Source organism: Arctopsyche grandis, chromosome 4, assembly GCF_051622035.1.
Source record: "Arctopsyche grandis isolate Sample6627 chromosome 4, ASM5162203v2, whole genome shotgun sequence".
Classification (NCBI taxonomy): Eukaryota; Metazoa; Arthropoda; class Insecta; order Trichoptera; family Hydropsychidae; genus Arctopsyche; species Arctopsyche grandis.
Window position 1 is genome coordinate 28,189,388 of NC_135358.1, and position 130,945 is coordinate 28,320,332.

A 130,945-nucleotide genomic window follows, 5' to 3' on the forward strand; every position below is an offset into this window, starting at 1 on the left:
ATTTGAAAAAGCTTCTTAAGAATTCTAAAATATAAAATGAGAATCCAACAGCCTATTTTTAGATTTAGTACAAATATTTCCAGTAATGGAAAAACTCTTTCAGTTTCTATCAAAGTTTTATAGTTAATAGGGACGAAAACAATTTTTTTAATTTTATCCTGTCAGCGTGCATGTTTTCATTTATTTTTTAAGTCGAGTCCATTTTTATTTACGTTATTTTGTAAACTGTCTTTGATAACTCCTTATTTGATTCTTTATTCATCGTCAAACACCCAATTGTCTCTTGTTTCATCAATTTCTAAAAAAGTTTCTTCCATTGTGGAATCGTCAATACAAGAAGGATACAACTCGCCTAGTAATAATTTCATCATATAATATACATACATTCGCCTATATTATAACTAGTCACCGGAGCCTGAGGGGGCCGTTTATTGTTCAAAGGTTGTAAATGCATTGTTAAAGGTTTGCCGAACAATGGATAGCACTGTGACTATCCTACCTCTAATTATAACTATACAGCGGCGCATCACGGTGCCGGTTCGAAATAAATAGGTTCCTACTGTCAATTTATATTTCTATATAGGAATCTATTTTATCCCCTTCATCCACCGATCTCTAATTATAAAATTTAATGAATAGAATGAAGGAAGTATTTTCCCGTGATAATAGATAACAATTCCCGGGACACGGAACATCAAAAATTCCACGAATTCTCGGTAATTTTTTTCTCTGGTTGATCCAGGTCAGGAACCCTAGCCTAAACCTAATCTTATAGAAAGTTTTTTTTCGCATAGATGCTGCTCTATTTCAACAATGATGGCTACACTGTTAATTTTGAGTGCATGAATTGTTTTTTAATTATCGGCATAAATAAATGTATTTAATAAAACTGTAGTAATAAAATAATGTACTAAAATATAAATAAAATAAAAAGGCAATTTAAACAATATTTCAACAACAAATTTACAAATATGTGGGATTTCATGATTAATATTTCAATCATAGAATTTTCAATGATTGGGATTTCAATCTATATTATGATCCCGGCTTAAACTAATGTAATTAAATATATTACTAAGAGGTTTGGGCCGCTATAATATCATCACATACGTACATTTATCTTCACATGCGGGAAAGTATGAAAACGATCGGATAAGAGATAAGAGATATAAAAAATGACATCTTAAACGAAGACCGTGTGAAACGTAAATGAGGTTTGTAAAAAATCAGCTGATAACTAAAAATAATTGTATGTGATGTATGTATGTAAGCTTATTGTAAAAAACTAAATGTATGTAAGCTTATTGTAAATCATATTAACAATTAGATACAACATAACTTCTTATTGAATACTTATCTCGCAGATAAAACCGACTGAGGAGATATACAGTGAAATGTCAGATTTGACATATTTGGCCAAAAATCAATATACATATATCGTGTATTACATTACATGAAGCTAGACGCCAAATTTGAAATTTATATATACATATGAGAGTTAAAACTATAAATATTTAAATATTAGAGATAACGAGAACCTATAGAGCAAATTTTATAAAATATAGAGTGAATTAGAGGCGTTTAAACAATTAAAATCTGAAATAGCATATCAAGACGAAAAGGTTGAAGATAGATTATGGTAGCCTTACGTACCGTCATAAACGTCACCGTATCCGAGATTATGGATATTTGTTACGCATTGTATACGATATTTTATCTCCAACGTAATGGCAGACGATACATTTACGTATATTGATGACCAAAATGAGCAATATGGCAAAGTATGAAAACGATCGGATAAGAGATAAAAATGACCACTGACACGAAAGCCATGTGAAACGTAAAGGAGGTATATAAAAATGGAGTCAAATCATATGATTTTGATGGCCATCTATGTCACAATCCCTCCATTTTCCAAATCTAATATATAATTTGGAAAGAGACTTTGTATGTAACCTTCATTTGTTGGGTCGCAAATCCGTGACGTCATTGAACAAATAATTTGATTTTTTTCGATTCAAAGGATTCGAAGTCTCCGGGGTAAAGGCTCCGACGGCGAAGCCACCTTCGCGCCGGGGGCGAAGCCACCTTCGCGCCGGGGGCGAAGCCCAAGGGGCGCAACCATGGGGGCGCAGGTGCCGGATTCCGATATACATATAATTTTTAATAAGAGACTTACTATATATGTGTGGTTGTTTATTCGTAACAGACAATTTAATTAAAAACATAGATAAAGTAAAAACAAATGAGTATGCAAATAAATTTATATAAAATAAAACTATTTAAATAAATTTATTAAAATGTTTACTATTATATGTTTAAGCGGTTTATATTACTATAAATGTTTAAGCGGCTTATATTACTATAAATGTTTAAGCGGTTTATATTACTATAAATGTTTAAGCGGTTTATATTACAAATACCGAGTGAAGCCGGGTAAAACCACTAGTAATATAATAAAATGATGAATTCATATTTCACAAAAATTCACAAAAAAAATATTATATTATTATAAAACATGAGAAAGAGTATGTGTAATACAATTGGTATTGATTAAAAGTTGAATAATTTTCAGAGTTTTTAATTGCAATTTAAGTGCAAATTTGTTGACCAGTATTGTCAGTATATGCGTTGATCGGAATTCGAGATTGTCTTATATCGTACCACCCTTGTCTTAAGGGTGAACCTTGCATATTCAACGAAATAAATTGATACAGCATGTGGAGGGTTGGATACCGCTTCTTGTCTGCTTCCCAAGATATACAAACTAACTAGACCAGACGATTCGGAGAACCTTCCTTCGTAGCACTATCTTGCACCGCAATCTTTTCACCGTACTCTCCCTCAAGGGCGAGCACAAAGAAGCAAGACGGAGTTTGCATCTGATAAGTGCTGGAATACCGAAGACGATTTGCATGTTTATGGAGGATTTAATTACATCGGGATACCGAACGGCGAACCTCTTTATCCCAAGGAGGCCACGGGGAAACGTTAAATGCACACTTTCAACCTTTCGGCTTCCTTATATACCTGAGTACATACATTCATAAATACAATACACATGTATGTATAGTTATAATATTATATGTAATAGTACGTTCAACTTCACGTTCCGATCAATAGTTTTAATTTTTATATAAGTTTTACCTATTAAGAATTTTTCTTTTATACAACTTCACTATTATTATTATTCTAAATTTATCAAATACACAAAAGTAAAGTAGGTCTAATGTAAAGAATTCCTAAAGCTTTGTTTTAAAAATTCGGATTTTTCTATCGTACATACATATGCATATGCAATATATAGTAATATGAAGGAACACCCCATGGGAAGTTTTTTGAATTTTAAATTATTCCGTTTATTTGGAAGATTGCATAATTTTGTTCCCGTTTAACCGTTAAAGTAACGTTTACATGAAAATCGAGTGCGAACTTTTGAAATCATCCGATATGATTAGATTAATAAAAAAATAAACTCATAAAGCGTTGCTTAATTTAAAAAAAATTCAGTAATAATTACGATTTTTACTAACCTCTTATACAGTTCACATGGTTTTCGTGTGAGTGGTAATTTTTTATATCTCTTATCTCTTATCCGATCGTTTTCATACTTTGCCATATTGCTCATTTTTTGGTCAACAATATAAGTTAAGGTATCATCCGCCATTACTATGGTGAAAAAATATCGTATTAGACACGTTTGAAAATACTGCATCGTATTACACGGTGACGTAATACATTACTTTTCGCCCTGCCATCTCGCTGTCAAATTTTAATTATTTAAACCCCTATAACTTTTTCTTTTTACACTCTATATTTTATAAACTTGCTTTATTACAGGCTTTTTATTAGTTTCACTTGGTTAGACAGGTGGAATTCCTAAGCGTTCGAAATTTGTTGTAAGTCGAAGTAAGCAAATGTCTCCGCCCTGAAACTATGTAGAGGAGCTTGACCATCAACGAAATCATTGGATCATCTGTCAGATCGACTTGATGAAAGCTAGCTATCCAAAATCATCTTTCTACGCAACTCATAGGTCAAACAATTAGCAGTTACTTTTTTACTCTATCTCATTACAAAATGGGCAGTGCATATTTTTTTTAAATTCTCATAGTAGTTTTCACTAATTCTCCATGATACATACACAACGTGCTTTCCAACTAAAGCTCCAAATTTCGGAATACGCTAAAATCTCGATCGCGGAACATCTCGCACTCGAGTTCTCATCTGGGTGCCAGATGTTCCGTGTTCGAGATTTTAGTGACTTGCGCGAGATCGTAATTATAGCATTATATTATTCTATTGTTAATATACAGCATAATAGGAAAAAGAGCTCAAAAACCTATTTACAATTCTTATAAATGCTCGTAATACATAATATTAACTAAAGACTCTCTAAATTCGATTATCTAAAGCAGATTGTGTTAAGGTAATCTGTGTTTATACCTGAAGGGTATAGATTTTCTTGTAATCACCGAGACTCTTCACAATTGTGTTATTATTAGAGGTAGGATAGTCACAGTGCTATCCATTGTTCGGCAAACCTTTAACAGTGCATTTACAACCTTTGAACAATACACGGCCCCCTCAGGCTCCGGTGACTAGTTATTATTAAAGCCCGGACCCAGAGCGTGCCGCGTATTGTTCAAATGTTGTAAATGCATTGTTAAAGGTTTTCCGAACCTTTTTTACAAAGGATTTACAACAATGGAACAATGAGCGGCCCCTTGGCTATCCTACCTCTAGTTATTATGGTTATTAGTGATTATGTCATAGAATCTATTTGTTAGTTTTGCTCGAAATGTCTGTGAGTAACGGAATATTATTTATGACACGCAGTTTCTTCATGTTGGTATATACATATGATTATGTTATAAATTATTTTTAAGAATTTATTTTGTATTGGAGCTTCGAAAGGTTAGTACTGGAGGTGTTATTCCATACTGGTGCATAGGTTAATATTGGAAATATGAGCGCGCGATATTATTTTATTTTATTTTGAATTGATAGACAACTACGGCGATTAATATATTGGGTAAATTGAGGCAATACCACGTATCGCCTTACATTTTGCTGCCTCAGTGTGAAGGGCCCATCTCATTCTTTTATCGAATTTAGCATATTTTAGAACCTACTAGATACACGAGAAATCTGTAATATTTACTATTACTATTATATTGTAGACTTCTTATGATACATATGTATGTACATATACCCACTTTTCTTTTTTTATAGTTTCCACTTAAAATCACACGTATATATATATATATATATATATATATATATATATATATATATATATATATATATATATATATATATATATATATATATATATATATATATATATATATATATATATATATATATATATATATTATACTAGTTATTTTCAGGGATCTGGAGCGGAGTGCAAGAGCATGAGCGCGGAGCAGTGGAGCAACGAGTATTCGCTCGGAGCAGGAGCGGTGCCGGAGCACGGAAATTTTTTGTGCTCCATTTCTCTGAAATTTTTTATTAGAGTTTCATTCAAAATTTAAAAATTAAGTGAATGCGTTTTTTAATTTGTTTTTCAATTTATGGTAAATTTCATACTTTATGGTTTGTAACCCTGACATCATTTGACATATGGCAAACCTGCCAAGCGATGCATAACCTCACTTTTCAACCTTCATCTCAAAATATGAATACACACATTAATTCTTCAGAAAAGGAAGATTTTGAAAGGGAATTAGATAGACTTGAAGAACATCAACGAGTTCCAGCAATACACAATATGTATAGAAAAAAGATTTTTAGAAATTGAAAAACAAACACAAGAAGATTGTTATGTTATAGAAAGTATAAGTAGACTTAAAGTAAAATCTGTATTTGAAGATTTTAACATTTACCCAGAACGAATTCAAGCAGCGCGTAGAATTGTATCTAGTATACCCACCACTCAAGCAAGTGTCGAACAACTTTTTTCCGCATTAAAATTTGTGTTTAGTGAACAACGGCAAAGAATGAAAGACGATTTTTTTATCTGCAATTTTATTTAAAAGAATTAACAATATTAAATAAAAGTAAAACACATTTAACTGCTTAATTTTTTGTCATTTGATCTTTGTATTATTATTAATTTGTGAGTTAATCGTCTTATATAATTTTTTTAATTTATTATTTTTTTATGCAAATGAATGTAGATATATACATTATTTTTTAACTATCCATCGTAATCAAAATATATTCTTGATTATTTTTTCTATTTTTGCTACCATGGCACTTCGAGATAATCTGGTGCGCACCATGTAATTTAGTTATATTATTTGTATATTTAATATTTTAATAATAAATAAATTGTCTATAAATAAACTTTTTTCGTTGTTTTATCACATATACATATGTATATAAATAAAACTAATAAATCAATTAAATAAAGTTGATAAATCATATGATGGCTATTAAAATACATATACCGGAGCGCGGAGCGGAGCGTGGAGCGAGCAACTAAAAAAAAATGGTTGCTCCAGATCCCTGGTTATTTTACCCGGCTTCGCTCAGTATTTGTAATATAAACAGCTTAAACATGGCGAATCTAATAGTAAATATTCATTTGTTTTTTTATTAAATTTATATGAATCGAAAAAAAAATTATATTGAATTGTCGTCGAAACTTTAATTTGTTTTTCGATTACCAACAAACCTTACATACATACAAAGTCTCTTTCGAAATTATATATTATATATGTATAACTATGTAGTATTGATTAATTCCGTTATTAACCCTACCATTAAGAAGGTTTACATTTTTGTTCTACATATAAGATGATTCTAATTTAAGTCGCGATAATATATGTACATATTCAAAAACAAAATGATTTCGTACAATTAAGGATGAGTACCAATTTTTTTCGTACGTATTCCAACTGATATAAATGTAATTTTTGAATTACGGAGAAATGTTAACTAACGAGAAGTGATATCTATCGACTTTATTTCAGAAATCTTTAATTGAACACCCAGAAATAATTTCACCAAAGTTGATTTCGTGCGTGGACTGGCGGATGTACAATATTTGGAATGTATGATAAATATTTAACTCGTCATCATAACATCGCAAATTCTTATCAAAATTATATATCCGGTAGTTTTTGATAAATATATTATATGTATATATATAAATATCTTAGGTACATACATATGTGTAATTTGAGAAGTTTGCGATCCTTAATAGCTTCTTATGTGACTTCCTCCTCGGTATTCCTCCTCGGTAATGAGATTCTCGAGCAGTCGAAATTGGATCATCCGGAAACGCTTTCGTCCGCGCAAAGTAAACGAACACCCCATCGAGGTGTATCCTCTTTATCGGGACAAGCATCCTAGATGCAATTTAGGTCTAATCTTGTCTAATGGCCACCTTCCTTTGTCGCCGTGACACTGAGATGTATGTGATGCGAATTTGGTCGGATGCTGCCGATGACTGTCGGGTTCGCTTAAATCACGTCTTAACTAATGGTCTCATTATTGAACAGTGGACATGTGTCACGTAATTGGCTCTTTCAAGTCTGCACTTGTCATTTATCTACACATCTTTCATCTATGTACATATAAAAATGCTAATGATAATTTGAATATTCTCTACATGCAATCTAATATTAAATGCACAATACCTAGGCTTAGATGAATATAATTTGCTAGGAAATTGCATTTATCTATCAAATTCAACAGTGCGACGATAATAGTGTACAGTTTGGTTATCAGCGTCCGATCTTTTTTTTTTAATAATTTTTAATTTATTACATAAAATTTCAAATAAAGATATGTTATAGTAAAAAATTGATGTATAAAAAAGGTTACAAAAATCTTTTTTAAATTTCAAATGAATTGAAAATAGTTTAATCTTCAAATTGAAATTTATCTGGCGTTCACTATCGCAAAACTTGATATTAATTCTTTCATTTCCTTTAATGCAGGGAGGTGGAGTCGAAGTTGGAGTCATAAAAAATCAACCGACTTAAGTCCTTTTTATTATTTTTACTAACCTCTTCTTAGCTTCTTTAAATTAATAATAGCACGTTTCCGTCAACTAGAGTCTGCAATTTTATTGAAGTAAATCCACTAATAAATTGAAATTTAATAATTTCTTTATAAAAATCATGAATTTAAATTATATTTTAAGTAAAATTATCAAATTGTTCACATTTTGATGTGTTCTGGCCGAAACATATTTTCTTACTTTTTTTATTCTCATATTTTTTATAAATCGATTTGTTTGTGTATGAAATTGATACACATTGCTATGAATGTCTTTTTATTTATACTTATTTTAATACTAATAATTAAATAAATTGAATTACAAAATCACAAAAAAAACAATTTTTAGTGATTTTTTTTATTGCATTAATTTTTATATTTTGAAAATCACTATTATTTTTATTACTAATAATTTAAACGTTGGCAAAAAAAATCATTTAATGAAACACACGTAATTTTTAATTGGTTACAAGAGGATTTACTCTAATAATAAAGATACTGATGATAATATAAGTAAAGATACATAGTAAGAATAAAAGCAATAGGGAACTAAGGAAGTATAAATATCAACACAAGAAAATATGATTCATCTTATTAATCAATGGGATTCACAAGTACTATTATAGATATCTCGAAAATACCAATGTATTTGCTCTGTACGAATGTTTTGGTTGTACATAGATAGTATGAGATTAAGTAAATTAAAACAGCACCTTAAAACTATGTATGTGCTCTGAATACATTAGTAAGCCATACAATTATAGATCAGAATACATTTATAGATCAGTTTAATAAACAGCAAACGTTCAAGAAAATAGTTTTGGTTCTATCAAATGTATTGCTAGCATCGTACAAAGGTTCTTACTGAATCGCAAAATGTAAAAAACGTAAAGGAGGTATGTAAAAATACCACGTACAATAGAAGAGACACTATGTATCTTTGTAGTTTGGCCAGCAGCTATTGATATGGTTGAAATAATGTTCGGCAAAACAGTATGGTTGAAATAATGTTCGGAAAAATACCGCTTGCTGATAATACAGTTGATAGAATAATTCTATTGATGTAAATTATATTTGAATCTTTATATATGTATTTTTTTTTGTATTAATATATTCCTATCATTTAAAAATGTGTTTGTACTATTTTATGAAATAAATATGGAAGGGGGGAAGGCACCAACATTTTTAATGGGGAGGCCTAGTAGCAATAAGTTTGGAAACCACTGCCATAGAAGCAAGTTATGTTAGAAAAATACAAATAGCAATGAATAAATTCGGCAATAAAGATGTTAATCTCTGTTCGATAATAAATTAAAGAATATCGATTAACGCTTCTTTATTCCAATTTGAATGGTTAAGATAACTTCATCAGTCAAATCCATTTTTAATATTACACAATCTACACATTTTTAAAAAGTTCTTAAAGCCTCGACAGAAAAATTTTTACTATCAACAATTCCATTTACATACGTACATACATACATATGTACATATTTTATTTATATACATACATTGATGATACAAGACCGATAGCAAGAATGTGGCTTCAATTTTTAATTATTGAAATTAAATTATTCAAATTGAAATTTTTCACCATACATTCTTTAAACGCACGTATGTACATAGATATTATGACTTATTCAGCTCAAAATTTATATGCTGAAAAATCAACAGTGTAAAAGTGCGTCTAATATGTATATAAAATAATTACCGTGAAATAAACAGTGGGCTCTCATAATTTTTCCGTTAAACAAAGAAATTTTACACTTAGAAACGAAGTATTCTTTGCGGTGATGCCGTCAACCCATATGTCTTCAATATTTCAGGGATAGCACACCTTTGAATTGCTCAAGTCATAATTTTCATCGCTAGTTTCAAATTAAGATGCATACCAGATTTAGATTATTTTAGTCTATAATATTTCATTTAAATCTGGAATAAATATTATAGTACAATGTATGTTTACATAATGTATTATACATACATCTCATAATCTAACAAAAGGTTGTCTAATACTGGCATAACCCTCAAGCAACAGATGTCTAACGCTGACGCGACTGACAAATGATACTCGCATCACTAAAGGCAAACAATTAAGAAAATGAGATACGGTTACCGAATCTTGCTCCTTTTTGCGATCGGACAAGAAAAAATTAGAACCTGTTGAAGTCATAAATGGCAGTTACGTGTCGTAAAATGAAGATATCCCCTCATTTTCGACGACCACCTGTGGACTCGCTTGGCAACAGGTTGTCCGCCATACTAACCCAGAGCTTTTAGTACCCAATCATTATTTTTTTCTTCGAGTGATATGTTCGTAATCAACTAATGAGCGTATGTACTATTTTCAATACCATCATTTCTTTTAATTCTGTGGACAAAGGGGTTCGAAAATAACTACACGACTTTTTGTAATCATGTATAACTTATTTGTACTGTCGTATATTGAAGATCTAATTTTTATACTACTATTTCGCCATAGTGATAGTACAGATATTTAAACAAAACACTAATATTTTAAAGCTTAAAAATCTATGGATGATCACAATACGTCTCGTATATTAAAGATATTACATACATACATGTATACAATAAAATATGTTTGTATACAATATATGAACTCCTATTCAATCAGACGAAAGATTGAGAAAACGAGTCTCGAGAAATTTTAAGTCAATGGAACGGATCGCACAGACATTTACATATTAAAATATAATTAAATATAATCAAAAATTAAGTATGGAAATAAAAAAAAAAAAACAAAAAAAAAAAAGTAAAAAACAAAAATAAAATAAAACAAAAACAAATTATAATATGAGAACATATTTATAATCTCAAATTAAACAATCTCTCAACCAGATCAGCATTTTTAGATTAAACAAATTCCAACTAACAGCAATCTGGTTGACCAGCTTGATGGCCTTTATGACAGGTTACGAAGCCATCAAATTGGTACGTGCTACAGTAGAAGAGAGCGAGCTGTGGCATATATGTACATATGTACATATGTTTGTAATTGTTCAATTTCAAAATTGTTAAGAAAGTGCGCTTGAGATAAAATTTGGTTTAGCTACAGACATTTGAAGGTTTTCTTAATCTCAGAAAACAAATGCTTTCAGCCGCATCTGGAGATTATTTTTAATTTCCAATTTTATTTAGAATAAATAGTATTATGAAAAAATACCTTTTGTAAAAAAATGTATCAACAAATTTAATTTAAATGCTTAAGAAAGTTGTGTGAATCCAAATACATTTCTTATGAAATTTAGACATAAAAACAACAATGTAAAATTTTTTGTAGACATTCCTACAATTATTCTGTAGACCGTTGATATTGTGTCATTTCCGTCATATAATTTTAGCAACTGTTGCCTTTCTATTATTTTACAAGCATCGCCAAAACCAATTTCACTAAGGACCATCATTATTGATTCTTTAACAATGAAATTTCACCAAGAATGAAAATATATACGTTATTTTTCGTTTGAGATGATTGATTATTCCGTACGTTCGAGTGTTCGAACAAAAAAAAAACACTTAAGTTATTTTCGATATTCCTCTTTATAAAAATTCACAATAGCACATGGTGTTAACGAATTTGAACGGCAATACATTTCTGTTAAACTTTTATTAAAGATGTACACATTTATAATTTGAAATAGGATTTCACCATCGATAATTTCAAATGTGCCAATTTGCACATAGTATGTACTTGCTATCAATACTATAAAACTGGATTTAGGCTTCATTTTTTTTCATATAACACACCAGTTTGCATAATTACTGTCTCAAGCTATAGGACTCAGTGGCACATGGTCGCCAAGTATGTACACCTTCTGCGACCACCGCATATCTTTCACGGTACAGCGAATCAGATAAAGAACTACCCTACGCGTTTTATGTGTAACAATGGCACGTGCTTTATACTCTTATGTACAACCGGAAGCTTGCGTTACGCTCATTTCCTTTGGGGTGAGCGTCTTAAGACGAAACGTGCCTGGCACGCGACATACGACCCTAGACAGTACCGGTCTTCGTAATTACGTACTTCCATGGTGTAATTATTGTTATGGTTGAAATAATCAAATTTTAGTTACGAGTCGAAATTATTCCGAATCATAATGATCACATGAAAACAACGCAAACAATCACACATCGAAACAGTTTAATGTAAAAAAATACATATTTCAATTCAAGCTATAATTATAACAAATAAAATTTAATCCAAGACTTTTCATAAAATATTTGTACCTATTTATAAGATAATAATTAGTTAACAAAATATATGTATACAAAATATGAACCGTTATGATTGAAAGTGGCTCAAGTCCACTTTTCTCATATCGATAAATATCACGCAAAACATTAAATATAACATTTAAAAATACTGCTGGCCTATAATACGTTTATACTGCTTTTCCGAGATTCTAGTCATATTAAATATTTATACATAAGAAATGATAACGATTTATGAATTAAGTCTAACAGAAATACTGTTTTTGGAGGTGAAAATTGGACTTCTGCCACTTTCAAATCTAACGGCTCATATATTGAATTTATTGCTGTCGTATAGTGAGGGAACATACGGTAACAAATGTGTAAAAAAAAAAGTATGTTTCTAACGTTTAAAATTCGCTAGATAAGTAATTAAAAATATTTTAAAGCAATGGAAAATCACAATCAATAGAAAACATATCTAACTATTGATTCCAATACTCACTTTTGGCACAGCAATACTAGAATTTTAATTAAAAACTAAAAGCCAAAAAACTGTAAAAATTTCGCATCTCATAAACGATAACAAACCAAAAAATCATTATTTGGTATAATAACTTACAGTCAATCAGCAGCATTGCCTCGAAGCTAGGGGAAAAACATATGTCATTAATTGATACATATAATCATCAAATATTATCTAAACGATATACATACATATGTTAACTTATTTATGTACATATATACATATATTATGTATGTATACAATATGAATGAACTTCGAAAAGGAAGATTCGAAGCATGCTTCGATGGAGATATGTACATAAATATGTATGTAGATACAAAAGGTATATTTGAAATTAAACAAATCATTTTTTGTATTATGCTTTAAATATATTATGTACCTCAAATTGATTTACATAGATACATAGTCACACACACATACTCGTAAATATACCAACCAACAGGTAAGTATGTCCATGTCCCATCATACGCTTACCTGTGTAACAAAGCAAAGATGTCACCCCAACTTTTCGCTTTTAAAACATCTGCTGTCGAAGATAAAGAATGATACAACAACGACGACAATATGAGGATACCATTTTTTTTAGGAACGTGTCCGTATCTTCTGCGTCTATTCTTCTCTAAGAAACTTTAAAACGTAATAAATGATCCTCGCGCATCCAGGAACCCATTGGCTTATACATTGACGCACTGTTTAATTGCTTCCTAGCACAATCGGTCTGATGGTTTGTGTACGCTGTGGAAGTTCATTTTCTTACATGGTATATGGTCACGTTGGCAGCTGACCCAAAAGACTTCCTTTTGTGCAACAGTCTGTGACGTATACCAACGGTCATTTTTGTGGCACGCGTCCAGGTGATATACTGATCTAGTATCAATAGTGGTTACTTTGTTGACGAAATATCTAGAATTTCATATATAATAATTAATCAAGAAAAACTTATGTACTACAATTTTTAGAATAAAACAATGCATGAATGGTTCATTTCGTGTATTAGTATTTCTTTGATGCCCAAGTTTTACGACTTGTAAAATAATTTTTAAACAAAAATTTAGTGAAATGAAGACCATTCTAATGTTAGCATAAAGTGTAACTAGTTTGTATTAAAATTAAAGGAATATTTTAAAAATAATTATGTTGTATGACATATAACATAATTAATTTTTATTAGGTCTAGAGTCTACATACAATGTATTATATGTAGACTCATTTACTAAAACTTCACAAAAATCTCGACTATGCATACATATGTACATATGTATATGTATGTATTTATGTACATATGTATATGTGCAGCCAGTTGTTGGCATTATTAATAATAGTGTCCCCCCCCCCCCCCAATTCTTCTTACATAGCATTTCATAAGGAACGGGGAAGTGTGTTATTTTTTCCCCTTTTGAGAATATTCAATGCTCGAAGTAACTTACCGGTATTTTTTAGGGTGACTACAAGCCAAGTTATTTTAATATATTTTTTGTTTTTACATAGATATATGTATATTAGGAAGGCCTAATGCGCCTTCCTAGACAATTAATTATAAACATTGCAGTTTTTTTTACATAAATCATTTACTAAAAAAACTAAAAAACACGAAATTAACAATTAAATAATTAATAAATTAATTAACCCATAGAAACATCAATGGATTTAGACTTGAACATAAATTTTTACGTATTGTACATACATTTTTACATATTGTACATAAATCAAATTCAGATATGTGTGACATAGCAGGTAGTTTGATTTTTGACAATTTGATGGAGGAACCGTTTCAACAATGAAATCAGATAAATTGGCAAACTCTGATATGAAACGATTGACTCGGAGTCACAAATATCCAAGTCTGACCAGCAGTATTAAAGATTAGCACGGAATCAATCCCAGTAACCTCTCGGTGCTAAATATAAACGCAACCACCGAGCCATACTGCTGGCTAAATATGACCATTCCTTGAACTTTAAAGATTACATCCACGATTTACATATCCTTCTTATGTAGATCGGAGTCCAATATTCTTTCAATAACGATTACATACAAAATCTCATATATCTCTCTCGAGGATAGTACTTCCAGGTCACCTCATTATCCTCTTTATACATATTAACTAAATTCTTTCACAACCCAGTCAGTTAATTGCAACCCTTTATTAAAATAAGATTCTATACTCAAATTATATAAGTACCTACATTTGTGTATGAATTTCCTTTCACCACTTGACAAATCAACTCTGTAATGTGAAATCCCATCATTCAATTCATTGAATCGGTTTAATAATTTTTGAGTACTTCGCCAATTTAGTATCGAATTTTACCTCTATTACACTATGCATGTTTAAATATGCTTCCCGGTATGCATACGTAGTAATGCGTAGTGGTTTAAATATGATACATGATATGTACATACATATATCTACAAATGTATATTATCCGTCATCAGTATATGTACATATTACATATGTACTATTAAAAAAATAAATCATTATTTTTAATAATAAATTCATTTCAGAATATTATACATATGTATTCTATAGTACAATCGTACATGGTACATATCACTGATTCCCCGCATTAGCTTTTACAAGAAATATATTGCATAGTATGACCAAAGTATACGACGTAATTTTCGGGCAAACAAGCACAGTACACACATGTAGGGTGTTAAAGGGACGCAATAATACGAAATCCTCCCCTGTGCGAGACTTTCTTAAGCACCGGTCCCTAGAGGTTATGATAAGTCCCCAACCGGTGACCGTTATTGGTATACAACCGTATACATAGGTACCATCGATATGCATTGGCGTACAATTTGATTTAAAAAATATATATAAAAAGTGGACATTAATGTATAGGTATATTACCAAAACATAAACACGAGTTTATAAATATTATATACATATATATTTTTAATGCTTTGCTCTTCGCTATGTATAATAAAATGCGTCTTAAGCTTATATAAGCGCAGCAAAGATGGGGTGACATTTTTTTGGGGGCAGCATTTTTTAAAATGAATGGAAAATTTTGAAGATAATAAACGAATCAATACAAGTTATATATGTATACATATGTATATATGTTATATTCCATTCATCATATTTTCTTCCTTTTGTGTTTTATGACATGTTGACCAAATAAAAATAAATAAAATAAGCAAATAAAAAATACCTACAGCTTAATTCTACGATATTTATAAAAAAATATAATTATAAATGACAAAATTTTAAAAATATAGTATTTTTCAAGAAATATAATGTTTTTAAAATCACATGAGTGCAATCTTATAGTTTATGGTTAAGAAAAATTAAGTTTAAAAAATTTCCTTAATCCACCACCATTCTTAATTTAAAATCATCATTTTAGGAAAGAACGTTAGAAGGGGATCGGCAAACTCAATGACTACACTGGGCGCCAAAAATACATACTTATGTACATATATACATATATGTATGTACGTACATATTTTCTAAAAGTTATATACGCAGTGACCATTATCTAATTTACACAATTTATTTATATTGTATATTTTATTTTAATATCCAAATAACGGTTCATAGAAGAAACAGCTCAAAAACCCATTTATGAATAATAACTTTTATTTTTACAATGTACTTGATGAATTTACATGAATTTCTAAATATAAAATTTTTATTTAGTGCTATAATATATAATGATAAATGTTTGTTTTTTCAATGAAAATCTAAAGTTTTCTATTTCAAATCACCGAATTTGGCTCTAGCGTACACTGGAGACTAAAATATCTGAGTAAAATCAAACAATTCAGCTCTTTTAAAATAAACATATCCACGATGCATTTATGTATAAAAAATTTGTAATCTTACATATAAAACACTAATTTTTGGCGTATGTACGTATGTGCCAGTGCGTGGTTGGGTGGTCGTTGGTTGGGTCCGTCGTAGGTTGGGTGGGAACAACACGTTCGATTTATTTTTTTTGCGCAGGGGGCGCAGCCAGATGGGGCCCCGCCGAAGGGGGCGCCGCTAATAAAATAAATAAATATATTTTTTTAATTTTTTTTTTTTTGATTTTATTTTTTAATTTTTTTAAATTTTTTTTTATTTTTTTTATACACCCTGGGTAAAGCCGGGTAATAAAGCTAGTATATTATAAGTCATTAAATAATGAGTACACATACAAAGTAGGTGTGTAAAAAAAACCTATACATCAAAATCAGCAGAGAATGACTTTAAAGTTATTTTATACTAATTCAAATTACATATCTTCATATATGAGACTTATGCGGCTAAATTTATATTTACTCGCCTTAATTATTTTTCAAAGGAAAAAAGCTTTTTCGAGTCGTCCCTGTACTTTTTAAACGGTATTGTACTCCTTATTTCACCCATGCACAATACGTCTAAGAAAGGAAGTACGTACACTATACATCCAAAACGTCCTGTTACTAATAACCAAACACGCCAATTTGACCCTTAGGTAAGGGGGAATTAGCACCAACGTAGTATGGGGTATCCGTTCATTGAACGCAAAGTAAAACATATGCACACGGGAAATGCGCCATAATCGCATATCGCCATAGAGCTCAATGTCCCATCACACATACTCGTTAAAGGGACGTTCGAGCAGCGATCATAAACAATTACACACGTTTAATATTTAACACACACGTACATAAATATGTATGAAAAATTTTTGTTTTTGTTTTTATTTTCCGAAGAACAACTTTTGATCTATTCACTCGAATATATTCATTATTAATCCTGCCAGTACCTCAATATTTAATGGCAGTCCTTAAAATGTAAATATATTATTCTGTCCATAAAAAAATTGAATTAAAGAAGTTTTAATGAAAATTTTTTTTTTTATATATTACTATATAAAATGTATCAATGCTTATGTACATATATGTATGTATGAAGTAAAAAGTTTAAATCTGTTGCGAAATATACTGATTTTGATCATCATTTATAATTTATTGCGTTTGAAATCGATTCAAATTATAACCATATTGCTTACTTCTTTTATCATCATCATAATCAACATTTACAGCCATTCACCATCCACTGCTGGATGAAGGCCTCTCTACCCATCTTCCTTGCGGTCTTCTTTTTACTCTTTTACATTATCTTGGGTACCATTCTACCACTTTTTTGTCCACCTTTCGCCCATTCTTCTAGCTACGTATCCCGCAAATTGTCATTTCAATCTTTTCACTCTTTCAACCATATTCACTACTCTTGTCACACTTCTCACCCACGTATTACATTTCCTACTTCTCCTCTTTATGCCGAGCATACAGCGTTCCATAGTTCTTTGAGTGCGTTGGACTTGATGTAGCACCTTGGCATTTAATATCCAAGTTTGACATTCATTCATCACTGGAAAAACACGATATTAAATTATACAAAATCCAAGATATTTTTGTTTTTGATTTAAAAATGGCGTTCATTCGTCCAAATGCACTTCATCCTAAATATAAATAATTATTGAGCTTACTTCTTCAGTCCCATTTAAAAACATTCTCCTTTTACTTTATTTTTAAACCGTTTATATAAATTCCTGTTATTATCAGGAGCAATCCTGATAATCCTAGAATGAATAGTAAAATAGTTGAAGAGGAATAAAATATCAAATGCTAAGCATTCCAATCGAAGTCAAAACGTCTTTATACAAGTTTAATATAAATAATATTTTATTTTATTTTACATAAAAGTCTTGAGAAGACCCCAATGCACCTTCCTAGGCAATTAATTACAAACAATGCAGCATTTTTATTACATAAATCACTGTATTTTGAGAAGCTGAAGAACACGAAATTAACAATTAATTAATTAACCCATTGAGACATCTATGGATTTAGATTTTACATAATTTTACATTTATACATATTTTTTACAAATTGTACATACAGAAGATTTGTGACAGCAGGTAGGATGATTTTTTTGCCATTTTTGAGGAACCGTTTCAACAATGATCAGATAAAATTGGCAAACTCTTACAAGAAACGATCGACTTGGAGTCCCAAATATCCAAGTCTAACCAACAGTATAGCAGGATCAAACCCAATAATCACTTGGTGCTAAACATGCACGCTACCACTGAGCCATACAGCTGGCTCAGCGGTACCTAGTGTACAAAATTACTCGATTTGTCATGATTATAAACTAACACTAATTTAAAACGCGTTGAATCCAATTAAATGTGTTAAAATTTGAATCCTTAATTAAGCTATGAACTTTTGAAAAACATATTTTTTATTGTGACTTCAATAGCATTTCCTTATTATGATTCGATAATTTTTTTAATGTATACTGAATAAAATTTCATGATATATTATTTTTTAAGTCTTAATACCTATGTATGTATCTCTAAATCGTTCTTATATAATATTAATTGTGCAGGAAACGTCGTTCACGGTTCGCTGGTTCTCGACCGCTGTCTCAAAGGATGGGGGGGAATATTAGTACTTTTTTTCACCTTAGGGTTGGAGGGGGGGATTTGATAACGAAAAGGAGCATTGAATAAGGACTCTTAACGTCTTTTCTTTTCTAAGACGGTGCCATACAGTTGTTGGCGGCAAAACCGGTCCTCTCACACTTCCAACGGTTCAAATTTGAATCTTCCCCAAAAAACGGACACCGCTGAGTTGAATTTACAACAAGTGTAATAATTAAATGTGATAAATATTCAATTTATTTAAATTAAGTTATATTTTTTAAATTTATATTCCATTGTTTTTCCACTGCTTGTGCAGTTTGGTGCTCACCGTGCTTTCAAATTCGTGCTATTTTTTTTATGCGTGTTTGATCGTTTTAAAGTTTGCAAAAATCTATATAAATCGTTTAAAAGTGTGTCGTTATCGTATTAAAATAATGTTTTATAATTGTTGTGCAAAATTTTAATCGTTGATTTAATTGAAAAAAAAATCGTTAAAAATCTATAGTGTTGTATTGAAGTGTCAAATTTTGACGGAGTAAATTGAATTTGTTATTTATTTTTACTGAAAAATTAATGTATATGTGCAATTCGACTGCTCAGTGGATTATTTCGAATACGGGTGAGTGGTATTTTTTTTAATTTCATATTATTTAATCATATGTATGTATGTGTTATTTGCTATCGTAGCAACCGTATCTTATTTATCATTTTTTTAACGAATAATTCATTTGAAATTTGAGCTCATACATAAAACGTGTCACGCTTATATGTATATTTTTTTAATTGTTTAAATGTTTAACCTCTCGAAATTTATTTGACTGAAATTGTATTCCTTCTGAAATATATTTATTTGTAGTTACAGTGCAATTATAAGCACAGGTGTATCGAATAATGTGTAATCGAAAAATTGATAGCATATTCGAGAAGAGTTATATAGATAAATACTATTAGCAATTATTAACACACATTCTCGTGCATAAATTCGTTCGTTGTCTCCACTTGACTACAACATATTTTCATTCTTTGGTACTTGCTCAAGCAAAAATGGGAAAATATTGTAATAACTGAAATAAATTTTTTCAGCTGTTTTTTATGTATTGATATTTTAACATATAGAGATGGACATATTTACACCGACAACGGGAATATGATGATTCAAGTGTTTCTATTTTTTTTTTTAAATTACTCAAAATTTTGCGAGGGAACTGAGAAACTTTTGACAGCTGTCACTTCGAGACCGTTATGCAGTCAGCAACAATGATTTCGATTGTGCAACACTACCGAAAGGGACTCGATTCAATATTCCTTTTGATTCACCCCTCGTCGTTTTCCCTTTGTTTGGTTTGGTATTTCTAAAGCGTGCTTAGATTTTTCTTTGGCTGGAATCATATGTTGATCTTAGAAAAGGAATGAATTAATACGGTACAAATAATAAAAAAATATCGTTTAATATAAAATTTTATTTAACATTTTATAACATTTATCTAGTAGGTAATTTCATACGTACATATATTCAATGATAATTGCAAGTAGAGGTAGGACCGGAAGCGTGCCGTTTATTGTTCAATTGTTGTAAATGCTTTGTAAAAAAGGTTCGGCAAACCTTTAACAATGCATTTACAACATTTGAACAATAAACGGCCCCCTCAGGGTCCGGGCTTTAATTGCAAGTTTACTTACAAACTTTTCTTCGTTGTTTTACATATAATATGTACTTTTGAGCGTATGTGTATGATTTTTTATACATCATGTGTTGTCAAAGGTTTTTTTTTTTAATTATAAATACCTAGTTCAATCTGGTGCGTGAAAGCCTCAATTGAGCTAAATTTAGAATTTGGCGTTTTGAATTATCAGTCAACGGGAAAATATCAATACCGTCATTGACGGCCAGGCATGCCCTTCATGGCCGTAGTAAAATTGAGTACATAATTTCCATATCCATAATTAGATTGACTTACAGAAGGTCAGCATACAAGCATACATTTTTACCGTATACATATCATAGATAAACACTAAGCATCATTAGATGGCGAGTTGGTTTACAAAAGATTTTCGGTTTTCTTTTAAATACATAAACGAGGTTCTTATATGTACATTATTTATTTATTTAATATACTTGGGGGAGGCGGCAAGCCGATAGGCCCAAATTATCTATGAACTTAATATCAATAGACGAAGTTTTGTAATCATGAAAAAAATTACCCTCGAGATTCCGATTTCTAATCACGTTGCCATGTTTTTTTTTAATATGTGCGTGGTAGTGTCTTTTATTAAAATTTTATTAAAGCCGGAAGTGTATTCAATTATCTCCTAGGCCGCTAAACAAATTAACCTGAAACTTTTATATATACATATATGTACATATATAATGAGCATGAAAAATTTTATAGAACGGTATTTTTTTAAATATCTTTTTCTCAACAGAATTATTAATTTCACTCTTAAAATAATTAGTATAATTAATAATTAATAATTAGTGAAGATATGTCAACCGGAAGTACATCTTTTGTCTTTCTGAAAATTCAAAATGTGTTTTTCCTCCGTAAAATAATTAGCTCTCAAACGTGTATGGGGAACATTATTATGGCAAGTACATATGTACATATGTGGGTATGTGTGCGTCATTATCGAATTTTGTTTTTGATACTTCTTATATTCCTCAAATACATACAAGAGTTGGTCATATCCAAATTATTTTATTTAAAATTAAGCCATAGGGACCAATGCTGAATATACATATGTACATATGTATGTATGTTAATTAAAAAATATAGCATATAAAACCAAAAATCGAATGAAGTTGAGTCATATATACATATGTATGTATGTATGTAAGTAGTAAATATATGGAAGCAATAAAATTATTGAATAAGATAAACAACGGATTATGATTTTATTCTGAAATTAACTATAAATGTTTCATATTGTTTTTGAATAGTATATTTTGCAAATAATTTATACAATTTCATAGTGTAAGTAAAAATATATGTACATATATGTACATTGGAGCTTTTTCATGCACTTCTATTCACAGTGAACTATGCATATATTTTTACTGTGTATATTTCAATAAATTATATTCATTTTTGTTAATGCTTTTTTATATCATTTTATATTTTTTTTATTTATTTTTTTATATATATGTATATACCAGGAAGGTCTAACAGGTAAACCCCAATGTGCCCTCCTAGAAAATTAATTACAAAAATTGCAATGTTTTTTATTACATTAATCGCTTTATTTCGCGAGGCTGAAGAACATGAAATTAACAATTAATTAATTAATCCATAGAGACATCTATGGATTTAGACTTGTACATAAATATTTACATATTGTACTTAAATCAAATTCAGATATTTGTGACATATTCAGATATTTGTAGGATGGTTTTTGATAATTTGATGGAGGGAACCGTTTCAACAATGAAATCAGATAAATTAACAAACTTTGATAGGAAACGATCGACTTGGAGTCACAAATATCCAAGTCTGACCAGCAGCATTAAATATTAGCACGGGATCGAACCCGATAACCTCTCAGTGCTAAACATAAACGCAACCACCGAGTCATTCTGCTGGCTACATATAATTTTAATCGTACATATGTAGTTCTATTTGATCATAAATATATTACTACACTTCAATTTTTTTTCAAAACAAACACAAACACGCTTACTGTGTATGCAAAATAAAATAATTCAAAATAAAATGATAAAATCCAAAGAAGTACACAGCTCGTCCAACTGAAACTCGACAAACAAGCTTGCTTTTAAAACACACCGAAAGATACATATTTCTTCACATCGACACTTGCCTTACGAGAATGTTCATCGGTAAATAATTAAAATATCTGCAAATAAAATTTGCAGATGTGCCAACGAGACACTTTTTACATGCTTATATATGTACATATATGTTGGTACGTGTGTATGTATGTATATTCGCAAACGAAAAGCGCGATGATTTATTATAGCGAACTAACGAACGAACCAGTCCCGCTTGTTCGTCGTGCAACGTGTAAACAAGCCATTGTGTGAAACGGGCAAACTTGCTCAAATGTGACAATATAATATGAACAATTGTTTTCACAATTTGGTTACAACGTAGCGTCTAAATTGAACTACAAATATGATTACAAAAAAAATATTTTGGTCGAGTGTGCTATTGAATGTTCCTTGCGGAATTCCTATGAATCTGCGCCTACATACCCCCGTGTCCACTATAGGTTTTACTCTTGTCGAAAATTGTGCGTGCACGGAACATTTAACACCCCTTCGAAAGTTCTTCGCTTTTGGGGTGAGTGTTGCAGGTCGAATTATGCCCATTTGTATGCACGAACAGACAGTGAAAAATAATGAAAGCTTCTCAAACGCGTCTGTCTCCTCTTCTTGGAGTTTTGAAAATCACTCCGCTTCGCCGCGAGATATTTAACTTTGTCTCGCTAATTAAAAGTTTATTTTTCGATATCGCTGACGCTTTCCGTCCAAGAGTTGTCGTCGATTTTTGAACGACTTCGGTAAGAGCCTGCGGTCAAAGCGTCCCCCATTTTGAGGTCCGTCTCCTTAATGATAATAAATACTTAAGTCTGTGTTTATTTAACAAAGACTTAACGAAGTTGAGCCTCCGTAAAAACTCGGAATTGCCGTGTAAAGCGCGCCATTCAAAGGAGCAGATCCTCACCCTATCGCGGAAACTTTTCTCTTTTGACTTATGTCGAAGTGGGACGGATTTTTGTCTCAAAATGAACATCCCCTCATTCCGATGCCATTGAAATTTCATCTCTTCATTAATATTAATATTTTTTTCGTTTCTACTGCAGTCCTTTTGAATTGAGGGTAGTTGCCTGAGATATATCTATCTATGTATATATGTATGTATTCTTCGATCAATGTGTTGATTAGAGTACGGATAGCCAAGGTGCCGCTCATTGTTCAATTGTTGTAAATGATTTTTAAAAAAGGTTCGGCAAACCTTTAACAATGGATTTACAACATTTGAACAATTAACGGCACCTTGGTTATCCGGTCTTTAGCGATGATGTATGGATGTGAAACTTAGGCATTCAACGCAAAGGTGCTACACACAAAGTCCAATGCACCATAACTAGGAGAGATAGGAATCTGAATACGTGGGTGAAAAATATGTCAAAGGTAATGTATGTATATGGTGGAGCCAGTGAAATGATTGAAATGGCAATGAGCGGGACACGTAGCTAGAGGAATGAACGAAAGGTGAACAAAGTAAGTGCTAGAATGGTACCGAAAATAATGTAAAAGGGGGAAAAGAAGGCCGCAAGGAAGATGGGTAGACGAAATTATGAAAATTTGTGGGGTGAGATAGATGAAAGTTGAACAAAACAGAGACGAGTGGAAGCGTGTTGGAGAATGGCCTTCATCAATGGCTGTAAATGATGATGATAATTATATGAATACCGGAAATGAAAAAGTGCCAAAAAATCCAAAATCGGTTTTATGCCAGAAATACGTTATATTAAAATATGATCCATATCACCAAAATCGTTTTCAATTGTGTACATCAAGCTTGTATTGCTCATGCAATTGTTGTACGGTACGTGACGATTCGGCGACGAGGCCGATTCGGCGATAGGTTTTTCTCGACTACGCGACGATTGGGCACCGTGATGGATGGGCACTGCGTTATTTCGGCCCAGCGACAGCTCGGCAAAAGCTAACTCGACGACAGCCAACTTGGCGACAGCTTGCTGGTGAAGTGGACGCCAAGCTTATGTAAACTCGGCGTTTTGCAAGGAACGACCGCGACCGTCCCCGTTATAGGAATTCCCGATGCACTGACAAATATTCTACCTACATACATATGCTTTATACCGCTTTATTTTTCGTTTCAGTTTTACCAATTATTCGTAACAACACGAATCATACTATTCATTTTTTTCGCTATATTATATTTGATGGAATTTTATATTAAACATACTTTTATAAATACATGTGTAGCACCTTTTCACAAAAAATAATTGTAAGATGACAAATCATATGTACCTACATATTCTCCAAAATAATATAAAAGAAAAATGATCGATTGAATCTTTCGCGCAGTGCTTTTAGTTTGTTTTTAAATGGACACACTTTTTTCTCTTTTAGATGTTATACATATTTCAGTTTTATCAATTGGATAAATTCTCACCCTATTCTCAATTTTCTTAACACTGTAATAATTATACATAATTACAAAATATTTTCTAGCAGCGATTCTCAAAGTTTTCATGATTATATTTTTTTTCAATGATGAAATACGTTTACGAAGAAAAAGCGCATACTTAAATTATAGAGTAGATGACATAGTATGCACATACATGCATACATATATATTTTTGCGTTTTAGAAAAGAGTTTTCAAAACGACTTTTGACAACTGTTTCTCGAACTGCTTTTTTTCTTGATTGTATTACATGACATGTTATACATACAAATGTAAGGTTTTTCAACGGGTTTTTGCGGTATCATAAATTCATGGCCCTCAAATTTGGTTTAAAATAATGCAATGTCGTAAATGATTTTATACCCTTTATCCTTTTATTAAATTCAAATTATTCTGAAATGATTTTCATTGTTTTTTCAAAACCTCTACGATAAAATGAACGTTTTTTATTCCAAAAAAATGGCAAAATTTCAAAGCGATCGGAAGAGTTTTAAGAGGTTTGTCCAAAAGGAAGATAAACCTTGTAATTTTCAAATTTTATAATCAGCAGGGAAATATTTTTTTCAATGTATGCACATATGTTGTTGTATGAATGCATGTACATATGTATGTATGTTATTTTGAAAATTTTCAATTTAATATTTATTTTCATTATTCATCAATAAAAAGTAAATCAAAAAACTTTATTAATACTATGATTTGATGAATATACTAAATAGTGGCGATTCTAGAATTGATTTAATGTTGAGAGTTACAAATTTTACGGAAAAACCCCCATCCTTTTTCTCGTTCTCGGTGAAAGCTCCCCTCTTGAGGCCATCGAGCGATGATGGGGTTCGACACGCGTGAGGGTGACCATCATTTGTAGGGCAACACGGCGATTGCTCACATTATCCGACACCCGGTCCCCTCCCCCCGCGGCTTGGGCCCTCGCGCTGTCATCTCCGCGCTCCACATTTCACGTAACGCTAACCGGGGAGGGTTGGTAAATTAAATTTTACACCTTTACAGCGAAGCGGGGCCCGGATTTTCACGGTCACTGAAATATTGGGTCAATCGGCCCCGCTTATTAATCAATCAATCGCCCGTCGATCGACTACTACTGGTTGAATGAAACTGGGATGATTTTTTTTTTAATATGTATGAACATTCGCGACATTGATAATGTATTGTACAGCATGTTTGTATGTATGTGGGTGAATGTGTGGAGTTTTATTTTTTTTATTGGTCGTTTTTAAAGTAAAGGATATTTTAATGTCTCTTGATGCTATACTCTTGGCGTGCAAGGGGGTGGTAAAACGAAGGGGGGGGGGGGGAAAGTCACATAGAAAAGGCCGTAACGTTAACGCTCGTAACGTAACGCGCCATCACACGCCAAGGAAAATCACCGGCTCGCAAAACAAGGGCCGTAACCTGCGAAAACTGAACATTGTCAAACCACGTCTTACCATAAAACTGTATTTTACACGCCCGTGGTAATTTTATTGTCCAGAGGTAGTGCGTAACCGCCGATTCTCAAATGTTAGGTTTTTTTACGTACATTATGTGTTCATACTTATTTACATACATACGTACATTTGTATGAAGCTATTATACACTATACTGTATTTTATCTCATGAAGGCGCATTACAAATATTCTATTTTGGGGTGGTTTTAAATGTAAAACAAACTATGTCAATAATTGTGATAAATTAAAAAATTTCCACCTCAATGAGCGTAGGTTATCGGAGATTATTTTAGCCTATTTGTCTGGTAGCCTGCGCTCATCGTATGTGATGTGTGAGTGGAATTTTGATCTTCTCTCTTCCATTTATTTGTATTGGCTCTTACATCATCATATACAGCCATTCACTATCCACTGCTGGATAAAGGCCTCTCCAACACGCTTCCACTCGTCTCTGTTTTGCGCAACTCTTATCCATCTCACCCCACACATTTTCCTAATTTCGTCTACCCATGTTCCCAGCGGTCTTCCTTTTACCCTTTGGTATTCTCTTGGGTACTATTCTAGCACTTCTTTTGTCCACCATTCGTCCATTCTTCTAGCCACCTGGCCCGACCAATGCCATTTCAATCTCTTTACTCTATCCACTATATCCACCTTCTCGTTTGTTCTTATATATTGTTGCTATTATTATAATTCTATTGTTTGTTTATAATTATGTAGAAATGTATTTTTTTCTGTATATACATTTATTTTTCTTAGCTTTCTGTATATTAATTATCATTGTGGCGCATTAGGTACTCTTGTAATGAAACAATGGTCCAAAAACTTAAATAAATAATATTTATATAGATTTATTTCGACAGAAGAAAAATGCCTATTTTACTGTTGCAAATCTTGATATAATAATACAGCTATATTATTCTTATTTCATCCCAAAATAAATCTTCACATTATACTTGAATACAAATACATATGTTTTCGATGAAGGTTGAACTAATTATTTCCTTCCATTATTCCATCATTATACAAACTTTTTATGATATGTATATATTTTTTCCCATTAAGCTGTTCCAGTAAATTAAATTTTGAGAAAATTGTTTTATTACATATGTACATACATACATATGTTTGTATATATGTATGTTCGTTCTAAATGTTAAGGATGATTTTTCTCATTAAAAATATTAAAAAGGTGTGTATGGTTGAAGTGTTTTATTGTACATACATATAAATAAACGTAAAATGATTTTCAAATGATATGCCTGTGCTATATCTCGTTTAAGAATAAATTTGCACGGCTCTCATTAAGGGGGTATTCTAGTCTAGAAATTTGAAAAAATCGATTTTTTTCTTTCATATTTTCAAAGCTTTAACCTTTAAGAATATGTCCTTAAAAGGATTTTTCAAAATTCAAATTATTTTCGGAGATACAGCTGCTTTAGAGACGTAGCATCTAACCGGCGCGTAACTTTACCCGAAACTTTAAACGCGTTTTTCTCGAAACTACTTTTTTCGAAACGGTTGACATGATATCTCAAGTTCTACTAAACCAATCTACTTGGTTTAGTAAAATTGGTGTGAACCTTTTCTATACATTCTTCTATCGCACGAACTAGAACTATGATAAAATTTCAATTTTTACTATTTTTAAAAAATTCGGAAAAGTCAAAAAACTGGTAAAAAAAGACTATATCAGACAGCCTATATTTGCGAAAAAAAATTTGTTTGACTTTTCCGTAGTTCGGGTGATAGCAGCATTTGTTTGAATTAAGAATTAATTTGTTTTTTTACATACCTCCTTTGCATTTTTTGAATTTGGATTACTAGGAGGGTTGGAATCGTGTCAACCAGAGCGCACTACTTTTTTGAGACCCCTAATTCATCAGCCTGTAACTTTTTGAATTTTGAATTTTTTTTCTATGTATTCTTCAAACATTACTAAATATTGGGTAAATAATGGTTTAAATATTTTTTGTTTTTTTTATTGCACCTGAAAAAATACCTAAAATTCATGCCTCTAGGCTAGAATACCCCCTTAAAGTATACATATTTTCCAATTGGATTCTTATAAGATGTTTCTTATTGGATTCTTATAAGTTTTGTTCTTATTACATTGTTTAATAATGATGAGTCATAAAATGCCCCTTTTATTATTAAAAAAATATATTTGCTCGATTCCTTTTATGTTGTTAAGAAAAATTAGAAAAATTTATAGAACTATCTCAAAGGAAAAATTAAAAAATCATTTAGATTTTTTTCGAAAACCATTTTTTACAAATAATTTATTATTTATTTACTACAATTAGGCCATATAGCCATTACTGATATACTCCAGGGCGTCACTATATATGTATATAATATTAAAAAAAAAATAAAAGCAAAAATTGTTAAAATATTGTGCTTTATGTATTACCATCAATTTACATTCCTATATTGAAGTAGTTCGTATATGAGTCTTCGTTTATTATAAGGATTTTTGATTCCATCAGATTTTTTTTTCACAAAAAAAAGTTGAAAAGACCTTTGAGATTTGCAGCCATTTCAACGACTTTTTCGAAATTTGATTCAAAGTTGTTTCGATTCTTATACGAGGCGCTCGCGCTCGTATACACCCCGGTCGTATTTGTGGTACACGTTGGGTACTAGGTATCTAGTTCTCGTTCGTCCCCCTTTTGGATTTTTAAAGCGTGCGAACCAATCTTTCTTTAAGCGTCCATTTCTGCCTTTTTACGGGGCACTTAAAAATACAAGATTGTCGTTATCCCGTCGCGGTGTACACGTACATGTGACCCCCGGCTCGTTCGCTCGTGCCCCCCGTGGACGCCACTGTAAAATGGGACTTTTATTGGCCCGGAACGCGTTAGATACATTCGAAATAAATTGCATATTTTATGCTCGAGCTTACGTGTATCTCGAATATGGTTGGATTTTACATGTTGTCGTCTTTATTTTATTTTTTTTATCCTAGTCCGAAATGACTATTGTCTCGTCTGTGTATCGATTTTTGAGTATATGAATACGTTTTAAATGCATTCATGGATGAGTTTATTAATAATTATTATTAGAAATTGGTCAAAAGTATAAAATATAATTTTGAATGTGTCATAAAGGATTGGTAGAATACTATAATTCGATTTCCAATCATTTTATTCCGTTATAATTTTTTTTTCACCAATCCCCTTTTATATAAATGTATGTTTGTAATATGTATGTAGGTACTAAATTGGATTGTCCGGAATATCTCGGTCAGGTAAAAGTTGAAAAAAATAATCTTAAAACAATCAGAATTTTTTTTAATTAGTAATATAAATTTGAGTGCCGTTTAAAATACTGTAGATTTTCATATGTGACAAGAAAAAGTTCCTATTTAAATAGGAATCGATAAATAAGTCTTAAACTACGATGGAATGAATAAAATTTTATTTGAATAAAAAATGTATTTCTCTTCACATAGTAAGTATCCATTATGAATAAAATTGTATTTTATTTTTTTAATAATAATTATTAAATGAAAAACATTTATTGTGTTGAATTATTATGGGAATCGTCATGTTTTTCTCATATAAAATACATGATAGTAAAGTACGCAGTAGTAATCGAATATATGTACATATCTATTATTTTAAAATACCAAATTATTTCATATTTATCAATTACATTTGAAACATTGTCTTGCAGAAATGAATTTATTTGGGCTTTTTTTAATTAATCTTTAAATATGCATGTAAGTGGTACTAAATACATTGAGTTTTTGTTATTTTAATAAGTCATCTGATTGCTAATATTTACAACCGTCGGGTATTTAAGAAACATGTCCATATCGTTAAAGTGAGACAATGAGCAATAAAATCAAGAAATTGTCATTTCATTGCCAGAAAACATTAATTTATCTAGACAAATTAATACAGGTGTTCGTCGACGTTTGTGCGTAGTACGAAACGTTTCAACCACACCTGTATAGACTGTGGTAAACGTTGATTTTGATGCACACACTTTTTTCTTTGCGTTTTCATATAATTTCTTATTATAATTTGTGTTTGCACGGCTATGTGTCAATGTCGTCCACGCCACTGGAAAACAAAGGTGTCACAAAGTTTTTCCAATATTATTTCAACACAAATATTAAAGACGAGTATGTATGTGTACTATTTGTATGCGAGCGAGCATATGCGCATAATTTATTTGACACGCTACGCACTGGCTCATCTGTGGTTTCGTTCATATGGAGAAGAATATTAACCACCTTGCATGCCGTCGATATGCACAATATGTTTTGTCTTGATTTTATTATTTATTTTTAATGATTTTGAAGTACTTTCATCGACATCTAGGAATTTATTTGTCGCAAAAGGTGGAGATTTATGTCGAAACGCGCTATTCTGCTTAAATTTAGAGCGTTACGCAACGCTCAGTTATATAATTCTAGTGTGTTTCGTTCGTAATAAATAAATATCGATCGAAAAACAAAGCGTCGGCAACCAGCACCAGATGGACAAATATAATTAGCTGTTCGTCGACGTGTTCAAATGTTTGAATTCGGCAAATTTATGTCTTCGACGTGACAATCGTCTGTACACACACGGAGACACACACTCATGTAAAATTATTTCAAGTATTTTTTTTTTTCGGAGAACTGTTTTTGTACTCCGAAAGGTTCACTTTGACACGGATCGTCGTGGAGTAATGATGGTGCTGATGATTTTTCTTAGAATTTTCCGAAAGCGTGAAAATCACTGGAAACCTCGACAATTTTGTCAAAAGCTGTGTTGCTATCTTCGTCTTCAAAAAAATCTGAAATGGAAATCGCAGTTTTTCATTGAATATTTTATAATATATACATATACATACTATATTGCATAGTAAGAATATTTTTACTCACAATTAGGTGGGCTTTCGAGCTAATTATGTTTTTTTTTTCGAAGAAGGTCTCATTGAGATTTCGAATTTCTAAAAAAAAATATATATGCTATAAGTTAATTTTTTTTTGAAAAACTATTTGAAAAATATGACAAGAAATCTCATTAATGTAATATTTACCGTTTGATACATTTTACGGCAGGATTTGATAATTGGAGAAGACAAGATGATCACAACCCCTTGCGAATAAGTTGTTCATATAAAATATCGAATAATGTTAAAATATGTATGTATAATTCACTGAAAAAACGCAAATTGAATGTACATAAATTGGAGATATTTAAATGGATGGTGAATTTGTGTAAATTTCAAGCAACCTGTGAATTTTTAAAAACAAAAGTCAATAAGCTTGAACTTGGTGCATTTTATTGGAATGATAATGAAAAATCCAAGTTTCAATGAACTCGTTTGAGTCTGCGTACATATGCATTTTCTTGTGCATATGTAGCCTTATAATTTTCTTTTAATGTGTCGAATTTAAAATTTAAATCGAACATTTTACAAATATTGATTCGCAATGAGTACAAATGATTATCATACCAACGCGCATACTTTCCTCAAATTACATAAATAATTTCCTCAAATTATTTATGATTTATGAAACAAGACGAGTCATAATAATATTATAATAATTAAGTATTTAATAAATTTATTTGTTATGAAAAAATTATATTACAGGTATTCCTCGACTTACAACGGAGACACGTTCTTGCACCTCCGTCGTAATTCGAATCGGTCGTTAGTTAAATTTCATGCAAAACGTCAAAATATTAAGAAAATTTGTCAATTTTATTCACTTCAAAATGTGCATATTCCTTGAAAATATGCGTCATTTGACTTCAAATGGCAGTGACGTAAAAGCAGCTCATGATTAATTGTTCAAAAAATTAAATAGTAATGTTTAAAAAATAATTTTGCGTAAACCATCGATTTTTTTTCGGTCGTAAGTGCGAATCGTTGTAAGTCGAGGACTACTTGTATATATATTTGTGTAAAAATTTACATATACCTAAATGGAATATAATTTAAAAGAATATATGTATATCAAATTATCTATTCGTATTGTTTTCCTGTTTATTTCCAAATCTACGCTAGTCGTGATTTTATAGTGAATTTGAAGTAAAATATGAATTACAATTTAATAGGATCAAAATGAAGTCGTGATGAGAGTGAAAAATCACAAGTATTTGAAATTAAAAATATGCTAAAATTCCCGTACGTCTCCACGTGTAAAAAAAAGGCTTACATTAATTGGTTATTTGAAAGGTTTATGATATTTTGAAATATTTTACTGTTACTGTTACACACATACTGCATACATATGTACATATGTATGAATGAGATTAGAAAAATATTTTTCAATGCGAATCAAATTCAATATACATATGTATGTATGTACATACACAGGTACCACTAAAATAAAATTCCTCACAATGTGTATATTTTTCATACATCATTAAATATTTCGTAAACGAAACAGACTTTTTCCTAGTGTTCTAAAATTCCAATAAGAAAATTATTAGTTTAACTATTTGACTATAGGTGGTGTCTGTGCAGTTAGAATTTTTGAATAGCGCGTTAGTTCCTCTTTTTGTCGCAACGAGTAGCGGCGCCACGTTCCGACCGACCCCTTCCCGACCCCTTTCTGCCCCTCGATCAGTAGTAGAATTAAAGAATTACGCACGGGCTGAATCGGGGATTTGCTGATTTTTTTTATTCATCATTCGATTATTTTTTTTATCAATTTGAAATCCACGCAAACACCGTCTGCTTGCTTTATCGTTTTCAATTGTACTCTATAAAAAAATGATTTTTAGTTTTTATTTATTTCTCGCTTAGATTTTTGGAGCATTTCAACTCGACTAAGGCAAATGAGGACTTTGAAAGCTCGTCATTACCGTAATGTTTTTCTGGATTTCTTCAAACATTTGACATAATGCACGCACGTGGCAAATCGATTGCGAATTTGGTTTACGGTTGATTGAAAGGGGTAAAGCACAACAGGTGAGCATTGTGATCGTGCTTTTTAAGCACCCCTTTTAAACTCCTCTCATCACCTATCGATAATATACCATAATATTCATATTTTAATGTAATTTTACTGGAAAAAAATAATTAAGGAAATAAGTAAAGCGTTCATCTACGATAAAAAAAAGTCGGAATAAAAAATCGACAAAAAAAATGTGAAAATCCGTCCCTCACTTTGCGCACAATAAAACTACCCTAAAGCCTTCTCGCTTCGACGCTAGCGTTCTTTCGCATCTCGTCTCTCTTCTTTTTAGGCGGGGGTGGCGCGACGCTCTCAGGGCTCAAGCGACGTCGCTATTGTTCGCTATTTTCGACTTTATGAGTTTTTGGAATAGGGGTTGTTTTTGGGGACGATCGGAGGGCGCAGGCGCTCCAAGTCGGGCTCTCGCATCCTCTGGAGCCGTCAGAAGCGACGCCGGTCCGAAGAAGACGTCCAGACGCGGTCGACGCACTTTGTGTCCGCTAACATGAACGGGACACTCTAAATAAAATCGCTCGTAGTACGCATAAACTTAAAAAAAAAAAATAAAAAAAGTCAGTGATCAACAAATGAAAGTGATTTCACAAATAAAAAAAGTGCAATATAATTTTTTTTACCTTCACAATGACGATTGACTCGCGCGACTTCGAAACTTTTTCCCCGTTGGTAAAATGACCCGAGCCTCCGAGGACGAGTCGGCTTCGATGTAAACTCTAAAAACGTGCAAAAAAGAAAACTTAACAGTGAACCACCCAAACGATGAGTCCGTGAATAACTAACGAATCATAAAAAAAAATATTGAAAAAAAAACTAAACTGAACAGTGAAGAATAGTTGAAGAATATAGTTGTTTTATTTTTCTTCTTTAATCCGTGTGCTTACGTTACAACGTTCTAGTCAAATATTTGTTGTTTATTACGTATTTATTTATTGAACGCTTCTCATACAAAACTTACATAGTTATAATATATTATATGTTATTACGCAATATTTTTCATCTTTACGAACGTTTTACAATTTGATCCTGTGATTTTTTCTCATTTTCGTTTCGATTGAACGATGACTCCGTTATATAAGATAACGATGTTATATTTATTCTAAGTGATTTTTATCATTTTTCGTCTGTTATTTGTTCCGTTACCACTTCGCCTGGTTAGTTAAAGCTTCGACTTACGGTAAGTGCTGTACATGTATTGTATATTCATCCATTATATATTTTTATTTCGAATCTTGAACGGGAATGTGTATGTAGTAGTGTGTCGGACCGTTTTTTGATTGTGAACTTTAAAGGGGAAAACTTGTTTTCAAACGTGATGAATGGTCTCAAATATTGGGGTGATCTCAGACGTACATATCTACATAGTAAATGACAAATAAAGTGCAGTGATTTTTAAATTTATTTAATTAATTATTGAACCGCTGTAAAATGTGTTAGTTCGAATTAAAGAATATATGTTAGTTCATTTTTTTCGATCTGGACGTTTAGGGTGATCATAAATAATTAATGGGCATTTAAAATGAATATATTGCGATTAATATATGAGGCTTAAATTTTTGTAGGTAAGATCGATACTTTTGTTTAAATCAAAAATGGATACAAAGAAATGCTTACATTTAATTGTCAATAGATACATAAAATTATTAGTGTGATAAAGTGAAAAATCATAATGCGAAGCCCAGAATTGATAGTGTTTGTATTTTAAATAATGTAAAATTGATTTGCGTAACTACGATCGATTTGCTTAGAGCCATCTATTGTAAAATATTAAAAACTTAAAAACTTCGATTTTTATCAGATAAGTCGCTGTTTGTGATAACATTTCTATATTACTTATGTATAACTTCGATTTCTTTTTCAATTAATAAAAAAATTCGATTAATTTATAAAAGACGTTGAATAATATTTTTTGAGTTCTTAATTTTGTTCTAACGGAATTACTATATAAAACTTTGTAGTATTTGTCTAACGTTCCTTGGAAAAATTTTCGTATAATATTCGCATGTATAATATAATAAACGTAAATTAATAATATGATTAACGGACCGCTAAAAAATTGCGATATATAAGTTGATATTAATTTTCAAAATAAAAATTGTGTAATAAATGTCATATATATTCATTTAGAAAATGTTGCGTATTCAAATTAAAATACGCAGATGAATAAGATGATGAACATTTGATATATTTACTTCAAAATATCGAGAGTTGAGAATTCGCGCGCTTTTACTTTAAATGAAAAATGTATTTATTTCAAACATTACTAATAAATTGACATTACTATTAAATTATAATGGAAATGTATAATGGCAAAATTTATAAAAAATAAAATAGTAGATTCTTATTTGCCCGGCCCTTTTGATAATCATTAGTGCAAGTTGGACGTGACTTAAATACTTTACATTCAATTAGAACGACATTGACCGAGACTTGCGATGACAGAACAATGCAATTCTCCTCACAAAAACGAACCAGTTCCATTCAAAATTAAAGCATTGTTCAGCTCATTGTTAGTGCACATAGTAATCTAATTACGAGAGATCAAAATACATACGTATGTACATACATTTTAAATTGGTTATTTTACATGATTTTTATGATTATTATATATCTTATCTTACCTTTCATAGAAAAATTACTGCATATTTCTTTAAAGAAAATCTTAGATTTATTTAACATTTTTTATCGTTCGGTATTTTGAAAAGTATATATATGTAGAATAGTTTTCTGTAAATTAAACCTGTCATTAGAATGTATGTATTATGTGTATTTCAGTAGACGTAAATAGAGTCTCTGAGTGTTTGTCTCATGCAAATTTACATGCTCATGTTGGATCATCAACGTGTGCATTTTAATAGCGTGGTCGAAGATGTCAGCCGGTGTTTGTATGAATGTTACTCTCGATACAAATTTTTATATGATAATGAGTCGAGCCAAAAATATTAATCGCACACATTCCTATTGAATTTTGCATAATTCATGTTACGATGGCATGTCTTCGATGATATAAGAGCGAGGTGTGTGTGTGTGTTTGTGTGTTTTCGTGCATGTTACGCATAATACAAATTTTTGTATGATAATGTGACGAGTCGTCCGGCAGACGGCCGGCCGCGTAATTCACTCAAGAAAATTTCGCCACAGAGCCGTGGGTAGGTGGAAGGAGTTAGGGGTGCTTCATCGGGGGGGGGCGGCGTCGCCGGCGTCCCCCGAGGTATGGGGTGGTGGGCGGCCTAAGGGGGTGGCTTGGGGTGGGCGGGCGTCGCGCCGGCGCGTCTTGTCCCCCGCACCCCCTCCCCCTCGGGCACCCCCTAACCCCCCCAGCGAGTCTTATAGTGGTCTGTGTCGGTGGGGCGCCCATTGCTCGGCCGGCGCCCTGCCCGCGAGGACGCCCGCCCACCGCGGCCGGACGCCCGTGTGCACATCGAAAGCTCGACGTATTATTACGAATTATTGTCAAGTCGCGAGACGCCACTGGCCATTCGACAACAGGCCGCGATCATTTGCCAACCTACACACTTACTTGCATACACCGACCGACGACTTTAAACTTGTTTTCGTCGACACACATTCACACACACACACACACACACACACACCCACACACAAATAAGCAAAAATAATTATATATATATATATATATAATAACTACATACATATATATATATATATATATATATATATACAAAAATTAAAAAAATATTTAACATAAATATTAATAATAAACAAAACGATTCGTTCCTCAAAATTTTGTGATTTTAAATTTAAACGAAAATTCCAGTGAAAACAATACAAATTATTGAATTAAGCTTTAAAAACAAAGACGGCGACGGTATATAAATCAAAAAAAAAAAAAAAACTGTTAGGCGATAATTTATTTTAAAAATTTTTCGGCAAAATTATTGTTATGTTATTTACCTGTATATTTGGATAAATTGATCAAGTATATGTATATGTACACTTACAATACGAAAAAACTAAGACTTTAATAATAATAATAATAATGGTATTAAAATTTAAAAACCAATAGTGACTTGTTATCTATTAAATTCTTCGATTTGAATTTTATGCTGTTCGGACATTATTTTTGTCTTCTTCGGAGTGATTTTTTTTTTTTTTGGAAATTTTAAACAAAATTTATTATATTATATACAAGTAAAAGAATAGGAAAAATTGTCAACCTTTTATGCATCGCCAAGGATTTTTTTTTTAAAGTGACGGAAATATCTAAAGACGGTTAGTTTATAAACGTATATACATTTGTGCATATATTTGCATGGTTTATGAAAATTTGTATAGTTTTTTCTATTATTTTTTATACGTGTAACGTATGTGAAGCGTTCGAAGAAGGGTGGGAAAAGTTGAGTGAATGGAAAGGGTTGTAAAAAGTTATGTAATGAAAGTTTGAAGTCTGATTAACATGTATTATTAAGATCGTTTTATGATATTATTATTATTTTATGTATTTTATTTTGAATAAAACTAAATGTTATGATTTACAACAATTACTTTATTTTTTATTTTTTATCGTTTCCACTTATCCTTTCTTCCTATACACACATTATATTATACTATAGTTAATTTCTTTAAATATAATTATCATCCTTCAAATAATGTGCATGCAATGTCATACATATGATTTATTCCCTTGTGATTGTATTATTTATATAAATATTTTTTTTTTTTGATTTCCATCTATTGGTGTTAAAAAGCTCTATTTTATTATGAACAAACTGGTTTATTTATTGGATCAAATAGTGTTTCGATCTTTCAAAGATATCATATTAGTTTTGCCGTCGGCGACTAGATCTCGCACACGTGGTTGAAAATACAAAGTATGTACATACATACATAAATACAAACTCTGCTAAATTTAACAATCAAATTTCATGTTTATAAATTTTAGCAACATTTTTGAAATAAATTCAAAATTTCTATGTGGAAAAATATTCCATAGAGGTTGGTTCTCAGTAACTTTTAGTAGACGTAAAGACACGTTGAAAGATTTCAAAGTGCTTGTGTTCATTTTTAACTCAATTCATAATTGCTTACATCAGCCATAAAAGTAGACGAATACTTTGTTCGTTTCCGTTTGTTAAATGCGTGCCAAGATTTTAACCGCAATATTTAGTTACTAATGCAAAACTGTTTGTACGTACGCACGGGCAAGTTTTCCCATCGTTAACCCTTTATTTTTCCGAAATTACCGCAGAGGGTTGCCGATTGCGTGCCGTACCTGCCGTTTAGGGTTCACTTATTTAGTCCTTCCGAGCAAACGAGACATTTCCCGTTCCGGTGGAACACTGGAAGAATTACACGCAAACGCCTCTGAAATGCCACAAACACTTGCTTAAAATTTATTATCGCACATTATTATATCCATAAAGTTTTCCCTGTACGTATTTTCAAATACATATATAATGAATACAAGTAATACTCTTAATTAAAAAAAAAACTTAAGCATTTTTGATACACGTTGTTTAATTGGATATAAGATCTATAATATATTGAAAACTTTATTTTTCACTTTGCATAAGAATTGCCTTTGTAATATTGTATTAGCACAATGTGATCAATTTCTGATGCTAACATTATTTTTCCTTATGTATATATTATTTTACATATTGAAATATAATAAAAACTAAATAGATTTTCTTAATTCACCTATAAAATTTTTTATAAAGATTTTCAATAGTAATAGATTTTAATTTTTATAGATTTTTTTTTTATAGATTTATGTAGTATATAAATTTTTCCGTTCAAAATATTTAAATATTCAAATTCATTATAAATAAAATGTGAAAATGAATAATTGTGACTTTTTTTTAAAGATTTTTAACATATAAAGTGCCATCTATCTAATTTTTCAAAATATCGATTATTTTTATCGATCGTACTTTTTTTTCTATTCAACCATAGATGTCTATTTTACTTTTTCATACTAAAACTTCTTGGATCATATTTGAAAAAAAAAGTCTTATTTATTATATTAACGTTATAGCTATGATTGGGTTTGAAGTGGACATACATCGCCACTATCATGTTTACCTGTGGCGGTTGCACTAAACGCAATTAGCGCTAATCGATCGACACGACGACAATTAGAGCCATGGTATGTGCGGCCGTATCAGTTGTGTTTGGGAACCATACACACAGTTAGTATACGTACATATGTACGTATACTAACTGGCTAATAGTACTCATAGGGTGTCGAAAGTGCCTTCACATTGCCCATTCATGTCATCGGACGGTGCCCTTGTCCGTTTTCATTGACCGCAATGTCTGTTTACGCATATGTCAATCAATCGATCGATAACAAATCAATGTAGTAAGATTAGTGACAACTAGCAACGATTCAAACCATACGTAATGTTTACTGAAAAACGGATCGTACTTTGTTTTATGATAAGTCTAGAAAGCTACAGTTATTGTATCGATTGTTTTAATTTTTAAGCGGAAACTAGTTCGAAATATCATTTACGGCATACATATACATATAAAACTGTTCTTATTGTTCTCAAAACTATTCAATTAAAAGCTCTTTTTTTTACAAATTAAAAACTTTTACTATTTCACAATAGATGGCACTATATATTTTTTCATACAATTTATTTCTATCAATTCAATTTATTTCTATCTCAATATATGTATGTACCTACATATATGTATAAATATTTGTATTAATCTTTCATTCTTTTTTCAGATTATCAGTGTGTTGCTGAAGAAATAGCAGCACCCTCTTCTACAAACGTTCATGCAGTAACCACATGCTTGCAATATTAGGGTGAGTCCCTTTCGTGTGCATTATAGGGCCTTTATATGGAAGAATATGAATACAAACATTATATGTATTTTAAGTGTTTTATGATATCCAAAAACAGTACATTGATATCATAAATTTAAAATATGCTATGATAATGTTTGTGTTTATATTCGTGAAAGTAAATGCTCGTATGACCGTATGGATAAACGAATATTTGCAAAGTTACCAAATTGCGTAAGAACCCTTCGTCAGCGTCTCAAGACGTTGCAGCTTAGTAATTTTCCATCCCTTTTGTCCTGTTGTTTGATGATAATAGTCTTCGGGCTAACGACTGTAGCAATTAACCACCCGACAACTATTCGACAGCCCCCTAGCGATTTAACGCGTGCACCCATACATACATATGTACATAGAAATGCGTCAAATTCGTTGGGAAAACTTCGCGCAAATCTTTGACATAGTTTATGGAAATGGGAAATTTTCGCGATGCTTGCAATCTGCCATATGCATTCAACAAACATGTCCTTGCCGATAAGGAGCCGAGCTATGTGCGTGGGTGTGAAAATTTATCACATTCTGAAAGGCGAACACGGCCGGATACAACACTTGGCTCTCGTATCAATCTCTTCGTAACGCACAATCATCTCAGTTCAAGTTGAAAATTAATTTATCGGCATGTTTTACATATATATAATATAATAATTTACATACCATTCGTCACAATTTCGCTGTAATCTAGGAACTGCGTAAATTATGTGTCAGTGATATATCATTATTTTTAATTTAAAATATTGTCAAATAAAAAATGTAACCCATTAAAAGTAAATATTTTGATTTGACATTGCACAAAAATTATTTTAAATTAGGAAATAAATAAAATTGATATGTATGTACATATGTGAATGCATTTTTTTTGTTCTTATCTTAGCTAACAAGCTGGCTAGTTACAGATTCATTTATTTATTTTTAATGACATGTTTTTGTAATATTTCTGAGCTGTTAAAGAAATCTGCCTGATAAGCGACTTATCTAAGCTACACAGCGACGGAAGTAGGAAAACGAACTTAAGATAAAAGCATTACTGTAACGAAGGAGTCTGATAAAACTTATCATCAGCTTTGCAAAAATAATATATATTTAAACGAAAAAATGCAACTATCACGCCAAGCATGAGTGTTTTTCGGTACACATATCGTACAAAACTTTGTGTAGTCAAATTTAAGATACAAATACACAGGCTGTTTTAATGATGCAGTGACGTTACACATTGTATAGCCGCTACTGGTGCTAGACCTCTACCTCCTTTTCACGCTCAATCCCTTCTACATTGAGTTTTTCTTTGAACGGAAAGACAAAATTGCGCATGCTGACACTTGTACATTGGCCTCCCGCAAAATATATATGTTATTCAATTTAAAAGCTTAATTCTTTTAAAAATTTGTTTAAAATAAAAACTTAAATTAAGATTGACTTTTTTTTCCCAAGATTAAAATTATTTTTTTTGTTTGTCATTATGACTGTTAATAATTTATAACATTTTTTATGCAATTAAATTACATTCAGCTCGTTATTTTGAAAAAATATATACATACATATTGTATGTATAGTTTTGATTCGTTTCATTTATTGTGTCGTGACGTGTCGTCTCTGATATTGAACTCTCCGCACGTTCGTCTCAGTCAAGGCATCCTACGATGGCATTAAAGATACTGAAAAAATTAAAAGTAAAAAAATATACATACAGGTATCCTCCTTCACAATAGACGAGGGGGAGGAGGAGGTGGAGTCGCTATATTTTTTTCAGTATCGTCACGTTTGAAAGGAAGCGTTGTGCTCACAGGTGATGCTTCCAGCTATATTCCTTTCAACGCGTTTGAAGAGCGCAAACGATTTTACTTCACAAGCGGACGAGCCTTCAGATGCGATTAAAAACTGAAACAGACGCCGCTCGCCGCAGATTTAACCAAGATTAAAGCGATCTTGTCGGCAGATATTGTATGCGAAAATCTTATCCGGACGAATTTTGCGGCTTTCGCTATGTGTAATGCAATAACGCACAATATATCACGTAGCGTAAGCCACACGCTCTTCGTAATTCAAAATATATGTATGTGTTTTGAAGCACTGATACTTCATGACGTCGCTTCATACTGTACACACGTCAGAAAGCTCGCACGCGGCTTTAAGACGATTAGCGAAATGAAAAGCTCACCTAATACTCCGTAATTAGCTAACTTGAAACGGGCTAATTTGATGCTGCGTTTGATCGCAATGCATTTCGCGACGCGGCGACAGATTAATGCGACGCCGACAAAAACCTAATCGTTTAATTAATTTTTAAATGCGCATAAATAAAGCCGTATACCTACTACGTACGTACGTACGCTGAGCCATCAGATAGCTAATATATGTATAGTATTATATGCGCTGTGGTTTGAGGGAAAAAGGCTTTTAAGTGTGCGGATGGGAGTTTGATTGTACGCGGTCAAAGGGCAAGGAGTCCTCGCGAAAGGGGCGCCAAACCATCGGTCATTCGAGCCCATCGGGCCGATATCCGGCGGGGGCGATTAGGCGCACGTGTAGTTCCGGTTGTTGCCGCCGGCCAGAGCCATCCGACTTCCGGTTTATTGTTGACGTCAGTGTCGGTTCGACGACCGGGAAAAACGACTCCTGTACGAACTGCCTACTGACGTGATTAGATCAATTTTCCAAAGATCGATCTATTTTCTGGCGGTTTTTTTTTTACGAATTTTTTTTTTTTTATTATTTTCAGATAACGATTTAAACTGTTGAGTAATATCTAAAAATAATCAGTCAACAGTTTAAATCGGTAAAATTTTGACGATTTTTCAAACAATATTAATTTTATCTATCTAACATTAGGCCGGAGCGAAAAACGTGAATTTTGGAATTTCATCGACGAACCTAGTGGAAAACTTTTTTCGTTTCGTACTATAAGGGAATATTAAATAAAAAATTTCATTTATTTTAAACAATGTCCTGTGCCACCAACCAAATTGATTTATCTCGACAAAAATTTCGAGATAAATCTCTTTTTACTTACCTCCTTTACGTTTCACATGGCTTTCGTGTTAGTGGTCATTTTTATCTCTTATCCGATCGTTTTCATACTTTGCCATATTGCTCATTTTGGTCATCAATACACGTTAATGTATCGTCTGCCATTAATGTGGAGATAAAATATCGTATACAACGCGTTTTAAAAACGGGGCCCGTAAACCTTCCTGACGTTTAATAAGCGTTCATCCCGTGTCTTCCTACCTGTTCACCTTGATATGGCCATATAAGATTTTAATTTTTAAACGCCTATAATTCACTCTATATTTTATAAAATTTGCTCTATAGGTTCTCGTTATCTCTAATATTTAAATATTTATAGTTTTAACTCTCATATGTATATATAAATTTCAAATTTGACGTCTAGCTGCATGTAATGTAATACACGATATATATTGATTTTTGGCCAAATATGTCAAATCTGACATTTCACTGTATATCTCCTCAGTCGGTTTTATCTGCGAGATAAGTATTCAATAAGAAGTTATGTTGTATCTAATTGTTAATATGATTTTCAATAAGCTTACATACATTTAGTTTTTTACAATAAGCTTAAATACATACATCACATACACTTATTTTTAGTTATTAGCTGATTTTTTCGACATTAGTTTTGATTTTTCATTATTTTTAAACTAGATAAAGAATCAATACTCACTAATTGGCGTTTATTGGTGTTGGTTATGATGAGTTTTGACTGATTAACGAGAATTCAAAGTCGCTGTTTCGCTAGAAAGTCTAGAAAGAAGTTTGTATGGGGGATGAGCTATAAGTTCCCGTGATTATTTTGAAAATAAAAATCGTTGAGAGTTTTCTTTGGTACCTTTAATCTGAACACAAAAAATTAAAAATTTCATGAAATTTAAGGAGGCCAAAATGACCTGTTTTGCATACGGCAATGGGTGGGTATTTAGAAGAACGGGCGATAGATGGATGAAAGAAATGCTCGAATGGTACCCGAGAGAATGTTAAATTGTGCAAGGAGGCTGCAGGGGAGATGGGTTGATGAAATCAGAAAAATGTGCTGGATGAGATACATGAGAGTTGTCCAAAACAGAAGAGAATGGGAGTGTGTTGGAGAGGCGTTCATCCAGCAATTACTGTATTTAATGATGATATACATATGTTATTTTCGCCGACACACAATTTTTCATAAATATATTTTTATATCGCTATACATGCATACATATTTGTAGATGTGCAAATTCAATTTTATTTTCATACAATTATTAAAAAAATAATAATTTAGTAATTTAAAAACGAAGATTTAATAATTTTTCTATAGCTTATAATCGTTAACACACATTTTATTAAATAAAGGAAAATTAAGTAAATCTTATTCAATTGTCAATTTTACCGTTAGTTTTTACAAAGGAAGACTACATACGTACATATGTAGTATGTTAGTTTTGCCTTTTATTTACATAGTCGTGCATACAATGAATGCTTGAATGAATTATTCCCGTTATATGTATATGTGCATATGAACATACATACATACATTTGTATGTATATACATATAAATAAACGTACAGTAAATCAATGCATTGGAACTATTCAGAAATGGTTTTTAAAATTTTATAATATACGCATATGTATAATATTCAAACCAATACACGAAAAAATAGTTCATGTACATATAATATTTATATAATAATAAATTTAATTGACCCCAAGCTTTTATTATAATTAATTTACTATCTTTAAGTGAATTAAAAATTATAAAATGAAAAATTTTATATCAAATTTTTATTGCCCATATGAAAGTATCTGCACTATTCAGACGATTAACTTGAAACCTTTTCGCGCCCTGTTAATGTAGGTCATATAGTGCAATAACTAACAATCGATATATGTATATACATACATACATATGTATGTACAATGTGGTGTGTATTCATATACAAAAATATAGATAAAGTAAAAAAAAAGTATGCGCATGTGTGTCTAAATATGAAACGATCTCATTATTTCGAACAAAACCGAACTAGCCTAGCGATTAGATAAAGTTGTCAGATAACAAAAAAAAAGCTTTTTTTTTCATTTTCAACCCGTTCAGCGTCCGATAGATAACAATCGTGGATCGCTAATAAATGCATCGTTGCACCGACCGTCGTATATGTCGCATGCAGACTGCCATATACTATGCTACTTACGTGCGTCGACTTTTTATGACCTCCATTCGATCTATTGTGATCATATCCATTTAATTGTGTCTATATAGTTCGTGTCGCGGTCGTTAGATCGGTATGTCGTTGTATGGAAACGGCCAAGATTGAGTGCAGCGATATTGGAAAATTTTTATTTTTCCGACGATTTTTTTATGAAAACGATCATTTTCTTGACCGAATTGTGATTTTGGAGTCAAAATTATATTTGGGTAGTATTTTTAAAAGTTAGTTTAATAATTTTATTAAATATATTACATATATTACCTTCAAATATATAAAATTGATTCCTAATCAATTGTCTTTCTTAAATAATATATAGAATAAAGATGTGGTTTAAGTATTTCAAATTTAAATGATACAGTTATGTTAAGGTAGAGATTATGTGCTTACTTAATTAGACTTTAAAGTAAATTCATACTATCATTTATCACATAAAGTTATCAGTTAGTTTGATTCTAAGAGGTTTTATGTCACATTCAGCTAATAGAAAATGATATTGAACGATTATTAAAAATACAAGTATGCAGTAATGATCTCTGGAAACATACGATTTTTAAACTTTTAAAAAATGATAAATAATTGCATCCAATTTCCTGGACTCATTCGATTAATTCAGTCTCGAGATTTATTTTATATTCAATTACATACAAATGTACATATATCCCAAATCGGATAATGAGATTCCCGTATTAGAACAATACAATTTTTTTTATTTCTCACTTTATATTGAAATTGCATTCAAGCAACAATTTAAATGCCTTTGTTCCATAGAGAGGCTTAAAATATTATGTATGTCTTTATAATATTATGAAATATTTTAAAAATATATACATATATATTTTAACCCGTTCTTTTTTCTCTTTTTTTGTTTTGTTTTTTACTTTAATCCTTTTCGCTTAATTATCTACTGTTACCATAGATCTAGAATAACCTAGATATGGCATTACATACAAATTTCGTTGGAGATCTTGTCGCCACTAACTGAGGGTTGCGGGGGGGAAGTTGGGGGAAAAAAAAGGTTTTTTACCTACGACGCAGCGGTCGGCGTTTTTTTCACTTCCCCGCTAGTTAAACCCCCCGCACCTCTCAGTTAGTGACGAAAAGTTGAAAAGATCTCCGCAATCGACCTTTTCTACTTAGAAGCTACTAACCTACTGAGAGAAAAGTGTGCATGCGCCATGTATTTTGCATGCGCCAAAAGGGAGACCAGTATATGTAAACCGTGAGGGCGGATCTATGTATTATACATCTATGACTGTTACTCATCATAATCTACTATTACATTCTACCATTATTTACGAATTTTTCATTATTTTTCTTTTTGTATTGTTATTTATTTATTGTTTTTTGATTGGCTAATCCTTCATAGCAAGTTTAATTTTTCATGCTATCTGAAGAAACTTTTAATTGGCTTATGTTAAACTATATATTTTATTATCTTTATTTGAGCTGTAAGTTTCTCTCTGTATATTAAATAAAATAAAAATAAAATATAACTAGTATGTTGTATCAGTCATGTTGTCGATTCAAAGTCCACAGAATTTCAGACGAGATTGAAACGTTCTATACAAAATAAGAATGGCTCATCGTCCGTTGTATTGTGACTTTATTTGCGGTCGACGCTATTATTTTTTTGTTCGTAATTATTACGATCCGGCACTTTATTTTTTATGCGACTTCCGGCAACGCAGAGCGGCGCTCAAGTAAAAGGTCAATAAAGGTGATATTCGTCGGACAGATGGATGAATAGATAAAAAAGTGAATAAAATACAGAATTGCCGCGATTTACGGGGGCAATAATGTCAGATTCCTTCATGCTATTAGAGTATCGCGACCCATCATTGGCGAAGGCCTGCGCCTCCCACATCCCGCCCACTGGCCAATAGGAGCTCACACACACACCGGACAACACTTTGAGTACACCTGATAAATTATCGTAACGTCATAAATCATCTCAATGAACTGAGAGCGTGTCAAAAGATTCGCTCGTGAAAATTGAATGGAGAGATTATCAAATTGTATGTCAGTGTATAAAATGTAATTTCTAGGTGTTGGGTTGAATGTGATCGTAATGTGGGACGGGTGTGGGCTCTCCCCCCCTTGATAGTTCATCCATCTTAGGGATGGTAGGGCTCCCTCTGAGGGTGCTGGGGTGCAGATGCCACCAACGAATCAAATTCATACTGAATGCCACCGGTTGTACCTTGCAGTGGTTGCCCTGCAACTTGAAAGCATCGCCGACTCGATCGAACCAGTGGCAGTTGATGATGATTTTTATTATTATATGTATATTTAATTTTGAAATACTTCAAAAATTATTTTAAAAAAAATTGTTCGAAAGTCAATAATAAAATACAAATATGTATGTATATTGTAGTTGAATTTGACATTGCTCAAATGAATAAAAGTTGTAAAAAATTGGACGTTTTAAATAATTTAATATTTTTATACCAAATTGAATACAGTTATATGATAAAATCTGTAAATTTTCTTTACAAATATACATTCATCTTTTTTCAGTATAAATAAATATTGATTAAATACATATTATTTTTCATAGTAAAATTATTTATTTTACTTTCAATTTTATTCACTATAAAATGAACAGTATGAAAATCATTACATAAATATATTTTTATATTTAGGTACACAATAAAAATTTTAATCGATGCCGAAAATCAATCAGAACAAAAATTTGGCATTGCTCAAATTATAATGTGATTATATTAAATGAATATTTTTAAGATATGCATTTAAAAGTTACACATCTTAAAACAGCATACAGATTTTAAATCATTTTGAAATTGAACCGATCACGAGACCAATGCATAGATATGTAGGTATATATTAGCATTTATGTATACTGGTTTTTCTCAAAAAGTCTACATATATAAAATCTATTGTTTATTAAATATATTGCTTAATTAATTTATAGCACAATGGATTGATATATCATTATATGAGACGCCACTGGCAGCACGCGACAGTGGCGTGCCAGGTGCGCACGCGTTCTCTATTTTACGATCAAACATCTACATACATACATACATTCGTAATACACATCAAATACCTACCCCCAAACGAGTACATACATGCATAACATATACCGGTTTTTTTTGTCAAAACTTTTGCAAGCACCTTTAAATGCATTCACTCGGTGCATTCAAGAACAAAACTGCATCAATTATTACTCTGGATCCATTGAATCAAAAGTCACAGGGGGGACTAGGGGAGCAATCAACTATTCTTATCGGCACGCGTCTTACCCATATAAATATCGGTCATTTTAAATAATATTATTTTATTATAATATACAAATAAAACTAATTTTCGATTTGAATAAACATCTGCCGATTCGTCCGTCAGATCGCTTGCAAAATTTAGCGAAAATACTTAAGTCATTGACAAAAGGGTGGAGAAGGGTGAAAGTGAATACATTTTGTACATATGCAGCTGCTAGAGATGTCTTTGAGTGATGGATACATGATCGATTATCGTTTGCTTGCAGATTAGAATTTGTTCTATATACATGTACATACATATGTATATGTATACGATAACTCTAGGTGCGAATTGATTTTATTTCGAATGAAAGTTAACGTACATTTTTATATAAATAAATTTGATATAGGAAGTTGCTCGCACAATACCGTCATAATATAATGCCAAAAACGACATACGCCACCAAACATCCCCTATGCTATAATTTCAAGAATAATAATAAAAAAGGAATATTTCTGACTTACTGACTGAGGGGAGGAATATTTAAAGTAAATGTAGGTATACGTGAGCGTACACCGGGTATAAAAAAAGTCTTTTCATTGTTGAAGAATACTAGGTAGTTTATTCGTGTATTGCATTCATAAAAATTATATTAAATTATACAAAGGTTTTAGTTGAATTTTATTAATGTTTGTATAAATGATGCATAAATATCACTTTTTTAAATTAAATTAATTAGTAGAAGTGAAATATTGTCTGTAATTGTTCTGAATCCGAAGCTTCCCCACGTATATACCTACAAGCGCCACCACCTGGTCTTACAGTTACGTTTTGAGTATTTAGCCCCTTGTACTTTTGTAAATTCTAACATTTTATTTCCGGTCTATATACCTATAGGTACATATGTATCTGCGTACCTTATGGTTTCTGGACCTCAAAAGCCTCATTAAGGCGACTACTGTGACGGTTGTAACCGTTTTTACAATTCAAATATGTACAATATGTTTGAATTTGTATTTTATTTAACTTGCGGTCGTCTGAAGTATTTGTCTAATTTAACTTGTATAGCTAAGATTGAAAGCAGATATCCGCCTTTAAAGTTTTCCAATCAAAAAACAGTTGCGATATATGGGATTAATTAATCGATGTGTAGCGTTCCGTACATTTGCACTACTTTGCTTTTGACCTGTCTTAAAAATATTCAAAAAATCCATCTTGCCGCTAGACTCTAGATTAATACTTATTAATAGGCTTTTGTTAAATATTTTGGTCTTCTTCTTCTCAATATTAAATTTCCTATTAGTGTCTCCGACCGCACCCACTTTTCCACATCGGTGCACTCTCTCTCGTTTTGGAAACCAGTGGTATACATAGATTAATATCTTTGTAAACAATGTGAGAGATTTAACTATCGATTAAATAGTTGAGAAACCGCAGTGACCGCAAGACGTGTCAACCCTTTAAGCCCGGTAAATTAAACTCGACTTTAAGTAGTTTAACGGCGACGAAGCGTTACTATATAAATTAATTGGTTTTGTCTATTTTTTTTTAATTGATTGTATAAATTTAAGTTTATGTATGTAAATCAGTCAAGTGTATTTTCCAGTTGTAATATTTATTTATTTTGAATAATATTAACTTAGTACCAACTACCGTTATAGTTGAAGTGTATTTTCAGTTGCATATTTTTGCTAGTTGGAATATATTCCGTATAAACCATAAAAATAAGCCGATTAAAATGGCGAATTACATTCCAATTACCAGGTAAGATGGAAAGGTTTGGTTTTCATGAAAACATCACTCGACTAGTAAATTGAGTTGGAAAGTCACATTTTTGTTTTGAACACATTCTTAGAGTTATCGTAATACGGTATTCATTACCTTTATTCATAATACCCAGCGAATATTAACGCATTATTGAATTCTAAAGCATTCGTAAAAACATCAGAGCTGTCAAAACTGATTATTACAGTACAACTCGCGCAAATTGTTGAAAGTGTATTTGCGCTTGTAGAGATATAATTTCGTAGTTAAATTGTATTCGAATATGAATGATCTAAAACGCCAGTTGGAATATATTACAACTGAAAATACACTTCGACTGTAACATTTACATTTTAAAATGTGAATGTCGAGTGCCATAAATAAATTGTATATGTAATAGTTACGATTATACAATGTATTCTAGTATGTAGTAGTAGATAGTATCTATCTACTGTTACGTATCAGATATTGCTATACGTATTTGGGTTCATGGAAGACGGATTGGTTTAGTGTTCAATTCAGGTATGTCAGAGGAAGGTATGTTATTGGCAATCTTGGAACATTGGGGGTGCAATGTACACAGTGGGTGTATTGTGGGAATCCGCATTTAACACTGTCGAGGCCGGGGAGGGTGCAGAGGCGCGCGCGGAATTTCTGTCTCTCAACCCCTTCGCGCCCCGCCGACCGCATAATTACCGCGATGCGTTAATCGAAGGGCATGAATCGTAATTGTGTTTGCACAACACGGTCAAATATCGATCGTCGGCCTATTCGCGGTCGTCTGATTCGCAATAGCGACACGGAGCACAATCCCCGATCGATTTCGTCCTGCGTGACGTCACGTAGTGTTTTTATCTCACGAAGACAGATTTTATTAATTTTATTGGACGGGTTTTAAATGTACGTAGCACCATGAAACTGTATTATCTTCTTCTTTTCGTGCCAAATACGTATTCGGACGTAGACGACTACCATGGTCAGATATTATACATATAGATAGCCCTTTCCGAATTCTGCCCCTATCTTGGGCAAGCCGTAAAAATTTCAGAAATCTTGAAACAAACTATATCAAGAAGCTTTCTCTTTTTTTTTTGAAGCAGCTGGAGGACAATTTCGTTCTTCTCATGTTCCTTCCAGGAGATCTTTAACATCCTCCCGTAGCACCAAATTTCCTAGAACTCTATCTTGTTCAAGCATACCACTAGCGAACATCCGTAAAGCAAGACTGACCATACATATGTACATACATAGCAAATCGTAAACGTAATTTAATAGACATCCTTTGACAACACAAAATACCTGTCATGCCGCTTAATACATTTCTTGCCATTTCTATTATTTTTCTTTTTACATTTCCAAAACATTTGTCCGCGTACTCTTGGGCTTAATGAGTCCGCCATTTTCTCGCTTATTATCATTGATTTATTATTAGTTTTTAATAATTGGATATACGATGATGGAATATTTTTCACAATGACATACACATGTCATTGTGAAAAATTGTTCATATATGTATGTAAGCATGACTTATCTCTGATATGTATTTGAATAGATAATATATTAAAACTAGATATGTAGTTGTTGCTTCAAAAGGTTCAAATATGTAGATGCTGAATGTCATTCTGACTATATGTACATACATATGTTGTACTTATATACTACAGAATATTAAAAAAAACACTTTTCATTTATATTTAAATCTTTATATTTGGTTACAATAGGTTCAAATAGATGCTGAATATATCATTTTGAATGCATACATTTATAGTTTATTTTATATCACTTTCGTTTATGCTTAAATCTTTATAATCGATTCAATTCTCTCTCAAATTAATAAAATTATCTTTCGAAAATTCCAGTTTATACATATACCATCTCGAATTTGCTGATATTATAAAATGCTACCCACTCTGTCTCTTTGATACTGTATAAACATAATATTTTTTTATTGATGTTTGTAATTGTACATATATACATATGTATGTAGATATGTAATACTTTCAAAAACTTAAAATAACTGATTTTGCATTTTCACAATAGAATCCGTTGACAAAATATTAAGTATTTAACTAAATGGATGCCAAATAGTTGATATTTATGTTTTTCATTTTAACATAATATGATATCACCAATAATGTAATTAACTACACAAATACAATTAAATGTTATTGAGTCTGGTTTAAAATCGTCTCATTTTTTATATGGAAGATGTCTAAGTATATTATTTTTAAAGTTGTTGAATTCACTATATTCTATATGAATAATCAAAAAAATAGCTTTCGTACGCCAAATATTATTTGCTTTGAATTTATCTTGGAAATAAAAAAAAGACGCAAGTATCGTGTTACGTAAACATCCTTCAGGGTGGGTAGCAATCAATTTTCTTATCCATCGCCCCTAAACGACAAAAGGATGATCGATCAAATGCTATCTCAAATCGTTGAATCGGGTGAGTCAAAATTGACAGACACGCGCCCACAAACACGACAAAGAGATTAAGGGCAAATTAAGGACCCGTTTCGATTCCATCACAAAGGAAATATATACGCCTCCTGTTGACGCAATTCTTTCGAAAAATAAATGCGTCTGAAGAATCGCCATATAGCTTTATAATAATGTCCCAAATAATAGGCGAAAATCTTCATTCTTCAAATTGAAGTTGTCAACCAGTAAGTGATTACTGGCGTCTTACATGCGTATATTGTGTAATGCGATCTCTTTAAGTTTCGCAAAAATGATCGATCTCCTCTTTGTATACGAGTCAATAGAAGATAAATTTCAGTGGGAGTGATCTCTAGTGTATTCTCTTCGTTTGTAATTAAAATATATTTTTTTATCCTGCGGGGAATTTAATGGACAAATGTGGTCTCTTAATACAATGTATTTGTATAATTCGGCGCGAAGACAAAGGGATGGACAGATGCTGTTCGAACGATATCGTATTACCGATGATAAAAACAAGACGTTCGTTTAGCTACCGAACGGAAACTTAATCGTCTTAGATGAAAACATCTGTATTTTTATTCTACATATGCAAAAAATAAATGTTTCCTTTATATAAAAAAATATGATGATTTCGTATTAGATATATTAATTTCTATTGATTATTTTGACCGTTAAAAAAACTAATTTTCTTATACGAACTAAATATACGAGTACATAATATGAATGGCACACGTTTTTGACTTTGACAAACCGTAACGAATTTAGACCATCTGTTCGTCAGGTCGTTACCTTTGCAAACGAACTATATTATTCTACCCCTTGTGTTTCTGTGTGTGTGTGTGTTTTTTTATATAAATAATAACTAAATTATCGGGGATGACTGAGAAAGCAAACAGGAAATAAATGTAAAACTATTAACCTCTTTTTGCGTTTTTAATTAAGTTTCAAAGCAAATATTTCGTAGATACGAGTATTTATTTGCTGTGTATATAAAAAACAGACAGGAAATTTAAAAAGTAAAGTAAAAAACATGGATACTTTATTCCAAGTTTTTTAAAATGGTAGTTAATAAATACATGAAATAAGATAGTTCATATTCACGGGAAGGTTTGTTGTGAAGCAGGAAATTTTTATCTCGGTAGTAAAAGCGAATTTCGTATCAAAAGTTTATCCCCTTCGTTCAGGGCAAAATAAAATGAGCAATAAAACGACAAGAACATCCCGACACGATTCCTTGCCTTTCCGACCGTTTACACAATTTTCCAGACGTCTTGATCGTTTGCACCCCGTAAACATCCCTTCAAGTTGGGTTCTCCCGTGGGGAGGGTCGTGACTTTCGCCTCCTAGACATGGAGCTTAAGAAGGGGGGGGGTTTGGGGTGGGTGGGGTTCACTCGCCAAGAAATCCCCAAGAAAGTGCGTTCGGGTTTGGTGAAACGGGCTGGTTTTCCCCAGTGTGTGACCGGGACCGAATAAGGAGCAACCTGTTGCTCCAGCCAGCTAAAGGGAAGCAGGGAGGTGATGAAGGGGTGGTGTTGAGAGGGCCGTACTGGGAGGGTCGTTCCGCTATACGCCCACTTGTGGAAGGTTTCTTAGGAAACAAATCCTTTATTCGCGTGCACTTTTATCAAAATTTCATACAAAATGTCGGTACAAATCGATCTTACTTATATAAATTTAATCTAACCTAATATAATCAGAACTAATCTAAAAATATTTTAATGAAGTTTTCAAAATTTTGAATTATTATTTTCATTTGAATATTAAATCTATATAAGTAAGATCTTGCATATTAAATCACGTAAATTTTTAGCATTTTTTATACGGCAAAATTAATACAAAATGAAAAAAAAATATTTGCGTGAACAAAAAATAAAATTTTCGTACACTAATAAAGGCTAGTCTCTTAGGGGAAGAACCGATTATATGGTGTAAGGAAATCTTCTCGACAAACTTCGGAACATCAAATAGCTTATTTAGTATTACGATGGGCAATCGAGGGAAGTTAATATTACAAGAGGGAGAGATCGGCAACCATTTTCACCGCCTTATTTTATATAATTGATTTAATTTTAAATATTAAACAATGACAAATTTACTTTGAACCGATGACAGATGACGAGTACACACTCGATAAATTCCAACGTATCACTCTCTTGCGATTTTCCACTATTGCTCCACATTCTCTCGAAGCTGTCCGTTAAAACAAAAAAGCACACGCATTACAAATGCTCCACGATGGATAAGAAAAGAACAATGAAACAAAACCTTTTCATTGGAAAGCGTATACCAATTTTCGCTTCGAAAAAAGCAATAAGCAATAATGATAATAGTAGAGAGAGGAAAAAAAACAATTGCAGTGTGGATGATAGAAATGCAATCATACGTGTAAGAACACTCCACACGGGCACAATAGCCGGAGACGGACGTATGTATGAGCGTACAAAATGCATGTTGCATATATGCATGTTTGCGTACGAAAGGGGTGCGGCGCTCATCCCCGTTTTAAACAGAAATACAAGCCATTGTCGAGTTGCAAGGATACGTTGGTTTTCAGAGAAAAATTCACTAAGCAAAAATAATACGAAAAAATGTATGTACATACGAGTATATAATATTTTACATATTTGTACGGCACAGGGTGAGGCGGAGATACGGGCGATTGTAAAAACCGCAATTATTTCATATTGCGATAAGATAGGTTAATTTAATTAACTAAATTATATTGTGGACAATATACCATTTAGTAACCATAAAATTTAAGATCGTTGTGCTAAATGTATGAGGTTACTGAAATGATTAATTTTATTTTTTGTATCGCAATCGCAATCATTTTGTCTCCCACTAATATAACCTATAATTCTGAATAAAGATAAAAATAGACTGAACTGTCATACTTTGGCAAACAATAGCATTGATCTATTCTTTTTTTCTTTATTTTGAATGTGTTCGTGGTCACGATAGTCATACCAATGGAACTATGTATTGTATTGTGCACGTTATTGCGATCGTCCAAGATAGAAGTATTAAACAACATAAATATATAATTTGAAATAAAGAATTTTAATTTGTTAATGTATCATTATAAAGATAGAGCTTTTTTAGCTAAAATTACTTTGAATGCTGTATGAAAATATATTTAGTATTAAATTTAATATTGTGAAATTAAATCTTATAAAAAAATGTCTTTTCTGCGTTTTTTTTTTCTATCAAACAAGTGCATTTTTCGCGAACGTGAGATGCATTTCGCATCGTCGCATAATAAGGACACGCGCTTGCATGTAGAATTTAGCTCGAAGCGATGTGCAGCATCATAAAAAAAAGCATCCTCTTGTCATAATACGTAATATGGCAATAAGAATGGGAGATTACGGGAAAACAATGGGTGCATACTGCGTGAATCAAAGATGAACCTACATAGAAACGCAGGCGTCCCGTCAGATCTACGATATCTTCATATGCCGCACTTATGTATGTAGCTTATATATGAAGCATACAAAAAATTATTTTTTCATAAAAATATATATTATTTTTCTCAAAAAAATCGTTCGATTTTGTGTTTGTATCTATACATATATAAGGGAAGATCGTGCTTGTTTTTATGGTATTTGTTCCTGATTTGTTTATATTCTTCTGATGTCTCTCTTTTGTGATAACCTCTCGATCCGCGCACGTAATTGTTTTGCATGCAAATTAGTTTCCCTTCTCAAACGAACAACGGACGTCTTCCTGTTTTCATACTCTCTGAGCGTATGCATTTTTCCGCATACTTGCATTTTCCGGGCGCTCGGTTGCAAATGTGATTGCTTCTTTATTAACTTTCCTACGGAGATAAAATTTACAATGAGAAAAATAACTGCCAACTTGCTTACATTAACATCGAGAAAGAATCGTTCATTTGAGAGCGGGATTTGAGCACTATTTCAAATAAAGCACATTTGTATTATGCATATAAAATTGAAATTTTAATATAAGATTCAGTCGGTTTTCTTTTGAAATCGATTAAATTTTCGGATTGAATGTTTTTAAAAAATATTGTTATCCTTTACATCAAATTTTCGCACAACCTCAAAAAACTATCTGAAACAGATAAATAATAGTCTTCTTTTAATATTGAACATATGTACATATATTCCCGAAGCTTCATAGCTGTGTTAATTATCAATAATGGCGATACGAAAAAATGTATATCTTTGAATAACTATTATCTCTCACATTACAATAATATTTATTTTGTAGAATTACTTTTGTAATAATGATAATTAGTAGCATGCATTATTGCATCAACGTTACTTGACAAAATGTATAAAAACTGTTAAATGTTACTTGAACAAATGCATTGATTATCGATCGAAACAATTTATTTTTAATTCCAATCTTGATAATAGTAATCGCGATATTGTAAACGTATGTATGTATGTAAAACGACAAGTCTGATTTTTTATTTTTTATTAATCGACATTTAAAAACGAACGAATCTATGGCATTTTTTAGTTTTCATATAAAGCGACAGCGTAGTGCACTGGTAGAGATATTCCATACCAGTAGAGAAGTCGTAGGTTCAAGTCCCGGCCAAATAAAATGCTGGCGAGATCTTGTGGTTATTATCAACCGTTTCCTGTTAGAATTTTTTGATTTTTCTAGCTTAATTGTTGTGACGGATCCAATAAATCGGTATCCTCCTCACTTTATTGCAACTTTGAGTTATTAGTATCTCAAATTTGTTGAATCTTATAAATACTAACTATATAGCGAACTTCTTACAAATTTGCCGTGTATCAAAAAAATTGTCGATTGTCCATAGATGTCTCTATATAATGTAATCTATGTACTGTTATGTTAGAATAATTGTTGGTACTTATGTAAAAAATAATGTCCCGTTATTCCTGTCGAGGCACATACATAAGATGTATGTATTTATGTAATAAAAAATATATGTAAGTATGTATGTATAGGTATATAAAGTTTTGTTTTTGGGATAAATTTCGACTTCAGGATAGGTACATATGTTTAATATTTTAATTGTTCCCACATATATACTATATGTAAACATGTGCATAAAGTTCAGTATAAATGTATGTTTAGAAATACATACATAAATTAAGTTTGTGATGTATGATAATGTCCTAATTGAATCAACGTCAAACAGACAGGTCTTGGGCGACTCTGTCCCTCTTCCCTCTCCCTGGCATGAACTTCGGAGTTCCGCTGAACTTCCTCACCGGAATTGAACCTGAGTTCGTGAACGCCATGAATAATTCCCATAGACGATATATCACGCACGAGGCTCGCCAAGCGCCACAATACAAGAGTCGCCGGAAATGCCTAGGCAAAAACAGGAAACGCCAAAGTGTATCGCCAACAATAAGTGTATCCGGTTTTCGCCTTCCAAGTCACGCACCAAGTGCTCTATATAGTATTGTGCGGTTCAGGTGGGCTCACAATCGGTCCGCTAATTAACCCCACCCTTTTATATAATATGTATGTAGATGTATACGAGGAGATAAATGTATATATGTACGTATGTACGTGTGATATATGCGATCTATGTAAGTGAACGAATTATTAACGGCACCTGTACGATTTTATGGCGAACAGGTCATTGTATCAGATTGTTGCGACGATAATGCGTAATTGTTGTATGTATGTATACATATATGTTTGCTTGTGTCTACTCACAATGTGTATGATATTGGATTCGTATCTGTTTGGCTATTTTGTACTATTGTTTGTACATCTTCTTTATCGTTAAGTTTGTTTCGTCAATTTTTTTTTTTTTGGTTATATGGAGATTCTTATGAATGAATGAAACTGTTTATATTCAATCGATTTTTAAAGTGATAGTTCAAAAAGTAAGTACATAATATAATTATATTTTATGCATCAAAACGAATAAAATTTACAATATAAAATGCTTTTGATTAATTTAATAACTAATGCACAAATTTAGTTTTCGTATTGTATAATATGAATGATCTGTAATATCTACTTATACACGATACATGTAGTATATGACCAGTGACGTGCCGTCATTGGACTAGAGGGACTAGGCTAGTCCCCTAAAATTTAAAAATACCAACAATTCAGTTACAATAAATTAAAATCGTTGTCCATATTGATATTGTTCACTAAGATTAGCGAAGTTCAGAAACCGGAATCAGCCCTACCTGAGGTAATGGTAATGCTAGTGGATTGTTAAATCATTCAAAAAATTACATTTTGATGACAAACAAGATGTAAATTAGGAAAAGTTACTTCTTTAAACACAAACTTATACTCATCACTCAAAGACAGATTATTATAATTAAAAAAAATCAAAAATTTTTTCCATACACAATCCCCTATTTTAAAAGTCTCGACACGCCACTGTATATGACATCTAAGATTGAGTTAGAATATAGACTTCTTAAGTCTTTAAAATACTATTTTGATTCTATTAGGCTTATATTTATATATTATATCTACAATCAAAATGTATAGAAACAATACATTAAAATATGATTTTCTTTTAGTGAAATTCTCAGTCTAGTTTTTTTCATCAAAGGACTACTTTATATTAAATATATATCTACTTTACGCAAATGATTATTTAATAAAATAAAAATTTTCCTACCTAAATATTACATACATATAGTATGTATGTACATATATGTATGTATGTACATTATAACAGTATGATTTTTAAATATAATTTATTTATGAATGTTCGATTTTGCCGTTGAGTCCACGCCACGCTTATGTAATTCTATATAGTTTTTCTTATAGTGATTTTTATTATGCAATTATGGGTGTGAATAGGAACCTTTTGTAAACGGCACGCTTAGGGGCGGGCGAATGCACCCCTCCTCAGATTAAACGACATTAGCGTGGACAAACTTCATAAGAAAAACTTTTTGATTAAAGCGAATTTAATATGATCCGGACGAAGATTACATACCCCTATCCTACATATCTACATATAATCACAATACGATCAGTTTGAATATTTAATATTTTGTCGCGTTATTTTATTTAAGTTTGTGTACCTATGTATATGTATACATACATAAATCACATCTTATATTTTATTCGTCCTCAATGTAGACTGTGTTGGAGCTAGTTTTGTAATATGTATGTATGTTTGTATGCATATTTTTGAAAAATATATAATTTTAGTACGTTAGCGATGTTCTGCAAGCGCACACTGTTCCGCGTCCAGGGATTACGTCTCCACCCCGATTCACCCCCAGGCCGAACTTTGATTGAAAACCTCCCCTTATTCTAGTGTGCCAGCGGTCGCCTATCGACAGATTTACCCCCACATATATCCCCCCCCCCCTCACTCTTCCAGTCGAGACAAAAGAAAAGACGTCGGAGCGTTTCGGGTGGCAAACAAATCCGACCATAAGGGATGCTAGCTTGGGTTGGGGGAGAGAATGTACGCTCGTGCGCGTCGTTTTTATACCGTCGTTTATTCGTTTCGAATTATTATATACCACACGGCACTTAACCCATCTGCCTCTTCTGTGCGATATGCGAATTTAAATACATCGTTGAGGATAAGTTGGAAATTTCGCGCTTCCCATATAAAGCTAGATCAATCATTTTCTATAGTCTTCAGACTTCAGCAAGTTAAAACGTATTTCATCGAAGAATATCTACTATACGTAATTCAGAAAATTTATATTTGTTTATGGAAACATCTTATTAAATTATCTAACTATCACTTTTTATGATGATTTATTTTTTTTATAAATTAATTTGAAGTTTTTGTCAAAGAACTTAAGATTGTCCGTATCATCCTCATTAAAGGCCAAAATTAACTTCACGCTACATACATTAAACTTACGTGTACTTAAATACGTGTCTAAAGTCTGGAAAAATCTTCCGCAATTATTTCCCATCGATAATAATTGCAGAAGACGGTACACTGGTGATCTGAGCGTTCCACATATTCGTGGATCGATATTGCAACCCAGTCACCTACATTCGGGGGATTGATGGGGAGAGCGAGTATACAAAATTCGGCGATCATACGTCGATCACCAACCCCTTGGCGATCGGGAAACCCCCCCTTAGTTTCATATGTTAGCGCCTTTCTCACCCTAAAACGCCCCCGAGGGTGAGTTCTCTTCGCTCGCCCCGTGACGTAATGATGGATGGCCATGATTTTTCATCGTCTTCAAGGAGCGCCAAAATTCGTGCAACTTCTACTAATTCGTCCGCCAAATTTGAATTGTTTGTTACCGAGTACATAAAGGGATGATATGCGTACGGTGGTCACACCCTTATGACCTTAGACAGTTTTTGGAAATCTAGCGTTGTCATACTGCCCTTTTTCTAATGCGAAAGGAGAGAGAGGGGACCTTGCAGCTGTCGATCAGGATAGTCTCATCATCACAATGCTCGCACAAGGGGTGAAATTTGAAATAGTGCTGTGTTGTAAAACACGTATTTTTTCCTCAAACCTTGAGTGTTTGATGATTTTTGTATTTTACTGTATGTTATACTTGATTTTCAATGCAAAGTTTGAAACTACATATGTATGTAAGTATGCGACAAGTGAAATTTTCTAAATAATACTAGCAGTGAACTTGTCGAGTTAAATCGAAGCGTAATTAAATACGAATTCAAATTTTATTATATTTATTTTTAAGAATTTGTTTTATGTTTATTATAAAATATATCTATGAATAGAGAATTACAAAATTAAAAAAATATGTATAGATCTTGTTTTTTAATCGTGCAGTACTTCGTCTAAGATTGTGTTAAATCGGCTCAAGCATGATATTAAATTAAAATTTCGGTTTTATTTAATAAGTAAAAGAAAAACAAGGTTTCAAAATTTATTCATTCGATTAATTTTGAATGAATAATTCTGAATTGCAGATGAACGATGCATTTGAAAGTTGATCCAATTAATACGCGTAACATGCACGCGACTCATCGACAGCTTCGACTCCATTGTGCTAATCTTCATTTCGGGCATTGTTAACATTCTCAAACTTTTGCAAGCAGATGTCCCGATCCGGGGAAGGGTGAAGTGTATATTTCTTTATAAAAACACTCACACATGCGTACGTGCCGGGATAACAATGGTTGCGGACCCATGACACTATTAGCGCACACGCACGAGCCACAATACAAATAAATGTGCATTTATGACTTGGGATTATGAGCGATTCAAAACTCCTACCGGTTTTTTTCTTATTGTTGTTTATGAAAATTTCATCCGCACCCTTCGAAGCCTTTCATGTTGTAATTTTGACCAGCACGCGTCTCCTGAAAGGTGTTCTGCTCCGAATCCTTTCGGTCCTAGGATGTGTTACGAATTTTTCCAATCTACATGTGCATTTGTGAGTTTGAAGTGTTGCACGATGTGGAGAGGTCGCCAGCTGCTTGATAGCGGGACTCCCCGTAGGGATTCCATTGGCCAAAGCACGTGCCAATCTTTTTTTATCCTCCTCTCTGTATCAACACTCCCTGTTCTTTGCAACGTCTGCCTCCGAAAAAATCACGATTGCCGATTTCATTATTATTATTTTTTATGTACACTTTTTCATTTCGATCCATTAAGAAACCGTTAAATGTGCATATAAACAGATGCACCTGGACAAATTTCCGCATTGCCCACTTAAAAAGATGCTAGAACATCACAGTGTAAATATTGTGCATATATGTACATATTGGGAAGCTCTGAAAAAATGATGCTTCTGTCTTTTTTTTTACAAGCCTCATATCATTTTTGTTTTGTTTTTGAACTTCAATCGGAAGTCGAGTGAATGTTTACTTAAGATGTTGAATAAGTAATTCTTCTTTAGTACTATAAAATCCTTATTATTTCCAATTACGTATGATTCAAACAAACAAAAACAAAAATCTTTGATATTGCCAATATTAAAGTGATTCGAAATTATTGAAAACAAATCATATGAATTTTGTATATCTTAAAAAATATCACAGGTTTTGAACCCCTGCATTCAATTTATCGAATCTATCAAGTTGAACTCGAAGGTGTGCGTTCACCTTGCCTTAAAGTTTGCAAAATAGCACGTGTAACCCAACCAACCAACACATGCCCTTTTTTTTTTCAAGATGCACCTATAAAACCACCGCACGAACAATGTGTCCGAATGATACGCGAACTCATAGAAAGCACAACGTTCGGCTAAAGTTTTCGATCAAAAGCTCACGAGGAGCACCAGCTGTGACTAGATGATCGTAGTAAACTCGAAGAAAAGATCAGCTGTTTTATTTGTATGGCGTAGGTCCTCAATGAAAATGTGCTCCTTGTGTTGTTGTGCTACATTTGCCCTTTTTGAAAAGGGTACGCGAACACCTTACGTATGTACGTAAAATCCTTTTCTTCTGTCAATAACCTGGTGCGCTCCAGATATTAGACATGCATATCAAATAAATAACGCACGGCGTAAGATTTTTTTTTATATTTATTTAATATTAATATTTTATTTTTATCGTCTTAATTTAGGGATCCCAAATCCAAATATTCGAATACTTTTATACGAACTAATTTTTTTATTTTCAATCTACAGCAGATTTAGTTCTATTTGATGTTCCGGATAATGATTCTCTTAAAAGTTTAATAATATCTTGAACTTCTTAAAAATACAAATAAATAATTTAAAGTTACTATTCGATATTCGATATTCGAATATATTCAAATATTTGGGATCTCTACTTCCTATATACCTATGTATGTGTATATGTATGTATCTTACGCAAATGTAATTCAACAACCAAATTTTCTACCACATCACCTTGGGGATCAAAGTTTCTTAGTGGTTAAAAATTTCTTTCTCTTTCGCCGCATTTTGTTGATATGTATGTATGTATGTACATACATTGTGAACGATAAAGCAATTCAAAAACTGACTGCTTCTAATCTATACAATGCGATTTGTACATTGACTACGTAATTTATTTGTCTTTTTATCGTACATATATAGTTTTCGTCGTTTTGAGCAAACAATAAGCGCGTCGTACAGATGCGTCGACTATCCCCTAACGCGTGCACACGCGACACAACCCCACAAAAGTATGTTATTTTATTTCGGTAGGTACGTACTGCGTATATATTTTTTTGTTTTATTTGCTCGCTCTCGTGAAGAATAAAGAAAGCTGCAGTTCGTCTGCCCCCCTTATCTTGGCCGCTTATTACAACTTGTATGGCCGAAAGTGCATATATTGATGGGGGGGGATTCTACCCCTCTGACTCGCACCCCTAAAGGTGACTCTATTGTTAGTAGCTCACCCCGGGCAGACGACCACCTTTACTTCTGACACACATCCCCGTTTATAGATGACTGGTTTTTGTGCACATTCGCGTGTTTTATACAATCGATATCGCATCGTAAACACACAAGCAAACGAACCGATCGAACACATGCCGCAACGCTTGTACATTACATATGTATATATTATATGTATGTACATATATGCAATGTATCTACGCTTTGTTTATTAATTGAAATTATCATTGTTGACAATTTTTAATGTGCCGTCATAGTGTTGAAATAGTAATCGTAAGATTCGAAACGGTTACCGAAACTTTCAGACACTTTTGAGATTACATTTTTATATTATTTCAGGCCTTTTTTAAATTACGTAAATAATCTTTTTCCATATATGTATGTATGTGGTAGATATTTTAATTAAACTTAAATTTTGTTTTTTGAATTTACATCTTATTTGTAGCATTTAAATTTTTTTTATTGTAGCGTTGATTAAATAAAAATTGGCAATTCAGTCTATTATATTATATACATATACATAAGTATAATCTGTGCTCACAAGTCGCATTATTTGCCCGTAAAATAAAATTTTGGCCGAGGTTTCAAAAACTATTGTGTATAAAATGTTACTTCCTAATAAGTTTGGATTTAATAACATATCACTCTAGCTTCTTCTAATACTTTCCATAGTACATATTTTAAATTTTTAATATAAATTGTTTAACATATAATTATAATGGTCAATTCTCATACTCCAAAAAGATATACCTACACATCTTACAAAAAAATAGAGACTCCTCATTTAAAAATAGAGTGGTTGAAATTCGGAATAATCTTCCTAAATACATAATTACTTCTAGTAACCTAAACGTTTTTAAAAATGAGCTTGATGATATCTTAGAAAATTGATGGATTTTTTTGTAGTTTATCTTTTTCAGTTACTGTTGTTTTTCTCTTTACATAATTTTATTAAGTGATTTGTGCATAGTGCTTAAAACACTTAAGGTCCATCTGCTATAACGCCTCTCTCAAGTATTTAGCCCTTCTCCGTGGATGACCGCTATAGACGTCATTCTTAAAATGCCAGTACTGTAGATTTCGTGATTCACAGAGTTAGCAAATGCTTCAGACGTTCACTATTTAAAAAAATAATAATACGGGTATCCATTGATATATTTGGTCACTTGAATAAATATTAAAATATATATTTACAGTCGTAAGTTCGATTTTCAAATACGCTAAGAATGTACCGCGAAAGTTACGTTAATTATTATTTGAAATATTTTTACTATACCTAGTGGCGGCTCATGCACGGAGCTGCAGCACCCCCAGAAAAATTACGTTAAATTAAAAATTACGTTAAATTGAATATGATTAAAATAAAAATGATGAAATATTTAATATACTCATTTATTAATGAGTATGTCAAATGTTTAATATACTCATTTATGAATAAGTATGTTAAATATTTAAATACTAGTTGTAAATGAGATTTTTCTGTAATTTTTCTGGGGGTGCTAAAAAGCCGTAGTTCCTATGCACGAAAATACATATGTAAACTTTAAAATTAAACTAAATATATTTCATAAAAATATGATTTTATAAATTCCGATTAGAATGTATGGAATTATAAAACTAATGCTAAAAAAACATTTGTTTATAGCATTTCTTATCAGATTTAAAAAAAAAAGTATTGTATATATGTACAATATAAAAGACCTAGGAAGTGTATCAAGTCCGTTGAACTCGAATCGTTCAAACGTATAATATAAAAAAGGAGAACTTCATGCATATAATAATAATAAATGAGTTTGGGCGTCGTTATCGAGAGCTAACTTCCCGTCCATCAAGTAGTTTCGGTGCGTGCAGTAGGGGTTCATTACTCTGTGTGCCTTATGTCGGTGGAGACATCTGCCCGATGCCACCTGCGGACCCACCTGGGGCCGCGACCCCTGACTTGGATTCCCCTACCCCCCCAAAGGATAAAGGCGACGGCGTGCCAATTTACACAGAATGCACCTTTTACGCGCGTGACTCACGAACGCGGATCTTCGGACTTTTCCCGCCAAAAAATATCTCTACCACAGCCCTGAACAAAACCCTAACTGTCCAATTAAAACGAAAATCCCGCACAATAGAACAACAGGTAACGGTCCGGTTTACAATCTAATTGAAATCGCCGGAAACACACCGGTATTTGTCACAATGAAACATTTGCATATTTGTTTGTTGTCTTGTGACGTTTTGCACTTGCCACACGCGTTTGCCCCTTTGTGACGCAACGACGCCCAATATAAAAAAAAGCTCCTTTCACGGAACACTTGAGCGATTCTTATCTCACCTTGGGCAAGGCCGAAGGGCTTCCTGAGACGTACAATGAATGCCCTATTTGTACCGTCTCGTGTGGCAGGATACCTGTACTACTTCCATCCATATTTATACACCCATAGTTATATGCATGTGGACTGCATTGAATAGGGGAGGCTTTCGACCACACATATGTATGTACGTAGATACAAAAGCCCAAACTGTTGAATGATTAGCAATTTAGATACTTAGCATATTGATTGAAATTCTAGTACATACATACATAAACTCATATTGCGTGTGCATTATAGATATTGTGCATTATATTGCGATTTAAAATTAAATATACATATATAAATACGAATATATCGCTAGGGTATCCTACCACTTATAAGAATGCGATAAAATTCTTTATACACGCAAGGCCACTTATAATGAAATACTTCCTTCCTGTTAGCATTCCTGTAGTACTACGACCGGTCTTTGAATGCCCATTCACGACGTATTTTGTGACGTAACATGACGTCAGGTGTCGTCACGTGTGACGTCTTCCATTCAGGCTTCTTAAAAAGATTGAAGCGGATCAAATAATAGGGGAAAGATTGTTCATATATATGTACAGGCTTATGTTCACGATTCACATACATATGTATATGTTACAAATATTATATGATTGAGAAGGAAGAACTCTATATTGGATTTGCTACGATTTTTTTATTTGATAATAATGTACGATTTGGTAAAACCACAAATACAAAGAGGCAAATGATGCGGGTTCTCCAAGATATGTATTTTTCTAAAGTGGTCGAACCGTCGCGTCGAGGGGAAGATTTTCTCAATGGTTTAATTGTAATACAATTTTTTCTGTTGTTAAACCGACCACAATAGATGTAGCTATTTAAGAAAGCATGCTGCAAGCAATATGGCCTTACGAGTGGTGAGTAAGTGGCAGTTGATAATGATGATGAGTATGTGGGCCCTCCCTATATATGTATGTATGTATTATAATATATTATGCCGTGGTCATAATATAGAAATAATCAAATTTTTATAAACTGAAATTTTTATTAGTTTGAACATATGCAATATTTATATATATTTTGTTGGTAATCGTATATAATTGTAGATAAATTGATTTAATTAGGTTACTTTTGGAATGTTGCTGAAACCTTTCAACTTTGCAGCCCCCCATCTGTGTTATAATGGTACTAATGATTGTTTCCTTTACTTGTTCCCTTTCCTAAATACCCATATAGCATACAATATATCTTTATAAGATTTCTGAGCAACAACAATGGGGATGAAGACAAATTCGGGCAAATAGATTATCGATTCTTTTCATTGGCCCTCGAGACGTACATACATATGTACAGAGCGTACTAGAACTGCGGTGTTGAAATGTGCGGGCATGTGGGATCATTCACACAAAACTTCGACAATAATTAACAATGAATGATTCGCAGTACTTGAAATATATATTATATATTATATACAGATATAACCAGGTGGTGAACGTGCCTAACATAAATCCTAAGTTGACGGGGAAAAAAATAAGCACACAATCTTAAGATATTTCCGGTGTTCCTATTATAGCTTCCAGTATGTACTGTAACATTTTATTAAATATATTTTTTTCACTGTAACAATTTATTCGTGTATATTAATTTTATACTTAAAAAATATATGTAGTTCTAAAATTTATCATATAATAATTCCAGAGCATTTAAGATGAAAGGTTGAGTATTTTTATTATACATAAATATGTATATGTATGCATGCTATAGTCGTATCGCGAATATGTTGCACATGGCGCAAGCTGCAAAGATGCACAGCATAATAAACAATAACTGCATCCGAAAGGCAAAGGTGCATCCGATTTATTTTTATTGACAAATCTAAGACGTTCTATAAACCATTTTATGCTTTCATAGTACATACTTTGTGAGTATAAATGTATTTCTAAATAAAGCGTTGCAGCGATAATGAAAAAATAGTGCTTCGAATCGACATTTTAGTATCAGATTTGTATTAGATTTTATCGATGGCGACCACCGTGGTTGAAAATCGATTAAAACTTTAGTCCCTTTTGTCATTTTGAATGTAATAAAGATAATGAAGGGAAAAATAAAGATTTAAAATCAAGATTAGATCAATAGGTTTTAGACAATGTCGATACAAACAGCTGCCTATTAACTTTGTACTATTCATTTTTGTTTTCAGATTAGCCGTTGGAAAACGATAACGCTTAAATGACTAACACGGGGAAAAAGAAAGGTAAAAATTTTACCCGTTTAATTTCCATACATTTGGTAAAATATGGGAGTGATTCATTAGTCGCACAATTCATACTCAAGAACTATAGAGTACAGATTAAATCAATATTTAAGCAGTATTGAATTTTAAAATAATAGAAAGTAATAGAAGATTAAATTACTTTAGGTACTATAAATAGATACATTTTCAATTTGTTTAAATTTTGGTTCAAAAAATGGTTAAAATTTAGTTCGCAGTGCGGTGCATTCGAACCATGGAAACATCGACGCGGTGATAAAGGCTTGAACATTATCGAATATAGTCATTGTTTAACTCTTTCTCCGCATGTGTAAAGGCCTAAATTCAATAGAACCATTTTTTTTCGTCGATGCGGTCAGCTTTCCCAATAGCTACGCCGTAGCAATCGTAGATAGATGCATCTACGGACTGTGTGCAGTGGCTGCCACGAGAGCGGTGCATAGAGTCAGACAGACGAGACTTGAAAAGGGGTTGCAAGTATACCAATACGGCCACCACCACCCCATTTATGCCACCCAACCACCCCCTGTCCTTCTCCCGACCACCCACTCTCCCCCATCCAATTGTACAATCATTCGATTCGAAAAATAAACTTTTGCATATCAATTATTTACTGCGTGTATATAATTGACGATTTCATCCGTTTGTTTCGGGTTGGAATTTATGCATTTGTAAGCTGTTATATTGTTATGATATATGTATGTTCTAAAGAATCTGAGATATGTTTAAAAAGGCGTTAACTTCATATCAGTTCATAAAATTGCTTTGAAAACACCCTCCTATTTTGAACGATCGTAAATGTCATCATTTATACGCCCATTTTTGATTAGATAATACCCACAATGTATGATATTATTCGAATACAGATTATCTGCATCATACACATATGTACATAAATATAAAATTTATTTAATCCGTCATAAAATTAAGAAGCTATTTTATACAATGAAATGACAGAGCAGCCTTTTTATCCGAAAAATTGAAAAATGGTAAAATAAATTTCACCATATATTTAGCATTACCTATGTATAATATAATAGTAAATTTAATGTATATTGATGAAATATTTTGAGTATGAAATTGATCACAATATCAGCATCAAATACGTTCATTTAAGTAAATAGAAACAGGATTGTCAACTATCGATCAAAAAAATGTATGTGTTTCATTATTAATTTATATTATTAATGTTTTATAAAAACTTTTTGATCTTTTTGGTCTCCTAAAAATAATCAATCTAAAATATATAACTATAATTGGTTATATGTATAAATGGGCATAAATTCGAAAACTCAAAAATATACAGAAAAATAGATGAATTAAAACGTTTCCCAAATATAATACATACTGGAGATGAGTCGGTATTGTTCAATTAATCATATAAGTGTAATTCGTTTAGAAAAAACTGAATTTAAAATTAGAAAAAAAAATACACGGATGCGCTTAAAAAACTTCTTTTTTCGCCCATTCCCTGATTAATTTGCGGCCCACCCCTTTCGGTCGGCTCGTATTCCAACCACCCATTCGCCCAGTTCGCCCCCGACAAATTCGCTTCACCTCCACCACCACCCACGCCAACTCAGTATGGGTGGGGTGGGTAAAAAGTGGGTGGCCATGGTGGCCGGGGGAAACGCTGCAAAGTTATCGCAAATTCGCGACGCGAAGCCAATGTTTCATGAATTTACCATCGACTCGCTTTTTCGACTGGACACTGTCCGCAAATGCGAGGGTGGGCTGAAAAACGTAAAATCTATACACAATTATGTATGTATAGACGCTTACGTGTGTGTGTGCTTGGGCACTTCACCCCCGAAATTCACATTTACAACGCGTGAATATTTCAACGTCTGAATTTTCGCACCGCGGCGGCCCTCGTCATCGATGCATTCGAGAAAAAAAACGATATATGTAATGTTTCACCATCCCGCCTCAAAAGCACGAATAATTACCAATATTAAACTCTCAGAATTATTTAACGACCCAAATCAACCTATGTTTGTATGTACATATGTGTATACGCATATGGAAACCAGCGATATATTGTGCAGTTGATCTCGAATCTATGTACACACATACATATATAGAAAAGCTGACTTTGTGTGAACGCATTGCCTTATATAATATATGCATATATGGGTATTTGTGCGACGACATGTATTCAATTTAAATGCGAAATCGTAAATCTTGTACCGCGGATGGCTTATGCTGAACGTGCTCATAAGCTATACATTGATAGGCCCGGACCAGTATTGTATAAATCATCGTAAACCTGCTCAAATGTATTTGACGTCAAAATATATTAATATTTTCTGTTGCGTGTATGTTGCGTGTATCGCTGTGATTATTTTCGGTTTAAATATTTGATTGAATCGAATATAAATACATGCAAATAAGGTTGTCAGAAATTTTCCTCTCGCTGATGCTGTGAGTTTGTTGGGTCGCGGGAGGAGAAGAGGGTGGTGAAGGGAGCATAGGCATAGTTTTGAGTTGGTTCTATGAAAGGCCTGAAACTTTATTGGGGTAGGCGGCTTTTTTTATTTCTTTGTTCTGTAACATTTAATGAACAGACTTTTAAACTTTCCGACATCGAGGAATATTTTCCATTTTTTAAATTTTTTTATTCATTTGCGTCCTCTTTTCACATATGAATATTTAAAACAATTTGTTGCAGTTGAAATGATGAAACTGCGTTTTCTTCAATTACAACAAGGTCAAAACTCAAAAATTGTGATTTCTGATAGACCCTTTTTAAGGTTTTGAACTTCTATAAACTAATTACGAAATAAATTTGTAATTCTATATTTATATAATTTTCTTACAAATTTAAATTGCTAGAACATTTGTTTTTTTTTTAAATCAGGTAATAAATAAAGTTATATTGTATTGTAGTTTTTGGAAGCTTCAAATATTCATAAAGAGTTTTAGTAATTATTCAATTTATTCAAGTGAGTATTGCAATGCCAATTTCTATGAGAAACGGTGTACCAAAAGGTCATTTTAATTTCAACGCCTGTGTTTTTTATTCCAAAATTTTTGATTTTATTTATACGAATAATAAACCAATTTAATAAATGTAAGCATGTACTATATGAAATCCAATTTACTATCAATTAAACATAGACCTTTTAACCACACAATGTTTGACATTAATTTAAATGTGTTTATATGTATGTATATATGTACGTCTCATCATTTTTAATAAATCTTATTTATTTGAAGTGGTGAGATAGAAAATCATATGGTAATTAAAGCAATAGTATCACCCAATCATCTGACGGAACCGCTCGCGTGCAATACTGAGTGATCAGGGTAATTTAAGGGGCTTTTTTGAAATCCTCTCCTTTTTATTTTCCCATCGATGGGTCGCAAGGTCGACGTTCAGACAAAATGAAAATTGGGATGAGCATTAATCGTAAATGGAAATGCAGAAGCAGTAGCATCAACAAAGTCCTCGCGAGGGTGCCGGATAAACGGGGCTGACGTCGAGTATCAGGAAGAGGGTGGGAGGGGGTGAATCGGTAGGGTTGGGAGGATTGCAGTGGGAGGCTTTCGGGCTGGGATGGGTTGTAACCACCCACCAACGGGGTGGGTGGTTCGGACGCTCGGCCGTTCACTTTATTCGTTAATACGTACCTTCGTTACGGGAAGGGGTGAGAGCGAAGGGGTTAGCTTCACGGCAAACACATATAGCGATGGTCGCCGCTGGTCAGATCCGATCCCGGCTCGTGATGGGTGCGTTACAGACAAATCGAATAAAAATGACTACTCGTCTGCCAATGTGGCTGATGACTTTTTTCAACACAATTTTGGTCATCCGAACTTTTTCTAGGGATAAAAAAATATGATTCCGCTTCGTTTGATAAATTTGACATTTTGATACATGTGGAAGCTTGCGATAACTTGGAATATGATAATTACGAAAAACGATGACGATTTTCAGAGCAGAGAGATTTTTCCATACCTGGCATGTGTGAGACGCGTCATTTTATAAAGTCATAATTTCAAACGGTGACTTTGATTTCTCACTTGTCACAATTGACTTAATAAACTTTAATTCAATAGGTGGCTGTTGTTGGTTTATTCAATTTAAAAACATTAATAAATTTTTCATATTAAACTTCGAACTTCTCTGTACTATTATGGCAAAATTGTAATAAATAAATAAATAAATAATGGGAGATAAAACACTTGATGTAGTTATTCATCGAGCGTTTTATTCAATCAATACAATCCAATTACCAAAAAAATATGTAATACGAATTCATATTCTCATTCAATCCATAGTGTACTTCACATAGCGTTGTTCGCTGAGCTCATATCGAGTTTAATTTTAAGGAGACTGCTTTTTCATGAGAAGTTTCATTCCCATGTTGATTACATAACAGAAGTCCATATATGTACATACATATATGTACATATATCGTGTGCATTGCAATCTTCAGAAGCCGTAGAATTAATATATCGGCCCTTCACTCGGCTCAGACTTGTATGTGGCTTGGGCTCCTGTGCACTTTTGTGCAATATATCCGTAGAATGCACAGGGAGCGGGTGCATATTTGCGTAAGCCGATGCATCTAGACCTGCAGTATGCATCTGACCATATACATATATGTATATATAAATACATACAAACACACCTTTGAAAATTTATTCCCCGGTTCGTCTTTGTGCGCAAAACTACCACATTACACACTGGACATAGCATTCTGTAATCAACTTTTCGAGTAGAAAACTTATTACTTTTTCCCCAGAATACAAACGTTAAATATTGCCGAAGTGGACATAGAAATATATAAATATATTCATGTGTTTTAAAATTTTATCAAATTATTGTACATCTTATAATATTGTATGTGTGAGAGTATCGGATCACTAGAGCATGAAAACGTGACTGAAAAAATCCGATTTTTTTAATATCCTTTCCGGATTGTCTTATTTATAGAGATGTGTCGATTCACTTCCGCTATTAGATCGATGGCAAAATGTAACAAAAGGGCGGGTTTTTATCGAAGACGTCTCGTGGGGAACAATGCGTGGTTCCTCAAGAAAACTTTCAACAATGCGCCCCTATATAGTGGTTCTAATGAAAGCGAGTTAACACTCTGGCACGCCGAAACCTTTCTTTCGTCGAACTAGTATATAGTGCTTATTCATTGCACATGCTTCGTACAGAATTCACCTTGTCACTACAGCTTGTTCTAAAAGTGTGCTGTTGTTGTTTTTTTATTACATTTAATTAACTTGAAAGTATGGCAAAGTTCAATCGGACAAATATTTTCGTCTATCGAAACTTGAATTTGCTAAATTCATTTTCCAATTTTCAATATATGTACATAATTTACGTAAACTTTTGAAACGAACACGTTATTTCGACCGAGTTTGAATTAAAAGACAATGACGTTGCATCTTAACGCTTAATTCTGAATGCAACTAAGAATGGGGGCCAAATGTGTGCAATTTTTTGCTGTGTAATTACAACTTGTATATAGGTATAAACGATCTTTAAAAAGTTAAACGTTTTCAACAGTTTCAGTACATAGCGTGTGCTCTTTTTATCTTCTATTCTCAACCGACTCGACGCTATAAAAATTAACTAATTTCGTTTACACCGTATAGGTACATAAAATATTATAATTCTCATATATGTAGATATAAAATGTAATACTAAGTGAAGAGGAAGGATATTTTGGTTGCAAACACGTGTTCCTTGGTGTTATAGTACGATTAATCATAATTTCATGTTAATAATAGCAAAAATAATAATAGACAATTTTATTTTATTATGCTTATAAATGTAATACTTGCATTTACGTGCATTTATGTTAGTCACGAAAATATTTTTTATTATAAAATGCAAAAAAAAAATGTGAAAAAAGAAAATGGAAGTTTAAAAGTTTAACTTATTTTTGTACTTGTATCATTATCCAACTGAAATCACTGTTCATGAGATTACATAAAAACCGGTTCAAACTCGATACAAAGAAAATAGACGGAATACAAATAAAAAGTTTGAGGGCTTCTTTTGCACAAACTGTGAGGGTAATTGCCGAGCAATTTTCCAAAGAAGTTAAATTCGCGATGTAGCGTGCAAGCTGTATTTCAGTCGCATCAATGACACAAGTTTTCTAATTGAACGACTGAACAACAAGCAAAAGCAGCAGACCAACTTTAAAATGATTTTACTTCCGCTTTTTGGCCAGACACGTACCTACACATTTCTTACAGTTGCTATTATTACCCGCTGACTAAAATCAATACGATTGTTGCCGGTGTCAGTACATTGTAGATATAGTGTGACCGGACATAGGCCGAAACGCATCAGTATCGTTTACAATGACAGAACGGGGTATAAATCCTTTATGTGCGTTTTGAATGAAATTCCGTCAACGTGGGAATTATCGACTTCCTTTCAGTCACAGACATTAACCCTTCGACGGCCGCGATGTGGGCTTTTGTCCACTCTGCGCGTCTGACCGCCAAGAAGCATCATCATCGGTCATCGAAGGGTCAATCGTGTGAATTGAAGTCCTAGTAATGAAGCCCAAAACTTCAGGCGCGGACTTTCATTCTATATAGTCAATATTTACAATAACTTTGAAACATCTAATACTGCTGACATCATTCAAACTTATTTTCCGAATTTATATCAATTTGTATAAAATAAAATTGTGGATAATTTTAAATTAGAATATATTTTATATTTTATTATATTATTATATTATTAATCATTATATTTTAATGCAATTTTAGTTCAAATGTACATATGTACATAGTTGCTAAAATCTCACACCTACAATTTAGTATATATTTAAAGACTTTCCCGAAATTTTAATGACATATATAATATATAATACAATTAGTAATTGAATAATGTATAGTTAACAAAATAATAAAATGACCAACTAAAATTTTGGATTTTTGGTTATAAATTTTAGTTTCCTCTTATAAAATATCGTTCCCCAAATTTAAATCCTTGTAAATTCACATTTTAAATTATGCAAAAATAATGGTGGGTATAGCAATTTTTAATGTAAGTAAGAATGTAATTTTGGATTTACGAAGATCAAAATTATGGAAAACGATATTTTTCATAAATATTTCATACATATGGATTTATGGATTTAGTGTAAATATTTTAGTTTCTTGATGAATATTTTAATTAATTTTTAGTTTTTTTATAATAAGTGGGAATCCGATCCTGTTCGATACACACCTAACTTCAGATCATTAAGTATGTGAACCGCAGTGTGTAACAATCGACACACGATACCCGCCGGGAAGGAAGGAAGCTCACATCCACAATAGGAAGATACAGCAAAGAGTGTGGGAAGTCTTGGAAGTCCGTGAGAAAATCAAACCCCTTCCTTCTGCGGCGGACCAGACGGGAACTTACCTCGACCAGCGGAACATCACCAGGTCATCAGTTTACCGAATCCTCGGATGAGGGCCCACCCTCACCAGTCGAGTATAGATCCTCAGAATAGGAAGGAAGCAAGGGTGATGGGCACGCGCCACTCCCGTCCTCTCTCTCATCTTCGTCACATCCGCTTCCTCCGACGAGGTGACCACTTGACCGTGAAACTCGACATCACCGCTAACCAGGAAAAACGACATTAATTAACTCCCTTTATGTTTAGATGTGCGGAGCTGTCGTGCCGTGCTCGGATACAATGTGAATAATTTACACATGCGCCGGAAATTGCGCAATGACTATTTTTTATCGATATTATTAACTTAATTACTGGTTGCGATCGCGTACAAAATTTTTTTCCACAGTGATGCTTTAAATCCGAGGTGTCGCTTATATACTCAGAATTCTGAAAATCTCCCACGAAGGTTCCAAATTGAACTTTCTTTGTCTGTTTATAAATATTCGTATTGACTCTGGCGCGGTCACCTTGATTTGATGTTATATTTATCCTCTCTCGGCTTGTTTATGTACATATGTAATTAAATAAGCTAAGGATTATTTCACGTGTGAAAGTAGTAGACAAACAATACAATGTAAAAAGGAGTGCGAGTTACAACTTCCTGTGTTAAACAATACGCATAGACAGAAAGACAAAGACCTTTGCGGTTTCTCAAGTTTTGTCGACAACTGGTACCCGAACAGGGATTTTTAACTTTTTAATTAAAAATGGCAAAGTTCCGAAACGATCGGAAGAATGTAGGATATCAAAATCAAAATGTTGTCAAACGAAAGAGCGAAGTGAAATATAGAAGAGGCTTGTGAAAAGAAAATAGGCTTTACTTTTGCATTTTAGAGGCAACTTTGTAAATATTTTCTTTCATAATATAAAAAGTATTTTCTAATTAATTAACATTTTAAAATATACATGAGTACTTACTAAGTACGAGTGTGTACTTAACAATGCAAGTTCCCGTCAAATTTTTTTTTTAATATACATATACATACATATAATAAATTTATTTAATATATATATTTTGTGTCCTTCATGTTTAATAATCATGTTTTCATACCTTTTATTTATTCTAAAAATATGTAAATAAATTGTACCGTGTTATATTGAAGACGTATTTAATTTACATAGCTATTTTTAGATCGAAATTGAGCGCACCTGCATCATTGCATGCGCGACGTAAACTGGTTTAAATAAAATCCTTTCTTAATCTTGTGTATTGATATGGATACTTCCTTAAAAAGATATCCTTTTGTTTCGGACACGATGCTGGGATTCGTGCTCTAGAGGCGTTGAAAGCACCAGGACGCGTCTTGCGGTTTTGTCCTTTTTACGAACGCGTCCTGCGTGTCATTTTCTCACATTTTATACTGTAATTTTTTTTTATTAATCACCCTCCCTCACTGCTTTCTGAGGTGAAGATCCTAGATATAGTAGAACGTGCCAGGATTTTTTTAAGCACTCTGTAATGGGATCTTAATATGTCTTTTTCAAGTGACCTCCCACGTTGTCGATGCTCACAGCGCGAGTTCATCATTGTCGGTTAATTTTAACTAAACCCAGGATCATTCTCAATTGTATGACGAAATAATAAATAAACTATCATAATTTACTATCGCTAATAAAAAAAATACAACTTAATACGTTTAAACACGTTTACCATGTTGTTCTTCTGTGAAAGAGAATTTTTAATAGGGTTTATATTTTAATAAATATATGTATATATTAATATATATATATATATATATATATATATATATATATATATATATATATATATATATACATAATTATTAAGGTGTATGTGTTTCTGTATCATATTTTATACCTAAGAATTAGCATAAAATAATGAATGTTTACTCTATGAAAACCAGACATTTTATTTTTTGCCTAATTAAAAACAACTTCCTTGATGTAAACATATAATATTAAAGTAATATCCCCCATCTAAAAGAAAGTAAACTTATTCCATGTTTTTAAATATATTCTTAAAACTCAAAATAAAATGATGAGAGCATTATTACTGGTGTCCCAAGACTAATACAGATTTGAAAATCAATTAAAACAGGCCATTTATTCATATATTTATATACTCGCATGTCGTATCGAATAAACAATTAATTATTGTAGGAATTCGGATGGTCTTAGGGTATTTTGAGAAATTGCGATTCAGAAAAAGAAGAAGAAAAGATCGAAAATTACACACGAAAGTGAAACACGTCGAGAGTGAAACCTTTTGACAAAAGATGTCGAGAGTGAAAGTAGAGCGCGGCGCACAATACGTGTACTACGAGGACGCGACACGTGCGCAAACCGCCACGTGGGGCACTAGCCACCCCCAACACACACCCCCGTCCCTCTGGCAGCCCAGCTTCTCATTTATAAAACAGAGAAACCATCTCTAAGCCTTTACTTGTCAGTGCTTGATATTTCGGCGCATCATATCCGAGTTACGCGCAATACGTAATCGACGTATCGCGTGCTATTCGAATTCAAAGGACGAGCAATTACAACTAGCCGTAGGGTGTGTCGAGATCCACCGTCATCTTGGCTCCCTTCCCCCCTCTGTGTATGAAGGGTTTTTTTCCATGTCGCATCCTCGTCGTAGAAGGGGGTGGGATTTTCTTCACAAAGGACACAACCCTTTCGTGTCTTCGCGCAAATTTTTTAGAAATTTTCCGGTCTCAACTACTCCTTTTTAATGCACCGTGCTATGAAGAGGGTCGGTCCGCTACTAGAGGACGTAATTTTTAAAGAAAATCGTGAAAATCCTGGACTATTTCCTATTTTAATTATTTTCCCTTTTACTCAAATTGTACATACATATGTATAGTGTACAAATATACTTTCTTCTAAAGAAAATGGTTAATTTGATTATATCTAATACTAACCCCTTACCGAGATTCATGGGGGAATTCTAAATCTTATAAATCCTTTAATAAAAATAAACTCGGGAAGACACATCCATATTAAGTCGTATTTTTATACATATATGTAGATATGTACATATGTATGGAGTGTTAAATCTAGTTTTCAAATATATTATAGTTTATGAAAAGTTGACATTTTCTGCTTACTTATAAGACGAGAGGTGTGTGATGCATATGTGTGAGTGTATGTATTTCGTAGGGAGATTACTCTTGCATCTAGTCGACCGACAATCATACGCGCACTTTTTTAACTGCACAAGTGCATAGGCATTCACAACAACACACTTTGGGGAGAAAGTCTACAGTAGTACCTGTCCTCGTAAAGGAGAAACGGGAGAAGGAGGTGAAAAAGGACTCTTTGTCTTTCTTATGGGTACATACTACGAAAAAAAAGGGTTCTTTGGAAATGTATCTTTAAGAGGGTGAGCGCATAGGAGTGTTCATACCCTTTCATACTCCTTTTGCACGGTCGTCTGTCGTCTGAACTCGCAATCCAGACGCCACTTTTTAATATTCATCGGAATTTAGTACCACTATTTACTACAAATCCACCGCATCGTGTACCAAAACATACAAGTGTTCGACAGCGTCGAAATGTTATTTGATTATTTTCTTCGTATCTGTCGATGCCACTCGACGACAATTTCCCGATTTCGAGTTTTTTTCGAGATGCAATCTTGCAATAATTAACGATCCCGTTCGCTATATCCAATCGACGGAAACTGGGCTAGATAGGTGCAGTAGTACGTCGGGTAGGTACATATTAAAATTATAATGAATTTTGTCGGATCTTCTTTCGCTGCACTTAGTGTGCATCAATGCACCCTCACCGGCTCTCCGACGAGTTGTGTTAATGAGAACGACTTGAGCGATCCGCACACAGCCTCCCCATACCCCAAACAGGGGTGGTTTTCTTCCAAGAAAAACCACTCGAGCATCATATGCGTTTAACAACGTGATTTTGTTTTTTCGTTTTAAAATGCATATTTTTTCCATATCGAGATTTCACATTTCGAGAACTATATTTTCTGAACTAAATCAAACTGCATTTTAATGTTACATAACTACATATGATATGTATAGGTACATATATGTCACAAAACGCAATGTAAATTTCAACCGGAAGCATTCGCTACCTCTCTTTAATACAATATATAATGTTACATTTTTCCTCGGCTATTTATATTTCAAATATATTAGAATATTTTGAGTGCAAAAAAACATATATTTGCATTAATAGTGCAACTGGTATTTTTTAATGACACACATATGCTTTAATTTAAAAAAAACCGTATAAATATGTGTTTATTTCAAAATTATGACATTATTTGTATAAAATATTTGACGAATTATTGATTGATGTTGTATATATAAACGCTATCAAATGTATGCGGTAATTATATTCATATGCAATTTTATCGTGCATAGTAAAAAAATATTCATCACAGATGATAGAATCCGCAATTTTTGGCGATATTAATTTAAACAGTATTGTTTATGAACGTCGAGTATCGCACGTGTGCGAGTTAAACACGCTTGAACTCGACATGCAAATGTGTCATTGTTAACCTGCGGAATTCTTGAGGCGGCTTCGGTGGGCGGGAGGGATTCTCCCTAACTCCCTGGACCCCTAGGGTGTTCCTCCCCCACCCAGCGTAGTCCCTCAGTGGGCGGCAGACGGGGCATCTTACCTCCCAACGCTTTCTTGCCACGGACCTGCCCCAACCGACGGCTAGGCCTACGCCACTTGAGGGGCGGAGGCGCTCGGGAGGGACCTGCGCCCCTACCCATCCACCCCCAACCACCCAAAGGCCGCTAGAGGAGCGCTCTCCAAGTGCGGCTTTGAAAATAAATATTTAACTTGCTTTTCGTCCCACCCTCACGAGGAATGTTAAACCAGACCGCTTTAAAAATATCGGTTATAGTTTTAAAATATAAGTCGTATTTTGGTAGTTACCATTTTAAGATAATCGTATATACATATGTACGTATACATTTACAAGCCAATGCAGTCAAATCAAAGTGTTTCTAAACTTACTGTATATTGTTTGACTGTAGAGGAAGTTAAAAATAATTATATATTTGATTTTTTTCAAATATAAGAAATACATTAGTATTCGTGTAGTGTATACAGACGTTGGCCACATCTGATAAAAATTAGCTTCAATTGATGGTAAATTTAGTGGTAAACGAGATAATTTTAGATCAGCTTTATTTATGTATGTTACACAAAATATATGTCTTATTTTATGATGTTCATTATCTGGTATTTCATGACAGATTTCTTTTCAATATTTAAAGAAAACGTTTGAATCTATTACGATATTTTTTGGACAAATAAATATTTATTATTATTTAAATTTAAACTTGAGAATTGAAACGCTGCATAATGTCCAGTGCACTTAAAGAAGTTTAGAACGCTGTATGTTTGGTTTAAAGAGGAGAGATAGGAAACGGAATACGTTAGTTAGAAGTATGACAACGGTGGTTGATATAATGGTGAAGGTAAAGAGATTGAAATGGAAATGGAAGAGTCACGTGGTTAGAATAACGGACGGTAGTTAGATGAAAACAGTGCTCGAATGGTATCTGAGAGAATGTAAAAGGGTGCAAGGAAGGCTGCTGGGGTGATGGGTGGATTAAATCAGAAAGATGTGTTTGATGAGATGGATGAGAGTTGCCCAAATCAGAGTCAATTGAAAGCATGCGGGGAAGGCCTTCATCCAGCGGTGAATGATGATGATGATACTGTATTTCAATCACACAAAAAAGTTAACATCATTATTGGATTTCTAATGTATTAAAATGTGTGTACTTAAATTAAACTTCATGTTGAACTATTTCTGTACATTGTATATATGTATGTATATACATGTCTCAATATTGATATATTTTTTTCAAAAACATAATTAATGCCAATGTTTTATTATAAAGACGAATGGTTTTGAATTTGAAACTGAATCATTTCCGTCAAATGTTGAAAGACACTGACTACCACAGCGAAGTCAGTGAAGTGGGGTGGCTCGGCTAAGAGAAAAACCTCGCTAACTGGTTTCTGCTCTGCGTATTGATTTTAGTTTGCACAGAATAGACCCCCGATGCTTACTTAGAGCTTTTTTTTATTACGGCCTACCTTTTATTGCGAGGCCCATTCGCGACTGCTAACTTGGGCCTCAGAGCCTGCGAGACTCCCTCGCAATACGTACCCAACAAACGTACATATGTACATACCAGCATATCGAAATCTCTCGAGATCACATTATAAGATTCAAATGTTAAGATTATATCAATGAAAAACCATGTTGAAATTCGGTACTTAAATATATTACACTTATGTAGGTATTAACGGACAGGTGTTTACTACTCGGGCGTTTTTTCTATGGGAGTGGGTTAGGTGAGGGTTGGTTATGTTATTCATTAAAAATACGTTAACGACGTCTAAAACAAATATCGCCCGCTTTCTTCTTGTGAATTAAAGCCTCCTTCAGAATCCCAAGTCATTTCCATCTGAGGTTATTTAATGCGGACGGATGACTGCATCAACCCTCCCAGGTCACCCATCCTCCACGACTACTCTCTCTCTCATTCAGGAGCATACCCTCGTCTCTCCTTCGCTTCTTCCCTCACTCTACCGACTTCGTCCACCACCGGGACGGGCTCCTTCCTTCCTCCTTTTTATAGGGTTATGTGAGACTGCTTAAGGGCGAAACTCCGGCTTCCTGAATATCTCGACTCGAGCCGGTTTGCTGATGAACGTAACGACGCGAGCCCCCTCACAGTTTCTTTGATAGAAACGACACCATCTAGAATGACCATCGTGATTAATCAAAATTGAAAAAACGCTTTTTATCTATCTTTGTATTTGGATGCTTAAAAAAAGTAAATGATACATATGCAAAAAAAAATACATATTTTTAAAAGAATTCAGTCTTTTCTTAAATGTTTAATATTTTTATTAAAAGTTTCATTGAATTGATTTTCCTTAACACTCTGAATGTGTTTCGTGAATATTTTTATTTTATATAAATTGATTATTTTTGCTCAATGGCAAACTTATGAAGTAATTAAATAGTAATTTAATTTAAAAATCGACATCTCATCATAGCGTTTTGACATTTTGAGACCGCCAACAGTCTTGACTGCACACACCACCCCGTCTTCTTAACCCGTTCCTTTCAACCCTAGTATAGTATACATGAAAAATACTCCAAGCCCACACACAAACACGGTATCAAACCAACGAACCCTCTTCGGAGGCCCTTCCTTATTTTCCTTTCCAACAACTTACCCCTGTCTCTCGTGAGACACGATGACTCCGTAGTCTATCGTAGCAACTTTCGCTTTTAAACATTATTTCTTCGAAAATCGCGTATATATGATGATGCTGTGGACAGTTTCGTGTGGCAAACCAGGTGGTTAAACTCGACCATAATTTCAAGGGGATTCAAGTTGCCCGCACAAAGCCGCTGTTGTATGAAAATAAACCAAATTTGATTAGTTACACGGCTGCACATGCTTCCAATGTACGCCCACACACTCATCTTCAACGCTAGTTTATTTTCTAATACCGACATACATACATATAATGTGAGGCGAAGCTGTGGGCGATTATAAAACGTCGATAACTTTTGCACACATTTTATTTTTAATATTAAAACAACGCCAACTTATAGCGCAAACGATTTAAATTCAAATTCAAGACCCAAAAACTAAACTAATCACGTGTAAAAAATCATTAAGTCATACGTATGTACATATACATACATTGAAATAATTTTATAAAGAATTTTACGATGTATGAATGAATTGTTCAGCTTAGCTCGCGTTGGTAAACATTGACAATTTTAGCGAGAAAATTTGGTAGTCATTGAAAACTATAAACTTTCATATATAGCGGACTAATAATTCGCTTTTTATTTAAGTTCTTCTTCGCATCCGGACGTTGGCGACCACCTCGTCGATTATTTGAAGATATCCACATCGATCTTCAGCGGTTCGGGACAACTCTTCGGCGCTCATATCGGTTCACATGCGCTTGTTTCGAAGCCAAGACAACTTCTTCAATTCGATTTCAATTCAAGTTCGTTTAAAAGTAAAATCATTACATTATTTACAATTTATTCAACATCTGTAAAAAGGTTTCGATCCCTTTTCAAATCCATCTACAGTTAGTTACATTAGGTTTCCATGAGAAAGTATAATAAAGTTGGGGATCCTAAGTTGATACTATGGGTTTACATAGTGAACAAACATTACAGATAAAATACCTAAATTTAGGTTCATACTCCATATGTCATTATCGTGATGTTTTACTCAGGACATGAAATATAAAGTACCTATGTATGTACATAGATATGTAGATGTATGTATAAACAGAAGTACGTGATCAAATATGTCCTTTCAGAACTGCAGTGTCACTAGAAAAGTGTGACGAAAACGAAATAATATTTAATTGGTGGTGTTGGAGCGTGATGATTCTCTCAGCTCGGTAGTGATGATTCGAACGAGTTAGTGAGGTATATCGGTGACACGCCATGATGATATCTGTAGACAGACAGACAGACAAGGCAGGTGGGGGTTGGAAGGAGTTCACCCACTCCTCCCACCGACCCCAAGAACGAGAATTCTTATCTCGCTCGTACTACTCGAACACTTGACACGGTTGCACCGATCCCCCACCTCTCCACCCCAATAGTGCAGAGTGCGTGAGATTCGCAAATGCAATGCGCACTAACGCGCCTTTGCAACACGCAATTAGCGCGCGCTATTTTAAATTTGAAAAATAAATTGCATACGGTTATGAATGTAGATTTCCCTCGCACAGTATTGTTGTAACTCAAAAATGTGTGTGTAAAGTTGGCGAGGCTTTTTACAAAAGTTTTCGTGATCCATTGTACATAAGCTTCTGTGGGAAACTGACCGTCCTGGACGTCAAGTACGACGACGGATGCACATCAATATGCATATAAAGTGCAGTTACGTATATAAATATGTGTATATAATATGTACATGCGCCTATCCAATGTACATATACTATTTAAACACGTACTTACATACATACATACATACATATGTATATGCGAGTGTCCAGTAAACATTCGTATTTATATTTTAAGCTTTCATTTACATAGCTATGACATATTAAGTATGCAGTTATTAAATAATATTATTAACATCGACTACAAATCACCACGTATTTATTTAAAATATTTTAAAACTTACATAATATGAATATTACAATTTTTTTTAAAATATTAATAGTAAATATTTTTTTATTATATTATTATAAGTATATTTTGAAGAATATTTTCATATGAAATAAAATATAATTGTAGTTGATTCAGATAAAAACTTTTTTTTCATTCAAAAGTATGTGAATAGAGTGGGTAAAGAACGACGGATCGAGCCAGTCGTTGCATTTAAAAAACGGACATTCACAATCCTTTTGTTCGCGGTTTTGCAGTTAAAAAGCCTGAAATGATCGACTATTTCTTCATCCCACTCATCTTCTAATTATTAGTATTCAACTTTGCATGCAAATCTAGCCTACAAAAAAAATCTTATTCCGTATTAAAGTCATATATGTGGGTCGCACGGCTCGTAAGTAAAACTCGATCATTTCGATGGATCGCGCGATTTAAATTAGCTTGATTTAACCGTATAATATAAGCGATTGTGAGTCATAATTTATTATGTTGTCGTCAATTAGCTGAAGCACACGTCAAGAGAGCGCCCAAGAAGCGAGCTCAATGCAACAAAGCAGAGCACACACGTTCGATATCTTGACGAGATGTTTGCACATAACCAGAGGGATTTCAATCCAACACCCTCTCCTCAGGACAGATCACGACACGTCCGGTGATGTCTGGACAATGGGAGCCAAACCGGCGCCTGGACAACCACAATGCAATGGTCCAACATCCACAATTCCCACTACTAGCGCGTATCCCATATGTGCCCTGGACATATGCTTATTTTGTAACTGTATTTTCATCTACGAGCTTCTCTGCATTGTCTATGTGTGTGGGAGTAGCCGTGAGAAATTGTTCCAATTTTGCTGACCCTCAGGTATGCATCGTCGGAATGGTTCATCCGTGACGAGTCGTCCAGGTGTCGTGCCATATGGTTCCTCTGTGATGACTGCTACTTCGTATTCAAGTCATTTCATTTTTTTTAATAATGAGTTTCACAATGGACTAACGAATTCGGAACGATTCCGTTATACCATATATGTATGTATAGTACATACATATGTACATATATCCACCTACATTTATAATAGAACCATCTGACCTTTAGTAACTGCTGTCCACATATGAATAATATCTACGGCGAGTAGAGACCGGTTGAGATGATCCAAGAATTTTCATTTTAATTTTATTTAAAATCCTAAATTTTATAAAAAAGTAAATCTGTACGTTTATATTATATTATACATTTATTTCAAACATGACATACATATTTGCAACCTCTTCTTTTATGAAATTTGTATGAACGCTTAGTTTTTATTATTATTATTAAATTTAAACCACATACCCGTTAATTTTAATTTAAACATACCTTACATTAAATATTACGTACATACGTATTATATATATATATATATATATATATATATATATATATATATATATATATATATATATATATACATATATATATATATATATATATATATATATATATATATATATATATATATATATATATATATATATATATATATATATATAATTTTAATAAGCGTGTTTTTTAATAATTTTTCCGAATATTTTATATATGTATTTTAAGTAGATATATGAACGTATTTTGCTGTCGTCGGACCAATTTAAAGTTTTCATAGCTCTATTATAAAGTTTCGTTCAGAAAGACAGTCACAACTCGCATTAAAATCGTTAGCACAAGTTGTGTTGAAATAAAAACGTATGTAGATAGTTTGCTTGTGTTTGAAGCCAAGTGGAAATATCTTGGCAAGGATCCCTTATGGCCTTTTGCGAAACTCCTATTGTGGAAGTGCTTACAACTAGTCCCCGTATCTTCAAACTATATGATTTATACACGCCAAGTTACCTACCATTATGATACACTTCGGCTCTGGATACATAATATTGTATAATCGTACATACATAGATACATACTTGTATATTAGGGTGAAACATAAGTACACAGACACGCATTATTGGCACTCTCACGTGTATTTTTAACGAAGGGCGACACAAAAGGCATTACTACCTGTCGACTTCCTCATAAAAAATGCACAAGGTACTGACTCGCCCTCTGAAACGACTGTTTACCGAGTAAATGGACATTGAAAATTACTTATTCGCGGTCAGCGCTAAGGTGCTTGACTCGCGGTGATTTATTGGTTTGGTTTTAGACTTTTTTTTTTTGAGGAACTAACTCCAGTAGTGGGTGTTGCACTATCTTCGATGTGTGTCTCCTGATGAACGCTCATCAATCATTCGGTCAAAGAATAGGTATGAAATGCTTCTATTATAGTACCGTAAGTGTGTTTGGACAGGCAAATGGACATATCTAAGCATTTATCCACTTTCTATCCCTCCTCAACTTTACCCTCCCCGTCCCCACTGCTCACTCTAACGATTTTTATGCACGATATATATGAAAATAAGTATAAACCGACAATGTTTTATGTACATTCAATACTTCTATTATCATATTTGCATATCAAAATCAACTATTTTTAACTATTAGGTCATTTCATTATAATTATTTCAATTAAATTCTGAAAATTTGACTAATTATATTGTAACATACTTTCATTGAAAAATTCGTTTAATTCTGATTAATTTTCTTTTCATATTATATATCTGTACGGGTCCTCTGAGAAACATCATTTATCGTTAAATGAACTCTCCGTTTCTTTACTTGCCTCGTTAGCTTAGTACTAGGAGGAGGATCATAGTAATCATTCCAGAAACATTTTCCAATATCTCTACTATGTTACTTAGCTCAACTTTTAATTCAAATTAATTATTTTAAATAAAATTATTATCCTACAATTTTCAAAAGGTTTTGTATTCATTACACATACATTAATGCATATAGCTGTAATAAACATCAAATTATTAATATTATTCAAAATTGATAACAAATTATATTCAAGTATAGAAACGAAGAGTTCATTTAACGATAATTGGTGAAACCGGGTCCACCACATACGTACATATGTTTATATAGGGCCGCCGAGAGGAATCCCGAGCCCTGGGAAAAAAAATACTTTCGGGCTCTATGACAAACTAAAACAAAAAGATTTTTTAAAATACACAGAATAAAAAAATAAATAAAAATGAACTCATAAATGCTTTTGCAATTAAGTGGAGTAGTAGCATCCATATGTGCATATATGATGGTTGCTATTTTCTTAAATAATTGAATAAGAAAGTATACTATAACAGGTATGATTTCCGACACGGGGCCCCTCGAGTAGTCCGGGCCCTGGAACCTTACCCCAACTCCTCCCCCCCCCCTTTATTTGGCCCTGTATATTGATATATTCCATATCTTAGAAAATCGACATATTAAACATATGTATGTAAATTAGAAAAGTTTGGCTCTGACTTTTTTAATATTTTTGTATTTCTCTAAAGAAAAAATTTACTTTTAGGCTTTTACCAAGAGAATTTTTCTTATTGAAAAACCAAGATAATAAAATTTTGCGATAAAATAGGGTGTTCTCGAGCATTAAGCAGCACAAACATATGCCAACACTTAGTACATGTCGAGCACATCCAAGACCGGGAGGAAAAAGGGTAAGGCTCGATTCGCGTTTCGCGAAACAACTCTGGCCGAAAGCCAAAGAGGCGTCTTTTTGGCCTCAACAAGAGTTTAATTCTTAAAGTTAGACAATTTAATTTTCGCTGTTTGCGTTTTATTGGTGTTCTTGTTATGTAGGCGCTCGCGTGACCACGTACGTATACCACATGCATTTGTGCAACTACCCACTATTGCAACGAGGATACTACCACAGATATCTCCGTAACGACCCCCTAGGCTCGATCGACGAAGTTTCACGACGGATTCAACTCGATCTGCACTTCGAAATGGGTCTCGAACTTTGACTGGTGCAGTCTCGTGTATCTCCATTTGCATGTGTCGACGCCTGTTTGCCATTTAATGAATAATTGGTGAGGATTTTTTTTTTTAAATTAAGCGTTTCGCACGGTATTTCGCGTTCTGGGACAGTATTGAAGTACCGGAAGTTCTTATAAAGCTGACGCCGTTTTTGCCGCTTATTAATTGTGGCCGCGTGCGAACGCCCCACTTCTGATTGCTAGACAACACATGCACTGTATTATCTATGTATATCATGCCCGGCGATAAATGTTAAACGTTTAAGACTGAAAGATGATATTACAATCAATTTGAAAAATATTATGATATTTATTTTTATATGTATATTATATGTAAACAATTTTTATAGCTGTGCTTATATGAATGCTTCCGGTGACTTTTTAAACTTCGTATATCTACACATGTGTGATAAATGTTATCTTTTGCTTCAAGAAAAATTTATGTTTATTGAAAAACCAAAAATAAAAATTGCTTTCAAAAATAAATACCAAATTAGACTAACAACAACATTCTATAACTAAATTACCTAAAGTCGATACATATTTTTATGAAATTATTTCATTCTCATAACTTCTTCTTCTTCCATTTTCATTTTGCTCCTCATAAAACGGCAATTCTTGAAAAATTTGAGTCCACAATACATTGTTTAATGTATTTAAAAAACCTAAAAAAACCCATTCTGTGTGTTTTGCCGATCCTTTTAAATGCTCCTGTATTTTGGACCATGGAGATGCAAAGTCTTTGATAATTCTATAATTCGATAATTCTCTGTGGTAATTAAAAAATAATGGATTTTTTTCCGGTACCCGATATATGTATACATACTATGGAATTAGCAATATATGTATAAGACTACATACATATGTACATTAATATAGATTAGTCTTCGAATTCCCATTTCTTTAAGTCATTTTTAAGCATTTCTTTCCTATTACTTAATACCCATTCGTCCTTTAAGCGGATCGACTCTTTCTAGATTCTAACATTCATAGTTAATTTATATGTTATTCATTCATAGTTAATTTATTTTTTTTCAAACTCTAATTATAATTAGACCAATTTCATCTAACGCGATCATTGGAAGAGTTGAAATTTGAATAATGAATTTAGTTTAATTTTATTGCTGGCTACTTTAATTGTCATCGCTGAGATAAATTTGTATATGAAATAATCTGCAACAACAACACAGTCTTTTCAGTTGTTGACTCACAGTTTATTAACACGACTCGCCTGAAACGTGCGCGCTGAATTAAGCTTCAATTAAAGCTGTCTTAATTGTTCCGACGAGATGTGTCACACGGTTCGTTTTGTAAACACATGATACGGACACCTAATTGCTCATACTTTTCTATCGAAAAAATTAAAAAATTCCCAAACCTAATCTCGTATTTCCCAACAAAACTTTCGTCGAGTCAAGTACTGGATTACGGGTCGCGGCACCCGCTCCCAGCTTAGGCAAAACACACTACACACTACCATAGTGATTTATTCCTGTTGGCAAGTGTCCGGATTTAAGCGGAGTCACCCGCTCGAATTGAAGTCAGGAAGAAGCAGGCCCAAACCGCAACTTGGCTCTATCCAGAGCCCAACTTAAAACTTTAGCACTGCCGATGATAATACCGTGAGACGGCCAGTTAGTTAGTTGCTCATTCAGTCCGTACACTTCTAAACTAAACTTACTTCCGTTACACTTAACACTTGTCCGGTCGCCGTGCTTAAATTATAATTGATGCTCTTTATATTATAATAACATAAATTAGGACGATGTTATGTAATGTTGGCGGTCTTTCAATTTCGGGACTCGAGTACCCCACTCGGAGATAACTATCTTGTTATCCGAGTTTACTAATATCCTAATTAAAGAGCTAAGCAAACACACACGCGGCTCAATTGCACAGCGTGAGTCCTAATGAATACTAATTCTTTACGACCGCCTCCAATTCCGGACTGTCCGGTATTGCAAAACGTCACTTTTTTCACAGAGACTAGCCTCGGATATTTATCCACATTGTACGAACATTAAAGCAATCTTTGATATATTTTTTTTATTCACGACACAGAGGCATCTTCTGAAATTAAAAATTAGCAACTTAAACGTAGGTTTATAAGGAATTTCAATTTTATTTGAAAATTTAAATCAAAGTGCCTAGTATGAATTTCCAAGTGAATGTGCATAGTTACGTATCGTTGAGATATTTAAGTATTTCAGAATTACATTTTTATCATATTCATTTGTTAGAATCATTAACGCAAAGTTGAAATTATAGAGAGTTTAATTTGGAATGAGCTTGGAATGAATAATTTAGACGAATTACATACAAGGCGTCCGATGATAAGTGATCTGTCGCTCGGCGATTACAGGAAGTGTGCAATATATTGGGGGTTAAAGTGTCAAAATAAGAGTACACATGTACGTACCATGCTTCGTCATATGGTAAATAATGAAGTTTTCCGATGAGACAGACCGAAAGAGTTGTGGGAACCACATGCACCTAGGCGAAATGCAATTGCATACATATAAATACATCTATATATGTAAGATCAAGACATTTATTACATAAAGTACATATCTATATTAAACAATTTTACATACGTATGCTTATATAAAAATTAATGCGATTTCGTATACTTAATACGCAAAAATTGTGTTTTTTCTGGCACTCCTCGATATATGTATACATATGTTTTATTATTATTTAACCCCTTTGCTTTGACGACAAATACTTCGTTGATAAGTTACAAACAGTTAAATGAAATCTGGGGTTGGTAATTGTCAATTTCCGGTAAGTCTTGCAGTGGTGCTTCCTTGGCCGCCGATTCCTGAGACCCAAGAGACGATAGTCATATAACAAGTATATTTTGACACAAAGCTTCCAAAACTTTACTTTTGTATAAATATATATATGCATACATACATACCTACTATAAAATATCAAAACCAAACTTTACGGAAGTATATAATATATACCTATGTACATACATATGTATATTATCATAGCCACATAGTATTTGAACATGTTACCTTATAATTTAATTTACCTTAGATATCTTGTAAGTTCTAAATAATGTTATTCTGACTGGATTAAAGTCTTTCAATGATCTACCATTCCTGCTAATATTGTGTAATGTTCAACTGTATTTAGCAAAATTTGTATAGTAAAAACTTGAGCATTTTTCATTGTGCATTCGTCTAGTTTCATTTTCTGCTCATTTTACAGTTAATTTTTCACTCAAGCCATAGTAATTATAACGACTCAATTATGCACTCATTGTTCGTACTACTGGTTTCAAAATAATCATATTCTCACGATCTTACTTATCAAAAATCCTCCTTATGATCGATCATTTTGCCCCATAATACGTGTCACTTGTATGCAATTTTGGCACATTCATAGTTGGCCATAATATCGAAATTAGTGTAAGTGATTATTTTTTGGTATTTTCGATTCCATGTAAAAATTAAAATCATCTTAGATGGTGTGTCATTGGCGTGTGTAGTCAGGCAGCAAGTTGGCCCCCCGGCTCGGAGCTGTGCTCCTCCAATGTGTATGACATCCTCTTTCCTGCTTCCTCATTAACATTCATAAACTTAAATGCGCGCTCCAGAGTTCGCCACTGTGTATTGTAAATACTTTAAACAATCAACTCACATCTACACTCCTCTGCCGGTGCAGAACGCCAACCGCTAGGGTGACCTTCCGTTCCAGATAAATCGCTACCAAAACTACATAGATCGTAGACAAATATCATCTATGAACTTCCCTTATACTCGTCTTATAAGCACTCTACAAGTATGAGTTAACTATTAGCATTTATAGAACCTGTGATGTTTTAAACCACCTTAAGCTTAGGGCTTGATTCCAATCACAGATTCAGACGACGTCTTATAATTCATTTATGGCAACTTCGTTCTGAAGATACAAGGGTTACTTAGAAAGGGTTCGAAAGTTATTACTCATTCAATAATTGCATTCAGTTTTAATAAATTTTTCATCAGGAATTGATGACCTTTAAATGCCAAAGTTCACATTAGTCACTTGCACCCCAATAGTGCAAGTTCTATTTCTAAGAATTGCTCGACCACCTGTAAAATAATCATAATTTTTTTTATTTGAAATATATCAAACGATTGAGAAAAAAAAGTTTTCATTATAAGTTTGTCTTGATTTGGTTGGCACTTTAATTTTCTTATGCAACGTAATTCGCTTCTGAAGTTTTTGTGCCAGCTCTTAACACTTATCGAATGTCTTCAATTGGTTCATCCAAAATTGCATCTTAGGGCTTTCGTGCAAGTACCTTCAATTAATCTAATCACTCACTTTGCCGTTCTTTACGACGACAATGAATTGTCGTTAAACGAATTGTCGCCGAGCGTTGCAGCGCTAAACGAATCGCTGATGTTCATGCGAGCGCATTCGCATGAACATCAACGTTGAGCAATTGAGCCGACCTATACATACATACCTACAGACATTAGTCAACTATGATATATACATAGTTCGGGCCGGTAGTAGAGGGACCGAGAGGAAGAGGAGGAGGAGGAGAAGCGGGAGAGCAGCGGACGTGGTGTCCGACATCGGGGCCAAAAGACGGGAAGACGCGATCGAGTTAACAAGAATGGTTCAGCCTCGCACAACACTCCGGTGCCCGCGATTATTATCAACTTATATTGTCTGGTTAACCACTTAAACGACACTTGATGCGACTGTTCCCATCGTTTGTCACACTCGGGACGACCTCCGACCCGACACACTGACTCACACACCGTCTGAGATTAGAGGAGATGACACACCGAAAATTGGCCCAAAGTACGCCTGCACTCGTCGGAGATTCCCTTTTGACTTTTAAGCTTTAAAAAATATCAACAAATAAAATTTTACTTACATATATATGTACATATGTAAGCTTTCTACGTACATATTTTCTCCACATATATCTAATCAAGTGGCCGACAAGCCTTTACTATGTGCTCCAATATAGTATCTAGTCCAGGGCTACACAGCGACTCGATCACGATCTACCGCGCAGAGATCTTTACTCCATTCGGAAAATATGTTTTGACAAATACACCCTGAAAATATCTGAAACACAATCAAAGTATTCATTTTCTAAAATTAATGTTATAAAATCATATAGTCAATGATTATAATTATCGCTTTCGTCTTTAGAAGTATTGCCTAGTCTGAGCTGTGTCAATGATCTCATTTAATAATATTTTATCTATTGTAGTATTTTTTATTTTCTTTTTTATATTTTTAATTGTATTTTTTTCTGCTGAAATTTTTAATAAACGTTCTTTATTTGTAAATGTTATATCAAACATGGTTATTTCCCCGCAGAAAATTCGTAGATCGCGAGTAATTTTTATAGACAGAAGTACATAGATCGCAACTATGTATAGGAATGGTTGGGCTGCTTTAGTGTAACTATTGAGTCAATTAGTCTTGTCCAACTATTGACTCAAAAACATCGATAATATTTATGATTGCTTTTTAAATTTTAAATATAAATAAGATTGGCCATGAAATAATATTGTCGGAATGAAAGGAAATAAACAAAAAGTAGTGAAATTCTGTAGATATGTATTGAAGAATTGAAATTCAAAGGATAAGAATGATACTGTGAAATTTTCCGTAATTTCTACGTATTTCTTAGCTATAAAAGAAAAGTTTTTCGTACAGCATTTATACATTTAAATTTGATTTTAATAATTTGCAGTTGATCTGATCTTAAAATATATAATTGTTATGTAAATCAAAAAAACCTTCTATGGCGTATGTAATCGGAATACTAGCATTCAAAAAGTGCTCGTAAATGAAATGTCATACATAAATGAATTATATGTATGTATGATTTTTCTTTTCATATTTTAGTATTCTTATTTATGACCCAATCATAGATAGTAATAATCGATATTAGGATTTCGTTATCAGTCTCACCTTTATCAGAATATTGCTATGATTTAAAAAAAAACCGATTCTATGGCTATGTAAGTACGTAGTAACAATATACATATGAAGTTTTTTTTTATATCATAACGAATTTTATTTTATGTTTATAACATAATACATCAGTTTTTAATATTGTTTTAATGAATATAAAAAAATATATACTCTTGAACACCTTTGAAAAATCTTTCCTTTGAGTTGGACATAAGTACAGGTATTATAAAACATTCATGTAAACATCAAAATATTTCATACTTATTAAACTCATGATGAATACAACTAAAAGGGGAAATTGTTGCGTTACATCAACTAGATTAGCCCTATTTATACGCACGGCAATCAATTGATCTTAAACAATAAATAATATAATTTTATGGTCAGTTACACGCTACGACCCATTTTATATAATATGTACTTACGTTTATGTACGATACTATGTATTGATCGCTTATCGCATAATTACCTTCGTTTTTTATTGATTATCATTAATGCCTAAGAACTTGCATAACATTACATTATACTATAATTAAAATTACATTATAAACTACGTGTATTAATTTCGCATGTTAGGCAGACCTGTGTATTCCCGTGTAGACCCGTCAAGTACATATATGTACATCCAAAATTTTATATTTCCACTTAGAAGCAGGTTCTCCCCTGATGACACATGAATAGATAAACAACTTGGCTGTTTCGTTTTCGTTATCGGCTTCAGATATCTCTTTGTGTAGAGAAAAATTGATAAGATCACATAAATATACGGTGGACAGTGCCGTGCCATATGGCATCACGTGCTCAACGACAGGGGTAACTTAATGTCGTACAAAATCGGCCGCATTTGTCGTTTTACGCTCAAGGAAATTACCCCTCTACGATGAATAATGTTTTATATAAAGTATTTTATATATGTATGTATATTAAATTTTGCAAGATTGCAGAATTAAAATTGTTGAAATTTCCCATCAAAAATATTCATGAATTCAATTTGCAAATTGACAAACACAATTTTTATATCGTTGGCAAATAGTATTTTTTTAATTAAAACATCAGTGATATTATTTTGTTTTTCTTACTACCTTTATGAAAACATCTCAATAAACCATGATGTCTTATAAGCAAACCACGGCAATTAAATCTGTCTTATCAATATAAATAAATGTAATAAATAGTGTGTGAAAATTTCGACAGGTGTCACTTTCGAGCATCTACATATCTATTTCCCCGTTACTAATAGGAAATTTTCGATCATCGCAGATAAATACTTACAGTACTAAAATTTAACACTTCCTCCGTTAAATTACCCCAAAGGGGATGATAAGGGGATGGGGGTGTATATCACCCTGCTGTAAAGCGACCCTAGGACTGGTGGGTGCATTTGTTAATTTTGCATGGCTCACACAGAATTCCCATGGTTTGAAACCGACCCTCCCCCACTTTTCGCGGCATAATGCAGGAAAAATTTATTTCCAAGTAATTACGGTAGCGATGCGGCGTTTATGGTAAATTCGAGATGGGAATTATTGGTAGATATTTATTGTACAAAATATATAGGGCGGTGGTGGGTGAGAGGGGGTGAAGTTTATTTACTGGTAACTTTGCTCAACAGGTTTATGCGTATGTTCCACCACCCTTTGAATGGATTATATTTAAATATATTTAGTCTAGTACATTTATACAAAGGTATAAATTCTAACGACCTTTCGTATCTAGAAGTATTACCGAGAGCTTTGACTGAAATAAAAATAGAAAAAAGTCATGTGTTGGTAGTACACAATGACAATGAAGCATGCGCTTATATATCAGGTGCTATTATGGCATATTAAAAAGAAAGTCACATCGAACAATCAGGACAGAAAGAATGATGAACTTCCGGCGTATACAAAAGGAGACGTGCGTATAGCTCCAACAAAGCCCAACATCCAGATCGATGATAATTCTAAAAAAATATACATACATACACACAGTGCATTATAAAGCTATTAGAAATGTTGCCAAATGATTGCTGCTACTACGTGTATATCATAGTATATTACAATAAATTCCCGGCAACAAGTGACTAACGCGCACGAATTTACGTAAGCATGTGACATCCGGCACATTTTGTCTTGCAAAAAAAATAAAAAATAAATAAAACCTACCAAACATTTATCTGGCGACCGATAAAACCGGATGCTGAGATCAATCTACAATACAAAAAAACTCATTTCCCATAATAAGTGATTCTACTCGGGGCATGTGTAATAATGACGTGCTCACCGACCGTGGAGACATTCTGCCAACAATGACCACTTGCCGGTTCCGTTCCAACAATGACTTACCGGTGGTAAATGCGACGTACTTACTTTGCTCTGGTCAATGTGTATGTATGGGCACATTTTTTTTTATCCAAACGACAATTCGGATGTTATAGCTTTTTTGTGGAAATATCTAAAAAGTTTCTTATTGGAAGTTTTCCGATTTTCTTCGAGGAAATTTTTCGAATCAGAATCAGACTACAATATATAAAAAAAAAGCAAATTGCGTAAAATTTCATTATAGTTAAACTCAATTAATTAAATTTAAAAACACACAGTGCATTGTTTAAGCTATTGCTATTCAATTTCGTTTTTGTTAAAATAATTACGCACCACATTTCACTGCATTCAAAAAATGCAATGAAATTATTTAGGTACTATTCGTAAACTTCAATTAATACGAACAAATTTCAATAAATAGTTATATGTTTTAAATGAACATTGAATCAAAGTGAAATTAAAAACTTATTGGTCATCGCCTCCAAAATTTTTGGATTCTTAAACGTGATTATTACGATTATATTTTACCATCGAATATCGAAAACAATTTAAATATCTATTGGCGGCCAAACCTTGCATAATGGCAACGCTTAAAAACGATTGGAGGGATGTAGAAATATTGTCTGACCGATTAGCGAATTAAAACCTAATATAAAACTTGAAAAAATGAAACTGTTAATTCTTTTGTACATGATACTGAAAAGTAATAATGAATGGAAGCAGTAGTTTAACGCCAAAATGAAATAAATGTTTTCAAATTTTGAAAATATATATTCAAAAAAACTACTCAATTAAAAAAAATATTTATATTTATATACATTACTTTGAAAACTGTGCAAATATAAAAATAAATTTTAACTAATGAAACCGAAAGCCAAGTCACTTTATTCTGGTATATATTTGTACGAAATTTTTACTTGTCATTCACGCCCATAGATAGATAGCATTTCAAACGAAGTCCCATATCTTAATATATAATTTCGAAAGAGACTTTATAAATTTTGGTTCGTAGAATCCGTGACATTAATTTTAATAAAAAAACAAATGAATTTTCAAATAAATTAAAATAAAATAAAACTATCTTCTTATATATAATTTCGAAAGATACTTTGTATGTACATATGTAACTATCATTGGTTCGTGGAATCCGTGACCAGTGGCGTAGCCAGGATTTTGTCAAGGGGGGGGTTTTGACAGGAAAAAAGGCAAGATAATTTATATAATTTATATTGAATTAATATAAAATCACAACGTATAAAAATAAAGTAAATACGTAATAAACATATAGTATGAACAAAATTCAAATAAAATAAAAATAATGAATACTTTAAAAAAGTATGAAATTCACAGATCCAATCTTGGCGTATTTATCCAATATTTTTTCTGTACTAACATTTATATCCCTATGAATATCTAATAAAGCAAGTCCATTCAGTCGATTTTCCGACATCGTACATATTTCTTAAATATGTTTTTAGTCATCGTAGTGTGGAAAGCTCCGTTCACTTGTGACTGTTGTCACTGGAAGTGTTGCTAGAATTTTTAGAAGTATGTAAATAATGGGGAAAATTGAAGGATTGCAAATTGCAATTGCAGCTAGTGCGTTTTTTGATCGATTTTCACTAGTACTTATATATTGCCACCACATTTCCAGTTAGAATGCAAGGCCCACAAAATATATCTTGGTTGTAAATTTCCCCCGAAGTATTTATCTTATTTTTTAAAACACTTGATAGTTGAGAACTTTTTCCATCAGGAAGCAAAACATTGAAAATTTTCAAGTATATATTTACGTCCTAAAAATCGGTCATGGATTTGGGATAAAAAACTATCCAAAAATGGTACAAACGATCAATTGCGACACGAGTGGGATATTTTGCCGCCGACTGCACTCCGCCAAGGGGGGGGTCCAGACCCCCTCGACCCCCCCCCCCTTCGCTACACCACTGTCCGTGACGTTAAATTTAATTATTTATTTATTTATTTATTTAATATATTTGGGGGAGGCGGCAAAGCCGATAGGCCCAAGGGGTTTGAATAAACATATTTTACAAATTATACATATGTATATGCAATAAAAAAATGAGAAAAATTTAAATACATTAAAAAAAACAATATTAAAATAAAATAAAATAAGAGAAGAAAAAAAATATAAAATATATAAACAAAAAAGATAAAAAATACAGAAATATGATTATGGGAAAGAAGAATCACAAAAATCCTTTGGTTTTAAAAAAAGTATCAAGTTTATTCTTAAAAATATTAATATTAATAGAGGTTACTAAATCGTTGGGAAGACTATTCCAAACTGAAACCACTCTGTTAGAAAAGAATGTATCTCTGATCAATTTATTAGATTTATCTTTTTGGAGTCTAAGCGAGTGACCTCTGAGGTGAGTGTTTATGTTGAATGAAATAACATTAAACATATGACAAATATAGTGATTATTAAGAATTTTATAGACTTCGATTAAGTCACCTCTAGTTCTTCTCGTCTCCAAGGTAGTGAGATTCATTATTTTCAATCTTTCATTATAAGAAAGTAATTTGAGTTCAGAAGGAATCTTTGAAATTCTCCTTTGAACCCTTTCAATACATGTAATATCCTTTTTAAAATGAGGATTCCATATGTTAAAAACGTATTCAAGTCTAGGTCTGATGAAAGTTTTATATATTTTTGTTAAAATAGTTAAATTTAGAAAATTGAATAAGTCAAAAATGAGTAAGTTTTGTTGACATTATAATTAAAAAAAAAAACAAATGAATATTCAAAATAAATTTTAATGACATAAAACTATTCAAATAATAAAATGTTAAAATGCGGTTTTATATATGATGAATACCGAGCCTGCTAAAACCACTAATATAATATAATATTATCTTACGTAGGTACTATATATTTTTTGTTAAAAAGCTCAATTCTTATATAACGAAACTTAACAACCCGGTGTAGAATTATTGAATCAGTCGATAGATAAATTGAAATAAAATCGGCATACTTCGAAGTGATCATAAAAAAAATTGTAAAGTTGGTAGAGTGCACAGTGAATTGTGCACGCGTGAGGTGTGCGACACGCGTGGTGCTGTCGCTTGTACCGACCGACACATAGTGAGTGTGAGTTTGTTGTTGCAGGTCCCCGCTAGAGCGGCAGCGAGGAGGGGCTCCGGGGGTGGGGCTCTCCTCGGGCCGGCCGCGCCCTCGGCCAATCACCGTCGCCCCTTCCTATGATGTCATCGGAGGAGGAGACGGACTGTTTCGGCCTGTACGGAGATAAGCTGCTGAAGAAAGCCAAACGCGCCAGACAGCGCGTGGACGCCGGCGAGCCCAGAAACAGCTACTCGTCCATACCGAACTTCACTTCCCGACCCAGCTTCATGAACGGAGGCCTGTACGGGGCCATCTTCAACCAGAACCAACAACACTTTGGGCTCTTCGGCCCCGGCTACGGCCCGGCCAAGATGCTCAACGAGCTCCTCGGGCGACAGGCCAAAGCCTTGGAGGCCTCCCCGCAGGAGCTGCCGGGCGAAGCAGCGGCCGAGCGACAAGCGGCTGCTGCCCTAGCACCCCCTGACTTGGCGCATCACATGCTCAGGGACATACTCCAAGGACGCAAGAAGGAACTGCTACAGTTGGAGCGTGAGATGAGGAGTGCCGAGCGTGCCTCACCTGACAACAACAACAGCATCAACAACAACAACAACAACAACAACGAAATAAAAAACGGTGACTCCAGTGAAGTGGGAGCTAGTTGTAAACGTGTGAACGGTATCGAAGTGGTTGACTCGAACAGTGGCGACGAAGTGACTGCAGCTGCTGCTGCAATGCAAGATTGCTTGCAGGAGGCTGGCATGGGCAATCATCAGCAACAGGCTGAGTTGTTAGAAGAGGCGATGAGTGGTGTCAACGGTGGTGGTTCTGATTCCGGTCGTTCTTTACCTTCGCCGCCTTCGGTCGAAGCTCTCGTCACTCCTAAAGTTGAGATTGACGTCGACGCTGACAAAGACGAGCCGTCTTCTCCGACGGTGCTCAAAACTGAACAGATGCCGCTTGATATGAAACGGGCTCGAGTTGAAAATATTGTGTCTACGATGAGATCGAGTCCGGTTCCTGCTCAACCACAAGTGAACGGTTGCAAAAAGCGAAAGCTGTATCAACCCCAACAGCATGACAATAGTGCGGCCGAAAGGTATGCAGCTGCTGGTCTCGGTTTGGGATTGAACCTGCAAGGGTTGATGCTCGACGATGACGACGACGACGATTTGGAACAGAATCCACCGATTCATCAAAAGATCGTCGAAAAGAATGCGCTCAAATCGCAATTGCGTACCATGCAAGAACAGTTGGCGGAAATGCAACAAAAGTACGTGCAATTGTGCAATAGAATGGAACAAGAATCGGATACGCAAGAAGTAGAAGAAATGAATAGTGATTTAGAACAAGACGTCAGCAATCATGCAGCAAAATCATCTCCCAGATCTCCAGCGTCGTCTCCCGTTAAAGAACAACCCCCAACTCCAGTGCTACAACCAAGTTTATCTTCAACCCCTAACATGTTGACTCAAGTTATGAGCAAAATGATGTCTTCGAAGGTGCATCCACATATGTCGCATCCTCATAGTATTCCGCCGAACTTTAACGGCGCAATTCCAATGATGCAACACATGCCACACGTACCGAGCCACGAATCGCCAATTCCTCACCCAATGCAACACCAGCATCCAAGTTCTCAGCATCCTCATCACGCGTTGAGCAGTGCGGCAGCTATGTACTTAGGCGTAAGTCAAAAATTATTCATGGAACAAGAAGTACGACAGGCGATGGCTAAAGAAGCTGCTGCTGCAGCTGCGCACGCTGCTGAACAACACCATCAGCAGGCGTCTCACCATCATCAACAGCAACAGCAACATCTTCAACAACAGCAACAGCATATGCAACAGCAACAACAACAACAGCAACAACAACAGCAACAGCAAGAACAACAGCATCGTTCGCAACAATCTAGTCAACATTCCCCACCGCAAAACCATCATTCCAAGACACCTGCAGCCCCTTCAGAACTTAGCGAACGATTAAGTATAATGAGAAATAGTGCAAATTCTATAGGACCCGTGTCAGGAGCCGATTTGGAAGGCTTGGCTGATATACTCAAGACTGAAATTTCCGCATCGTTATCAAATTTGGTAGACTCGATCGTGACTCGTTTCGTGCATCAGCGACGATACATTGGCAAACAGTCGGAAACGGCAGCAGCAGCCGCAGAACAATTGAACAAGGATCTAATGATGGCTTCGCAGCTGCTAGAGCGCAAGTCGCCAAGGTTGAAATCGTCAGACCGGCCGCCCACCGCCTCACAGACAGGTAACGCTCAAAATCATTCAAATCACCCGACTAACACTAACAGTATGATATCACACGCGAATAACATGTTGAATCCAATGCAAATGAATGGACCCCGCATGAACGGGTCCGTTTACCCTCCCATGAGCGTTCCTTTGCATATGAGCGGCGCCAGTTCCGACAGCGCCATCAGTCAAATGAGTCAAATGAGTCACATGAGACCGTCGCCCTCAGCGGCAATGTTCCAGGCACCGAAACCACCACAGGGCGGAGGGATGAGTGGAAGTCTTTACGGGAGCATGGGCCACCCCGTGAACCCGTTCTGCATGGAGCGAGAGCAGAACCCGGAGCAGAACGAAGCCCTGAGTCTGGTCGTGACGCCCAAGAAGAAGAGGCATAAGGTGACCGATACGAGAATCACCCCCAGAACGGTCAGTAGGATATTGGCTCAAGACGGTCCTGGTCCATCTCCTGGTTGTCCAGGGCCAGCAGATTCACCGTCGCCAAGACCATACCATTCAACGCCGTCGATGCTTCCGATTTCTTTACCGACATCGGTTGCGATACCGAATCCATCCCTGCACGAATCGCAGGTCTTCTCCCCGTACAGTCCATTCTTTGGACATCATGGACCATTGCACGCGGGGGTGGCTGGGGCGGCGAGATTACGCGCCCCTATGCCGCCTAGTCCGCCTAACATGGGGATGCTGGAGGCGAGAGATTCGCCCCCATTGCCGCACGCCCCTGCACTGCTGCACCCGGCGCTGCTTGCAGCTGCTCGACATGCTGAGGAGTACTCTCATCCTGCGCTACGAGGGGTCGACGCCCCTGATCTACACTCTGACTGCAACTCTACCGACCTGGCCTACGACGGGATTCAGCCTACTATATCCTTTTCAATTTGCAAAACTTAAAAAATATATTGTATGTATTCATTGAAGCAGGTGAGTTGATGGCCCCATCAGAGTGAGCAGTTTTCTTGAAACACTCACAAATTTGAAGAAGACTACTCACTTCGTTGATATACGCGTAATTTTACATAACAGGGTTGTTCTAAATGAAATAAAATATAGCTAAAATCTTTCTTTCAATTAAAATCTATCAAAGTATTCTAAAATTTATTTTTAGTATGTAACATCATTGCGATTTGATTAATCTTATCAATACCATATTGAAATCTTTGACTACACAAAAATGGTTAAATTAAATGTTTCAACTAATTATTATTTTACTGCAAAGCAACTTGAAAATTAGATAAACACTAGACATTTTGTATTTTTTATAAGCCTCATAAAATCTTTTTTTCTCGCATTGAGAAAATTTGTTCTCGAATCGCCAAATCACATTATATCAAATAAAAGTATTCATAAGTAATATGAATAATTGTTAGTAGTAAAGTGAGTGACCTATGCACGACCCATTATGATTCAATCACTACTTAATATCCAGTTTCTGGGATTGTTTAACCTTACGATTTGTAAGGTCTCACCTTTCTGGTATTATAGCATTGTTTTTCTTTATACCGCAAGTTGCGGAAACCTCACAATGCTCGATCGCAGTATTTAGACGCACACTCATCGCTTACACTGTTTATTTTATTTTTTCCGATATCTTCAATTCGAGAGTCTTTTATATCCGTCGACATATATATGTAATTAAGTCGGGGTCGATACTCTGTAATGTAAGTCTTACGATTCTTTTCTGAATCGGATTAAACTCGGGGGATTATGTCAGCTAAGCATTAGCCATCACTCGTAGTAGAGCTTCACTTTTATTTATGTATCATATGTGATTTAATTAAAATACAAATATTTATCCTTGACTCCGTTGAACTCGTCCACCCTGACTCCCATGCATCTCCGTAAAGCCAAGCTGATGTTCTTCTGGGTTCGCTATCCAAGCTCAGCCGTCCTGAAGATGTACTTCCCAGACATCAAATTCAACAAGAACAACACGGCGCAGCTCGTCAAATGGTTCTCCAACTTCCGGTAAGTCACATTTTCATTTGTACTTTGTCATTTTTTTGTTTTGCTTCACATGTTTGCCTTAGGGTGACATCGTTCTCAACGAACCCTTTTGATTTTGTAGGTACTAATTTTTTTTACCCCAGCAACTATTATATTATTTCCGAAACATTGTGAATAATCAGTATTGTTCGTATGAAACGTGGCATAATGAGGAAAATCAATAACTTGTCGTGAACCGCACTTATCAGAAAAGTTGTTTGTCGCTTAGTATCCTGATAAATGCAAAGATAAGACAACACCCCCAGCTTTTAGAGGCTAGCGGCCATATGCTGCCAAAGGAAATTATTATTCGTGTCGTGAATATGTGTGCGTTGATGGTAATGACTGTTTAAAAATATATATGGCATATGTATCATCACGCCATGCATGCTTCAATTATCACTCGACATTTTTTCCCTCAAAATCATCGATAAATTTTCCATTTCAGCATAGAAAAAATCAATAAAAAACTGCAAAAGTAGTCATTTCAATAAAAGCTCGCCTGAGAATTCCACATTAATATCTATTCGATTTAATTATTTGTTATACAGTTCATTTTTAAACGTAATATAAGTATATATCGTAGCATAGAGAGTATTTGCACAGCTTTCTAATATGTATTGCTAATATTTTGTCGAGATAAATTCCGATAAGGTCGATTGCTCTACGGGGCGTTGAAAATCAATACGTTTACTTATCAATAAAATATAATAGCGTGTGTACACATATTATATACCTACGTGAAAAAAATCAGTTCAATGGTGAATAATGAAACGAACACATCTGAATAAATGATGGCCAAAGCTATTTATTTTCCCCTTAATATTCGACGCTTTCCCGAAAAAATAAAAATCGTGTACAGGTACACATATAACTAATATTGGAAAGCCGTGTCTGAAAACGACTTTTCCGTATGCTTCAAGTACATTAGCGCTTATCAGTTGCGCGTGGCGACCCATTATCTTAGTCTAATCGTATCTGATGGAAAAAGAACCTTATAATGTATATATCCTGACTAGCGTGGAATCGTCGAGTGCCGTGTAAACAATACCACCTGTCCAAACAATGGTATTAAGTCTACGCAGAATATACGATGACTGAAAAACCAAAAAAAAAAATACTTTCATAATGACCACACTAGTTCAGAGTAGGTATTAAATTTTAACACAAAATTTAGGATATCACATAACCAATCACGATATAAATCAATATTCGACCTTTAGCTGCTTGAATTTCAGACTTTTCGGAATTGAAAACACAAGGGATTGTCGTATTGACGGAAAGCTAGGGGAGGGTTAAAGGGTGTTTGTACGAAATTGATGTGATGATGATGTCTCCGGTCGTGTTGAAAAGCGCGCGAGGAGAACCCCAACGACTCGACGTGGGCGCATTAGTGTTAAAGTTCGCATGTCGGAAGGGAGCTATTTCCTGGACTTGGGCGGTCTAATTTAAATGTATTATGTGTCCGTGTAATCCTGAACACGAACAGGACAAGTATTTATGGTTTATGAATGCATTAGTCGTCGCCTTGATGGGGTTGTGTGTTACTTTCGGAATTTTTAAAGAAATTTTCCGTCGCGAAAGGGTTTGAAATTATTTCGATTCGGTACTGTAGGTGGGGTTTCAGTTTTTTATGTTGTAATTTGACCAAACTGGTAATTTTGTTTGAAGAAACTATGTTAAAATTTCCCCAGACGCGGACACACCTATCGAACACATAATGTACAGATTTCCCCTGTGTACATACATTTTCTTCATATACACATGTATGTACATATGAAGGTGGATCGTATGAAATAAAACAAATATTTTTTTGTAAATTTAATAGTATTTCTATATAAAGCCGAGATGGAATATGAAAAATTCAATCCTAAAATTGCACATAGATATTGTGACATTCTAAATGAAACAAATTTAAATTATTGACTTAATGTATAAAAAATTCATCTGCGACGTGTTTTTAACCTAAATATATACCTCATTAGATACTTACCAATTATTTTAATCTCTTGTGTCATGTTTAAAATGATCGTAAAAAGTTGTAAAAAAAAATATAATGATTTTCGCTTCAGTTTTAAATTTGCATTAACACATTATTTTTCAAGTACATATAAGACATAAAAATTTTATTTTTTAAATAAAATATTAAATACAGAATAAGTCTATAATCCACCCTTGATGTATTAAAGGATCCGAGAAGAAAGAAGATCGTACAATGTACACGTGTACGCAGGGGCACACCTTTAATTAGTCGCCCACCATTCATTTAACCCCCCAGGGGGTGGTTCAGAAAGGAACGCTGATCAGCTAAATTAACCCGAAACTTAAGTAACGAACGCGATAAGCGAAAGCATTACTTTCTCGTTTTCATAATTAACGTCGACGAAAATATAATAACGATGACTGTGAAAAACACTCGTGTACGTATGTACCTTGCAAGTACGTATGCAAGTCCATTTATTTTGTTGTATAATTTATATGCGTGCTTTGAAAGTTTTTCGGACTTGTTTGGAGATAAGTTGTGAAAGTCCTTCAGGAAAGTTCTCAAAGTCCTTTGAATTTCTCGTGAACAGTGTAAATAATATGGAAACAAAATCGTACGCGGACACTTAATACTATTTATTTTTTCATTTTTAAGGAAACGCTAGTTGCCACACTAATTAGTTCTAAGTTAATTTACAGTTGACGGACTGAGCTTTTTCGGTTTACTCTGCGCGTCTGCAAAAAAAAACTTTGAAGTCGTTCAAGTTCTTCACAAAGTCCTTTGATGATTAATTAAATATTTTGCGCAAGCGAGTGCAGTGGTCGCCCTTTGCTTTGGCAATTATTGCACACGTTGAAACGTAGATAGGGTGACCACGCACCGACAACATTTGAATCGAATTCAGTCATACTACATTTTGTATTTAAATATACATACATACATACGTAAATAATGTAACTATTTTTGTAAACAAAAATATCTAAATATTTCAAAATTATTTTCACTTATGTGTTTGTATACATATTATGGATCATATATTTTCAACTATCATTTAAATTTTTAACAACTGATACTTTCAACTATCATTTCTATTATGTATTATGAAAACTTTCTATCCACGAAATCAAAATTCTCAATATGTGTACATATGTACATAAAAATAATATGAATTTATAAAATTTAATGTTCAAAAAATTTGGTAGTAATTTTTAAACATCCTGTAACTTCTTGCAACATGGTAGGTAACTAAAAGCCTGGGGTCCGACATTTGACGAGCCTTTTATTGTCATTACACGGCCGCAGAACCCCTTACGACTGAATTAATTTAATTTGCACGTCGTCGTCTACATACTACACATACACATCGGCATGACTTTTCACACATTTTCACCGAAAGTGGTCGCTGAAAAAAAAGGAATTAAAGGCTTCAACGCGCCAGAAGGTCGTGCAAAGTCTAATAGAAACCTGTCGCCCTTTCGGCCGCTAACATACGCGAAAAAAAGTGGTGCTAATTAAAAAGCCAGACCGCTAATTGAGACGCGAACCTTTTACTAGGGGATATCAAGTCACTCGTTGCGCCTCAACGATTTCCTTAGTTTTTTCGAGTGCCTCTAATACTCAAAAGGACAATTTCGATACTGTGTACTCGCTTTGAGTACAAACGTCTCGACACATCCATTTAAAAAATGCTCTCCGTAATTAAACGACGACTGTTAAAAATTTATAGTATTTCAGCAAATTATAATGGAAGAATTACGCTCGCGTCGAGGGATTAATAAAGCTCGATCACTTTTTTTACTTAGTTTTTCGAAAGGTGCGCCTCGTAGGTCATTTGTAGTGAAAGAGGACCTTGCTTACCTTGCTTTATTTACCAGCAAATGTACGTGCTAGAGACACTTGCTATCGTCAAACTCGATGAAATATAAATATTGCCAAGCCAAACCCCCTTTTCGTGTCCTCGACATGCTTACATTTCTAAATTTTCCACATGAAGTACTTTCAACTCCCAAAAACATTATTTATACGATTCGTTAATTGAAAGACACAAATATGATTGTTAATAAAATGTATGCATGGGGTTTTGACCGAAGTGCGATTTTGCGCGTCGTATCTTGACAAGCGTGCATGTTGTTTCGGCACATTTTAATTATTATTATGAATTCACGAATATATTAAAATGTGTAATTTATCTCGTGAGGCGTTCACTCTGAGCCAGGGTGTGCTGGTCACATTAAAAACAAATGGCTTGAAACCACACCACACACAAGTAAAGTGATACCGGGGGGCCGAAAGATAAGGGGCACACGCCCACCACCGCGAACGAACGACACACTTTAAATCATCCGTCCGAATGTTTTATTTTTCTTGGGCGTAAATCCCATAGGACGGACAGATAGCAAACACGACAAGAACCAGAGAAAAAAATAATAAAAAAAAACGCGATAATAGTAGAAAAACTCGTATGTTAAGAATCCTTAGGATTAGGTTACACTCTATCGTACTACTACGTCCTGTAAAATCCCTAAGGAATGCTGAAGCTTATCTTCAAACTTTTCAGAACTGATACGAGCTTCTAACGTTTAAATTCTAATATTGATCAAAATTCATATGAATCAATACAAAAATATTATCATAATTTGCCATATACATATTGTAGTCAAGTATTACATTTTTTTCTCTTAAAGAGTGTAATATTTAGTTTCGCCTACTAATTTGGGTTCAATTAATTAAATAGAATATTCGGTGTAGTATTTATGTATGTATGTATATTAAGAAAAAATGAAAAAGCTTTTTATCAAAACGCAGAATGGCACACGTCACGGCAATATAATAGAAATTATATTCTAGCACACGGCTAGTTGTATGTGTATCGCACAAGTTACATTTGAGACACAATGTAAGGTGCGTCCCCTGAACACGCCCTGATGTCCTCGGTGGCCGCAATTAAAACTGAAAAATAACCCGAAACAAAAAAATAAAAATAAAACCTAGTACCCACCTAGGTTGATCTGAAGAGGCTCGCTTCTAGTGCCAGTTTAACCTCTTTTTCGGCGCTGACTAATCACTTTTTTTCATTAGGCTAATTGCGATTACTTGGTAGTAGTTAGTGGAGTAGAAGGAAGGACTCGCAGGTACGCCTTGTTGTATGTAGAAGTACATGGCGACACAGAAATATTGAACCAGAGGCGCGCGTATTGTGTCCACACCGCGCCTCTTATTTCGCATTTTTTTATATTATTTTCCTCATATTCTCACGTGAAAATATTACTAGAAAATTACAATCGCATTTCTATGGTTGTTCGCAAATATTTAAGCGACTAATGTAAATTAAAACAAAATATTTTCCAATTGAAAGTATGTACATACATATGTATATTGCATGACGTTTCACAGTCGTTTAATGATGAACTTATTTTTATAAGAAGAAAAAAAAGTACAAATATACGCAGGGGTTTCAATAACGGTTTTTTCAATGAAAAATATTCTTATACCTGCATGTATATGGTGTATAAAAGGCATGTTCAGATCGTAGGGAATTTATGTAAATCATAATGTTTAATGGATGACGTTCGCTTTACAAGCTTGTCATCGTCACGCGAGCCCAAGAACAACCGAAAAAAGCCCCACAGTGCGTTGTTGTGCCTCAAGAAGTAATTTATTTAAGTGATAATGGCGGATAGCTGGCATGCCATGACGAATTATTCTCACAGTTATTACCTTTCGAGCACAAAATGGCCACTAATTTGATAAAAAATACCTTCCTAAGATATCTGCGGGATGTCGGTAGCACGCCCACATTCATGTAAGTGGAATTTCTGTGAATATTCAAGCCTGTCGGTTTGTAATCACTCGGTGAACGTATTACAATTGAATTATCTGTTATGGGGTGTGCGGTTGCACACCGTTTAAACCGATCCGCATATGAGCGATCTCCCGCACAAATTTACCAAACGCCGATGCACATACCGCAAACATGTGGCTATGACCGTGTTTGTTCCGGTATGTCCGGTCAAAGAGTCCTAAGCATCACACATTACAACCATAACAACGAGGTGACTGGCATTACAAACTAAACGCAGATTCCAATATCTTCATATGATGTGATCATAGCAAGCTGCTCGAACGCATCCAATTGCAATTGTAATTTAATATTTTATTCATAGAAATTCGAATTGAAAAATTGATTGAGTCAATTAAAGTATTCAACTGTGCCATATGATTGGTTTAATTCATTTCATATAGATACATATGTATGTACCACTATTAAATTGAATGCGTCTTTATCTACATCTACATAGCTATGTATGTATATCCATATTTTGTCTTCCGAACGCAATTGGCTTTCATACTTTCATACGATTGCAAATAATGAATCTCTTTAAATTGGAAAGAAGAAAATTCACAAAATTAGAAATAGCCACTAAAATTAAATAAATAACAACAAAATTAATCTAAGAGGTCATACCCTACTCTCAGACTTCATATCTAAAATTAAATTTGATGATTTCCTAAAAATTTATGTGTTTCTCTTGTTTTTCTTTTTTGGTATACTTATAACTTTATCTATATACGTAATAACAATAGATGAAGTTTTATTTTTATTGTAAACATACATATATTGTATATATTTTCCTTAGTTTTAGTCTCAGTTTTATCTAATTTTATTTTGTAAATTTTTTCAGTATTTTGATTGAAAAACTCCGAGTTTATATGCTGTCTAAAAAATTATCCCATTTTTTTAATATATGTACATAATACTAAAATTTATACTGTATCAACCTTTTGCACCTTATAAATATGTAATCGTGAGATTTATAATATTAATAAATTTGCTTTTTTTAAAAATCACCATTTGAACAACGGAATGAAAAATTCAATTTACCAATTTTTTTTGTTAATTGCAATATATGTAGAAAAAGAAAATTTCTGAAAAATGATTTCCTAATAGTTCAAATCCAAAAACTAGATATACATATGTATACTATATTAATTTGTAAAAATATTGTACTTAAATATACATACATAGGTATACATTGTACATATCTGCGGCTTTTAGATAATTTTGAAATATTATTTAATTTTTTCAATAACCTTGGATAGTCACGGTTTATTTTCTTCTCGGTAAATCAAAAATGCAATGTATATATTTAATACATTAATTTAATCTATTATTTCTTTATAATAAATACAAAAAATTGGATGAAAAATAATATTATAATGTTTTGAATTTCAATTAATATTATAATGATTTTTTATTTACGTTGTGCAAATAAGCGCACATAATTATCGTTTCCTTTGCTGGTATTTATTTAAAATTAATTTATAATCAACACATGTGTAGCTATTAAAACTGTATCATATTAAACGGCCACCCGTCTCATATACCGTGCAGTGATAATTAATCGTCGGCACGCGCTCGCACACGCACTCCCACTAACCGACTACACTCACCCCACCACATTTAAATCACAGCCGTGAAATTGAAACTAATCATTCATTAATTGAAATAAAACGAAACGAATCAACTTGGAATCACAATCTCACTTTCACCGTCTCCGAACGAATGGCTATCCTCCACCGTCAAACGGCCATTAAACGATCGATCGGTCGACTAAAAGCGATAGTGTTAAACGCTAATTAGCCCATGATATGCCTATATGCGTATGTATGTATGTACATATGTAATGGCAACACGCGTCGATTACAATAGCCGGCAATCAGTTAAACCGGCCGAAACGCCCCGGTGTGTGTCGCTCACTTAACCCTTACCCGCCGGATCGAATCGCACGTAAATTTAGCCACAGCACACATATACATACACGCACGTGCTAAGTAAAATCATCTCGGGTGGTGTGGTGGGTGGGGCTCGGGAGGTTGGGATGGGGATATTTTCCGGTATGAAAGGCGTAGTTTTTCATTTTACAAAAGTTTCGAGTGGTGCAAAAGCCGGTGCAGCGCGAGCGAAAGGGTTTCCGGGACTCTGGAGTGAGAAAGAGGGACGCGGGTCAGTAAATGTATGCGCGGGCATACGGGAAAAATCATTAGGTTTTTACGGTCATTCTGCGAGGACCGGTAGCCGGTTCGTTAGAGGGTGAGAGGGTGGTTCGACAAAGGAGATGGAGGCCCTCTCCGCTGATGCGCCCCTTGATGCACCGACTGTGCTCAAAACTATGCAGATGCAACTATGGGTCTGTATCTGAAATGCACATTTTCAGGCGTCGATGGTCGAGTTATGGTTAATCATCACATACATAATGAATGGATTTAACTAGCGTTACTTAAATTTCCTTTTTCAAACACATATTTTTCATGACTGATGATTGAGATTTTGAAAATCTATAAAGATGGCTCTCCATTTTTTTGTTTGTTTATAGAACTGTCATTAGAATAAAGCCTGATCCAGAACGGGTGTTGTCAGCTTAACATCTTGGAGATTTACCTCTTACTCCACTCCGCCAACCGCAATGAATTGACCCAGATTGTATTACCATTTTCAGTAGTATATTTCGCATCAAATACATTTTAAAATGCATAGTATAATACATTTGAATATATTTACACATTTTATCTCATTAAGGCTTATTTTACATTATGATTCCCATTCGTAAAAAAGGTGTATGCAGTCCTTATGTATAGGTACATAGATAATTTCGTTTCTTATACAATTTTAAAATACACCTTCGTAAGGTTTCTAAGAGAAAATAATGTTTTTGTTTTTATATACATATAGTATGTACATATGTGTATGTATATTCAATTTACAAGCTTAATCTATGATAGCTCTCGTATTAATAAAAGACGTGAGTGTGACTATCCCTCAAAATATGTATTGAAAACATGCTATGCGAATTTATTTTTTTAATTCAATACTATATGATAGAAATGTTTTGCTCTTATTATTATTATTATTATCATTTTTAATAAAAGCAATATATCAACCTGTCGATAATATAACGGTACTGCTTTCATTTTGAGCTACATATTTCGTAGAATCTTTCGCCGCGTTAATCGTCTGCCTTATCTATTGGAAAGTTGCCGGATAGATAGCGAAAAAGGAGGGTTTAGCGATAGAGGGTGGGGCAAATACAGTAATAAAGTATCGATTTCCTTATATCATCAACCAGCATGTGCGAGCCGTTTTAATGTATGCAATTGGGTCGTTTTTGCGGTTCGACTGGCTTCTTCGATTCACAAATTACCACTTATTGCGATCGCGAAGAGGTGCCCCTCATTCGTATATGGGTCGTTACGAGTTTTTTCTTCGCCATTTGCATACATGGCTAACGACCCCATGCGGGTTTGAACTCTTTCTGGGTTTCGGAGCGAGATTGCACATTTCGACGGCCAATAAAACGCACATACGCGAACTATTAAAACCAAACCGAACGTGATTTCAATACTCTCCATGTGAACTCTCGTCAAGTTTTCATCACATCTGATCTTTCGATCCTTCAGATGTATTATTCTATTTTTTTAATATCATATTGTAGTATGCGTAGATATGTCATCTGACGAAAGCTTAGCATACATTTTGTCGAGCTAGTTGAGCTTTCGCATACTTATTCGCCTATAATCAGCTCCCCACACTTACCCATATGTGAAGCTTGGTCACAAGGGCAAAAATAAAACCGGGATATTTCACAGTGCGGAGAGGGGAAGTTCTTTTGTTAAAATTTACAACAAAAGGACTTGGTCTATCCATCTATCTATCCGACAATCCTGCTACTATACTTTTCCGTGCTCGCAAATGGTCAACGTCCCATATAAATTTCTACCCTAGTGAGACTTGAATCTATGTATGTACATACATACATAAAAACAGCGAAAGGGAGACTAAACGTTGCCACGACTAATTTATTATCAATAACTTTATGTGTATTGTTCAAAATTAGCCTTTTATATACTCGATTTATTATATTCCGATATGAAATTATAATGTGTGCTTAAGAATGCTGTATGCATTGAGGGTGAAATGAAGACGATGCGATTTAGTCGGGACAAGACATTGTAGTTGGGGTGAATCCCTTGAACGATTTGAACATCTGCCGTTAGTTTTGCAAATAAATAATGTGTGCCAAATTGTAAATACAACTTTGAATCAATTCATAAAGTATGTAATTCGTATCGGTGACTAATGATCTTTTTATTATAAATAATGCCGAGTACAGAAGTAAATCAGAGCTTTTAGGTTGAATAAAAATATATTTCATTGGTTAAAATATCATAATATATGTATGTACATATGTATATATGTATATAAATAGCCCAATCTATATAGATTTTATTTTCAATGGCCTTCTAGAATATACATTACAAAATTAAATATTATTTAAAACGAAGCCGGTATAACATAAAAAATGTCAACAGAGATTTCCCCCTATCCTAAATATAATACTATTCCTTGAGAAATCTTTGCACAAAATTCAGGTATTCTAACGCCATTTTTTACGTGCAATTTTTTTCCGCGTATAATTTTTTAGTTTATTTTGAATTTAAAATAGGCTTTTTATTTTACCGATAGTATAAATATGACAAATTATAATAATTTTCATATACTCTTTTGAATTATGATTGTAAAAGGTGTTTTCAATGTCGGCTCAATTAAAAAAAAATTTCTTAATTTAATATTTAAAATAATCTGGTATATGAAATGTTGGTAAATAAAATTCCACTGGTTGCAATGCAATGTGCAAGCCCCCCTTAAGGTATTTGGCTTCATAAAAAAAGGGCGATTGCACCAAGAAAGATGGAGGGTAAGATGTAGGACTTTTGTTCGGGTAACTTGCTTTATGAAAGCCAACCGACAAGAACTTTCTCACGGGAAATAAACGTTTGAACTTGCAAGATTGTTCCGCAGTAGCCTATCGATCTTTTTTTTTTTTTTTGAAAGGCCATTACGCATTATACAAACAGTTGTCGAATCTTCGTAGAAATAACGGCTAATTTTTCACATTGAAAAACTGAATAACACGTTGAAAAATCAGAAAAGGTTAAATATCAACGTTGGAAATAATAATTAGTTGAAACGTTTATCCAATGCGAGTTCGGAATTACAAGTGTTTTTCTCGCTTTTGTTCAAAAGTGTCTCTTCGAAATGCGCAAGTGTAAGGATACCTTCATTAGTAAATTTTAATGCATGAGTTTTACGTGATCAAATACATATCTTCTACTATGTATATAAAAATTAATGTTTTTTTGTTTATACGCTATGTTAATTTAGTTTTCAATTTAGAACCACAAAATTTGATATATAATGTCGTATTGTGGTTTAACTTCGATGACCATATAACTTTTTATGAAAAAGTTCCATTTTTACATACCTCCTTTACATTTTTTCAACTTTCCCCCAGCCGAGCAACGCCAGGAAATACTGATAATAAATTATAAAACACCACTACCTTATAATGTTAAAATTGAAATTATAATTGTAAAAAAATTACGGTATTTGAATCTCTGTATTGCTGACTTTTTATAAATATTTCCGTCTCCACTGATTATACATGTGAATCTTTAGCTCTAAACTACAATTTTAATATACATATTATATCAAATCTATATTAGATCATATTATCTTGATTTGTTGATGTGCCAGACATTATACATAGTGGGGTAAAACAATTAAAATACGTCGGTGTGAAAAAATGCCAGTTATCTTTCCACGAGTCAGCAAGGAAAATTAGCCCGGCTTATTAGCAGTTTTTCCTCGATAAGTCATTCACTGTTTCCACCCACATATACACTACACTCAATGGGTAGCAGAAGGCAGGTGGGAGAGAAGGGGTTGAAAATATTAAAAAAAATAAAATCACACGAGACTGGTGGCCACCCAACCACCCCATCCTTTCATCAGCGACCGAACGTTGTTAATTCTAGCCGAGGCAGCTACTGAGCCTCGACAGAAAGCGACACATCTGCACCACAAAAGTGGCACGCCATCCCGCCTCGAGTGGCACATACGGATGCTACGCGGATATGTGTGTGCCACTTATCCGCGACGAAAACACACACCGCTGCGATTGTTATCATTTTAGTGCAAAAAAACTGGCAAAATCATCCGAAATTCGCGAAAAATTGACTAGAATGTTTCCCTTGTGTGGTTTACTTCACTATAGTAAAATACATAATTCATCACAACAATTTCAAGAAATCTTTACTCAATACATGTGAAAAAGAGATGATATAAACTTTGACGTTCAAGTCTAGCATTTGTTCTTTTTGAATACCTAATTATATGTAATTAATTAGTAAAAATGTATTTCATTTGTGTCGACTGCAATACTCCTGTTATTCTACAGATGTGCAAAAAATGTATCGTGTTGAAAAATAACAGTACACAGTCATATTTGCCACAAATTGATCAAGGGTGCTTGCTAGTGGCAGTCTAGAGTCGAGGGTTTTTGCGTACATCGTCATCCCTATCGAAGATGCGAGTGGGGTAATTAAGCTTTCCGCGACCTCTGGCTCATTTGTCAGCATCCGAGTGCAGTTTCAGATGCGACTGCATTATTTTTATGCACTCGCGCTCGTGCGTTTATAATTCGTACGCTCGCAGAAGATGCACCCTCATAGCACCTGATGTCTGAAAATTAATACGATCGGAACAATCTAATTGCCACTCGACAGAGTGCATACTCACCGACAGAAATGCACACTTTACATGTCCTACTTTGTGCAAAAAAAATCCCCAGTTCACGGCACGTGAAAGGTTGCACGGTTCTTACAAGGTGTTTCAATGATAAGAATGGACGTCACCTGAATCTGGAGACAATAGGGAATGGAGATACTTTTCGCGTTTAGGGCAAGTGTTACTGCACGGGCTAGAATTGCACTTCTTCGCGATTTCGTCCAGACAATGCTGCACTCTGCTAAATGGACGCCGGCTTTAGAATGCTTATCGACAATCGGCACAAATGCTGCTGGTTTCATTTCGCCTTATCTACTCGCTTTCACGAAGCAGTCCATCAAGGAAATTGTTTAGTTTCGTAATGTGTAGTTCTAAAATTGATACGTGATAAGTTGAGATTTTTTCTAGTGAAAATGTGGAGGGTACGGCTCTTCACACTCGGTCTAATTAGCCGACGCGTTTACAAAGAAGTAACGAAGCTTGCTTGCGAAGTGAAAAAAAATTGCAGCGGTGCATCGCGGTGCATGTGCACTTCCGGCACAGAAGCAACTGGTTGTCCTGTGAGGGTATTACCGTGGTGCACAGTTTTCCCGGAAACAAAAGGAAAATCTAGCCGAGAGAGGCAACTAGAGAGAGTGAACCTAGTCGAGCATCGTCTACCCTCGAGTGCTTAGACGGTGGCATATCATTCGAAAATTCACTATTAACGACACCTAAGGGCTAAACCGTTGCATATACCAACTACATACATATGTAAATACACATTAGTGCATCTATGTACATATGTATGCAGTTCTGCAACGGGTTGGTGCAACAAATTACAATCAACTTCATTACATAGGCTTCCATGATGTTTTTTCGGAATTATAATAGTTGGCGAAACCCAGCACCATGAAATTTGCTTCTCTTATGAATGAATCCTTAGAAAAATTTCCAATTTAAATACGCAACATCAAGAGCGGGCTCGTTTTTGATCTGCAAAGCGACGCGCACTTTTTCCTCCTCCCTCAACTGCCTAACTTTTCATACGCAAAAATAAAAAACAGCAACAACTTTTTGTTAGTGAAAAGTTGTAAAAAAGAACAGAAAAGCCTTTTATCGACGTCAACCCGCTGCGTTGCATTTCCGCTTCCACATTTCCAAAGTGACTCAATAACTTGATTAATTTGATTTTTTTCTCTTTGCAGTGAATTCTACTACATTCAAATGGAGAAGTACGCGAGACAAGCTGTCAGTGAAGGTGTAAAAGGCGCTGACGAGCTACACGTGGCTGGTGATTCTGAGATATACCGCGTGTTAAACCTGCACTACAACAGGAACAACCACATAGAGGTATGCGGCCCTCAGGTGCGCTACTAACAACCAACGACCCAACTAACAGCCCACAAAACCGCCCCCCCCCCCTCTTTTACATTAACCGAACTACCCTAAATCTGATCCCAAACATATCTTCCTACATTAGGGTTTGAAACATTTCGAGCAGTTTGCCGATCTGCAGTGCTAATGTTAGCTATTGTCTTTGCAGGTTCCTTCGAACTTCAGATACGTGGTGGAACAGACTCTTCGGGAGTTCTTCCGCGCCATCCAAGGCGGCAAAGATGCGGAACAGTCCTGGAAGAAGTCTATTTACAAGGTTATTTCGCGACTGGATGATCCAGTGCCGGAATATTTCAAATCGCCCAATTTCCTCGAACAACTCGAGTGAAAGCAGTGGAGGAGCGCATCGACCAGAGAGCGACGCAATCTAAACTAATTTAAATTAAAATAATAATGAATATATATATATATATTTAAAACAAAATATATTATTATATATATGTATATATATATATATATATATATATATATATATATATATATATATATATATATATATATATATATATATATATATATCGCACACCAAAAATGAAGACGACACTCGCATTTAGGCCTTCAGTTCAAAAATTAAAAAAATTTTGATTAAAAAATTAACTATTGTCTTACGAATAAAATTTTTAAGGAAAAATAATAGTTATTAAATTTAACTATTCAAAATTTTATTGGATAAAATTAATTAAATGTAATTTTACTATTTAAAAAAAAACAAGATTTATAAACTATTCTGTGGTTGTATGTTTATATTATTATTACACTATTACGATAGGAGTTTGGCTAATGTTTAATTTTTATGAAATTTTTTTTTTGTTTGTAAGTAATAGTTTAAAAAATTGACTATCACGAGTGTGGAAAAAATAACAATAAAATAATAAAGAGCGGTTTCGAAACCAGTGGCGGGAGAAAAGGGCGCCGCACGTAAACTGTTCCGGGCGAATTTATACATTTTAAAAAAATTTATAAAAATAAATGTAACAATCACAATTTAGTAGTCTATTTGAGTGTCGTACCCAGAACTAGGATAGTAATCTATAATAGAGGAGATGTCTCACACTATGTATATAACTTAACTGTCAACAAGTCCAACCTCCATTTTTAAACATTAACAAATTAATTAACAACTACATAAGCATACTACACTAGCCATTAGACATATATGTAATATATATTTACAATTATATTGTATATCTTATATATATATATACGCATATATAATATATACATAATTTTGTATATATGTATATATTCGTAAATATATAAAAAAGAATAACCAAAGTAAAAATGTTTCCAAATACTAAATAATAAAATAATCGAAAGTTTTATTAAAAAAAATTGTAAACGTTATCTTTAGATGAAGAACAATGCAAAATCCAAAGATCAAACTTTTGTGCTAGTCGGTGTACTATTTTTTTTTTGTTTTGATGCGGTATATCGACCGATCAAAATCTAGAATTTACTGTCATATATTATACAATAATGATTTTTATTTTTATTATGTTCATGTGATTTTATTCATGACCGGTTTATTTATTGATAAAATTTAGATTAAGTATTTGTAATGTTAAGAAAGTGGAAAATGATAGTTTTTAAGGTGGTTCTAGATTTATTATTATATATTAATTAATTATAATAGCGCACAGCGACCAGTGGTGAGTCTCCTAGTCAACCTTTTTGGTCCATGGAATTTTTGAACACATCTTTTTCTCATTCCTAGATATAATTTTTTTTATTATTATTTCACAAAACAATTCAATGTAAATATTATTTTTATTGTTTTTTTTTAATTAATTCCAAACTATTACCATTCCTTTAAGTTGCTATATATTCAATTTATAAATTTATTTTTATATGTAATCTTTTAATATATTAATTTATAAATTAAATTTTTGATTTTTTTCTCTCTTATTTATTTGTTTTTATTTTTTCATATTATTATAATATATATTTGCTATGATTTTTTCAGATGTTTTAAATCCTTTCCTTCCCTCCCCCTGCCCATGTCCCCCTGTTCATAATCACTGTAATAGACTTAAGGTACTCTAATCGATATCAAAACACAATTTGTAATATTTATTACTGTATGTATTTGTAATTTTAATCAGGAAATCGAAAAAAAATATGTTAGTTCTTAGCTAAGTGGGCGGATTTGAATCCGACCGCCCTGACCAGTTTACTGGGGCGACACATTAACGCCCCTCGATATAACCCGTTAACCGCCCAATTGTAAAACAAAAACCGTTTTTAATTGACACTTGATATACAAAAACGATATATAAACGAATACACACTCTCACTGAAAACGTTTCCCTGGCAATAGTGACTCTCGTTCAAAATCGAAATAGACAGGACATGGACTTATTACACATGCAAATATCCACGGGAATTCACATTCACAATAAACACAAAGCACAGCTTCTTCAGTGGTCGCTCAGTGGCCAGAATCGCTAACTGATTTTAGGTTTTTGTGCAATTTTTGGAATACGTTAATTTTATCATTGAACCCTGTCGATCGCCATAAATCTTACAATGATTTTAACCAACTTAATTCAAATCATTTAAAAACACTTTTAAACAACGTATGGCATTCTAACGGGGTGCTCACATTATCAAACGCAAACATGAGCAACCATCATATCCCGAGAAAAGGTCTGCAATTTTTAAAATTTTGACACATCTCTGGCATTATGTTCTTGTTTGTGTTCGATATTGTGAGTAAACTAAAGTGGTGCATTTAATCAGGAATATGCATAGATGAGTGTGTCTAATACCACTTAGATTTTGAAAGCATTGTCTTTACAGTGTTAAATGCGCCATGCGTTAATACCGGTTTCATTTCGACCACTGGGCGACTCGGAAAGATTCGCCATGATTGGCCGCATCTTTCTGAACGAAAAATAATAAAAATACATAGATAACTTTCTGAACAAATGTATATAGCGTCTGAGCATTGGCATGGTCCATTGCGAAATTCAGACACTGAAAAGGCGCCTCGCGAATTTCACCAGGCGCCTTCCGGACTCGCTGAATATAGCGGGTCACATTATTTACAATTATTTTCAACAATCTACAGCAATTTTTCAATTCTCTTCGGGAAACGTTTTACCGGACATTATAATATATTTCCATGTTGATTTATTATTTTTAAATATATATATATTAATATACGGCTATATTTATATTTTATGCACACAAATACAGTTTCGGTCGACGTTTCGGACGTTCCGTATTATTTCTGTAAGGGTGCATCGAAAGTGTTTCAAAAGTTCCGAATTTTTAGGCATCACTTAGGGAAATGATTTGGAATTAACACTCTTCAATACACGCGACGATCCTTACAAAGTCATATCCACTTTTATAAAATGTTTGAAAAATTTTCATCCATCTTAAGTTTTAAATCAATTTTTACGGTTTATACTGAACGTTTCGTTACAATAGGACAGGTGATTCACTGAATCAATATTATGAATTTTTTTTATATTAACTTCTATTTATATGAACAACTGTTTTGTTTTATTATGAAGTGTATATATTTTTTTGTAAGGATGCGTGTGTATATTATGTATAAAAAATCATTTTTCATTTAACAAGGTCGTTCGGTTCACACATAAAAAACAACAGGTTCGCAAATTCTCGGCATCGTTTCGGATAAACCCCTCCCCGGTCTAAAATAAAAAAAATTTTGAAACCAAAAAAAATTTTTATGAAAATTATCACAAAAAAAGTACAAGCTTATTTGAAGCACCTTCGCGCCTTATCTTTGTAAAGAAAAAAATTAAGTCGAAAAAAAAATTTAAAATAAAATAAAATATTTGAAGAAATTGTGTGTAATTTTTACCAAAATCTGCCTTAAATTATTCTATTTAATATATTTTCTTAAATGAATCCTATGTAGTGTGATGATTTTGCTGTAGAGTTTACGAAGAAGGTCTGTGACGGTTCGGTCAGGCCGGGCCGGGCGCCCTCAACCCCTCAAGTACCACAACAACCCCGTTAAACAATCATCCAACCACCTCCTCCCCCCACCCAGCAATAGCAGAAGGCGACCTCACCACTCGACTCTCGGAAATCGGCAACACTCACTCATATTCGACAAAAATTAAAATTCAAAAAATTTAAACCACACTTGGGCCACCTCGTCCGATCAAAAGTGCCTTCAAAAAAAAAAAAATGTTGATTTTTTACGAATAAAAAATTACAAAAAGGGCCCTAAATAGAACTGCTCGCCCAATCACAGCGCCCGGCCCTAGCCCACCCCACCACACCCGCAAAATGAAACACCCCACATTCAATCTACGATACGTTAATAAATATAAATAAATAAAAAAAAAAACATCGTCAACACTTACTTAGTCGTAGTCGCTCACTATAAGCAAATATGTATAATTGAGGAGTTTTTCAATTGTTTTTTAATATTACATATATGTTATATATGTTTTCTTTTACATTTCTTTCTTTTGAATAGTGCAATAGACATCGTCAAGTCATCTCGATAGCCGGTAGCGCTGGATATTAGATCAATCGTCGATACAAAATCCAAACGACCCAAAAAAAAAAAAAATGAAAAAATCAGATAGCCGCTTCCGAGCAAACCCTCTAACGACCCAATCCAATCCCTTTTACTCCACTCCCCACCGGCACAGATGAGTTTGGCCTTTAATTTCTGTGCGTGCGTTTCGGTTATTGTTTAAAATGAAAATTGTTTATTTAATAAAAAAATTGAATTATTGATAAATTCACATCGAGGATTCCTGTAATAAAAAAGTATATAGTTTTGTATAAAAAAAAATTAATAATTAAAATACGATTTCGTCGTTATTTATTAAGTGTTATCGTGGATTATTTTCAAAATTTCAGATGTTGTTCTCGCGAGCGCTCCCCCTCCGTTCGCGCGTATATATTTATATATAATACATATTATTATTATATAAATTGTGATGAGGAGGTTCATTTTGACAATTATTTTTTCGTTTTTGTATTTTATAAAAAATTGTGTGTTTTTAGGGTTGAAGTTCGCGTAAAGTTTAATTTTTGGAGGCTGGTCGGCCCTCGAGGCGACCGCGACCCACGGTTTAGTGCAACAGTACAAATGATCGAGGCGTTGGCGGGCGAGGCTCGCGAGCGGAGCCCGGACAGCGGCCAGGGGCGGCCAACGCAAATTATATTTAAAGAAAAACTAAATTTAAACGTGTATAAAAATTTATTCAAAGAAAAAAGTTAATTAAAAAAGAGTATTTTTGTATTGATATTTCTAAACGTTGGTGTAAAGAGCAAAATTTCATTATTACTATGATTATTATTATTATCATTATCATTATGGTCGCAAAGAAGGAAAAAATTGATTAAAAAATCTAGATAAATTTAGGCCGTCATGCGTTTTTTGTATTTAATTTTTAAGCTTAGGATCGGATTAAATTTTAGGATTTTTAAAAACCATTTGTAAATAAATATATATTTTAATGTCCGGCCCCTAGCCCCCGGTCGGCCGCCGCCCGGTCTCCCCGTATTTAAATTATAGATAAAAGAAAAAAAAGTATATGAAAAATTGATTACCTAAATGTTTATATTGTTCCGAGTGTAAAAAGAAAATAAATTTTTAAATAAAAATTAAAAAGTACTTCTTGAAAAGAAGGAGGCTTGGAAGCTAGCTGTCCTAGTATGAGAAATATATATATATTAATATGTGAGAAATATTAATATATAACAGGGGTCGTGCACATCCGACACGGCTGACGCACACATAATCGCAACCTTTGAATACTATTTATAAACTAATATTTATATATTATTATTATTAATTTATAATTACACGATTACTTATTATACATATATATATATTTATTGATAACGGTATAATGATACATTGTCATATTGCTTATAATTTATCACTATAAGGCGTGTGTCTTTGTCCATAAATGTTATTAGAAGTTTCAACTGTTCGGTGTACTAGTTTAAACGAAAAAAAAAGTAATTAAAAAAAATAAATAAACACTTTTATCGCAATGATTCAATCCAAATACATGTATACTAAACTAAACTTATTAAACGTTTTTTGATTATTGATGAATATGACGATGATGCAAATGGCAAAAAATTAAATAAATAAATATATATATATATATATTACATTGAAACCCTTATGTTGTTTAACTATGATTATTGTCTGCAAAACATTACCACCCCATAAGTGGAGAATTGTTGAAACGGATGATGTATGTTTCTTTAATTAACATAATGAGTAATAAAGCTAAGCTTTTATTTGAAACGTGCGTTTTATTTTATTCCCTTCACGAATTTATACCATTATTCAAATGGACAAAAACATTTGCAGTGAAAATAATCACAATAATAATAATCGAGTGAACCTGCAAATTCAAATATTACTCACGATGTCATTATATACAATTTATTGGTAAATACTTCTTATGTATATCGAAAGATTTTACAAACAATGAGACATTATAGGTAAGTTTTACATAATCATAATCAAAAAAAATCGGATGTGACCAACCCACGACTTTATCTATGTATTTGAAGAATATAAGAAGTATAAAAATCAAAATTTGATAATGAAACATATGTACATATGTATGTAGATACATACACGTTCACACATACCGGCTATGAGAGCATTTTCGATACAAATGGACCGCAAAAGTAGGGAAACTTACACAAGACAAAAGTTCTACTTCCGGCTGTCCGATTTTGTTCAATTTTTTTATTACTTAACATTATTATATAACATTAACATTATAAATATAAATAATTTAAATACAAAATAAAATTGATACAAGGATTATACATATGTACTTTAAAATTGATACATATGAATTTTCTCAGAAGAGTATACATGTTTAAGCATTTTTTTTTTTTCGAAAAAATAGTAGACGAAAAATCGAACAAGAATTAACTGCCACCTTTGGTTGATGGATGCTCAACAAATTTTATATATAGCTTGGTATTAAGCTTAAACTTCTAGATATAAAATTTCAATTCTGAGAAAAATATACAAAACCTCGATTCTCTAGAGCAGGGTTTCCCAAACTATGTTCCGCGGAACACTGGTAAAATAGATATTTCACAAAAATTTCGAGTAAATTAAAAAAGAATAAATTTAACATATAACTTTTTAAAAAAATTGAACATATTCACTTCATAATGAATTGCACGTTATCGTATTGTACTTAATGGTGAAGCTCATACAATTGGAGAGACACTCATTAAGCCATGTGCGAAAAATGTCATCTGTTCTTAATGAGCAGGCCACTAAAAAAATAAATGCTATACGATTATCAAATAATACTATTTCACGACGCATTAAAGATTTCTACTAGTTTAGAGAAAGAGTCGACTTGGACTTTGCAGTGAATATGCATTGCAAATGGATGAATCTACAGATGTCGCAGGACTAGCTGTGCTATTGGTATTTGTTCGTTACACATATGATAAAAGTATTGAAGAAGATTTACTCACGTATGCATATCTACATGGAAAAACTACAGGAGAAGATATTCAACTGTATTAATTATTAAATTAAAAAAAAAGGGATAGGCTGGGAAAAGTGTATTGATATTTGTACAGATGGTAGGAAAAATGAAAGTTGTTGTATAACGTATCCTGAAAGTAAGTTAGGAATAAAGATATACATAATTATAAAACAAAAAATAGGAATAAATTAATTATAGGAAGAGTTAAGAAAGCTAAAACTGCAGGAGGTGTTTTTCACAGAGGTGTTCAAATGTATAATGCCCTTCCTGAAAGCATTAGAAGTTCTAATAACATTGATGCTTTCTTGAAGGGTGTTAATGGGTACCTTTGTGGAAGATGATTTATAATTTTTTGTTGTTATTTTGTGTTATATGTATTAGCAGTTTGCTATATAAAAAAATAAATAAATAAAAAGTAGCTACAAGAGCTACCAGCAGTCATTGTATTTTGCATAGGCATGTGTACTGGTGACTAAAAAAATTTCCGCAAATTTAAAAAATATTATGGATGTAAAATCTAGACCACTTCAATCCAGATTATTTAAAATTTTGTGCGATGAAATGGGTAGTGGACATAAAGCACTTTCGTTACATACTGAAGTGAGATGGATATCCAGAGGAAAAGCACTTTTAAGACTTACTGAACTACGAAGTGAATTATTCTTGAGGGCACAAAATAATTTGCAACAACATTTTATCGACTTTTTAAAAAATCCTTCCTGGTTGAAATATCTTGCATATCTGACGGATATTTTCACAAAGTGTAATGATGTCAACTTATGCATTACAAGGAAAAAGTATTACAATTTTTAATACGAGAGATAAAATTGCATCTTTTAATAAAAAAACACAATTTTGGATTTCATCAGTTTTTTTTTTTTTTTTTTTTTTTTTTAATTTCATACCAGGAAGGCATTACAGGTAAACCCCAATGCGCCTTCCTGGCCAAATTACAAACAATACAGCATTTTTTTTATTATATAAGTCGCTAAATTACGAGACACTGACTTAAACTCGACAATTAACGAGACATCTATGAATTGTACATACATTTTTATTGTAATATTTACATTAATCATACTCAAATAGTGGTGACATAGTGGGTAGGAAGGATTTTTAGCCAATTTTTAATTGGGAATCGTTTCAACAATGAAATCAGAGAAAATTGGCAAACTCTGATAGGAACGATCAACCAGGAGTCACAAATCCTGGTCTGACCAGCAGCATTACAGATATACTCAGAAAAATTCTTTTCAATCGAGGTCAGCTCAAGGGATCGAACTCGGCGCCTCTCAGTGTTAAGCAGAAGCTTAACGACCGAGCCACGCTGCTGGCTAATGTTGAATTAAAGTTGAATTAAATAATGTTGATTGTTTTCCTGTCTTGCATGAATGTTTGAATGAATTGAATTTTAAAGTTGATAAAGAAGTTTCTTCTTCCTAGCGTCTTGTCCGCATCCGGATGTTGGCAACTACGTATTTTATTATTTTTAGATTGAGATAAATTTATTTTTACAAGCCTCATTTAGAGATAGAGATTGATTTCAGTGGATAGAGGAAAGATAATAAATTGGCAATGGACGGACACGTGTCTAGAATAATGAACGAAAGGTGGACAAAAGAAGTGCTAGAATAATACCCGAGAGAATGCAAAAGAGTAAAAGGAAGACCGCAGGGAAGATGTGTAGATGTAATTAGGAATACGTATGAGGTGAGAGGAATGAGAGTTACGCAAAACAAAAAGGCATTTTAGACTGGCCTTTGTCTAGCAGTGGATGGTGAATGGTGAATGGTAGACAGCGATGTACTGCCAAATTTCTATCAACTGGTTCTCTGTACATATGTATATTTTAGATCGAGAATGTTGATGGAAACGTTAAGATTATAAAAATAAAATATAATTGGACTTATTCAAATTGTAATATATATATATATATATATATATATATATATATATATATATATATATATATATATATATATATATATATACATATATATATACATATATATATATATATATATATATATATATATATATATATATATATATATATATGTATATATATATATATATATATATATATATATATATATATATATATATATATATCATCATCATCATCATTTACAGCCATTCGCCATCCACTGCTGGATGAAGGCCTCTCCAACACGCTTCCACTCGTCTCTGTTTTGCGCAACACTCATCCATCTCATTCCGCACATTTTCCTAATTTCGTTCACCCATCTTCCTTGCGGTCTTCCTTTTACTCTTTTGCCTTCTCTCGGGTACCATTCAAGCACTTCTTTTGTCCACCTTTCGTCCATCCTCCTAGCTACGTGACCCGCCCATTGCCATTTCAATCTCTTCACTCTATCCACTATGTCCACTACCCTTGTCATATTTCTCACCCACGTGTTCCGCTTCCTGTCTTTCCTCGTTATGCCAAGCATACAGCGTTCCATACTTCTTTGAGTGCATTGGATTTTATTTTGCATCTTGGCGTTCAGTGTCCAAGTTTCACATCCATACGTCATCACTGGCAAAACGCATTGATCAAAGATCCTTTTCTTCAGGCAGAGTGGCATTTTTGATTTAAAAACAGCATTCATCCGTCCAAATGCACTCCACCCTAATTTCATACGTCTCTTTATCTCTTCATTTTTACTACCAGACATGTCAATTATTTGACCTAAATATAAATAATTATTTACTACTTCTACTGGTTTATCATCTAAGGGGATGCTATCAGGCATGCAATAACTATTGAACATTAGTTTAGTCTTATCTACGTTAATTTTTAATCCTACTTTTCCACTTTCCCTGTCCAGCTGTGTTAGTCTGATAAGTAGGTCAGCTGAATCACGAGCTACTAAAACTATATCGTCTGCGAACCGAAGGTGACTCAAAAAGCGACCATTGATGCTTACTCCGGCTGTATCCCAATCCAATTTCCTGAAAACTCCCTCAAGCACCGCATTGAATAACTTGGGCGAGATTGTATCTCCTTGTCTTACTCCTTTTCCTATGCTAAATCTATCTGTACCTGAAAAAATTTTAACCAAAGCTGTGGCATTCTTATATATTGCAGCTAACAGTCCCACATAGGGTTCCGGCACTCCCTGTGTCTTTAGAGCGTTAAGTACTGCATTATGACTAACTGTATCGAAGGCTTTCTCATAATCGACGAAACCTAGGCACAATGGCCGTTGATATTCGTTGGCGCGCTCGATTAGTTCGCCAACTACTTGGAGGTGGTCCATTGTGCTGAAATTTGCCCTAAACCCTGCCTGCTCTATAGGTTGGTTCTCGTCGAGGATATTTTTCAGCCTTTCTGTAATAACCTTCGTGAAGAGCTTGTAGACCGCTGAAAGTAGACTAATGGGTCGGTAGTTCTTGATATCGCTTTTGTCGCCTTTTTTGTGTATTAAAATGATAGTTGCGTTATTCCATCCTTCTGGTATAGCTTGGTTCTGGATGCATTTGCTGAAAAGCCTAGCTAAGATATTAATTAGGGGGGGGCCGCCACATTTTAGTAAGTCAATGGGAATATTATCTTCCCCTGGGGTTTTACCGTTCTTTGCAGTTTTTAGCGCGGCCTCTACTTCGCTAGGCAATACTGCAGGAACCCTTTGGCCGTGTGTCGATTCCAGAGCGGGGAATTGGCCGTTGTCGTTCTCGTATAGTTTTGCATAGAACGTGTAAACTCTGTCTATGATTTCTTCTCTATTCCTAATTATTACTCCGCTCTCTGATCTGATTGCGATCATTTGGTTTTTGCCTAAGAAAAGATCCTGTTTGCACTTTTTCAGGCTACGGTTATTCTTAATGGTATTTTCTATTAGCTTGCTGTTAAAATCCCTGACATCCCTGACTATTCTCTTTTTAATTTCCTTATTTACTAGATTGTATTCTTGCTTATTATTATCCCTATCTAAATTCCTTTTATGCTTAATTAGGTTTTTTGTTTCCGCTGAAATTTTGCTTAATTTAATCTGTTTCCTGAATCCACCTAATTTCTTACCTGTTGAGGTTAGAACCGAACTAATTACAGTGTTCAATTCCTCGATGTCTGCTTCTGGGTTTAATTTCCCGTATCGATTTCCAAGTTCGAGTTCGAATTCCTTTTTCCTAGACCTTAGTTGAGCGAAATCTGGAGAGTTACTGCATCCTTTTATTAATTTCCTACGTTCGCAATTTATATTAATGGCCATCTTGGCACGGACTAATCTGTGATCGCTACCTATATCTACTTTACTTAAAACACTAACGTCTTTAACGGAGTGCAGGGCATTTGTTAGGATGAAATCGATCTCGTTTCTGTCTCCTTTAGGACTCTCCCAAGTCCACTTATTGTTGGTGTTTTTCCTGAAAAATGAATTAGTGATAAAGAGCCTGTTGTGTTCTGCGAATTCTATGAGGCGATCGCCTCTGTCGTTTCTTTGGCCGGTACCAAAATTGCC

General features: G+C 33.5%; 2 protein-coding genes across 10 annotated transcripts; one reads left to right on the plus strand and one right to left on the minus strand.

The window, feature by feature from the left end:
* Positions 1-19,265: 19,265 nt before the first annotated feature.
* Positions 19,266-119,326, plus strand: pros (homeobox protein prospero). The gene is given in 7 exon segments (XM_077428888.1): positions 19,266-19,786; positions 40,413-40,493; positions 100,803-103,028; positions 103,242-103,924; positions 104,814-104,995; positions 118,809-118,953; positions 119,147-119,326. Coding segments are annotated over 5 exon segments (3,324 nt in total). The 5' UTR covers positions 19,266-19,786; positions 40,413-40,493; positions 100,803-100,894.
* Positions 26,702-37,230, minus strand: LOC143910425 (uncharacterized). Of its 9 annotated transcripts, none has more exons than XR_013260478.1 (7): positions 36,334-36,521; positions 34,333-34,428; positions 33,930-34,246; positions 33,606-33,764; positions 31,828-31,947; positions 31,670-31,737; positions 26,702-31,581 (listed from the first exon to the last, which is right to left on the minus strand). XR_013260478.1 is itself a non-coding variant. In XM_077428889.1 (3 exons), exons 1-3 carry the CDS (start codon positions 36,389-36,391, stop codon positions 34,017-34,019), a joined length of 384 nt encoding a protein of 127 aa, XP_077285015.1. In that variant the 5' UTR covers positions 36,392-36,670; the 3' UTR covers positions 32,343-34,016. The 9 variants fall into 9 exon arrangements, 2 of the variants coding, with proteins under 2 accessions (XP_077285015.1, XP_077285016.1); XR_013260479.1 differs by having other exon boundaries at positions 33,910-34,246; positions 36,334-36,454; XR_013260480.1 differs by lacking the exon at positions 36,334-36,521 and adding an exon at positions 34,889-35,069 and having other exon boundaries at positions 33,910-34,246.
* Positions 119,327-130,945: the final 11,619 nt, after the last annotated feature.

Coding starts and splice junctions, on each gene's coding strand:
- LOC143910425 (XM_077428889.1), bottom strand. CDS start 36,391: ATGTTAAATAAATCTAAGATTTTCTTTAAAGAAATATGCAGTAATTTT. Junction 34,429..36,333: donor CAGTAATTTTTCTATGAAAG/GTAAGATAAGAT, acceptor GCACGTTTTTAG/AGTTTACATCGAAGCCGACT. Junction 34,247..34,332: donor AGTCAATCGTCATTGTGAAG/GTAAAAAAAATT, acceptor TTTTTTTTTAAG/TTTATGCGTACTACGAGCGA.